A 142,789-nucleotide genomic window follows, 5' to 3' on the forward strand; every position below is an offset into this window, starting at 1 on the left:
TTTATGGTCTCAATCGCTAGTTTCAAGTCTTCTTCAATACAGCATGATGTTCATTTAGTAAATTATGGTCCCATTTAGAGTCAAATAGACCCTAAAGCAATGCTTTAGGGCGTGGCTACCTAGGTCACTACCACAGCGTTGTCCGGTCTGAGAGTGACCATGTTTCCATCTTAGAACTTTAACCCTTTGACAGCATGTTTTCAGTTCATGTAATTTGATTATAACATTTTGGTCGCCTAAACGCTGTCTTATTCAGCGTTCGGTTGCACTTCGCTCCACCCTCTCGTGTCACTTCTGGTTGCAAAAAAAACGAAATGGCGATGGCCAAAATACCGAACTCAAGGCCTCAAAACTGCACTCCACAAACCAATGGGTGACGTCATGTGTAGGACCAATAATAGTGAATAATGATCAGGCTGTTTCCTTACCTATGGCACTGAAAGCAACCAGTGGGTTTTCCCTCGGGTTAATCGTCTTGTCATAAGGCCTGCTGCCCCATATGTGCGCAGCGCTGTTGACCAGCCAGGTGGCGTTGAGCACCACAGCGTATCTCAGGAGTCCGGGGACGAAGTAGCCCACGCTCAAGGATTCACCCCAGAAGTACCAGGGCACAAACATGGGCACGAAGAAGCAAAGCATCAGCACAGAGAGCTTGTAGTGCCTGAAATAAAAGGACAAACTTAATCTCATATAGATCCTTTTTTCTCACCTGGTCATAATTCAATATGAGGAGAAATTAAATAAAACTGATTTTTAAATGATGTAACACAGACATGTTTTGTCTCCTAGCATATTGTGGGATAAAATACACTATATAATCCCACAATACACTACAAGGTTAAAATAAATATTGCATCTCATGGGTTTGATTTTGACAATTTGATTGCTAGAATCTGCACCCATGTCAGGGTAAAGGGTGCAATAAAGGCCACATATGTAACCGTACTTTGTTATGAGGGTAATTAAAAACATATTATCAAGATTGACCCCCTTTGCCTTAGAGCAGAAGTGAAAATCTGGGACTGAGTCCAACAGGGTAGATATGTTGGCAGTGGATACTACGGGGGCAAGCAGTGATTTGATCTCTGGTCCAAAAAGCATCCCGTATCAGTAGATCAAGGATATCAAGTGTTATCGTGGTCAATATAACCCAGACTAAAACATCCTGTAGAGATTGGCCCAGAGGGACAATTACTTAATAACCTGACATAAAACGAACCCTGCAAAACACATTTATATGCATCTATTCTGCCTTAGCGATATATTCAGTGCTAATGCAGGAAGTAGTTTGACATTCATATATCCCTTTGGGTAGCAAAGGTGTGAAGTACAAGGTGATGAATGAGTGTTAGCGTTGTGCCTTTGACACCAGATGGTGCAGGTTCATGGTCTGTCTCAGACTAATAGTCAGTTTTGACATTTTTATTATGAAATCTAGCAAATTGGTTGCAAAATAAAGATATTTAAAATGGGTATCCACATTAAAAGTACGGACAGGTTTGTATTTTGTCTGATACGCTGCAGAAAAATAATGTAGCCAGTGTTCATTTTTGCAGATGAGTTCAGGAATGTCCTGTCATAACCCAGGTGGAATTTCCTTTTCCACCCAAACAACATATTTTGCTAATGAAAAATAGCTGCACAGGAAACAAGAGTGGTGTGGAATACAAATGAAGCTTTGATGACTCTCATTCTGGCTGACTAGGATCAGTTTAGTCTGCATCTTTAAGCTCCTTTCAGAGAGACACATTTGACAAGAACAGCAGCAGTAAACCCCTAAACAACTCTGGGTAACGTTTGCTCACCGTCTCTGAAACATGACCACTTCATCTGCCTTCAGGTCCGACAGCTCCAGTTTTTTGCCCTTTTCGATGACGTCGGGATGTTTGCGAACCATCAGCCAGCCGATGTGGGCGAAGAAGAACCCCCGTGTGGCGTTGTGGGGGTCTGCGTCCGTCTCGGAGAACTTGTGGTGGACACGGTGGTCCCTCGCCCACTCGAATACGTCATTCTGCTCACGGAGACAGGCAGAGACAGGGAGGATTACGTGAAGCACGCATAGATATGCACGGGTGTTTTCAGATCAGAAGATTAAGGTCAGAGATAACAAAACAATAAATGCATATCACTCAGATTACACAACTTTACTGAATTCATACACAATTATTTGAAAACCATAATAAATATTTTTTTAATAATACTTTGTGTTTATTTGTTTTTCCTCCAATTGCCTGATTGATGAGTGTTAAAAAAAAAATATGTCAAAATGATATCAACTCCTTCTCAAGTTTCCACATCACACTTTAAAGTTTAAGTTGCATATTGAAAATCACGATTGGCTTCCAAACTAGTTGTACATCCATGTGTTAAACTTAGATTTAAGGTGACCACAAGGAAACTTTCCCCACTTCAGCAGAAGAATTTGAAACAGTCTTTTAAAGTCAAACTCACACACATCATTTTGCACAGTAAAGCTCAAACATCACAGGCAAAGGGCAATAAGCAAAACACATTTTTGAGTGACTTAAAGTTGAAGTAGCAGCTGCCAAGGAATACATGGCAATACGTATGGAATATTTTGTACTGCTGCAGCAACCAACTGTCCCCTCTGGGGATCAATAAAGGCGTAACATATTTTGTATTGACATTGGTTCGTGTTTTACCTGAAAGGCCATGGAGTTGGCTAAAGCGAGGAAGACTCGCAGGGGAAAAGACGCCTTGTAGGTTCTGTGGCTCCATAATCTGTGTGCACCGGCAGTCACACCGAGAGCACTGATGAAGTAGCACACCACACCTGGAAGGAAGAGAGGTGGAAAGGACAGACATATTAGGGGAAACTGTCACCACTTACACTGAGATTAATTTTATACCCATGAGAGCAGTGTCACTGGGACACCATGTTCTTTCCATCACACCCTGGCCTCTTTGTTCAGAGGAAAAGTCATCTATGTGTGGGGGGAGATGGGACAGTGGTAGCACGCAGGTCTGCCCTCACATGTTTGTTGTTCTAAAACTGCTGAATGTGTTTCTATGTGAAGCCCAGACAAGACTACCCAGGATTTGAGACCCGGGGGCTTCTGACTGGCAAAGAGCATTCTGTTGTTGGTGCCACACAGCTCACAATGGGATGTCTATGGGAATGGTGAATTGTGCTTTGTCTTCCCCGGTGAAATAATATGCAGCTCAGCATTGCAAAGAGAGGGGAAAATTATGCAGCGGCCAGAGTGGAAACAAAGTTGAGACTGTTCAGGAATTCGAGTCATGCCTTCAATAGTCAACATATATGCTGCATACATTACAATTATTAGTTTGTCTATTATCAGTGGGATTCAAAAATACCTCTTATTTCAGACATGCAACACATCCCAGCAAAGCCACAAACAAAATCAGCCACAGCACACATGAATTCAAGTCATGCCTTCAATAGTCAACATATATGCTTGCATACATTACAATTATTCAGCTAACAGTTTGTCTATTATCAGTGGGATTCAAAAATACCTCTAAATTTGAGACATGCGACACATCCCCATCAAGCCACAAACAAATCAGCCACAGGTTTGTGCTCTTAAAGAAACAGATGTGGATGGATGTGTAAAAAATGAAAATGACAAGGCCAGGGTGACTCATTCACCATTACTCCCATAGGCCCCCTCAGGCTGTATGTATTGTAGTTAGCAGTGATCACACAACATCAGCACATTCTGGTCGCGTCACTGTAGGGCCCAACAGGGAGGAGAAAAACACAACAAAATGCTGCTACAGTATAATACTCACTCCATGCGAGAGTTGGAAGGGACACAGAGGGAAGGAGGACCAGTCCATAGAGAGCACCGAGGTGTAGGACGGACATCAGGATGATATTTCTCCACACTAGCATCCTCGGTGGTTTGGGACCCTCTTTCTCTTTATAGGTGTCGTCAAAAACATCCTCCACCGTCGAGGTTTCTGCCATGGCACCTCCGATCTGTTGCGATCTGTGAAGAGTCCTGGTTTCCGTGGCGGTCATTTTTCTAGCTGTTCTGTAACAGCAGCAGCGATGTGCGCAGCAAAGGGAAGAAAAGAGAGGGAGACAGAGAGAGAGAGATGTTGCTCAGTTAAATGCGTACGGCGGGATGCAGAAGCACAGAGAGAGAGAGAGAGAGAGAGAGAGAGAGAGAGAGAGAGAGAGAGAGAGAGAGAGAGAGAGAGAGAGAGAGAGAGAGAGAGAGAGAGGAAGGTACGGCGGCTGGCAGTGTACATGCAGCAGTCTGCGGTTTGACTCTACAGCAGCGCCCACAGAGCAGTGGCTGAAACCGTGTCTCCTTCCTCTTCTAGTATGATCTGAATGGCACTGTTGGTTCTCAGTATGCCTCTGCTGCTCTACTTGTTGTCTTGGCTCTTATAAACCAGTATGCAAGAAGTTATACCACTTCCCACCGCCATATATAACCCATAGAAACAGCCCAGCTGTGATTATGATGATATGTCGCAACCGACTTAACTCATGTTTCCCTGGTTACCACTTTTCACCGGCTGTGTGTGCCCCTCCTGTTAGTGTCATATGTTACTGTTTTAACCCGTTTAAACACGTTTAAATACTCCTCATCCACTTATTAACATGTTATGTCACTGCCACTGTGTGCACCCACTTGGAGAAAAGTGTAGCTTTAGGTTAATACCACAATACTGCACTAGAAGATATAACCACTTCCGGTAGCAACGTTACTTTTCTGGTGGCTAACGGTTGCACTGGTAAGCTAACGGTCGGACTGGTAACCTAGCAGCAGTGCTAGCTAGTTTTAGCCGTTAGTTAGCTTAGTAGTTATACAACTGGGCACAATGCCACGTCATTTTTTCTTAATTTAACGACAACAAAATTAAAGTTCTTACATGAACGCAAGACGTGGTGGCGTTAGATACCGTTGCTGATGTGTTAAACAGAAGTTAGAGCAGCAAACAGTCGTTAAATGAACATCTGTCCGGTGTTTCGGTTTAAGGAGTGACCGTGTTAACTGGTGCCTCGTGGTTGCTCACAGTGACGGCAGCTGTTGAAAACACGAACACCCTCATAAAAGCCTTCAATTTGTACTTTAGTCAATTTTAAATACATACTTGTGTGCTTGTTATCAACCGTTTACGTAAGTAACTAGGACAACCACGGCCTACATTTGTGCTGAACGTCACCAGTTAACACGGTCACTCATTAAACCGAAACACCCAGTCAGAATAGCAGCGACGCCACTATTCAAATACCGCTCAAAATGTCCATTCAACTCTATTGGTTTGACTTTAAATGTCTGCTCGGGTTGAGTCTACTCACCGTGTTGCTCTCTCTGCTCACTGTGAAGCTGCAGGGGGATGTGCAGACGGAGGTAACAGATGAAAAGGTAAAGGCGTGTTATTTGGTGCCTCTATCCCTGGTTACTGAAGTCCTCCTATTGCATATTCTCTGAGGTCTTTTTAAAGCAATTGGTCGATGATGTAATTGATGCCACATGCTCTGAGTATCCTATTGGCTTGTTTTTACCACCCACTGTTTTTTTTTTCACCATCTGAAAGTCTTATCATATGATGCCCATTGCCCAATCTTTCAAATCAACCCCTTTGATCTTAATGTGACTCTTTTAATCTGATGAAACATTGGGAGATGTCACCTAGTCTGCCACCATGATGTCATGCAGCAATGTCTCGGTCTGACATTTGGCCAACAATAAATTTGCATTCACATGACTGTGCCCTGTTGGCCCCTGTGGCGTGTCTTTTTCTCTCCAAACAAGCACAGACACTGTGCACTTCCAATGCAATTTTGCAGTTTTGCAAGCTTCAGTTAACAATTTCAAAACTAGTCTAGTCTGACATGGTTGTGGACCAAAAATATCCCAACTTTTTGGTATATATAGTACATTTATTCCAGTAGAGTACATTAAAAAGATTTTTTTCTCAAATGTTGACACCAACAGTCAAAGATATATAGAAAAGACAGAAAAGGTCTTACTGAAAATGAGAAGTGTTGTGTGAAATTTTGCAGCTAAAATGTGATTATAATACGTAACAGACTTTTTAACTTGCTTTTCTCAAGCACATGATTTTGGTTAATTGATCAAATTAGCCAGAACAGAAGAAGAAGAAATTAGTAAAATATGAGAATAATGAGCTCATCGATATATTGCAAATTTCCCCACTGCGGAACTAATAAAGGAATATCTTATCTTATCTTATACCCAGACACCCTGACCCTGGCAGTGCTGGCAGTGTTGTGGGGTTAAAAAAAGTTCATGTTTCCAGTCTTTCTGCTGCATCATCATCCCATTACTCAACTGATAAAGCCCAAGGCTGTCCTGTCCCAATGTATGACCTCACATAAACGATGATAACCCCTCAGTAAGAAAGTCTGGTACACTCATACTGTACTTTCATGTTATTGACCTTTGGAATGAATGGGAACTTCCCTCAAAGGATGGCTCTGAAGAAGTTGTAATGGCACTACCTGCTGGACAAATACAGCTACTGCAGGGCAGACGAAGAGAAGCACTAGGACAAGAGGTGGACGCAATAATATGAACATTTAACACAATATAATGAAATCCAATGTGATAGCCCTGCAGCAAATGTTAACTTTGTGAAGCTTATAATAATAGATAAACACTGTGTAAGAGATGCATTGACTCAATAACACCTGTCCATCTTCCGTAGCAAAGCACAATCTGTCAGAGCAATAGAACAACATGTTAAAGGTATTAAGTGAGGTCACCGAACTCCATGAACTAACACGATTAATTAAGGTATAAGTTGTCTAAATGCACAGCAAAATCTGCACATTAATCAATCTAAAGAAAATTGGATCCAACTTCTCAAATGTGAGGATCTGCCACTCATTCTCTATCATTGTAAATTGAATGTATGAGTTTTGGACTGTTGGTTGGGCAAAACAAACAACTTGGAAGCATCACCTTGAACTCTGTTTTTTGATATTTTATACACCAAAAGATGAATCACAGAATAATTGACAGATTAATCAATTATAAAAAAAAATAACCATTTGTTGAAGCCCTAAAACAAAGTACTAAAAGGAGGTCTAATCCAGAAAATACGTGAAAAACACCTGCGTGGGTGAACCATGTGTGTGATAATCCATTATCATTTAGCACACAGTACATAATTATTCAATGCCCCATTAGCTTTTTTTTTTTTTTTTTTAAAGTGCTGTATTTTAAGATTTTATACACATAAAAACAAACATTGAAAACAACAGTATGAACAAATATGGAGCGATCTTTTCATTATCATACAATCATAGATTTGTAAAAATAAAATCTGGCCTGTGGGGTGTTACATAGGTGACCCAGTTGTCCCAGCGTGACACAAATAATTCCAGTTTATGGTTAACATATGCTGTTATCCTCTCCATTTTGTAAATATCCATTGTGATGTCGCCCCACTAGCTTTCTAAAGCAACCAGAGTTATTGAAGGGTTGAAGCCCACCTCTGCACAAAAAGCACTTGCTACCTCTCAAAAAGTAGCACCACTTCACAATGAGGAGTATGTGGGAACATGTCCACAGGCACAGCCAGAGTTGGAGAAAACGCCTCTCCTGTGAGTTTCCTCTGCGGGTCAGGTGCACAACACAGCTCCCTGAAGTTTCTCATAGCCTCCCCGTCTGGTTTACAGGAGACATAGACCAACCTGCGGATGGCAGGTTGGTTCCGTAAAGCTCGGACCACTTTGTGGTGCAGGCCGGCTCGAGCAGGGTTTACCACAGCTGCTACAAAGCCTCCACCCGCGGAGCTCAACTGAGACATTAGGCCAGGAAGCGCCACCTCTGCCTTGCCAGGGATAAACTCACAGTTCAGTACGTTATTGAGAGCTGCGTTGTGTCTGGCATCTTCCACTGCCTGCTCTATAAGCTCTATACCGATGATTCTGTCCACTCTGGGAGAGACGGTAATGCCGATGGCACCTGTCCCACAGCACACATCTAGGAGAGTACCACCGACTTTTGTTCTCTCTCCACCTTCCTCACAGTTTGGGACGCACAGATGTCTCACTGTGCTGTACAGCACCTCAGCAGCTGCCTGGTTCACCTGGAAAAAGGCATCGGCAGAGATGCGGAATTTGAAGCCCAGCACCTGTGAATGACAAAACAGCAATTAAAAAACATAATGTATTCATACATGTCTATTATCATCCCAAATTCAGTAGCTACTTATGGGGACACCGCCAAATTTACATGCAGATGTCTTGTTGAACACAGGCTGTGTTATATTATAGTTGAATAATAGTATATTAGTTGTGTACATTTTATGAGTAATCTTGGCTTGAGTTTAGAGAGTAATAATCTGGACCAGAAAGCCTGCATTACAAACAGCATGTGGAGTTTGAAAGACATAGGCATGTACTGGGGGCAGCTGTGGCTCAGAGGGTAGAGCAGGTTGTCCACCAATCGGAAGGTTGGTGGTTTGATCCCCGGCTACTCCAGGTCACATGTCGATGTGTCCTTGAGCAAGACACTTAACCCAAAAAATTGCTCCCGAAGGCATAGCCATCGGTGTGTGAACGAGTATTTAGATTAGATCCTGATGGGCAAAGTTGGCACCTTAGTAGCCTCTGACATCAGTGTATGTGTGAATGGGTGAATACTGACATCTAGTGTAAAGCGATTTGAGTGGTTGGAAGACTAGAAAAGCGCTATATAAAAGTCCATTTACCAGGTGAAGAGGGTCTAACGAAAGATGATCACTTTGCATTATGGGAACTGTAGGATCCAGTGTTTCTGGAACTCGACCCATAGTTGCTAATATATTTCAGGATATCCTGGTCTGTGCCGGATCAATTTTGACCATTGGTTTTGAAGATCTGTCTCTGGCAAGTCCTGCGAATTTACAGAAGTCTAATATTGAATTGCTGGAGTGCTCTGGTACGGTGTTAATTTTTCTGCTGATAATTGGCTGATTTTGGGAAATATTTTCTCCCAGTGTCTTTCGCAAGGATAATGCGATTTAATGCAAACATGAAATTAGCAACAGAATAAAAGTATCACCATCTTAAAAACACGTGAGATTGGCATGTGTAAAAAGCTATTTTGCACCTGGATTTGTATCAAGACAAAAATGGACAAGCAATTATTATCAAACAATACTTTAACATTGTCTGCTGCAGTTGGACACAATATTATAAAGTCACAATGCTGCAATGTTCTGTATGCTATATGAAGTCCATCACAGATCCTCTGAAGTTCTGTCCTGCTGGTGTATATATTACCTCCTCGTATATGTGTGGCTGACCATGCAGGAGCTGGTAGGGGGATTCCTCATGAGTGCAACGAGTCATGGTGCTCTCCTGGAAAAACAGTGAGTCCAGCTGACAGACTGATCCAGGCCCCCGCATGAAGTACTCCACCAGGTCATCCTTATGGACTGCCACCTCCTCTGGGGTGAGTGTCTGTGGGTGGAAGTACACAATAGCCATGGTGTGTCCCTCTGCGTTGGTCCTCACCGTGACCTCTCTCCAGTGGCCCCCGGTGTGGAACAGCAGGCAGGGCTCCAGGGAAGAGAGGCGGATGAAGTCCTGATAACATCTGGCTACCAGTTTGTGCTTCTCCGGCATGTTGAGCAGGTGGTCTCCGTTGACGCAGACGATGTTCCCCTTCCTGTGTGTGCCTACATAAAATCCAACTGTCTTTGGATTCTCATCCACACCTTTGTTAACAGAAAATGTAGACTTGTTCCTGTAGCCATCCCTAACTGGGGATGGCAGAATAGGCATCACAGGGAAGCTGGGTTTGCTTCTGACAGGTTGCAAGTTACCTGAAAGATGCCTGGAGAGCTCAGACAGTATCTTTTCCTGATGTTTTTGCTTGAGCTCAAGTTGCTCATCATAACTCATCCTCCACAGAGGAGTGACCACATCAGCCAGCCTCTCCTCCCAGGACAGATGAGCAGTCCTGGGAGGTTTCTTGTGACTTTTCCACTGTTTTTTTGATGGTGGTTTACTCTGGCCGGCTATAATAGTGTCATTAGTTGACAAAAACAGACAGGTTTTCCTCAAAGTATACAGAATCTTGCGTTTGACAAATATGACTGACCTGCTGTGTGTAGCTGACAGAGCCATGCTGACATTGAAACAAGGCTGGCTAGCTATTATTACTGCTGAGGGTGCTGCAAATGTCAGCTAGTGTCACAAAGACAGATATACAGCTAGATATAAAAAATTATATAAATTAAACTCCACTGACTGTAAGTATCAGAGTTTAAAAGCCTATTATCTGCCGTGTGTGTGAAGTACATGCTGCTCTGCTGAACTGTGGAACTGTTGTGACGTATTATTTACGAGCCAGATAGCTTCTTTACTAGTGATGGGAATTCCGGCTCTTTTGAGTGAACCAGATCATTTGGCTCAGCTCACCAAGAAGAGCCGGCTCTTTCGGCTCCCAAACGGTTCTTCATTTTACCACTTCTGCCTTTTATAATTCCACCAAATTTAGCACTGTTTTGACCTATGATTAGTATGTGTGCACATATATCACTTAAATTATTCAATATAATTATACTAAACCGTATCATTTCCTGAATACCATAATTTTCCATGCTGCTTCGTTTCCGACTGTCACTCATTCGCGCACCGCACTCCTCTCTCTCTTTCTCTCCTCCTCTCCCTCCTGCTCTGTACCTGTAGACCGTCAGCGTGCCGCGCACCCCCGCCCCTCCCTGCTTGATCCTTGTCTGTCATCACCTGATTGGTCGCACGATCGTCATTAACACAACATTCAGTCACAGTCAGTGCATGGAGTGCCCGTGGCGCGGAATTAATTAATTAAACAAAAAAGAAAAGAAAAAAATGCCTTCGAACGGAGCCGGCTCTTATGGTACGTGTCCACAGGGGCGTTTTTTATCGCGAGGGGACGCGACGCTTCCCAACATCGGACGCTTGATGGGCTGTCCTAGACACAAGGCTGTCCCCACCTGATTGGACGAACACTTTCCCGCCATGGGCTGCTGCTCCCAGCTTTCAAACGGAAACAGTATGGAGGCTCGTTTGGAAACTTTCTTCTCTTATTTCACGAAAATAATTCACCGAAATATGTTTCTGAAAACATTTGAGGCGAGAAATAAGCCATGCAGTCGCTGAATCTGTCTTTATTTTCGATTGACAACGTTTATTTTAAAAGATTTTCGGGAGTTTCGAGAGGCGGCGAGTCGCGTCGGACACCCGTGATTTGCATAAAGGAGACTAGCCCTCAACTTTATGCAAATGAGGAGCGGGAGTCGTGACGCTCCGTCTCTCAAATCGTGACGCCACACTACCAGAATGCATTGCATGGCTGCTTATACAGACAATGAATGGGGAGAGTGGAAATGATGGAGCCTGTGGACACGTACCATTATCGTTCACTTAAAGGGACTGTTTGTAACTTCTTGCAGTCTCTGCTGTACTCTGCTCCTCTGCGTGCTTGCCTTCACTCACACACCGAGCGCGTTCTCGCTGTCTCGCTCCACCTCTTCACATGTATGCGCGCACACTATACACTGCAGAAGAGTTAGTCTAGCTCTGAGAATATCTAGTGAATGTACAGTGGACGTTTGTGCAGAAATAAATGCTGCAGCTCCTCCAGACCAACAGAGGTTTTCCGTGTCTTGTGAAGTGACGGGGCTCCGCAGCGAGAAATGTTATCGTCTCCGACCGGTTGCCGGAGGGAGACACCAGCACCCGGTCGGACACTAGGATCAGCAGTGATTCATGGAGAGACCTCCGTCTGGTCAGCTAACATTACTGCTAAGCAGCTGAAATATAGAGTAATATTGTGGTTTTAGCTGACGTGTGTCGCCTCACTGTTTTGAGCGATGCTCGTTCATGTCTATTTAGAGCGAGCACAAGCGCGAGCCCGACGCTGACTTTCGTTGACTTCACGGCCAAAGGTGTCGCTGATAACAAGCATTTCTGAAAGTTACAAATAGTCCCTTTAAAAGAGCCGGCTCTTTGAACCGGCTCGTTCGTACCAACACATCACTATTCTTTTACGTCATGTCGACGCGTCCCGGTGGCTAGTAAACATTTCCGCTGTGTCGCGATGGACTCAAACAAGGACGAAGCGGAGCGCTGCATTAAAATAGCTCTGACTGCGGTCAACAACAACCAGCCGGACAAAGCCAGGAAGTTTCTGGAGAAAGCGCAGCGCCTGTTTCCGACAGATCAGGCGAGAAGTAGGTCGAGTAAACGTCTCGCTGTCTGTAGTGATGTTATGTGTCGGCTGGCTGTTGGGCCATCAGACAGCTAACCTGTTAGCATCACCGTGTTAACGTGACACCAGCTGCTCTGACACACACTGCTAGTTGTAGTCTTTAAATTCAGCCTTCATCCGCAACATAGCTGCTCACTTCATGTCTCACATCGGTGCTTATCACCAGTTTACATCCTTGACGTCCTTGTTAGCAGCTACAATGCTAGCCTTTAGCTCACAATGCTAGTGAATGATCTGATTATAAGATAAGATAAGAGCACCTGTGTGGATCTGTTGTTTTAGTTTTAGCAGTAAGGTTATCACGCAGTAAATGACACAGTAGAGCTGATACAATTGAAGATACCACATGTTTTATCCAGTACCCCTTATATCAATCAACAATGTGACATTTTGGTTATATATATTAAAACATATTCAATCTTTAAAGGTATAAGGGATGTTGTCTCTGAGAAAAAAATACTAATAAATAATAACTAGGCTTTAGCTCACAATGGTAGTGAATGATAAGATAAGATAAGATTTATTAATCATGAAGGACATTCTTGTGCCAGAGATTGCTCAAAAATACAACAAATTACAACAAGTTCAAGTGTATAAAATAAAAAAAAGTAGTATTTCTAGAACCAGAGCCTAATAGAATAACAATTAAGTAAGACACATTTAATAAAATGAGTAAATAAGATAAGATAAGTAAAATAAAAAAGGTAAAGTAAGATTAAATAAAAAAATGAAAAATAAGTAATATTGCACATGTTGGACATTAATATTGCACACAATGAACAGTGATATTGCACATGAGAATGTAAAAAGTATTATACATGATATTGATATTAAGATAAGATAAGATAGAACTTTATTAATCATTAAGGTAATTTTTGTGCCAGAGATTGCTCAAAAATACAATAAAATTACAACAAGTTCAAGTGTATAAAATAAAAAAGTACTATTTCTAGCACCAGTGCCTAAAACAATAACAATTAAGTAAGATACATTTAGTAAAATGAGTAAATGAGATAAGATAAGTAAAATAAATAAAGGTAAAGTAAGATGTCTTTAGTGAATTACAGAAGTGAAAAACACTTTTCAAATTGTTCTTAACAGTTTTAAAATACATGTTAAGGATGATTATCAGACCAAATTACTGGTCACATAATGATAGAAAGCAGGACTTTTTAATTCTACAAAGTGGCTCTCTGGTGAATATAAAAGGAAAAATAAAGATAAGATAAGATAGAACTTTATTAATCATGAAGGTAATTCTTGTGAAAAATTACAACAAGTTCAAGTGTTTATAAAATACAAGTGTATAAAATAAAAAAAGTACTATTTCTAGCACCAGTGCCTAAAAGAATAACAATTAAGTAAGATACATTTAGTAAAATGAGTAAATAAGATAAGATACGTAAAATAAGAAAATGTAAAGTAAGCTAACAAACAGAAAAATAAGTAATATTGCACACAATGAACAGTGATATTGCACATGAGAATGTAAAAAGTAGTATTGCACATGATATTGATATTATAGTTGTACAGTGTCCGGTGTCCTTCCTGCAGAAGGGGGAGGAGTTATAAAGTCTGATGGCCACTGGTAGGAAAGACCTCCCGTGTTGCGTTCTGTGGTGCACCTCGTTGGTCTCAGTCTACGGCTGAAGGTGCTCTGGTATGACTCCAGTGTGGTGTGTAGGAGATGAGAGGCGTTGTCCCTGATGCTAAGTAGTTTCCTCAGCATCCTCCTCTCCGACACCTCCACCAAAGACTCCAGCTCAACTCCCAGGACAGAACCTGCTTTCCTGATGAGCTTGTTGAGTCTGTTAGCGTCGCCTGAGCAAGACTCAGGTGTCATCCTTGATATAATATGGCTCCCACCTTCTTTTACAGACTTATTGGAGTCGTTAGCGCAGAATGGAAAGCCTCCAGACGAGAATGGCAGTCCTGTGAACGGAGACGGACCCTCTATGAGGCACCGCAGCCACGGAGAGGAGCCCGGTGTGTCCGCACAGGGCGGAACGGGCTCCTCGGCCAAGCCATACACCGCAGATCAAGTGGAGGCTGTCAGGAAGTCAGTACACGTGTTGGATCTGTTGTTTTGGTTTTTAGCAATAATGTTAAAGTAAACGACACAGTAAGAGCTGATACAAGTATAGATACCGCTACATGTCTTATCCAGTAACCTTATATCAATCAACAATGTGACATTCTGGTTATTTATTAAAACATTTTCAATCTTTAAAGGTATGAGGGATGTTGTCTCTGGAAAAAAATATACAGTAATTACTGAGAGTGTGATTACCAAGCAGCTAGAAGCACTGATCGTTTATGTCACGCAACTGGAGCAGTCAAATAAATTCAGATTCCTTTAGATCACTTAGAAAGATAATTTGTATTTCAATGACACATCAGTGATATGAGAATATTTCAAAGTGGCTAAAATCAAGAGCACAAAGTGAAGCCAGAGTACAGTTTTTTTCTTTTTGCTGACCGACCGTCCACTGTGAGACTTCAGTTGTCATATAGAGCAATCAGCATTCTCAGAAATACTGTAAAAAATGCACAGATTGTAATAATCTCAGAATCATTATATGGTTTGCTCATACAGTGAAACGTGTTTGTGTGTGTTATTACTGTAAGCTTAATGAGGAATTTGAAGTCACATTAATATCCCAAGTAGGGCTGACCCGAATGCTTCGACGCTTTGACCGTTGCCATGGTAATCGACCTCCAAATCATTATTCTAATGCTTTTTTTTTTTTTTTTAATACAAGTATGCAATATTAAAGTAGAAATCCCCAAATAGCCCGTATTCTACATTAATTATTAGTTATTCTCAGATGGATATCGCTGTTTGTAGAGGTGCATTTGTATACAGTAGTGCAGCAGCGTCACTGTCTGGGGCACTTAAACAGGGGACATGGAGACAGACATGCGGAAGAACGTGTCAGCCTGCTGCGATGTGCCGCGCCGCAACGCTTTGAATACCTTTTGAATATTTCTCATTGAAGCTTCAAAGCTCAAAGAATGGTATTCGGGACAGCCCATAATCCCAAGGGGGATGTATCTATATGTTGTGTTTCCATTTTTTTTCTCTCACTTTGCTAACTTGTTTTTTTTATTTAACTGCAGGATTAAGAGCTGTAAAGATTATTACCAAATTCTGGCGGTTGAAAAGACCGCCTCAGAGGAGGATCTTAAAAAGGCTTACAGAAAGCTGGCTCTGAAATTTCACCCAGATAAAAATCACGCACCTGGAGCCACAGAGGCATTTAAAGGTAAATTAAAAAAAGTAATCTCCAGTGCTGTTCTATGGAGGACGTGTTAATGTAAGGCTTACTAAGTGCAAATTTGCGTTGTTTTTTTTGTTTTTTTTTGCTTGTCTTTCAGCTATTGGTAATGCTTATGCCGTGCTGAGTAACACTGACAAACGAAGGCAGTACGACCAGTATGGAGAGGAGAAATCAAACCCAAGCAGACAAAGACAACATCGTGATTTTGAAGCAGACATCTCACCTGAAGACCTCTTCAACATGTTCTTTGGTGGAGGTTTCCCATCAAGTAAGTAGAGAGGCCAGATGAATATATACAGTAGGCTCAGTCAGGATGTTATTGTGCAGTGTTATGGAGGCCCAAGAGTATTTTGGTTGAGTAACATGTTTACACGCCTCATCAAGCCATTTGAGAGCGAGCCAGGCTTCTTAACTGCGTTCTGCCTAAGAGTGTTGACTATGCTAGTGGTTTTGCGTGTTGTATGCTGCTGGCTCTACTCAGACCTTATCAGCAATCATTCTCTGGTCGGAGTCAGAGAGACAGAGCGGTCTGACTGGCTCTTTTTTGACTCCACCTTAGCGTTTCATCTTCCCCAAGCAAAAAGTACAGGTGGATCCCAGTGCAAAGCCAGGCTAAACACAACTTTAAAGTACTATCATCTTATCATTAATATCTTACCGTATAAGGCCGATTCACTGTTGCATGAACGTGGTTAGCTAGTTGTTTTGTTTTGCTTCCCTGTGATGTTCATCGGAGTAAAACTACAGACTCCTTAGTGGTTATTTCCTTTCATCTCCTCTATAATTACTACATCCGTTGCACTTCAGTGTAATGTAATGGGTAATGTCCTGAAAATAGATTAGTCTAACCAAATACACTTTTGCGTGCTTTGCCAATCTTGTTAAAAATGGAACTCTGCCTGTAAACACTTCCTTCTAAACACTTCCTTCTCTGTGGTGAAATCAGCTGCCGAAAACATGCAGTCTCTGCACTACGAGGTTGCCACATTATCTTCATTTAATCTTCATTTTCTTGTACACTTTTCAGGTAATGTACACGTTTACAGAAATGGAAGAATGCACTTTGCACACCATAATAGGCAAGAAAGACGAGAACAGCAGAGAGATGTAAGTCCCGTCTGTAATACTTTGATTACACTTGAATTCGATACTAGCTGATGTACTGTATGGTCTGTAATGAAACAGCAATCACAGTTTGTTTTTTCCCCCCTCTCTCTGGACAGGGAGGTCTGGCTCTGTTTGTCCAGCTGATGCCCATCTTAATCCTCATCATTGTTTCTGCTCTTAGCCAGATGATGGTCACCCAGCCTCCCTACAGCCTTAGCTACCGCCCGTAAGTGTTTCACCGCACTCGGAGAGCTTTCTGAGTTCATGTGAAATGTCTCCGTCTGTCTCGCTCTCAGTTATTATGTCTTCTCTTTACATCAGGTCAGCTGGGCATATTCACAAAAGGCATACATCAAACCTGAAGGTGCTTTTCTATGTTGGAGACCGTTTCAATGAAGAATATTCCGGGAATAACCTGAAGAATGTCGACAGAAGCGTAGAAGAAGACTACATCTCCAACCTCCGAAACAACTGTTGGAAGGAGAAGCAGCAGAGTGAGTTTACAGCAGTAAAGGCTGCACCCAAAATATTATTGTAATTATTGATTAATCTGCCAATTAATCAGTTGGTCATTAGTTAACTAGTACTACGTTAGAGTGCTGCAACTGTACAGTATGCCACCTTGATTTGAAGTTCGGTGTGTTCCGAGTTCGTCGGTGACGTGAAATAACACTTTTTGAGTTCATTCCAACAGCTTAGAAAGAATGAATTTAACATCTGATGTCATATTTAAAGAGTAGCTGATTGAGACCTAGCGTACTGACACACTCTCCTCTCAACTTTCAGAGGAAGGCTTACTGTATCGTGCTCGTTACTTTGGGGACTCTGAGTTGTACCAAAGGGCACAGAGAATGGGGACTCCCAGCTGCTCCAGACTATCTGAGATTCAAGTTTTATTGGATGGCTAGAAAACCAGTTGCGCACATATGGGTAAGTTGCCGCAACCATCACAGTGTGACATTTACAGCATGATTGCTAACAAGTTCAAGTTACTTTATTTTATCATATGCACAACAATTACAGCAGTCGTTGGCGATGAAAATCTTTGGTTCCCTTCAACAATACTCATTATTAAAAATACATATATAAAAAAGAAAAATTGCACAAGTAAAAAAACAAAATGAGAATCAAAGACATTAAATAGTGCAGGTTGAAATATAGGGCTTAAATATAAAACATACATAAATGTAAGTAATGTAAATACAAATTGTGGAAGAATATTTCAAATGGATAAACTGAACGTACACAGGATGTAGTATGTATATGCATGATGAGAAGTAATAAATATATATGCAGAGGTGTAAACAGGAATGAAGTATGTTCATAATGCGAAGTAATAAATATAGTAAAATAGTGAACAGTACAAGAACTGCATACATGCCAGTGTTTTGCATATTTTATCCCACTATTTACAGATCACACACACACTCTTCACTACAGTTGGCAGTTTTCCAAAACAACCCAAATGTTTTTTGGACTGATTCCAAACTTTCCAGGCTACTGTTGCCATTCATTTTAATGAATTTACTCACCAGCCAATATGTAATCCTTTGCAACGCATTGCATTTAGTCCGTTTTATTTTTGACACATGGAAATGCAGTTGCAAGCAGGGACTGATACTTGATATTTAAGAGTCGGCTATGTTGTCTCGGGTGTCGGCGTTTCTCAACGACAGACATGAAGAGGTTTTAAAACACGTCCTGCTCACAGCAGCATTACCATGTGATGGCAGAACCTTGACCAATAAAAAAAGAGCCATCAATAAAGGCCACTCAGGGGTCACTGAGATGGATTAACTATATCGAGTAAGGGGTCAAGTCTGCAAGTTTAATACTGCAATGAACAAAAAAACAATGGCTGTCTACAAGGTAGGAAATAACTTGAAAACATATTGTTTGATTGGAAAAAATAATGCAGTTATGTGAAGTTTGAAATAACAGTTAATTGGCTAAAATATGCAAAATTGTCAGCGTGATCAATTTCTTCTTGTAGCCGTTCCTGAGCATTGCACAAGTGCTAGTGATTATGAATGATTAGTGTAGATGTTTTTTGGCTGTCTGTGCATGTACAGGAATCCAATAAAAGTGCATCCCATGCAGGGTGACTGTGCGGCTGCAAAAAAACTATCATTGATTCTTTTGTTTTCCGCAGGTTCGTCGGTACTTGAATCTAATTAGAAGAAATCGGTCGGAGCCCACTCAAATTGGAGCATATTTTCTGCAGCAAACCAAGAGAATCAAAAAATGCCTTACGTGCAGTGGGCAGCAGACCTCATCAGGGAACCTCTCTGCAACTCGATGTAGATTGACTTCCTGTAGAACTGTGAGAAGCTTTGAGTTGACTGCTGACATTTTCTTACTCTAGTGTCTTCGAGACGGCGAGAGTCCGCTGGGCGTCACGGCGGGAAAGTAAGAGCATAGTTGTCTATTTGAACGGTAAATGAAGCTGCTAAGATTAGCTTTTTTCTCTGTCCCAGTCTTTTTTTGTTTTTCCTTAAACATTTTGAGAAACCTCATGGCCTTCTCATAGACAGACGTCTGAGCCACTCACAAGGAACGTGTGTAATTTTTATAGTTCTTAACCAATGTAAATATTCATTTTACTTTTAACAGTGCAGGGTTTATTGGAGTTAATACCATTTACTATAATGTTATTTTGTGGATTTTGCTTGTAGCCTGTTGGATCATAATTATTGAAAATCGTTGCACAGATAAAAGTAAACCATATTTATTAAATTAACATGCTAAAATTGTATAAAAATTTTCTTTGAATTAAATTTGTCCAATGGTTAACTGGTGCTTATTTTCTCTTTTAAACAAAACTTAACAGTCTACAGCCATTCTAGTGGCTTTGTGAGACTGTACCATGGATACATACATGGGCTGTACTTCGGCACAGCGGTGCTTTGAGCTAGACGCTGACGTCAGCATGCCAACATGCTGACAATGACAATGTTGACATGCTGATGCTAAGCAGGTGTAATGTTTACCAAGTTCACTATTTAACTCCAGTGTGTTATAATGCTAACATTTGCTAATAATTGGGGCTGTCAAAGATAACACGATAATAACGTTTCTGAATAATTGTCATTGTTTTGTGTTGTTAATTGATTTCCAGTAATAAATATATAGATATATTTACATAAAGCAAGCATATTTTTGCCCACTCCCATGTTGAGAAGAGTATTAAATACTTCAAATCTCCCTTTTAAGGTACATTTTGAACGGATAACAAATGTGATTAATTTGCATTAACTATGGACAATCATGCAGTTAATCGATTGACATCCCTGCTAATAATAACTAAACACAAAGTACAGCTGAATGACATTAGTTTTGCAGGTATTTGTTCAGAAATCAAAGTATTGGATCAATTTTGGCCTGATAATGGCCAAAGATGAAAAGTCAAGGGATCATCAGAGTCATTACAGTTCTTTTGTGGGGCACATGGATGTCAGAACCAGATTTAATGGCAATCAAACCAATAATTGTTGAGAGACATTTCACTCAAAACCACACATTTTGACCTCATGATGATACTGGATGAAAAGTTAAGGGATCACCAGAGGCTATTAGGATTCACCCTCTGGGAACCATGAATATCTTTTATTGCAGTCCATATATTTGTTGAGATATTGACCAATATTGCCATCCCCAAAGCCCCACCGCTCGCATGGCTACACACATACACACTTTCATGTCAAGTCATTAATTGCTCACCAGTTAGAAATTGATAAAAAATAATTTATTTTTATGTTCTTTAAGTCGTTGAAAGTACAAAAACACACGTTTCAGGTCATATTTGACTATCGAATACATAAGCCATTCCCTCAAGGGTGTGACTTTACATTCATAAGAAAGAAGTTGACCCACATTCAAACAAAAGTCTTCACTGTTAAGTCGCCTGCAACCAGATGGGTAGCTGCCATGAGACACATAAGTTGCTTCCAGGGAAACTTTGACACATTTGTGATACACCAACACAGATAGGTACGTGCTAATTCAAGATCATCATGTTAGTGCTGTAAGATATTGTCTTGAAAAAGACAATGCTTGACCCATCAGTCTCTCCTATTGTGTCAGCAGCACTCCTCTATCAGCAGCTCCCCTGAACTATACAGTTTCCTCTTAATGGCCCTAAAGCTCACACTCAGCCTCAGAGTGTTCTGGTGCCTTGGAGAGGTCTGTGGCGACTTGCTACCCTTGAAGAGCTTCTGAACCTTTGGCCACAGTCCACTGGACTCGAGCCTCAGCACCAGGGTCACATGAAATGTCGGTACCAGGGTGGCATCCACCGCTATTTGGTCCAGAGTGCTTAGGGAGCCCTGGTCCCCCTGGTCCCCCCTGTCCACGCACAGGTCAATGAGCGCTCCCCTGAGGCCGCAGGGCTCGCTGGCAGCCAGGTGCAGCAGCTCTTGGCTGATATTGTGCAGCAGACAGTCGGGTAAGAGGAGTTTGGAGCAGTCCAGGATGTGCGATGCCTCGCTGAGACTTTGTGCTATTGTTGCTGCGACCTCAGTAGCCAGGGTCTCCTCCAGGGGATAACAGAAGAAGCTGCTGTCTGATTCTGACAGAAACATGTCTGCCACAGATCCTAAAAACCAGAAGAATACAGGTTAAAATATTGTCTGGAAGTGCAGGACTCACTGTAAAAAAAACAATGAGGTCATCAGTAAAAGCATCTGCATCCTTTAACTCTTTGTTCTTTGTCAAGTCATGCTTTCTCCTTTAACAAGTGTAAACTGAAATAAAAACTAAAATACATCCTGGTCACAATGTGAATGAAATACAAAAAACCTTGCAACAACTCACCACTTTCACTGTGATAATCTGCTGTGACCCCCTGATTGATCCCCTTCAGCTCAGTCAGCCTCTGCAGCAGACTGCCCCAGGACAGACGCTTTGGACTCCTGTCCTCCTCTGGGGATGGAGGAAAGCTGCCATCCAGGGACTGATTGCAAGAAAAAGACATTTTGACAAACAAACAAAAAGATTGTAAAAAAAATAAGTGCAATGGCCTCCAAACGGTGGGTCCCCTCCTCCTGAGCCAGACCAGCTGGAAAACACTGTGCAACAATGGAACAAAGCGTTAAATACCCGAGCAGGGAGGACACGCCCACTGGATTTATCAACCAATGAGAGTTCAGCTCACGTCTGCAGCTCTCTAGCCTGCCTGGTAACATTTTTGGACCCTTTGATGCTTTGATGAGGCACAGACCAGACCAGACCCCCACCAGGCCCCTAAAGGGCGACCGACCCCCAACCAAACTTCTATACACAGCTGCATGTGTTTCTTTTTTAATAATTTGACTGTCAAATATGAGATTAAAACAGCCAAACCGACCAATCAGCTCCTGAAAATGCCATGCAACAACAAAAGGACACACCTCCTCAGTTTTTGGACAAAATGATGAAACATGTGTGGAGAGATATATTCCTGTCACTGGCAGCTCAGACTGACACGTATCGCACGTCCGCCTCGTGTCTTCCTGCAAATGATGGGAAATGTGAGTGATGACTGATGAATTTTACATCTTTCTTTTCTTTTTTTTTAAATCAATGCATCCAAAGTAGGAGTCACTAATGACTAATGAATGGTCACAAAGCCCGACCAAATACTCAATAGAGCCTATCGGAGTGGCAGATTAATTTATTGATATTATGGACTATTGGGATCATTTCACCTATATCATCATTTTCTTGAATTTCCCTCGGGATCAATAACGTTACTATCTATCTATCTATCTATTTCATAACTAAAAGACAAATTATTAAGATCTATATTTTCCTTCCAACAGTTGTTATAGCCTGTTGTTTCACACAGAATCAGTAAGCATATGTAAAAAGGCTGCTTCAGGTTTATTTTGTTTGGGAGAATATTTTTTTCATGATTTCCAAAAATCTTCTTTTCTTATTAGAGAAATTGAAAGTAGCCTATCTTAACTTTGGGATCAACTCCTCTGACTCCTGATTTCAAGCACGCAGGCCAGGGCTACCCTACACCCAGACCCATGGACCATCCCCCACCCTTTAAAACACCCCACTGTTGCGCAGGACAGAAGTTAACTTTATATCATCATCAGTTGCATTTGCATTATAGTTTCATCATCCACGTGTTTACAGTAGCATAGGCTATGTGTTTTTTGTTTTTTTTGCATTTGTGATATATCTAAAATCAATAGTAGTTCATACAGTCTGTTGTGGACTCCTAAAGCTGGATTCTTTCTTTGTGTTTCAAGTTGGATATAGACATGGGAGTATAACCTACAGCCTATGGAAGACAGAACCTGCCAAAATAAAAACTAAATGAATAAATAAGAAAGATTATTCAAATAAATGTATATAATAAATAAGATTATAAATAAATGTAGCCATTAATTAATTGATAGAATGTGTCATAAATTGATATTTCTGGTTTAGTTTGCTTCTTTATTTATTAACTGCCTTATTATTTACTCTTCTGTTTAATTTTCCCTTTTATTTATTTATGTATTTATTTTATTGTTTTTATTTATGTATTTATTTTAAATGTGTATATTTATTTATTTATTTATGCACGATTCCCTCTGTGCATTTCACGCCATATTTATTTCCCAAAACTTATTTTTTTTCTGTATTCTTTTCTTTATACATTTCTTTGCACATTTCTTTGCACATTTTTGCCTCATTGAATGGGGTGCTGGTCAAACGCAGGCAATATAGATGTATCTAAAATAAATAAGGCTTACAGAACACTAAAGCTCAGCTCCAGGCGCATTGAACAGAATTGATTTGACCATTTTTTGCAAGGAAAGCGATATCCAATACTGTTATAGATTTTTTTTTTTGGGTCTGTGGTAGTCCTGTTGGGTCTGTCCTAACTCGTGGAATACACTGCATATGCAGATGGTGGCGCCACTGCACTACCTGTAAACTCCAGACAATGAGGAAGCTTCAACCAGTGTGTGTGTGCATGTCTGCATGTAAAATGTTTATGCCTGAGTGCATCTATTGTTTTAATGTGCCGTTGAACACACAGTCTTTGACATGTGGACTTTAATGGTCACAACTGTGTTTTTTTATGCTTCTTAGCTGTGTCTCTGCACTCTGCGTATAGATGGAAATGTTTGGTGTAACAGTATTTGCGCAGTGTCATGAGTGAAAGAAGTAAAATAGATAAGAGGAAATAAAGTGTGACAGGCGTTGTGTTTTACAGCTCAAACAGGCCTGAGAGAGCTGTTAGGCCAGCCAGCCTCAGGCTATGTAATTCATGTATAATAAATCTACTACCAAATGGATTCTTCACAATGGATTTTTTTTACTGGAACAATTTGCTTTATCTGAGGTGCACTCTTGTGAATCACAAAGACAACCCCTTTGCTTCCTATATTTTTCCTCTCCAAAGAACTATTTGTTTCAGTAATTGGTGTGAAAAGAAGCGGAGCACTTATGAGGCACTTATAGGGAGAATGCAATATATTTACACCTGATTTAGCTCAGATACAACCTTCTCCTCCAGACTCTTTCAAATATGCTCATGCTGTTAATTAATTCAGGAGGGGGTAAAAGGGTCCCTGGATTGTGTTTGCCAGGCTGTAGCTATAGCAACAGCATGCTGTTGTGAGCGGGGTCCATCTGAAATGTTTTGTTGAAGCTAGAGTGTAGTAATCTTGGTTGCCTCGTGTTTTTATCATTGCCCGTGACATGAAAAGTGAGGTGGTTTCAGCCACTCTGACAACATGATTCTAACAGAAGAAAAAATAAAATATAATTTCCATCTCAACGATAAATATTCTAGCATGTAGCCTCTCATCCCTGTGTCATATCTGAGCCCTGTGTTTATCTGGAAACCCTTTAGCTGTGAGTGCAGGACTCTCTGCGTCACTTGAAGTGGGAGCTGGGACAGTGTACCTTTTAGGTTTTGATTTATTGCTGGAGGAAGCAGAAACAGACCTGCACTCTCAAGGGGGGAAGGAGAAACTGTGATGTTTGGCAAGTTTTGCTGAGATGCACACTCCTCTTTATCAAAGCATTAACACTTTGCACTCCAACTTCAAATAGTCAATATTTGGAATATTTGCTTAAACCTGCAGTAGGCAGAATGCTTTTAGCATCATTGGGCAAAAAATCCCATAATGACCTTTCAGCATATTGTAATTCAAGTGTTCTGAGAGAAGACTAGACTTCTGCACCTCCTCATGGCTCTGTTTTCAGGCTTTAAAAATCTAGCCTGTGACGGTAGACTTTGGCCAATCACAGGTAATTTCAGAGAGAGCGTTCCTATTGGCTGTTCATTCAACGGAGGCAGCTGTCAATCACTCACACCGGCCACCAGCCGGAGCAAACTTTCTAATTTTACAGCTAAACAGTACACTACAAGATGTTTCTGAAAACATTTGAGGCGAGAAATAGGCATAACAGTAACAGAATATTGATTCATATTTGATCAGCGCTGCCTAGTTTCACCGTTTGATCGGAGTTTGTGAGTGATTGACAGCTGCTCAGAGACGGCAAGGCTCCAGCTCGGCTCTAATTGGTTGTTTTCCTCCAGTCTGTGAAATCTTGCAGATGCCATTAGGAGCACCGGAGGACACAGAGACACATGATTTTTTTAAGATTACCTGTCTCATGAACTACTATATAGTGACCGTTTTATAAAAATAACTTTTTTTAATCATACTTGCTCCAATTCTACCCACTGCTGCTTTAATGGAGAGTTAGACTCTTCATCTTTGCCTGACCTTGAATTAGAAATAAAGTAAGTGGGTTTCTTTAAGTTTTGGCACATTTGGGAAAGTGGACAATCACAAAGAAGAACGAATTCATCAAGCAATGACTTCTTTTCTATGAGCTAAGCTTAAACCAACTGATGTAGCCCTTTGACACAAATGTGCTTTTTAAAATGAATGTTTCCAAGAAAACCTAATACCAGTTTCACAATGTGAAAAAGAGCCCAAGACAGAAAATTGCATGAGTATAAGAGAAGCTCATAGAGCATTATAGTTGAGTGACTGATTCTAATGTTTTTATTATATTATATATTTATATTATTTATACAATATATATTATATATTTTATTATATTCATATTTTATTTGTGTTTATCTTTGTCTCTATTTTCTGTTTATTTATTTAGTTTGTCAAGTTAGTCTTTGACAGTAAATTATGAATGAGTCTTCTTGATATTTGCATAACGGATGGGATGCATTGTTATAAAGTACTTTGCTAAACTAGGTCCCTGCTTTTTACTATGTTTTACTATGTTTATTTATTTATTATTTATAGATATTTATTATTAATAGATACATACAAATCGTGTATTTTAAATTACTGTAATTATTTCATAATACGCTGCCTGGAGAATGCCACTTTTTAGGCAACTCTCCTTCATATCCCTTTGCAAATTCTATATTGTATCTTTTTGATTCAATTTTAAAAAACAACAACAAACAAACTGCATGAGAGTATACAACATTGTTGCGGTGTAGTTTCTTTAAAAAGCACAAAAAGCCTTTAAGACCATTTGTTTAACTTGATTTAAAGAAAGTTAACAGGAGTGCAGTATAAAACAATAGAGATACATCATGCAACACAGGCACATATTTATACCAAATGCATGTACAGTGCATGAAATCAATATTTTATATAAAAACACCCAAAGGAGCTGGATTATTTGTAGTTTCCGGTTTGTGCCTTATTATTGATATTGATTGCATGTCACAGAGGCTGCATTAGTGAAAGGTGCATGAGTGAGAACGTCGATGCATACATGATGAGCCACATGACATCAGACAGAGAAAGAGATCCTGATCATTATTTATAAGTACTCTTACCGTGACTTGTCCCTGAGTGAAGCTATCTCTCATTTTAGAACCCTGTGCATTATTTAGCAATGCTGCCAATGTTCTGCTTTTTGTGTTTGGTTTTTGAATTAAACAAGACTTGTAGGGCTGTTGTGACTGCTCTTTGTGGGTCTTACAGTATTCTGGGTATCATCCATGTTTATACAGGACTAATGTTACATTTGCGTTATAGTTTCAATTCTTTTACCTTAAAGGAATAGTTCGATATTTAGGAGTTTTCGCAGCATGCTAACATTTGCTAATCAGCGCTAAACACAAGGTAGTAGGGGTGGGAATCACCAGAGGCTTCATGATAGCCTACGATATTATCACAATACTTAAGTCACGATCCTATTGCGATTTTAAACATGTTGCGATATGCTGAGTATTGCATTAAGATATATTGCAGTTTATTACCTTTTTTCCACCGCAAATTATGCAGATGTCAACATCTGTTTCATCTAATAAGATTCAGTTTTCACTCTGTTCATCTCATCATTCACATATCTTGAGGTCAGAGGTCAAGGGACCCCTTTGAAAATGACCTTGACAGTTTTTCCTCGCCAAAATTTAGTTATTTAGCGCTCTTCCCGCTAACATGACATGGTTGGTACCGATCGGTTCCTTTGGTTTTCTAGTTTTATATGATATCAGTATCTTCACTCTAGCTTTGCTACAACCTCTGAAAGACAGAATAGAGGCTGTTGGATTGGTAAGAGGTTAATGGTTTATATAATAAAAGATCGATACTTGACGTCCGTGTATCGATACAATATTGCCATGCAAAATATTGCAATACTATGCTGTATTGATTTTTCCCCCCACCCCGACAAAGTACAGCTGAGGCTGTTGGGAACGTTATTATTTTTGTAGGTATTTGGTTGTAAACCAAAGTATTGGACACATTGAACTTTTGACCTGAGGATGGTGCTAGAGATGAAAGGTGGGAGCATTACTGTTTTTACCAAATGTCATAGCAATCCATCCAATAATTGTTGAGATATTTCAGTCTGGCCCAAAGTGGTGGACCAACTGACGAACATTGGCATTCAAGAGGTAACAAAAAAAAACCAACAACAACGGAAAAGCAATTTCTGTTTCACAATTGAACCACAAAGCATTAAAAATACTTGCAAAAATATAATTTAAGTATTCTCCTAAAATTTGATGCCCATTTACCCCAAATTGAATGGGCCTGCAGCCCTTGTTAATATACTTGTACGGTAGCTATTTCCCAATTTGTGTTGCTAATCATGACACACAAAGAATGGTTAAACAACCTTCTAATCTCAGCAACTTCTTTGTCCACCGTTGACATATACACTCCATGAGTGGCCCATGGCTACCAAGCATTATCTTATAGGCACGCAAAGGCTCCTGTTCTTGATGACAGTAGCCAGCCACCATCTTTTGTCACTGAGCATCATCTGATCTTTACATTTCTTGCCATCACAATTAGTTTCCCCTCCTTTGCTTCACAAAGCATCAGACCCGGGGGAAACCGCGCTCACATGACTGACAGGGACGTTTTTTCCCCAGCTTTTATAAGGGGATTACCTGAAACCCCCCTATGGCTCTGTGACTCTAGGATTACTCAGACGTTTTCTCTTTAACTTGCTCCAATAAATGAGATGCACATTGTTGGCCTGCCATGTTCTGCCCTCCTCTCCTCTCCTCTCTCTGGATTCCCTGCTCTGTGACTGTCACATCACATCTGTCTTTGGGTTCACGACCGGGCCTGTGCCTGCCTGACTCCCAGTGCACCTAATATGTGCCTTGAAGGATGCGTAATGTTAATCACATGACCATTTTGCTTCATTTGACTCACTGCTCTTAGTTTGATTAATGTCGCTGAGGATGAAGCTGGCTGATTGTAGCAGCTGCAGAGCACTATGAACACTAAAATGCATGCAATAGATTAGTTTATAGCAGAGAAATGAGTGTTGCACTTCCAGTATGTATTACATACAGTATATGTAAAATAAGCTTTGTTGCTTTCTGACACTGATTTTGATCAATTTCTGCATATGTTTAATTCAAACAACTTCTCCCCCTCCCTTTATCTGTGCTCGTAAACTTGATTGCGTTCAGCTGAGAGATTAGATGACGCCCATGTCTCGTGCCTGCCGTTATTAAGAAGGCCTCAAAGATGTCTCTCTGCAGGATGAAATAAAGATGACATCAGTTAATCCAGCATTTCAATTACAAGCTGTGATTCGGTCGGTCTCTCTGGGGACCGGCTGGGACTGACTGCAGCAGGGAGAGATACAGCAGATCCAGTCAGATACTGTATGCGTGGCACAATGCAAATGCTCTGCCTCCCGGTAATGTATCAGAAAGCACTGCCGTTATCTGTGGGCCATCTGAACACGGCAGAGCAGCAAACTAATCCACTAACCTCCTCCTTTGTGTTGTCTCTTCATCAATCCAGGTTACAATTCTGAGGCAGAGCGGCAGCACAGACTTCACTTTTCAAGCTTTATGAAGACTTGCTGTTAGATTTTACGTATGTTTCAGGCAAAAGTTTGCCAAGTTATTTTATTTTTATGTAGGGTTGGACATACTGAAATAAAAGAATGCAATTAACAATCAATTTAGTTTATTCCAGTCCACAGGTTCACAGTAAAATCCCACACCAGTACAATAGCCCTGCTCATTAATTTGTGAGTATCTGTTAAGATGTGTCATGGAGGTGTTGATTCAGCTCAATGATAATATAGGCCTTTTTCACAGCATGTGATAGCAGGAACAGCACACGTATCATTAATATCATTAATTATGGCTGCATTGCATTTAGGTGCTCCAGTTCCAGGGCCCTGTTATTATGTAGCTCCACCGGCTCCCTGTCACGGCTTACTGGGCCACTTAAATGGAACAGAGCCATCGTTAATGTTATTAGTTGCACCTGTGCTTTTCCTGCTATGATCGAAAAATGTCTGCTGGGAAAAAAGGACTAGTTCAGAGATCATTCATAAAACAGGGATTTTTGACTGGTCTGATGTCATGAAAAGATTCATAGTCTGTGAATATTACACATCAAACATAAAGCTCTTTAATACATTATGTTACAATCTATACCATGAGGCTGCTTGTCCAATCACACAGTCATTTCTCTAAAATATTGTTTTGTGTTTGCTAAAACTATGTTAGACACATATAACGTGAGAAAGTTTGCCCCGGCTGGTGGGCGGTGCTTGGTATTTCCTCAACTGATCTCTCAACATGGCTGCCTGGTCACAAACTTTCTCATTTTACAGCTAAACAGTTACACTACAAGATGTTTCTGAAAACATTTGAGGAGAGAAATAGGCATTGCAGTAACAGAATATTGATTCATGTTTGATCAGCGCTGCCTAGTTTGACTGTTTGATCAGAGTTTGCGAGTGATTGACAGCTGCTCAGAGACGGCAAGGCTCCAGCTCGTCTCTGATTGGTTGTTTTCCTCCGGTCTGTGAAATATTGTAGATGCCATTAGGAGCACCGGAGGACACCAGATGACACATGCTTTTTTTCAGATTACCTGTCTCATGCACTACTGTCAGGATATAGTGACCGTTTTATAAAAATCCCTTTTTTTTAATCATATTTGCTCCATTTCTACCCACTGCAGCTTTAATTCAAACATATATGGTTTAAATGTTTTACTCATGTGGGATAAAAAACTTTGAAAATCAATAAAATATATTTACAAAAAAAGATTATAGAATTAAACTAATAACTGATTTATCCTTTCAGTCATGTCTTCAAGAAAAAATACCAAACATTCTCAGTTGTGAGGATTTGCTGCTTTTCTTAGTAAACTAAATATTTTTTTAGGTTTTGGACTGTTGGAATAAACTGTGAGAGGTATATTTTTCACAATGCTCTGACATTTTACAGAGTAAAGGGACTGTTTGTAACTTCTTACACGTATAAATCACCCGGGTCGGTGTCCCATGCGCGCTCGCATATGCGCACTCGCGTGTGGCTACGCTGTTCAGACTCAGACTCCAACACAAACTACACGGAAGCACCAAAACTGCAAAGTTATATCTAGTGAAGCCCGTCTTGCAAAAACAGTGTTAGCGGCGGTCGTAGTACGCTGGGGAGACTGTAGCTTTGGTCTCCAGGACCGGAGTCTCTGCTGTCCTCTGCTCCTCTGCCTGCCTGCCTTCACCCAGCTCGCTCAACCTCAAGTGCATGCGTGCACACAACACACTGCAGAAGACTTGGTAGCTCTGATAATATCTAGTAAATGTACAGTGGATGTTTGTGCAGAAATAACTGCTGCAGCTCCTCCAGACCAACAGAGGTTTTCCGTGTCTTGTGAAGTGACGGGGCTCCGCAGCGAGAAACGTTATCATCTCCGACCAAAACTCCGGTGTCTCCCCTGTTCCCTCCGGCCGCGGTCGGGGGGCTGAAGCAGGAAAAGCCAACACTAGGATCAGCAGTGATTCATGGAGAGACCTTCGTCTGGTCAGCTAACATTACTGCCAAGCAGCTGAAATATAGAGTGATATTGTGGTTTTAGCTGATGTGTGTCTCCTCACGGTTTTGAGCGATGCTCGTTCATGTCTATTTAGAGCGAGCACAAGCGCGAGCCCGACGCTGACTTTCGTTGATTTAACGGCCACAGGTGTCGCTGTTAACAAGCAATTCTGATATTTACAAACAGTCCCTTTAAGTCAAATATATATGGTTTAAATGTTTAACTCATGTGGGATAAAAACTTTGAAAATCAATAAAATATATTTACAAAAAAAGAAACATTTATAGAATTAATGTAATAACTGATTTATCATTTCAGTCAGTCAGGTTTTTGACTGTTGGAAGAAACTGTGAGAGGTATATTTTTCACAATGTTCTGACATTTTACAGATTAAATGATTAATCAATTCATTGTGAAAATGGAAATAATCCTTTAGTGGCAGCCCTTGATTCAGATACTGCCCCACATACCAAACAGACTGTCCCACCTGAGCATGCCATGAGTGGGGGTGCAGTATGTAAACACCAACTTCAACATTAAAATGCAAATAAGCCTGAGAGGTATTCATATAAACATACCACAGCACCAGGACTACTATCCTCTCTCTCTCTCTTTCTCTCTCTCCCTCTCTCCCTCTCTCCCTCTCTCCCAGCAGCAGAAGGAGCATCCTATAGGCTAATCATCAGTTGGTCCTCTGAATCCAGCCTCAGCATCCTCCCCCTCCTCCCAGCAGAGGACAGACAGCCGACAGCCGGTGGTTGTGTGAGCGCTTGGTGAGGTGTTTTTAGTCCGCTAACATGGTGGAAATGACGGATATCAGGTGCCTTCTCGTCCCGCTGGTGATGCTGGCTGGCTCGACCTTCCAGACCGACGTGAAGAGCGTCAAGGAGGCGGACAAAACGAGCAATTTCATGGAAGACGAGCAGTGGCTGTCCACCATTTCACAGTACAGCCGCAAGATCAAGCACTGGAACCGCTTCAGAGATGTAAGTGTTGACGGAGAGATGCGCGCTGATGCGGTAGGCTGCTGAGACAGTAGGAATAATGATCACACACTTTCTTATATAGACTGAATAATACAAACTAACTTGGTGCTGTTGTTGGAACATAGCTCTAACACTGTAGAAACACACACACACTTAACAAAAAATGTTTCAAATATTCATAAATAATTACTTTAAGGTGTATATTTGTGTGGCAAAAATATAAATCTATAACATATATATCCTATTGGAATAAGAAGATGGAAAGAGAACATATGAGGGATTTTGTTTAAAGTGTCTTATTTTGAATGAATATCATCTTCATGAACACATATTGCCCAAATGTCTTTAAAGGATTACTCAACATATATTGCATATTATGATTAGGATAGTTTGGGATAATGGTATAAATGGTTGTCCTATATAAAATCAAACACACAGACTGGATGTTTTTACTTTACTTCTCAAAAATCCAGGGTGTCTTAAAGTGATGTTTTTAATTGGGGAGCTTCCATGAGAGCTTTATACCAGAAATGCCAGGTCAAAATAAAGCTATACAGTTGCTATTACTCTTCCCACTTTTAGTATTATGGGCCCTTTGGTTAATTATAAGCAATTAATGTTTTAGTTCCACGTGCACAGCAGGAGCAGAATAGACCTATTCCATCATACTGCTGCCCTTAATGTGGGCTACCTCAGATGTGTTTCCAGACGTGTCCCAGGAGATTTTCACAAACAAGAGAATTAAGCAATTAGAGCAGAGAGGCGGGGATTGATTGATGTGCATATTCACCTAGTGAACAGACTGAACTGGGTTGCAGGGATTGATTAGAGCCTGCAGGCTGTATACGCACGGTGATATATTATTGCTGTGTCTGTTAATGTATGGACATAATTTTGCCTCCGAGCTCTGGGAAATGATTACTAATGATCCCAACAGGATTTGGACAACAGTGCAGTTGGATTATGTTCCATATAACTCCTGTTAATTGGGTTTTAATTGATCCATTGTGGCTGCGAGCACGTGATGGGTATCATTATTGGATTGGAAATGTGAGCAGTTGGGCTTCAGCTACATGAGAACAATGCCATATCTTCTCAGGAGGAGAAGTCTTTCTATATTAAGTAATGACCATGGCAGAGAGGCTAAGGTGTCATTTTTTGATCCGCATTCATACGCCTCCTTAAGAGCGTCCCTGAAGAAAAGGTGAACGTGTGTGAAAATTGGCAGCCGCCCCTCCCGGGATGGGATTACTCTGACTGTGATTACTTGAGGAGAATGTCCTCGGGAACTGTGCTTAGGGAAGTAATGAAATTGTGGGCATGGAGAGATTAAGTCAGAATTATTGTGGGATTATAACTCTTAACTGGATGCTGCTCTATATTTACACAGCTTCGATCCAAAATGTTAGTAAGAGCAGCAACTTCACTCTGAATTCAGCACATCCTGATTGACTATGCAAAACAAAAACCTTCAACCAAGAGTGAATAAAATCACAAACACACGAGTATGTGGAGCATCCCGAGATATAAACGCTTCTTCTTAACGTTGCTTATAAAGGACCTATTATGCTTTTGTGCTTTTTCCCTTTCCTTTAGTGTGTTATATCGTTTTTTGTGCATGTGAAAAGGTCTGCAAAGTTAAGGCTGGCCCTCACTAAAAGATTTTTCAAATCTGAACAGATTTTGAAAATGTGAGAGACCCCACACATAACGACATGTTATGTTAAATTTAACAGTTTTGTTCCTATAGTGTGTGGTGAGCAACGATTTGGCCAAAACTGCACACCACACACTAACGGATTTCGTTCACGAACAAGGGTCACCACTAAAAAAAATGAAAATCTCGCTAAATCTCTCGCAATCAAACGTGATTTTAGTGTAAGAAGAATTAGACTTGGAAGAATTGAACTTTCGAGCCGATTGGGGGATGTAAAAAACACTCTTAACATACCTCACACCACAGGAATATCTGGAAAGATAATCTTTAGAACCATCAAAAAATCTGGGCTTTGTTGGCGATGTCTTGAGAGGGGAATCGGGCCCAAAATCGGCTTGATTCTCGTGTAGTGTGTACCCAGCATTACAAAGCCCAAAGTCCACGCCAAAGGGAATTACTCTCCCCCCACAGAAATGTATTATCCAAATGTTTTACCTTGTGATGTCACCAGGTAAAACATTTGGATAACACCTGCCTAGCTGCTTGTTTTGCACACCTTCAAACAAAGCTAGTTAAAGCGGAGCTGGAGCGGAGTCCGAAGCCAGCTGACCAATCAGAGCAGACTAGGCTTTTTGGGAGGGGGCAGGAGCTCAAACAGAGCGTTTCAGACAGAGGGTGAGAAGAGGTGCTGCGGCACAGCCCTTATCAGAAAATTAAAGTGTTTTTTTAAACATTAAAGCATGCAAACATGTTCTAGTAGAAACCCAAAATACAAGTATGAACCTGAAAATAAGCATAATAGGTCCTCTTTAAGGGGTTGCCATGTAGAGTGAAGATGTCACTTCTTGCTCTGCTTTCCCTTTTTCTTCCCTCAATTTAACATCAAAGCTGCAAACAGTTCCAGTTCCACACTGCGTCTCTTTCATGTTCATTATTCCCAGAGGTGATTGCCTTAATGCGTGCGTTTGCATAACAGTGCATACATGTGTGATCGCTTCTTACACTCTTGCAAGTGCCAAAGCGAGACTTTTGTCGGGCGCTGTTGCATCTGTGCGTGTTTGTGATTGCGTTAAAGGGCAGGAGCGGTGGTGGTGGTGTCTCTGGTGGTGATGATGATGATGACAGGAGAAACATCAGAGAAGCAAATCACTGAAACTCCCCGGGGGGAATCGCCAACAGAAACCACTTTGATTTCAGCTTGCTGCCGTAGCAACAGCAGCCTCTGTGTTCTGGTGTTGAAATAGAGCATGCATCACCGAGGGTCTGATGACTCTATCCCCATCACCAGTCCTGCTTCAGGGTGGAAGGAATAAGTGGAAACATCCTTTATTAGGATTTCTTTGTATCATTCAAACTTCAACTGAATTGCATTTGTGCAACCGACTAGTTTTTCTTAATGAGAGCTGCTGAATATTGAATATAATGAACATTTAATTGGTGTTGCTTCATGCTGGTCTTTGAGCTAAAAAAAAATTTGAACTAGAAAATGAGCAGTTCAGTCTCTGGGAATGATACGGTTGATGTATAAAGGATGCCAACAATGACACAGTTATAGGTAGTCAGATTACACAAATTGATGTTGACTTGCACAGTCCTCCGAGAGCTGAACATTGAATATTAATCCGACACTGGAAAGCAATAATCAAAGCTGCGCAACATGAAAGACGAGCTCTTTCGTTCTCCCTTTTTGCATGCGCGCAAAGTAAACACACCCAGATGCACGCAAACCCCTCACACTCACACATAACACACAATACATAGGCTGCAGCAGGACACACTCTGTAAATATTTCATGTTTATTCTCTTATGAAATGTAAAAGCCGAATCTGGATAAGAGGCTCTTTCTCTTCCAATAAAAATAGCTCCCACACTTCAATTCAATCTATTTCACAGGAAGACAAGGCGATTAGATTTAACAGTTACAGTCAACAAATAATAGAATGGGATACCTTCAATCCTTTAATCTGACAGGTGCACTCAACATTTCATTTCACTAATGCACCAAATCCAGGAAAAAAAAAGAAAACATGGGAACGGGGGAAGGCAGTAACTGAATGCAGAGTTGTTATTTCAACAGCAAAGGACTTGGTGTTATTTGCTCAATTCTTATGAGCCATTAGGCACTTTTAGTTGAAATTAAAATGGGTACAACATGGAATTGTTTATTAATATCTTTATTATTTTATACAACCAGAAAGTACTAATAATGAACCTTCTGGACAGCCCTATAATGCAGTGGTTCCCAACCAAGGGGGTGCACTAGGATTTGTCTGCTCTGAGGTTATCAAAATTAGATTTTTCACATTTATAACTAAAATCATAATAACACACTTACTGGATAATTTATACAAAAGTCTGTATATAAAACTATATATTTTTGCTACTTAGAAGGCCACATTCTGTTTAATCCCCGGTATTTCTGCACAGTTGCAGATAAAGATCAGCCTACACTAATATTATTAGTATTGTACTATTTGTAGAAATAGATTACAGTGGTGGCTGTGAAGGCTTTTTGTGACTTGTGTTATCCAAACATTTCCAATAACTCCAGTGCGTTGTAAAGTCCAAAAGTCAAAATGTATTTAAAAAAAAAGATAGATGTGATCATTTCAGAAATTCTATTTTTTATCTAACGAAAATATTCTGCTTCAATCCATATTTGTTGGCGTTTAGCCTTTCAAAAACAACATCATCAATGTGGTCAAAAACCTATTTGCTCTCCCGGGAGGCACACACCTGTATCAACGGGGTGGCCTAGCAGCAATCTAACATCATAGATTACATTTATTTAACCACAATAATAAGAGATCTATTTTGATTTTAACACTATTATAGTAAATTAATCAAGTTGTTACAAAAAAAATCATATTATGTAACATTATGGGACATACAGTTGTTAGAAACAAATTGCAGATATGATAATAAAAATCTTGTTGGTCATCATGTACTCACTTTCATTTTAAGCAGCATTTTTAAGACCAGACACTGAATGAAAATTTGTTTGGCACACAGGAATTCTCAATTACAGGGACAATTAGAAGTCAACTGGGATCATCTCACGAGGCGCTGTCAATTTTCATATCACTGTGAAATTAAAGGCCTTTAGACTAAAGCGTTTTATGCACAGCGGATCCAATTCGGTATATGTCTACTAAAAGCAAATCAACAGAAAATTCAATTTTTTGCTCAACTTCCCTTGTAAAAATGATACTGTCCATGAAACTGCCGAGCCATGAAATTGGCCTGGTATGTTTCATTCCTGTTGATTTAAGATAAACTCAGATATGTACTGTACCTAAAAATGGAAGATGATTAGGACTTAGCAATGCGAGCTCACCCGGAAGGAGGCTGTTTATTGTCACGCATGCCGGCGTGAACATGGAAGAAAGAGCTCAGTGTTTATGATGTGATTTTTGGTTAATATTTTTCTTGTTTTCTCTGCATCTTATCCAGCGCTTTCTGTGCCTGGTAAATCCTTATCTTAAAAACACATGCCTTTCCACTCTGGTAGCTCTGGACCACCCAGTGCCACCCCTGCCTGCACCTGTTATCCATCCATTTCACTTTTAAGGGATAGAAAAAACAGTGCCAGGCACAAAAACGTGATGTTGGTGTATTAAATATGTAGAATGGGGGAAGCACTTGCGACTGGTTCTGGCAATCTGACAAGAACCTTTCACGAGAGGTTTACCTCTACTCCCCTGCCATGATTTTAGCCTTAAACTGGCTGCAGTCCAGTTCAATTTGAACACTTTGTGATTGCAGGGCACCTGTCAGTGCTCCTTTTTATCATTTCACTATAGCGTACAAAACATAATTGTAGATAATGGCATCCGTAACACTGGAGCCAAATACTCCATTAAAGACTATCCAGATGAATAGTAAATTATCATCACCAGCCCTGCGCTCAGACTGGCTTTCCTATCTTGCAGCCCCCTCGGATGTTAGAATAGACTGATGCATTAAAGCTATGAATGATGATAACAGCTTATCAGAAATCCATTAGTCTATCTCGTCATACTTTGTTCTGGCATGAGTCGTGCCTTATCATACTCCAGATTCTTTATTGGGCTTGCAAACCGTCCAGAGCTGTGTTGGCGATGCAGATGGTTCTCGAATCCCCTCCAACAGTTTTGGGAAAGATGGTCCAGACTACTGGTGCGCTGTGGGGTGTCTTGGCCGGCTACCAGACGCCCATAGGTGGGCTGTAATTGAGTAGAGGAAGAAAAAAGGAACAGCTTTTCATATTGCCCCTGCTTGCACAGCTACAGCTGCTCCCCCACTGCAGTACAATAGCCACAGCTGAAGGGCACAGGTGCCGCAGAGAGACAGGGAGAGGATTTCCTAAGTAGTGAAGAAAGGTGATAAATATCAAATTTCTTTGCAGATGCAATTGTATGCGAAATTCAATAAATGCATCTGCACCCAGAACTCTCCACACAGGTGTTACTAATAGCTGCAGAAAAAGAGACACAGCAAAAGCATCCTTTTGTACAACAAACAATTGTTCTTCCCTACAGATGCTACAAATCCCTGCACTCCAGTATTTCACATGCATGACTTCTTGGAGTGACCTGCTCCTGTGTTGGCTACACCTGGGAGTCGCTATGCCTAATAGGTATGGAGGATGGAACCTGCCAAAATAATAAATAAATAAATGACCTGATAAATAAATAGAAAATAAATAAAAAATGAATGCAAAAAGAAATTAATACATAAAAAAAAATAATACATAAATAAATAAAAGGGAAAATTAAACAAGATTAAATAAATAATAATGATTAATAGAAAAGATAAATAAAGAAACAATTAAAACAAATATCAATTTATGTCACATTTTATCAATTAATTAATGGCTATATTTATTTTAATATTATTTTTGCTACATTTAATAACATATTTATTTAGTTATCGTGTCATTTATTTATTTATTTTAATTTTATTTTGGCAGGTTCCGTCCTCTATAAATAGGCTGTTTGCTGCAGAGAATACCCGACATCCAGGAATCTGCATGTAATGAGCTCTTTGTGGGATACTTCCAATGTCCTCCTGTAGTTAGAAAACCTGAATGTGCAGTAAATAGCTCAGCTATCAGCAATAAAAAACCCAAAATAATTTGTGTCGGTGCGATGTTAGTTTGTATAAATTAGATACAAAACAGGGCAGTTTGAAACTCGAGTTGTAGGCTATGTGTTTCAAGATTAACTCTCATTTGAAAATGCACTTCACCTCTTAAATTATTATGACACTGTGTTGCTTTTGAAATTCTGTAAGGCAGGTTCAATAAATTACACCTTTTTTTCTTTTAAAAGTAACAATAACTCTAAGTGGTAGTGGCCGTCCCTACAGTAAATGCCACACAAGTGTTATTACCTTTGGGCTTGAGCCAGACTGAGTCACAGCCAGTGTTAGATGATCAGCTCCCGTAGGCACAGTACAGCTGATACAGGAGAATTTGATTAGAAAACGTTATTGAAAATAGCCCATAGTAGCACAAATCGGAGGGTTTTAGCACCTGAGAGCACCTGAGCGTGATGGGCTTGTTGGAAAAGTGTTGGCTGTAATCAAACTCAGAAAAACATACACACACATACAGGTATACGCACACACAGAAACCCACAGGGTTTGGAGGGGAGATGCTTGTTTTGAAAGGAGTTGGTCACGTTCAGAACTAACTCAAGACATAACATGACTTGAGGGATTTAGTAAGAGCAATACTCCATGAAAAAATAACTTTTTTTACCCTTTCCAAAAACCAAAAATACAAGAGCAAAATAGTGTGTTTGTCTCATGGGTTTATAATAAGAACTGGATATCGGAGCCCAACATAGTGCCTATTCATTCCACTGAGATTTGCTTGCTGGCGCATTCACCAAAAAAGTTTTTTAGCTTCCGGGTTTACTTCCGGGTTATGCAGCCCAGTGAATATGTGCAGTAGTGCTTCTCCCACTGGCCTCGCCTGCGAGTTCCCGCTCAGCCCAGAGACTTAAAGGGACTATTTGTAAATTTCTGAATTGCTTGTTAACAGCGACACCTGTGGCCGTTAACGTCTGGTTCGCGCTAGCTCGCTCTACATAGACATGAACGAGCATCGCTCAAAACAGTGAGGCGACACACGTCAGCTAAAAGCACAATATCACTCTATATTTCACCTGCTTGGCAGAAATGTTAGCTGACCAGACAAAGGTCTCTCCATGAATCACTGCTGATCCTAGTGTTGGCTTCTCCTGCCTCAGCCACCGGGGCTGAAGCAGGAAGAGAAACGTTGTCGCCTCCCGACTGCGCCCGCAGAGGAGACACCGGCACCCGGTCGGAGACGATAACGTTTCTCTCTGCTGAGCCCCGTCACTTCACAAGACACGGAAAACCTCTGTTGGTCTGGAGGAGTTGCAGCATTTATTTCTGCACAAACGTCCACTGCACATTCACTAGATATTCTCAGAGCTAAACTAACTCTTCTGCAGTGTGGAGTGAGAGCATGTTCACGTCTAGAGGTGGAGCGAGACAGTGTGTGCAGTGTGTGAGTGAAGGCAAGCAGGCAGAGGAGCAGACTTCGGCCACACGCGAGCGCGCATAAGCGAGCGTGCATAAGCGAGCGCGCATAAGCGAGCGCGCATGGGATCCCGACCCGGTACATTTATACGCTTTTACGCTACGAGTATTAAATACTTGACGAATCTCCCTTTAAGGTACATTTTTAACAGATAAATATTGTGTGGGCTGCACGGTGGTGCAGTGGTTAGCACTGGCGGCTAGAGGGTTGCAGGTTCAAATCTGGCTTGGGACCCTTCTGTGTGGAGTTTGCATGTTCTCCCCGTGTTAGCGTGGGTTTTCTCCGGGTACTCCGGTTTCCTCCCACAGTCCAAAGACATGCAGGTTAGGTTAATTGTTGACTCTAAATTGCCCGTAGGTGTGAATGTGAGTGTGAGTGGTTGTCTGTCTCTATGTGTCAGCCCTGTGATGGACTGGCGACCTGTCCAGGGTGTACCCCGCCTTCGCCCAATGTCGGCTGGGATCGGCTCCAGCCCCCCCGCGACCCCTAACGGGATAAGCGGTTGCAGATGGATGGATGGATGGATGGAAATATTGTGTGATTAATTAGCATTAATTGCATTAACTATGGACAATCATGCAATTAATCGCAATTAAATATTTTAATTGATTGACAACCCAATTTATTATAAATCCATGGTTTGTCTGCTCCAACAACAACCCAAACCCAAACTAGTTAGTATGTCAGGCTACTACATACAGTAGTAACCTAACCCGGGGCTCCTCCCGAGGCCAAAGGCAGTTTATACTAGCCTACAATATTTTTTGGATGTTCAAAATATTTTTTTTATTATATATTTTATTTATTTATATTTCTAATTTTTACGCATTAGATATGAGTAAGCTTGGTGATTGGACTTGTTAGGCACCAGAAATGACAGACAGCCTGCCTTTTACACTTGATGAGCTAGTTTTCAGTCCTTTGTTGGTGTGTGTGGTCTGGTTGTAAGTGACTCTCTTATTCGATTACATTGTGTTCAACTCCCCTGTCTCAAATCATTGGCTGTTTCTTATCCTCCTTGTAGCCCCTACCAATGCAACATCATTGATTTTCCATTGTTGCACATGTGTGTTTTTCAGTCGAGCTCTGGGTTTTCAGTGAAGTGTGAAGGTTCTCGCTGTTTGTACCAGATTCTCCTGTGAGTTGCAGACTGTTTTCTTATTCTCCGCAGGGCCCTGAAAGGCACAAGGGCTGATTTTATTTATAGATAGTGAGTACAGGGCTGGCATGAGTGCACAATGGACAAAGTAGGATTTTTATAACTGTAACTGTGTGTGTGCATGCTGTGCGTATTGCAAAACGACAAGGACGATGCAAGAAAGTTTAAGAACCGCATCAAACTTTCTGTCAAATTCAGAGAAACAAGTCGATTTTTTAGTCTTGTGCCTTCTAATATGTATCCGGTGAAATGGAAAAAGCAATTCATCGTTTACATAATTGAGTGCAATTTTCAGCTAGCTTTTATATTTGACCTTTTATTAATCCGTTGCTGTCGCAGTACTTTTGACGTCACTCATCTCTACTTGAGAGTGAAGAGTGTGTGAAGAGCCTTCCTTGAATGAGGCAGGGAATTATTTTATAATAAAGCACAATATCTATAATATTGAAGTGTCACACACTTCAGTGCAGATGTAAATGAACACCTTTTGTCCAACACCTTCAGTGTGAAAGAGATTACTCATGTATGAATCAGTAAGGAGAAGTGTAATGCAGACAATATGTCTATTCATCTGTCAAAGTATATTTATGATACGAATGGAAATCTATCTGTAAACTGAAGCTTAGGGCCAATGCTCAAGGTTGTAATTGCTTTTTTTTCGTGCAACCTGGTGTATCTATTGTATCATTCACACAATCCACATTTGGAAGGGCTTGGCTTACATTTCATTTCTGATCAAACTTTTCTTCCTTAAGGTCCACAGTCCTTCTCATGTTTTCTATTCATATCATAGTAATAATGAAGCCACACTTGTAGTCACTAGACCTAATCTCAATGACGTCAAAGAGAGTGCCGGTTCACATGGGAAATGCGGTTTACAGAGTGGAAATGCACCAGAGGCTCTGCAGATACACACAAAAACAGAGGATACATCAATACAGAAATAAATCAGGATATCAAAATAATGGAAATACATATAAAAAATTCATCCACTAAACTCCATCTATAGCATAATGCTTGTATATATTATATATATATATATTTAAACCCACAGGGTGTAGAGAGTCTAACTGCTCCTTAAGTCCATTGCTTTGAGCCAAGGTAATAATTGAAGGTGACTCAGCTGAGCATATCATCATTTATTAAGCTATCTTCTCTCATCTTGACTTTGGTGGCAGGACAGTAAGAGGACAATGTTCAGAGAAACTTAAGTAAAAAAAAAAAATCAATGTGAAACAATAAAACTTAGGAGAAAATGTCCTTCCATCCCCAGTGGAAATCACACATACATACATTGTTTTTGGGACTGTTCTAAAAGCGCTAAGTCCTGGTCATGTATAACAAAGGAGTCGAGTACAATTCTGAAATGTAATATCTGTAAAGATCCTGGGCAGTTTTATTGGGACTGCTATCCAAAGCGGGAGTCCTCGACTTTCAAAGATCTAAGTTGCTAATAACCTTATTTTCTATATTTACTATTTAATTGAATCCTAGAAAAAAAACATTGGTAACGCAATGAAATAAAGAAATGTTCAGAGTACTTCCCAAGGAAAGACTCAGTGCCAAAATAAAAAGGAAATGAATGCAGCTTCATAAATGTATGGCAGCCACTGATAAATCACTTACCCAATTATCTAAGTGACTTCATTCAAAGAGGAAGTGACACAATGGACTGGGAAGCCCTTCTACAATTCCCTTCATGAATGATTTGCATGTAAACAATAGTGCGTTAGGAGCAGTGTGTACTGTGAATTAGCTTGTGAATTTCACCAAGGCATCAATAAATAGGCTATATCTTTATCCAGAAGAATAAATCATCATTTATTTGTTGATTATATTTAGTATTATTAATCTGATTCTGCAATGTAACTAGTAACTAAAGGTATTAAATAAATGTAGTGGAGTAAAATGTACAATACATCCCTCTGAATTAAAGTGGAGTATAAAGTATAATGTAGCAGAAAATGAAAATACTCAAGTAAAGTACAAGTACTTAAGTAAATGTACTTAGTTATTTTCCAGTGTGGTGCTACATATGTTTTTTCTTCTTTCCTTCTAGTCATCTCACAACAGATTCATCTTGCGACTCCTAGTGGGAACCGTTGTTCTACATCATGGCTTCGTCCCCACCCTTAATTTGTCCATAGATCCAGTTCCCAAAAGCACTAACCCCCGCTTCACCTTTTACTCATCCAGTCCTCCCAGCTCTCTTACATAAGCCTCGCTCTTGACTTCGTCCTGCAAGGGAGGCAGACCAGACTCTCGGCGTTTGATGCTCTGCTCTGCAATCTTGAAGCATCAGCTCAGAGCGCTGTGCGCACGCAGAAATACAGGAATCAGCAGGCTTGCTTCTCGTGCCCTGCGGCCAAGCGTGCATGAAGATAAGAGGAGTGCATATAGGATGAGAATATTGTTGAGGGGGTTTTGTTTCATCTCAGGCGCGTCTCATGTGATCTGTAAACCAAAGTGTGAACAGCAACAGAGTCTTTATGTGAATCTCTAGGTGGGAGGAAGTGATACGGTGCTGTAAGTAGCATCGCTGCTGAAGACAACCTGGGGGCAATATATTTTTTTATTTTTCAGATTTGTTTCATCAGATTTTGGGGTTACATTTTGTACTATAACAGTATCCAACAGAGTTTATTTCAGTAATGTGCTTCCGCAAGATTTTCATTGATGTAAAATAAAACATCGGTGCATTTGTCGGATGTGCTATTTCAAAACAAGAGATGTTTATTGCACTTTTTGAATGCTGAACCTAGTCTCTTTTTTCACTATTTTAAGCTGAAATTAGGCTGTTTTGCTGCTTGCTGATCAGCCAATTGATGCTTTCCATCTCTGAGAGAAATCCTCATTGTACACGGTCAGCCTCTGTGCATTCATCTCTCAGTGACTCTCGTCTTTGAAGGGGTTGGTGCAATTGCTTAAGGACCTTTCGCTGTCGACACAGTTGACTGGGAAGAGGATGAAATAGAGGAGTTCAGCGGCAGAGGAGGTGGGCATGCAGCCCGGTCCTCGAAGTCTGGAGGGAGATTACAGTAAGGAGGACCTTCAGTGTGAGAGTCTCATTTTGCAAAGCAGGTGACTGTCTGATCAAACCCTCGCTAGCCTGCACTTGTCTTCGTTATATAAGTTAAGGAAATGCGTTGTTCCAAAAAAAAAACTATGTTTACATTCATGACTCTGGAGAGCAAAGGTGGAAGTTGTGTGATGTAGTTATAGAGCTTTGACATTTTTTTTCTGTAGGAAATTACACACTCAACATGGCTTTGATGAAACCTGAACCACCGAAATCAAATATATTTGCATCTATTTAACTTATAAGGTTGGAAAAGGCTTACAGACTGGGACCTCCCTTGATTCTTGTGTTTACTTTACAGCAACTCTGAGGCTTTTTCACCGCACTCATAAAAAGGTTTTGGCCACAGAGACACTGTCATACACGAAAAAACGGAGATTGGAGTCTGTGTGGGCCGAAATTCACAAACCCTTGTGCTTTTTGTGATAGAAAGGGCGGTGTGCACATTGTAGCTCTGCTGTTGGGTTTGTTGAATCCACAGAAGGCCGATATTAACGCTAATCGTGAGAAAAGGTCAAGTATTAAACCTTCATCCGGCAGACGGATCTCTACATGAGAGTGTTATTACTGTGTCCTTTGTTAGTGATGAAGCAGAGATGCACTCCGCCGTCACCACGAACAAACCCCTCAGGGTGTCCACAGTGAACACAGACTGCATCTGACAGCTGACATTTACCTAGAAACACCTGTCAGTCACACAAGAGACCTGTCAGATAGACCCCACACATTCTTTTCAGCGAGTTTCCTGTTTGTTCTTCTTTTTCAATCCACCCAACAAGCACGATATCTGTCACTTTTTTTTAAAGAGATCTTTTTTTGTGCTGTTCCACTTGAGCTGAGCCCAATTTTACAGTGGACAGGCTCATCGGGTCGTGATCCTCATCCTACAGATACGAGGGATTGTGATGTGTCAGTCAGTATTGTGGAGCTCGGCAGCAGGGTGAATAGTCTGCCATGTTTGATGCGGTGGGTAAGCTTCCCCCGCTCCGCTTAACAAGAGGAGATCTTTCTGATGTTATCAGGTAGATCACAGAGCTCCTGGATACATCCGAGTGTTTTCAGCTCTCAGCTTGCGTCCTCTAATCACTTCTGTGTAAAAAAGAAAAGAAAAACGGCAGTCGTTTCATCAGAGTTCCGCTCTGTGAGTCATGTTTTCGAGTGATATAACTTCTCTGCCACGTGCCAAACTTGTCACCGTGCTCCGCGTCTCATGCTCACTTTCATTGTACACTCAGGAGAATTTATTTTCCCCCGAATACATTTTCTGCAGCCCTCTCCTTTATGAAATCATTGATTTCCAGTCCTGTCAGCGCAGCAGGACACTTCCCTCATCGGTCCTGGCAGAAACACAAATACAGAAAGGCTGCTAAATAATGCAGCAGCTGAAGTGTCAATAAAGAAGGCATGGGAGGCGTCAGATTAATGGCCAGGTCGTAAACTCTTTGAGGTCTTTACCCTGCTAATGCGTGACTCAATCAGGCCCAACAAGGTTAAACTACATAACCGGCAATCATTCATGAAGCTCAACTGGGGCGTTGAGTTAAAATCCAGACAGCAGTCAGTTCACTGGAAGTGATTTTTTCTGTCACCGAGCGGGGGAAATGAGCTCGGTCGGCACTGCAGCGTGAAGAGGATGAGCAGAGCAACAGCAGCGCAGTCTGGTATATGTCGACCCTCGAGTGGAAGTCCTTGCCAGTGATGAAAATATTTACCTCTGTGAAATGAAACTGTGAGGGTCAAAGAAGAAAAGGTCACAGCTTTCATGAGGGCTGCTTATTTCATGTGTTGTGTCAGAATTTATCGCCTTCCGGGGAGCTGTTTGGCACACGCTTCCAGTTCAGTAAATGTTTACGGTGATGAGTAAGTCATCTCTAAGGAAGGGGGGGTGGCCGATTGTAAATATCTTGAAATGACTCATATTTATCATTTCAGACACAGCAATATGCATCTCTACACCTGTACATGTCTCCTCTGGGATTCCCTTATGTTTGAAGGAAATGCAGTCAAATGTGTCTAATTTAATGCTCTTACATCGGTGTGAATTTTACGGTTTATTGAGATATGTTTCAAGTTTCAGCAAGAGAAAACTAGTCATAAAGGTCTATACTGTCAAATTTTTATTCACTTTTTCTACATTTATTTAATATTAAAGGCCCTGATAGCAAAATTTCTTATGACTTACAAGAATATGCTGTTTTCTGACAAAGGTGAAACAGTTTCACAGGAGATATTTCTGTATTTATGTTTTTTTTATCTTGCTTTTCTCACTGGTTTATAAATTGAGCGAGATTGGGAAAGATTGGGCTGAGTCACTGTCAATCAAATCTGATAAAGGTTTTGTGAGTTAAAATCTTTAAAAGGATGTCTTTCCAAATTTGTTTGTCGCTTATTTGGTTTAAAATGAACATAAAATGTCTTTCAATGTCATTGAATGCAGCTTAATACCCTGTATCTTTTCTTCTTCACTAATATTGGCTCTTTTCTCTCCTTTTTGCTGTCATTTCACCAGGAGGTAGAGGTCAGTTCTCTCCTATTTTTCTACACTGTTCCTCCAGCTGCCTTTGTTACCATGTCTTTTTCATTCATGACTCATTTCCTCGTCTTTTTGTGTGCCTTTATCTCCGCTTCTCCATCCATCTTCTCACTCTTTTTTTTTTTTTAATTTTAAATCTCCTTCAACTTGCCCATTTTAATTAGAACGATTAATGTTCTAATTAAGGCGGAGCACTTTAAAAAGCCTAAAAGCCATATGTCTCTCACATATAGGCATCGGGGGCAGATTTGTTGGGCTCATTTCCATACAGATGTACATCCACAGTACATTCCCATCTGTCTCTGGTGTGACTCACTTGGCTAATTATCATGCCGCAAGACTAATGTACACATTATATGCAGTGTGCAATGATAATGTAAGCTACTTTCACTTCTCCTCCATGAAGATGACAGAGTGTTGATATGCTATCAACAACACTGTGCGCTCAGGCCTGCAGTAGGAGTTACGGAGCTTCTCATTCTCTGCAGCTGCTAATAAATTGTTCTTTTTCTTCATGTTTCTACAGGACGATTACGTTCGTACCTGGGATGAAAATCAAGGTTCTAATGACAGTAAGTGTACCGCCATCTCAGCTCTCTCTCACTGTGTGGTTAGTTAAGTCCCTGAATTAAATAATGTTAATTTTAATGTTAATTTTTGCTAGTTTAATAGGCTCAAATATGTATGTGGCTTAATCCTGAGTGTGCAATGAGACATTTTGAGCAAGCACAAAAACTATATTTTGACAATAGAATTATCATGCGCAGAATAGTTTAATTTGAACAAACAAAAAACTATTCTGTACTCAGTTAAATGTAGTTTTAGGTCCTTAATCTCTTTATTAACCTCAGTGAACATGCAACTAAATTGAATAACAAAAACTTTATTAGAATCGTCATATTCATACAGGTACATGCATGAAATTTGACCTCTGCATTTAACCCATCCTAAGCATTTAGGAGCAGTTGGCTGCTGTAAAGCGTGCAGAGAGCAACTTGTGGTGCAGTGTCTCGCTCAAGGTCATTTTGACATGCAGACATTAGGAGCTAGGGATCGAACCGCTAACCTTGTGGTTAAAGGACAGGGACCCGCTTTACCCTCAGAGCTACAGCCATCCCAAAAACAGATTTTTGTTTGCTTAAATTATATTATTCCTTCTGCTTTATAATAATACAAAATGTATACCGTATTTGTAGCATAAAAATGATCCTGATTAAGAAAAATACTTTTTCCTAGTCTTCCCTGAGACACTATTAGTCTAAAGGTAAGATAGTCCTTCCCCTTTTTCTCTCGTGAAAGTGAAAGATGGAATACTTCCGTTAAAGCATAATGTAAATCCACAGTAGTGTAGCTTGTTGGAGTACGTTTTAAGTGCCGTTGCTTCTTCACTGACTCACATGCTCTCCTGTCGGGCAGTTGTCAGACACTCTTTTTGAGCTCGCCATTATGAAATTCTGTTATATCTTGGCTGCCTGACAGCTGACTCCCAGCCCGGGCGGTTTCTGCAGTAAAGACGTTTTCACCTCACTCACTCGCCAGGAATGTATTTCTTCTGTGGGAGCAAAACGCGTTAACCAGATATTAATAAAGCCTCTATAGCCTAGCAACATTACAGCTACACACAACCCACAATGCAACACTCTCTTAATGCTCACTCTGCAAGACAGGGATCGTGAACACCAGTGCTCACTCTATTCAAAGAAAACATTGGCTGCTGTTAATACATAAATATCTATTCCTCAGCAAAACAGTATGTTATCCTGTAAAATATGTTTAAGGGATCTTGAAGATAACACAAAGCTTAACAGCCAAAACCCAAAGTATATCCACATACAGACGTAGGCAAAGTTGTTGGTACCCTTCCGTTAAAGAGAGAAAAACCCACAATGGTCACTGAAATAACTTGAAACTGACAAAAGTAATAATAAATAAAAATGTACTGAAAATGAACTAATGAAAATCAGACATTGTTTTTGAATTGTGGTTCAACAGAATCATTTTAAAAAACAAACTAATGAAACTGACCTGGACAAAAAATGATGGTACCCCTAGAAAAGATGTAAAATAATGTGACCATAGGGACATGTTAAACTAAGGTGTGTCCTGTAAATAGCATCACAGGTATCTTCAAACTTGTAATCAGTCAGTCTGCCTATTTAAAGGGTGAAAAGTAGTCACTGTGCTGTTTGGTATCATGGTGTGTACCACACTGAACATGGACCACAGAAAGCTAAGGAGAGAGTTGTCTCAGGAGATGAGAAAGAACATTATAGACCTTCATGTTAAAGGTAAAGGCTATAAGACCATCTCCAAGCAGCTTGACGTTCCTGTGACTACAGCTGCACATATTATTCAGAAGTTTAAGGTCCACGGGACTGTAGCCAACCTCCCTGGATGTGGTCGCAAGGGGAAAATTGATGACATATTGAAGAGACGGATAATACGAATGGTAACCAAAGAGCCCAGAACAACTTCCAAAGAGATTAGAGGTGAACTCCAAGGTCAAGGTACATCAGTGTCAGATCGCACCATCCGTCACTGTTTGAGCCAAAGTGGACTTAATGGAAGACAACCGAGGAGGACACCAAATCATAAAAAAGCGAGACTGGAATTTTCCAAAATGCATATTGACAAGCCACAAAGCTTCTGGGAGAATGTCCTTTGGACAGATGAGACAAAACTGGAGCTTTTTGGCAAGTCACATCAGCTCTATGTTCACAGACGCAAAAATGAAGCATCCAAAGAAAAGAACACTGTACCTAATGTGAAACATGGAGGAGGCTCGGTTATGTTCTGGGGCTGCTTTGTTGCATCTGGCACAGGGTGTCTTGAATCTGTGCAGGGTGCAATGAAATCTCAAGACTATCAAGGCATTCTGGAGCGAAATGTGCTGCCCAGTGTCAGAAAGCTTGGTCTCAGTCGCAGGTCATGGGTCCTCAAACAGGATAATGACCCAAAACACACAGCTAAAAACACCCAAGAATGGCTAAGAACAAAACATTGGACTATTCTGAAGTGGCCTTCTATGAGCCCGGATCTAAATCCTATTGAACATCTGTGGAAGGAGCTGAAACATGCAGTCTGGAGAAGGCACCCTTCAAACCTGAGACAGCTGGAGCAGTTTGCTCACGAGGAGTGGGCCAACATACCTGTCGACAGGTGCAGAAGTCTCATTGAGAGTTACAGAAATCACTTGATTGCAGTGATTGCCTCAAAAGGTTGTGCAACAAAATATTAAGTTAAGGGTACCATCATTTTTGTCTAGGTCAGTTTCATTAGTTTTTTTTTTTTAAATGATTCTGCTGAACCATAATTCAAAAACAATATCTGATTTCCATTAGTTAATTTTCAGTGAATTTTTATTTATTATTACTTTTGTCAGTTTCAAGTTATTTCAGTGACCATTGTTGGTTTTTCTTTCTTTAACGGAAGGGTACCAACGATTTTGCCTACGTCTGTATATCAGTCTCAGATAAAAAAAAAAATTTTAAAAATCATATTAAATCAAATTTGGTAATTTATGTTTGCAAAAGTCTTTTTCTGTGCTCAAAATGTCTCATTCCATACATATAGGTAAAAAAAAAAAACTTGCCTGGGATGCATGCATGATGAAAGCAAAGCCACATGATTTATTGAAACTGAATATCATTAGCCTATGCCGTAGCATGGAGAGAGAATCTGTGGCCTGTGTTTGAACTGTGATGCTTCCCAGACCGCCAGTGGTTCATCGTGTTATACAGCGCTGCGTATGCTCTGTGTTTGTATTCCGGGGTCAGCCGCTCGCTGTCCGCACTTGTAGTGGTTCCTCGGCGAAAAAAGGTTGAAAGATGTTAGCGCTCTGTTTTATCTGCTTGAGTGGATCCGATGTGCCTCCCCCAGGAGATGCTAAACATTGGCTCGACTTCAACCCACCACCACTTCGTTCCGCGTCCTCCTTTTTTCTCTCTTTCTCTGCTGCACTCGAGCCGGAGACGTGCGTAAAGGCAGACTGTCTGAGGTCTCTTCCTGCTGAGACTCCATCCTTAATTGAGCCTCTGTAAGATGAAGTCATGACCGAGTCGTGTCCTCGACCATTGTCGCTTGATTTGCAGCTTAAATGAAGTCGGCTGAATGGCAGAGTCCATTAGAGCAATTTGCAAGGGCTTAATGAAGGGCTAATTATGGTTTCCACTGAAAGGCCAGAGAGGAAAGTAAAAGCATGAGAAGAGAGTGAGGCAGAGGTGGGGGCTAATATGCCTTGATTTAGTGTGAAGTGACTGACTTCAACGTTATTCCTGCCAACTCTTAAGTCAGTTTGGTGATGAGGAAATTGTGGACTGAGGGGGAGGAAGCAAGTTGACTAGTGTAGGAGAGTATGATTGGGTGAAAAGGAAAAAGGAAAAGAGAAAGGATGTTTTTGTGCTCTGTTCATCTGTCAAGAGGAAGCTGTTTGTTCACCAGGAAAACAACACAGAGGAGGTCATTAGCCTGCAAAATCACATGCACAAAAACATGATACACTGAAACGAGGTGATGAGGTGTGTAATGCTGTGTCACATGTTGATCTGAAGGGCTTCATTTATGTTTTTATAATTTAAAATACGTATTGACCCACCCGACTAATTTTAGAATCAGTCAACGATCTGGCTCTCAAGCAATTTTGGTCGTCTGTCTTGCAGTTTTAGCAGTTCAACGATCCAATTTCCCACAAAGATGCTGTCGAATGATCCACTATAAATTATAATAAGCTTCTTTTAATATCACTGGAGTAGTATTGTACATGTTATGGCTAAAAGTCCTGACTTTTGCAAAATAACAAACAGAACAAACACCATATTGTCTGCATCTGCGGCTCCATATTCAACGTTGTTGAATTGTCAGTGGGCAAAACCACCAGGGTATTTATGCTCAGTGTGAGCTCTGTATCGAGAAACATAAAAAAAAATTGCAATAGAATGTTTTGAGCCATCTGACCCACCTCATTAACATTAATAATGCTTTTAAATAACCAGCCCAGTGTCCTACCAATTACATCAATAATGGACAATTCTGCATCTTGTGATTTACGTCCAGTGCCAGCATTCAGTGCTGTCATTTGCCATAACTACAATCTTTGATCATACCATGGTTGCCATGTGTGAACACAGAATTTGCAGAATATCGACGCTCTCGTCTGGCAATAAAGTTAAAATAATAACCCAACTTTTGCCAACCGAGCCGACATAGATCAAAATCACAAGTGGCCTCGCTGTAATGTAGGTGTTCATTCAACTGTGTGCTCCGCTTTTATGACACTTTAGCAAAGCTTTATATGCTTGCCTTAGGTTGTCAGATGAATAGTACTCTGCTACTTTCATTTCACACAGTGTAAAGCCCTTCATCTATCTCGTTCCCTTACTCTCGTTTTGACACGAGCGTACTATCTCCTCCATTGATCTGCCTTCCTTTATGAGTGGCCTAATGAAGCGGAGGAGGAAAAAAAGGAGATTTGTCCCTCTGAGACATCACTAAATCAGCGTGATGTCTTCACTTCCCGAGCTCGGATGAGCCTGCAGGCCTAATTTCTCAGCCAGGCAGCCCAGACCGCTACACCGCCGCGCAGGAGGAGGACGGGTCTTTTGAACTGTCAACACTCCTAATGCGCAGACAGCCAACGCCAGCAACAGCAGACCGAGGTGGAAATTTGCATTCAGGCACCGTAGTGGCTGATTCCACTTCAGCCAGCAGCGCCGTGCAGAGTGAGGGAGAGGTCAGGGTAATTTGCAGTAGATTTCTACAGTCGATTCATCAATCCAGCAACTGATTGAATCACCTCGCTCTTACGACGGTAAACACTGCGGGAGTGCGGTTGTAATTTGGATTTGTAAGAACAAACAAGTGTATATACACAAACATGCACAAACACTCAAGTGTTTGTGTGCAGCACTCACAGAAGTTTTTTTTATACATTAGCTTTCAAGTGTACGTTGGATTTCCACAAGCTTATCTCAGCCAGAGAGGCCAGGTGAAAGGTGAATGGACACTTTCTGGCAAATCAATGGTTTCAGATCAATGGCAGACACTAAAGAGATAGGAAAACACGCTGAGTCCACACTCCACAAAGAGTTTCATACCTCTTGAGGCTATTGATAGATATTGTTGCTTGGAGCTCACACACACACACAATTGGTAGATTGTCAAACGCCTGTTGAAGCCTTCAGCGGGATGTCAGCCCACCAGCTCAAAACTCAACGTCGAGGCAATCGAGCATCTCTTTTCTTTTTTGTTGGAAAAATCCTGCCCTCTGTAAGACCTCTCCTCTCAACACGTTTTTACTCCACAATATCCACCGAATCAGGCTCTTCTCCCACCAGGGAGTCTGCACAGCTCTTTGTACACGTTGTACTCATCTTGTGTCTGGAGTTTTGCAACTCTCAACCTCAGAAACCAGATGCTGCAATCCTCCAGGGTCTACTGCTGCCCTTCTCACCTTCACACTCCACAAATTTGCTCAGTGTCACTCCCTTCCCACTCTCCCTCATTGGGCCACCTGGGGCGGCTTTTATCAAATTCAATACCCCACATACAAGGCTGCAGAGGGATCAGCATGTTACTCCAACTCCAGAGGGAGCCTCATGTATTGTATGTGTAAAACTAATCTTTTGAAGACATGCCTCACATCATCTTCTTGCTACTGAATCTCCAACTTTCTCTAATTACAAAATAAATCCTTCACATTAGAGGCTATCTAATTGACCCTTCTCAAAGTCCTATCCCTCGAATGGCCAGAGTGGCCAACAGTGTAGCATCGGCCAGTTCAACCAGGGTCCAACAACTATCCGGCTCTGCTCCATAGACGCTCATGCAATCGTTTCAGATTCATTTTCAGGCTGGTTTTGTGGATTTCGAGCTAGTCATGGTTAAACAATGTGTAATAGTGATACTCATTACACAGAGATGTTGGAAGGAGATGTACTTTTCTAAAATGTTACGTTTCTAAGTTAAAAACCTGTGGCACTAACATAAGCAGAGTACGTCAGCACATCATAAACTAGCGTCAGCCCTGCTATGCTTCGCCAGCTACTGAAGGCATACTGAGTGTACATACATGCTGCTTTTGCTTTGTAATGATTGTAACAGTGAATGAATTTACAGGAACAGTGTTGTTCCTTAATTTCATTGTCTTCTGTCTCGATCGCCAAGTGATGGCGGTTCACTTCTACACTGTGATATGAAGGCTTTAGCTTCTATCTTTATCTCTTTAACCTGTTATCGCTGCTGAATCAGTTTGACATCCTGATATATCCTTCAGTCTGCTTCTCTCTGAAATCGCTTTTTCGTTGTTCCAAAAATGTTATATTTGTTCAGGGAGTGAAGTTAGTGACAGTGTGGGCGCCACGGTAGCTCCGACAGCTTGACGGAGTAGCAGCGGGGGGTGGGTCAATTGTAGATTGAATTTAGTTATTTCCCTATAAATTGTCATGTTCATGTTTTCAGGAGATTTAAAGCTGTACTAATAAATATGTTTATGTTAACGAATAGTTTGATATTTTGGGAAATACGTTTATTCGCTTTCTTGACGAGAGTTTGTTGGGAAGATCAATACCACTAAAAAGTGGAAACAGCCTTGTTCTGTTTAGAAAATCCACCTACCAACACTGTTTTAGTTCAGTCTCATTACTCTCGTCAACCTGGTTTGTAGGCAGCTGTTTCCTGTGAACCCACTGTATGCTAACATTACCTGCTCTGCACCAAACAGCAGACAGAAGAAGTTAGCGGCGAACTGGTGAACATATTGGAGCATTTAGCAGCCAGGTATTTCTCCCAGGAGATGGTGGGGACCAAAACGGAGTGAAAAGGACAGTGAATATTACACTTACATTCATCAGGTGGACAGAAACACGACTCAAAATAAATGCGTGTCTGCTACATATGTAAATAAGCAACTTTCGCCGTCACAGGTGACATTGTGATTGTTATATATTCAGCTTGTTGCACTGCCGGCAAGTAGCCAAGAAAATAAATGAATGCAGGTTTACGTTTAGACCTTTATTCACCTTTTCTTGGTTTGCTGATTAATTTTTGTCACTGTGGGAATTCAAGGCTATTTATGCATTAACTGGACTAACAGACATGCCAGAGACACGTCTGGCTTCACTGCTACCTAGAAGACAAGATAACACTGATGATGCTAGAGAGTCAGTGTGTAAATAGTAGATAAGAGGGTTGATGATGAGGATGAGGCCTGAGCTCTCCTTCCGTTATCCTCAATCTGCAGGGATAAACCTCATGCAAATCTGGATGGTATTAGACTGAAGCACAGGGAGCCTAATTAGGAGAGGTTTACTGCTGCAGGCATTAGTTTAATACCAGAGGAGAGACTTTCGAAAAGTAAAAATGGAAGTAAGTGGGTGCATCTGCGGCTGAATAGAGAGAGTGGATGTGATGGGGAAAATAATAAACACGGAGGCAGAACATGAATGAGAATACATAGTGAAGATGTCCGATTTGAGGAGACAAAGGAATGAGAAAAGAAGGAAGAAAGGAAGATTGATAGACATGATTGCACAACGGGGGTTTAAGAAACAGAGAGGGAGAGAGTTCTCAGAAACACCAGATTGAGCTGCAAATCACAGTCAACCCAGAAATGATTCCCGGACCACAGAGAGCCTGTTGCTATGGAAACGTCATCATCGCAGGCACTGCTTTAATCCGTGGAAGCCTGTTATGTTAACATGAGGCTCAGGCAGCCACCTTATGCTTCTGTACTCACAACACAACGCTGTGCCAGCATTGTAGCCGCTCGCTACCGACAAGATTTATTTACAAATGTTTTGCTATTGGAAGGCAGGATTATCTGCTCTCTGTTTGTTTGCTGCTTCTTTAATTCTTTTTTAAATTTGCTTAAGTATTGGTTAAATCTTCATTGGATGGATTGCGAAATACAATGTTTTGCGTACTTGCTACCTTACCCGCTGTGCTGTATCCCATTAGTACCTTAATCTCCTTGTCCTCTTTTGTGTCAGGAAGTATCGAGAGGGTTTAATTGGCTGCTGCACCCTGATTCAGCTGATGCACTTGTGTGAACTAGACTGGGAGGGCTCCACCGTTGACAGTCTAAATGGATAAGGAGTCTGCATCTCGGAGGCTGAGTCTCCGAGCCTCACTGTTTCTCAGTCAGAGCAGTCAGTCAGTCAGTTATACAACCAGCTCAGCCATGACAGGGGGGTGTATTGTTTTGGATTTGCTTCTCAAATCAGATATCTGTCGGTTCGCTTCAATAATCCTGTGATGTTGGCAGCATTAATGTATTCAGCCACCGGGAAGGACACCAGAGGAGATCCAAATCCTGTCTGGGAAATCATAATAGTGCCCTAAAACAGGATACAGTAAGAGCAGGGGGATGAATACATGCACCTCCGTCATGTAGATGAAACTTGCAACAGCACTCTGTGAACAGTCTGTATCCTGGTGCACTGTACTGATGGATAGTGTAGGTGAATAAAGGCCGGGGGATGTGAAGAGAATAGAGTGTGACATCCAGGTCGGGCTCCAGGACGCCTGCTATGAACAGACAGCTGTGACATATGAGTGTGTGTAGGGTGTTGACACGCGGCCCGGCATTAGCTGCTAGCGGAGTGTGTGATGGATGGACGGATGGAGTCCAAGAGAGAGCAAGCAAAAAGTACAAAAAGTACAAAAAGTATTTGTCTAAGCAGGTCACATAAAGTGTAAAATCGTTTTCAAATTAGGGCTGTCAATCGATTAAAATATTTAATTGCGATTAATCGCATGATGGTCCATAGTTAATCACAATTATTTGCAAATTAATCGCACATTTTCTATCTGTTCGAAATGTACCTTAAAGGGAGATTTGTCAAGTATTTAATACACTTACCAACATGGGAGTGGACAAATATGTTTGCTTTATGCAAATTTATGTATATATTTATTAATGGAAATCAATTAACAACACAAAACAATGATAGATATTGTGCAGAAACCCTCACAGGTACTGCATTTAGTATAAAAAATCAGCTCAAATCATAACATGGCAAACTCAAGCCCAACAGGCAGCAACAGCTGTCAGTGTGTCAGTGTGCTGACTTGACTATGACTTGCCCCAAACTGCATGTGATTATCATTAAGTGGGCATTTCTGTAAAGGGGAGACTCGTGGGTACCCATAGAACCCATTTTCATTCACATATCTGGAGGTCAGAGGTCAAGGCACCCCTGTGAAAATGGCCATGCCAGTTTTTCCTTGCCAAACGTTTGCGCAAGTTTGGAGCATTATACAGGCTAGTATGACATGGTTGGTACCAATGTATTCCTTAGGTTTTCTAGTTTCATATGATGCCAGTATCTTCACTCTAGCTTTAAAACTGAGCCCGCTACAACCTAAAAATCACAAGTTGCGTTAATGCATTATTATCGTATTAACTTTGACAGCCCTAATTCAAATAAGTAAATCATAAGAAGAAATCTGGAAGCGAGGTGTGGAAATGCGCTTTCCCCAAGGGCAAATCAACTTTTTATTGAAAGGAATAAGATTGTCTTGAGACTAGTTCTACATTATAAAGATGATTTTACAAAAATGCAATAGAAACAAACTAATCTCCATCCTGTTAGAAGGTCTTTTCATTTTTGTGTTCAGAAATGGGATTTTTTTTCTACCCTCGATTAAAAGTACAAAATGCCTCAAGATGCATATTTTTCACAGACCAACAGCTCTGCACCGCTCTAATAATTTAGACCGACTCAAGTTATGCTGAGCAAATTGAGTGGAGAGAATCTGAGACTGGGAGTGAAGAGCAGAATGATGGGCAGAGAGAAATATACAGAAAATGGTAAAAAGTGAAGCAGTGATGATACTACAGTATTCATCTCATTTTCTATTTTTTCCCCAGATGTAGACACCACCAAGGACCCCTGTCAAAAGGTTAAGTGCAGCCGACACAAGGTGTGTATCGCCCAGGGCTATCAGAGAGCTGTGTGCGTCAACCGCAAGAAACTTGAACATAGGTGAGTGTGTAGCCCCTGGGCAAGAATTCGCAAAACACTCACACAATCTTCGCTGTTAATGCACACTAACATGAGGTCAACGCCAGCGAGTTTAGTAGGGATGTAGTCATAATAAAGCTTGTTTGTGCACCAGTGCAGTACGACTGCCTGCTGCTTAATGATAAGCTAATACATTCAGACAACATGGAGGAGGGCTTCATATTCAGGTTGGTGCTGCTGTTTCTGTACTCTGAATTAGCTCAGCGGTTGCTGTCTCAGCTTGACTTAGTGAAGCTGAAGTGTTTGTTGAAGTGTCCTCTGTCCTGCAGACTGAAGCAACCTGCTCTCAGGTCTCCTGATGGAAACTGCCAGCCCTGTCCCATCTCCTCCACTGGGCCTGTGTGTGGATCAGACGGACGCAACTATGCCTCAAAGGTACACTGAAGCAAATACACGCCCATAGGGCGGGCAAAAATTCTATATCAGTTTACCAACCTTCAGTGGTTTCATGTGTCGATGATATGATTGTATAATTGTGTGTTTTTCCAAAATTCTGCTGTCCAATTTAATGATTCCAAGCAAATTCTTATGAACTGAATTAGTTATTGAAGATTTTGTTTTACACATTTGCAAAGTTGTATTGATTTCTGTGACGTATACATTCTGTTGCCATTTTATTAGGAACACCAATGCAGTCTTAATACGACAATCCGGCAATAAATCCTACCTCCATGAAGGTTATAAGAGTTTTAGAGAGGTGTTGATTTAACTTGATGGTCATTTTGGAGCCTGTAGTGTTGAATCATACTGAGAGGTGTTGTATTATGTCCTACACATTTATATCAGCGAGGTGAGAGTAAATAATGGAAACACCTCTCAGTATAAGGCAATATAACTCAACAGCCTCCAAAATGACCATAAAGTTGAATCAACACCTGCTGATAAACACACCATACGCTACCTGTCCAGCACTAAACAACAGACAGACAAAGTGAGCGACTAGCTGGTGAACATAGTGGAGCATTTAGCAGCTGAAGAGCCAGATATAGAGTGCTACAGGGATGATTTATTTTTGTAGGCCAACCAGGAAGTTAGCATCGCCCTGGTTCCCCTCGACAAAAAGCCAATGGGATTTTTCCATTGGGTTTTGTATTATTGCAGAAAAGAAGCTCTGTGGCAAACACACGTTTATGACACTTATACGTGTTGTTTCGTAAGATAATCTCCACAAATGAACACCACTTTTATGGTGTTTGTGTGTGAATGCAATTGGCAGAAGTAAAAAGCTAATGTTATAAACAAACTACACAACGCTGTAAAGGCGGACCAGTCGGCATGAGTCCTTTTTTAAGACACGTAACAGTTTCATGAGTGGGGTATTTACTGACGTATTTTATATTGTAGAACAAAACGTTAAAATATCTCAAGCTTGTGTTAACCACTTATTTCAGGCATCTAACTAAAAACCCATTAAAAAAACCTGTTGACTTTCAGACAAGGGAACCGGAAGTGCTAAATTGATAACCCATTTTTGAGGACTCATACCTGCACCACTCTAGTTCCCTCAGGAGTTGGTGGAGAGTAAAGCAGAGCTAAGAGGAGTGTGAATATTTTCCAGGTGGCCAGAAACACAACTCTGAATGAATGTCTTCATTCTCTTTTGGATGTACAACTGTTTGCTAACACATTCACCATAAGCTTTATGAGATGTTAATATGGTGTTTACAGCTTGTTTCTGCTGCCCCTAATTGGTCAAAAAAAAAACAATCAATGCAGGCTTCAGTCTAAACATATAGGAAAAAATATATTTTCTCTGGCTTAGTGTAATGAAAGTGTGCATTTCTCAGAAAAGAAAAGACGGTAGAAATAATCCCTGTGTGGAGGTGGCGGGTGCATTGGCAGTGGAACTGTACAGCATCCTCCTCAACAAAGAAGTGAAAATGATGTACGTGTGGCGTCAGCATCACATATGTTCTGTATGCGTTATAATAACATATGTTGTGTTGTAGAATTGCTAAAATAGTCTTGACACCTATTACCACTGTAGTTTATACTAACAGACACAGACCTGTACACAGCACATATGTATAACAATATGTGCATCTGTCAGGTGCTGGTACATTTATTCACAGCTTCCGCCTTTGTGTTTTACACATGCTAACACAGCATACTAAGCATTGTGGGGTAAATAGTGACATACACTTTGCACATTCGGAGCAGAGCAATGTGAAGAGACTCTCTCAGGGGAGCAAGGGAGACAAAGAGCCGTGATATATAGCCTCCGAAGGACCAATTGGTGGCTTGTGGTGACAGAATCCCATGTTTTTATTGATTTATGCTTTGTCTTTTGGATCACTATTCCCAACCTTGCGTGCAAGCAGAGGTTGGAAAGCGCATTCAGGAGCAAATCTCTGATTTGAATTAAGGCGTACAGTCGGTCCACCTCATGAATATTTGATCTTTGTTGCAGCAATAACTCATTTCACTTCACCTTTGTGTCCCCTTGTCGATGTCGCCGATGTGTGAATGTGTTCATGCGTGTGTGTGTGTGTGTGTGTGTGTGTGTGTGTGTTTGTGTTGCAGTGCAAGCTGGAGCAGCAGGCATGTCTTACGGGGAAGGATCTCACCCTGAAGTGTTCAGGTCTGTGTCCTTGTCCAACTGCTGCCCCGACGTCCATGGAGAGTAAACGTGGTAAGATCAAACACACGCAAAAAATTAATATATTTAATATGAATTCAATGCAATAAAAGGCTTCCCATCTTTGTTATTCTGTATCTCTGTCTCAACAACAAAAATTATAACAACAACAGGAATAAATGCAACAAATATCATATTCTTCCTCTCCCTCTGGCCTCCACAGAGAGCTGTACAGGACAGGATCTGGCTGATCTCGGGGAGCGTCTGAGAGACTGGTTCCAACTACTGCAGAGCAACGCCAAGCAGAACAACAATAGCAAGACTGGAGCCAGAACAACTGCAGTCAGCACTACATCAGGTTGGAGCTCCTAATTCATGAATCCAGACTGCATTAAGAGGGAGTTACAATACTGTAGTTACAGGCAGTATACAGTGGAAACCGCTTATAGTGATCATCACGTCTGTCCGGGTCAAATTGATCACTATAAGCGGATGATTATTATAACCACATTTTTGTTGTTGAGCATCATTTCTCATGCAGATTACCATCTAATTGACATTTGTGTATTTATTACATGAATAATAATATTGCATTTGTTTTTTATTCAGAGAAAATTACTTTCCTTTTCCCGTCACAATATCAATGTGTACGCAGCATCAGCCTCAGGTATACAGCTGAAAGGCAGACGGTCCGCAAGTATCAAGGGAGTACAGTGAAAAACAAAACAAAAATTCAATTAATGTTAGTCTAATGTAGTTTTAAAATGTTTTTCCATATGTTGTCATGAATGAAAAGACCCAAAATGAACACTGTAAGCGGACTACTTCAGCTTTTGATCCATATAAGCGGTTGATCACTGTTACTGTGATCACTATAAGAGGTGTCCACTGTACTGTAAAAAATGTCTGAACAAGTTTAAGTCTTGTATTAATTCAAAAAGCAAAAATAAGTCCATGGGGAAAATAGTATCCTCACAAATGTAGCTTCATGGTTCTGCTGCTGCTGCTTCATGTTCTCTGCAGCTCTCACTGGATAGATCTCGCAACCGATTGCTGGATATCAAACATGTTCGAAAACAGTTGCAGGGCTGGAAGCTTAAAACTTTTGGGTGGATGGCTCAAGATAACGTTGCATCACATATAGGAGCATACTGTGCTTCAAACAAACAGGAAGTCGCCTCGGGACCTGTTCGGCCACATGTTGGTGCCCGATAAGCACCAGGTCTTAACCGCGCTGTAAAGTGAGAAGTGGGAAATTCTTGTAATAGGTTGATAATGATAAGTTCTAATGCAGTTTTTTATAGCTGGAACCAATTTTGTTGAAACCATAACATAATTAAAGGTGCTCTATAGACGTGTTTCTGTGCAACGTCATCACAGAGATGCGCGTGCAACTAGGGGGCAGAAAGCACAGCATGTCCAGCAGAGCCAAGCTCCAAAGCAGAGATGATAAGGAGTTGTTGTGCAGTAAACTGTTCAAATCACAGAAGAGATGGAGATGGATGAAAATGTTTAATATTCCGAGGGGATTACATGCCTTTGCTAAAAACAGGAGGAGATTATGGATCCAGGCCTGATGGGTAAAAGCATTCTAGTCACACAGCGCTAGCAAAGTAGCGGGTGGTCATGACTGCTCCACAGATCAATAAAAATTAAATGATCAACAACAGGGTGATCGACCCACTCTCTAGGGAAACATTTATATATATCTTTAGCGACTATGCCTTAAAACTTAAAAAGCGATGCAAGACTTTGTTACGGCTCTAAATTGCTGTAATGTTTCGCGACTACGGTGGGGGAAAGCTCACTCCGGTATGCCATTCATATGCCGTAACGTTACATTTTGAAGGGAAGGCGTACTGACTTTTGGCGTCATTAATACAGCAGCAAACAACTATTTGCTATGTAAAGATATAGAGGAGTAATGTCTACCTGAGCAGAGAATGAAGTCACTCTCCTTCTCTGTATGTGTTGTAATCCAAGCTTTTTCGTGTGTTGTTAACACATCAGTACCAGCCGCGCGTGTCTTTCAGTGCATGTACGTGCATGTGAGCATGCCCCACTAGCTAGCTAACGACCGCTGTTCTGCACTGCTCTCATACGGCGGTTACAGCTGATAACGCCATTGCAGAAGCAGTAGCACCCACCATCCGGTTCCACTTCAGGTTAACACTGTTAGCACCGTTGCCATTATTTTCACTGTTAGCACCGTTGGCTGCGGCAGTAGTCACTATGTTGAGAGCCATGCGGAGGCAGTAGATATGCTCCCAAACTCACATTTAGCACCTTTAAGAAAATAATGTGAGTGGATTTGCATTTGAAACAGGAGATAATTGTGAGCACGCTGGCACGGTTTCATTTTCTATTTGTGCAGCTGTCCCTGATAAAAAATGAATGTTTGTTTGTCTGTCTTTGTGTTTGCAGTGCTGGACAGGAGCCTGGTGGCCAGCTGTAAGGACTCCATAGGCTGGATGTTTTCCAAGCTGGACACCAATGGCGACCTGTACCTGGACCAGGCTGAGCTGGCCGCCATCAACCTGGACAAGTACGAGGTCTGCATCAGGCCCTTCTTCAACTCGTGTGACTCCTACAGGGACGGCAAGGTCTCCACTGCCGAGTGGTGCCTCTGCTTCTGGAGAGAGAGTGAGTATTCTGGGGAGGATGTGAGGTTTGTCTGCGCTCAGCTGCCCCCATGTGTAGCCACCTCTGTGTTGTGTGCTGGTCCGTCACTATTTGTCTTCCTACTCATCCTCCCGTTCCCTTGTGGGGTGAAACGGTCACCTCAAGGAGCTGAAAACATTCCTGCTGCTTGTTGACAGCCTGGTTCTCCCACAGCTCTCAGAGACTGAGTCTGTCAGCCAAGCAGCTGAAACTAGGTCTAGGTCCTAAGCTCATACAGTTCTTTGATTGGGGAAGGAAACACACTGGAATTGATTTTAAAAATTGCAGGAGGTGATTAGAAAACATTGATTACACTCGGAAGAGACATCGGTTTTGACTGTTGATTGTTTTTGGCATCTTTTAGATGGTCTTTATCTCTGTTCTGTGTCTTATCGTGCCTAGGAGTGTGCTTTGTTCTCTTGTAAAAAAAATATTTTCTTTCCCTTTAAGAGCCACCCTGCCTGGCTGAACTCGAGAGGATCCAAGTACTAGACGGCGGCAAGAGAAAGTTTGGTAGGTATCCGACTTCTCATAAGAGCATTTCAGCCCAATTGGATCTGTCTTTCTTGGTAGAGGGATTTCATCCAGCAGATGACAAGCAGGAGGCGGGGATTAGTCCCTGATCAGTCCGGCGGATTAGAACTTGATACTGACAGACGGCGAAGGAAATCAGCCATCAGTGTGTCTTGACATGTATGTGTGAGCGGTGGAATATGTGAATGTGTCTGTACGCATGTGCGCACTGCAGATTTTGGCTGGCTGACTGGGCTCTGAGTCAGGACTCTCCAAGGACACGGAGAGGCGAGCAGGGGGCAGTCTGCCAGCTCAACGCCTCAGATGTTCCCTTGAAAGACTGGACGGACAGTTCTGGTTTTGTGCCGTATCATTTGTGTTTTTTTTTTTTTTGTTTACATCAGCCTCTGAAATATTTAACGTCATGACAAATGCCTTCGTCTCTGAAGAGTACGACAGTTTCCTCTCCTTAAGGACAACAGCCTACAAGATAGTGATAAATGCAACCACAGTATGTTGTGCTTGGCTTTGCGTGAACACAGGCTGTATTTCATATTCATGTAATGGTTCAGAAATTGAAAACTTTCCAATCTTGTGTCCCTCTCTTAACCCATGATGATTAGCTAGCCACAACCACACCACCCCAACATGCTGCAATATGCTGACTTAATACTTATTCACCCCTATCTTTCTCCGTGAACATATTTGTATTCATGGAATATGGAATTGGCTGCTACGTATGTTGCATGCATTACATTCTCACTTGGCCTCGGCGCCATGTGCGATGAGGCATGATGCAGGTCGTGTTCATCTGCTAGTAGATTAAGGTCGCTTTACTATGGACCTTTTCAAACTTGACAACATAGACCAGGGGTTCTCAGGCTTTTTGGGGACCCCTTACAGGGGAGAACATTTTCCAAGGCGCCCTAATAATCGTTACACCGATTAAGTATATACTTACTATCATTTGTACTCTTAGATGCCATAGGAGCTATTTGTATTGTAAAACTTTTCAACCTAAATACTTCCGACCTGTTTCATAGTGATAAACAGAAACACATTTCAACCTGAATCACGTTAAGATAAGATGAGATAATCCTTTATTAGTCCCACAGCGGGGAAATTTGCAGTGTTATTGAATGTTAATGCCACTTATATACTTTTAAACAGAGGGTGATTTTATCCAAATTGCCTTTTGGACTCAACCTGACAGTATTTACTGTATAACCTATATTTCAAGTAATTGATCTCACAAGCTTTCAGAAAATGAACAGAAGCAAGACTGGCATAGTCTTAATAAATCCAGATATTTTAACTTACCAGTCCAAAGCTGACTTTCACGAAGTGCTTCAACTTAAAAATACTGGACTTATGGCTGTGTGTCACAATCATATCAGAGTTTCTATTGGTCCGAAGCTAACGCGGGTGGGAGTATTGGACACAATATGCTTGTTTTATTGGTGCAAATGGTCCCTATCTGTAGATTCGCACTTTTTAATGATACAGCACAGTTTTATAATTTATAGCTAATTATTTCGCGAACCCCCTGACAGAGTGCCGCGGACCCCACTTTGAGAATCGCTGACCTAGACATTCTAAATGGGCCCCTTTGTATTTCCTTTTGCAATGTTTGTTAACGCAGTAGCTGAAAGGAAGTAAACTTGGACCAAAGCTGTTGCCCTGGCAACAGAATGGCAATGAAAAGGTCTATATCCAACTCTTATTTATTTGTGTTTTTGTTTATGTGTGAACGCCAGGTCGATTCATCCCGAGCTGCGACGAGGACGGCTACTACAGGAAGCAGCAGTGTGACAGGGGAGAGTGCTGGTGTGTGGAGCAAAACGGAGGAGAAGTAGCCGGATCTAGGATGCGTGGCAAGCCAGATTGCGGTAAGTCCCGCAGGTTACAGCTGTCAATATAGATACATGAATAGAATTTGAAATTGAAAGCTGACTGTAGCAAGAAAAAAACAACTCAGAATGTCTGCTGCGGATTGGCCCACTTCTCTACCGCACACCCCCCCACATGCATTCTGCACAAGGCTTCCTTTATGTTAAAGGACCCCACTGCAACATAACTCACTGCAGGGACCAGTGCCACATTCATGTGTCCAGAGTCATTTGCATTCTAAAAGCGCAGCTTGTCGCTTTGAGAAAAGTCTTTCAAGATAAATGAGGGCTGGTTGGACTGAACCTGCGGCCTGACGAGAACTGCTCCCCTGGCAAGGTTTAGAAATCGCTATTAAAATCCAGACAAAGTCAAACACATGCACGCTTTTTTTTACCATTGCAGTCAATGTTTTTAAGTTGATTTCAGCATTTCCCATTGATCGAAAGGACTCCCGTCAAAGTTGAGAGGAAGAAATGCTGAACAGAATTTATTGCAATATACAAGATTGCCACAGTGAATAATTCAATCTCCCTGCATCCCCCTCCTGCATGTATCCCCCCCTCCGTCTCTCTACAGATGATGAAATGGCATATTCAGGTGATATTGGCAGTGGGGTTGGATGGGAAGACGAAGAAGAGAAAGAGGCTGAGGAGACTGCAGAGGAGGCTGAAGAGGAAGAGGGAGAGGTGGGAGAGGTGGATGATGGGGGCTATATCTGGTAAACATGTAGTTCAACCTCTCTACAGGAGCATCTTGAAGGTCTCGATCACATACACACACACACATACACACACACACACACACACACACACACACACAGACACACACAGACACAGACACAGATCCTCAAAAGAGATGGACGTGGTGAAGCTCTCACACTCAGAACAACACTGGCTTATGAAACAGCGAAGGGAGAGGGTTGCGCGGGTTGGGAGAGGGATGATGCATATGTTATGGGCGTATTTAATGTTACAGGATGTACTTTAAACAGGCAGGGGAAGGAATCATATCACTATTAAGATATTATGGGTCTGGAGAATTTTGTCCCTCATACTTGTGAATCTTTGTTCTCTTCTGTTGTAAGTCCTTTGAACTATCTTTGAGCAGTTTTTAGCTGATGCATAACGGAGACTTTAAGCAGTCGCAGGTGCTTGTCATGTGCTTGCATTAAAAAAATGGAGAAAGATTGAGTGCATTTCAATAGTCCAAATTGGCCTCTTTCATCTTTTCTTTTTCTGCAGATTAACAACATTTAGAGTTTTTGATTTCCGGCAGGAAACGGGCGATGAAGAGAGGAAGCCACGTTAGAGTATTGAAAAGCACCCTTTGACTTTACCGTTTTCATGTCGTTCGCTTCGCCTCATACGTGACAGTAGTCATTCATGACTTATTAAAAAAAAACAAAAAAAGTTTCTCACGCATCACTCTTTAGCTTGTATATAATGTGTGTATCAGAAGACAGATTGTCACCTATTAGTCCCGTTATCAATGCCTTGAAAGACTAGCGGAATATACTGCTTAGTTGACAAGTGTACATCGTATCATAATGTGGATCAATTATTGTGTTTAATAAAAAAAATAAAAATAAACTGGTCTATGTGGCCCAGCTGGCCGCCGTACATCTGAGTCTGTTCTCTTTTTATTCCATGCCACATTTTTAGCACTGTCATGATCCTTGGATCAGCGGTGTTTTGCAGCGTTTAATTATAGCCATTTTATTCAGTAAGCATTTTGGGCTGTCCTGAATACCAATATTTTGGGCTTTGAAACTTCGGTAAGAAATATTTGGTAGTCAAAGCTTCAGGACAGTGCCGCTGCCGCACTACTGTACGCGCACACACCTCTACACATAACACAGTGATATCCATCTGAGAATAACTAATGTTGAATATGAATAATGTGGGATTATTATTTCATGGGCTATTTTGGGATTTCTACGTTATTACATACTCAAATACTGATTTAGAGGTTGATTACCATGGCAACAATCGAAGCTTCAAAGCATTCGGGTCAGCCCTAATAAGCATTGACCATTCTTAGTGCACCAAATGTGTATTTCTTTATATCAGTGGATTCCTGGTTGATGTAGAATTTCTATTTGAGTGAAAACAATCTAATTGTGCTGAGAGTTTCTTTTTGTTGATACGGGAGTATAGAAATAGATTAGAAAAAATCTATTTCTATGTACATGAGCTTCAAGTTTTCAGAATTGTGTGCATAGTTCAATTTGTTGTGTGTTTACAATGGAGAAAAAACTGTAATACAGCATTTTTTTTCCAGGAATGTCACCACAGACCCCCATTTCATAATACTGCAAATATCTAAATATTGCAATACTTTCATCAGTGGGCCAAAGGCCTGTGTTACCTCATTCAGCAATAGATAGTGACTTAACAGGCATTTATTTCAATGAAAATCTTTGAAATTGCCTTAAAGTACAAAGATCATAATAAAATAATGATGCACATTTTTAAAAAACATGTTAAAAAGTACCATTTCAAAGACATAACCCTCCTCTCTGTGTGACTTATCCTCTGGGGAGCACATCTTATTATCAGCTCACTTCTACTTTCCTTACCTCACTCTGCAGTAGCTTATAGCTCTGGGAAACCAGCAGAAATGAGATACAGTCTGCATATCAGCACAATGCCTATAGAAATCTCTCTCCTCAGCCTCCTCGGGACATTGCTCCAGCCTCTCCACTGTCAACTACTCAGTCTGGGAACGGTGAAATAGAAACCTTACAGTGTGATTCAGTGTATGCACATTCTTGGAAGCTCAGGCCACAGAAAGCTCGTCTTAGCATTGTAAAAACTGACCGTAACCGTAATCCTCTAAAATGTCATTTCTCAGTTTCACGTTTCCGTGATAATGGAAACCCGTACTGGTAACGTCCCAGTGGGTGAAACCTTAAATGTGTTAGCTGTGAGTGCCTGCCGACAGATGTCTGAATACCTGATACCAACAGCAAGTCTTCTGGCTACCCAGAGGGACCAATCATTTTCAGCAACCTGTCGGCACATTAATATTCCTCCTGCTTGGTGAAAACAAGCCATATAGAACAGAGCTGAGTGTAAATCCTAACACATACAAAGTGAAATGTCTTTTTTTTCATGCTGTAACCTTAAAATAACTAAGGCTTAGATGCTAGAAGTGAAACTTGATGCACTTTATGAATTTACATAGAGAAAAATACGCGTAATCTTCTTCCTTTGGTATTTTAGTTGTCATAATGTGGGTAATTTGTGATAATTGTGTACAGAAATATACCCAGCGTATACCGAAATGTCACCAGAATAAACTCTTTTTATTAATATAATTACATTACAGTACAATAAAAAAATCTCTGTAGGTATTAAAGTAAGTTGGCTGTTAACATTAAGTGGTCTTATTAATATTTCACAGGTGATGCATGATTCTGGGCGAGCGAATCAACATTAGAAATTAATGAGTCTTGTTTTAGTTGCATTTACTCCTTCAGATCTGTGACTTTGTGCCCGTCTTTGTAACAAATTGAGATATGAAACATTAAGTTATATATTTGAAAAAAACAGTTTTGTTTTAAAAAATTAAACATAATATCAATTTGATTACCTAATATGATTTTGCATATAATCCATATTGATTTAACCATCTAATCTTTTTCTCTAGTATATCTCAAGGTGCATCAGTTATAGTTTGCTTTGTGCACCCTTTAGCCTCCACACTGTGCTGACTCCTGTTTCTGTGGTATCCAACACTTTGAACACATTAACATCCCTTGTCTGCTCAAAGTGCTGCAACGATCTCTGAAAAACAGTCACTGGGATGCTAAAGTTGAGGTGCGGGTAGGTCACTTTGGCAGCCAAGTCCCTCGTGTTGCTGGCCACGATGCCTGCAAAACAGCAAATAATCCTTATACTCTTAAAAACTGCAAATACAGCAGAATACTGCAGAAGGAGCAATCTGGTGTGTATATCTGCAATCTCTCTACACATGTGCTGCGTTGTTACAGTGAAGTATTCTGTGGTCATCATCTGCCCCCCTCTGATCAAAAAGAGTACATGATTTTGTAGCTTCAGGGTTTCTTACCCAGCAGCTCCCCTGAGTGAGTCCGCACCACAGCGCCTCCGCTGGTCCCTGCTTGTACTGCACAAGTGGTCTGAAGCATGACGGGCTGGTCATTCAAGCTGATGGTTTTGGAGAGGACGCCACAGGTCAGGGACGGACCACACCTCCGACCCAAGCCACCATATCCCACCACGACTACAGATTCACCTGCAGGCAGAGAAACCGAGCTGAATATCAATCTTATAAGGGTTTTATTAGGGTGAAGAAACAGATGTTTTACTCTGTTTCCACTGAGCAAGACTGAAATCAAACCTGGATTGTAACTCTGAGCCATTCGAGGGACCACGGCCTCTGTGGCGGAGTCTCTCAGCTGCACCAACGCCAAATCATAGGGCGAAGAGGCTTTAGTGGAAAACAGCACATCACCCACAACATCACGGACTCTGTGAAAGGGAAATCGACAAAAAAACAAAACAGCACACATTACATATTCTGTATTGTTTGTGCCAAATCATTACACACTGTGATCAGAAACATTACAGATTGTTAAAAGACACTGAACTCACACAGATGTTTTGCAGTTGGAAGTAGTTACTGGTTTGGTAATTAACTAGGGATGTACCGATACCAATACTGGATCGGTATTTTGGGTCGATACTGACTCAAATAGCTGCATCAGATATCGGTGACAATAAGGGCTGATCTATTCATTCTATGTTTATATACTATATACATTATAAACTGGAATTTTAATTCCTTTTTAAGTTTTGACCAATTTCTTGCTGCATTAAAAATGTATATCTATGTATTTATTTGTTACATTTTGTTTTTACAAAGTTAGGAGAGCAATGTTTAAGTCAAGCCTGATGTTGCCTTACACATAAAAGAATGATCCCAGTCACTTCTACACAGTGACACATACAGCTTATTAATTAAACACTAGTATCGGATCTGATACGCAAAGCCCAGGTATTAATATCGGGACTGAAAAAGTCGGATCGGTGCATCCCTGATGATTAACACATGCAAAAGTCCATGCGTAATGGTAAAGGTGTAAAAAGCATATATTCTACAGATCACATAATAACAAATATATAACCACATATTTTGGTTAGAGACATGAATGAATTTAACTGTGACACTTTCTGATGTGGTGATGTTAATAAAATAAAATAAATCTGATGTGACCGGGCCCGTTAGTCTTAACAGAAGAAATTGAGGGAGATGTCAATCAAACACGGTAGAACTACACATACACACAGTCCTGAGAAGAGGTCCAATCAGGTAATAGAAGTGACAACACCTGTGTGGGTGAATCAAGGTTGTGAAGGGCCTTTAAAGCCTCTGAACACCCACACAGGTGTTTTCAGTTAATCTGGTTGATTAGAGCTCTTCTCAGGACTGCTTGGGTGTGTACAGACTATTATTTTATTGACATTTTCCTCCTCTTGTTAACTTTGTTGCACCTTTATCATTCTTATTGGTAGATGAAGATACGTGACCTCATAAATTCCCATCAAATCTCTGGCCCACTTTCAACCTCAATGTTCAATGTTCCTTGAGGCTGAGGGTTGTGCAATAGCGTCATGATGTTCTTCTTATTCTTATCTTTTATTTATTCTCTTTTTAGATAGTTCTTATGCAATATGAATATGTGCAATATATGTTGTTTGAGGTTTAGATTGTTTGTGTTTCTCTGTTTACGTGTGGATTGTTGTTTGTTTCTATTTATTGATGCTGCTATGGAGGCAGCTGATGGTGTGCAGCACTGAGTCCAAAACAAATTTCCCCAAGGGGACAATAAAGTGTATCGTATCGTATCGTATCGTATCGTATCGTATCGTATCGTATCGTATCGTATCGTATCGTATCGTATCGTATCGTATCGTATCGTATCGTATCGTATCGTATCGTATCGTATCGTATCGTATCGTAAGCAGAGGTCTAATCAGCCAGAATAACTGAAAACACCCGTGTGGGTGTTCAGAGGCTTTTAAATGAAAGGAGTTACCAGTTCCACTGTTTTTACTATCAACTCTTGCTCACACCAGTCAAATAAACTTTCCTCAGTGATCTTTAGGTTGGTAGTGCCCAGTGGTGTAGCACAAAATTACAGCTAAACAGCAAATGTAAATGAAACCTGTTACTTGTGATTAAATGTTTTATTGAGAACATTTCTTTTGTATGTATTTCATTGTTTTTATTGGATTGTTTTTCCACTGTTTGGTTAGTTTTTTCTGCACATTTTGTATACTTCTTGTTGTTGTTTAACTTTTGTTGTATTTTTTAAATGATGTTAGTTTAGATCTTTGTCCCTTTTTTTTGTTATAGTTTTTTTCTCCTGGGGTTGGGGGGAGGTCCTTTGTATAAGCCTGTGGCTTCTTGACCTCTCCTGACACATTTCTTGTTTGTATTTTTCATTGACTGGATTTTGTGCAGTTTTATATATGTGCAAATAAATAAATAAATAAACTACTGTCTGGATTATTGTGACTTTGAAAAGAAGTGCCATTGTTGAGTTTTGCTGGAGCTTCAAGAACCACAAATGCACTTAAGTGTGTATGTGTATGTGGTTTGAGTTTAAAAACACAGGTGTGATTAATAACATTAATGATAGCTGTATTCCATCCCCTGGTACATGTGTATGGTGGCATACCAGCATTGAACCTGAGCCATCGTTAATGTTATGAGTTGCACCTGTGCATCAAACCCCTTCCTGTTTCAGAGAAGGATGTGTTTGGGAGCTCCTGACAGCCCACACTTAAAGGGGTTAAGATGTCACCTGTCCCCGTGATGGAACTTCAGGGTGACTGTGGACTTCCCGTTGACAACGTGGCGGCAGGTCACAACCAGCCGAGAGGTGACGACGACCCCCGAGCCCCAGAACTGTCCACTGTCCACAAAGCACACAGTGGGGCGTTTAACAGCGTTTGACTCGTGGGCTGCTGCGGTGGACATGAGGAGGCCTGCCTCTCCCGGATGGAGCCAGACATCTCGGAGTGGATCTTGACCTCTCGTGCATCTGATGATGCTCCTGAAGATCAGGTGGACGGAGCAGACCAGGGTGAGGCCTATCCACTCGTTCGCCTTCCAACCAAACGGCGACACGATCAGTCCGAGGAGACGCACGTCGTCTGCGCCTTTCGCCGCAAACAACCCTCCGCCCTCTGTGCCTGGCAAGCACCGGGCGTCTGTGAGGATGACAGCGTTGTCCTCTCCAGTGAGGTTGCTGATGATGCCCCTGCTGAGGGTGCTGATGAAGAGGTCCAAGCAGAGGGAGCCAAAGGGTGAGCCACACGCAACCACCGGGCAGCCTTTCTGGATGGATGAGCTGCTCTGCCAGGGGATGATAGTCCCTGCATTTGTGCTGCTGCTGTCTGCCACCACCACGCTCGCTTTGAGTACAGCGAACCAACTGAGGAACTGGGCATCTCTCATCAGCTCCTCATCCTCGTCACCATGGAAACGCCACTGGTCAGCCTCCGGGAAGACAGCCAGGAGAGCCTGGCTGAACTCCTGGCAGTTCACCAGCATCAACAACTCGGCTGAAACTTCACGTTGAGGTGTGTTGTTTGACTGTGCAGACTGGGTTGAGTCAGTAGAGAAGACGAGGCTGATTTTGAGTGTTTCACTGAAGCTGTGCGGTGACAGGAGGCGGTGCTCTGCGGAGGAGAGAGGCTGTTTACCGGTGGTGTAACGGGAGAACGGGACGCCGGTGCAGATCACGGTCCCGGTCTGAGGATGCACGATGACTCCGCTGCAGCTCACTGCTTTCTTTGCCGAAGAAGCCTCAAACACCTTGACTACACAGCAACACTTCTCCACGTCCTTCACCTGCATGATGTCAGCTGCAGGTGAACTTTAAACCTTATAGTCGAGTTTAGCAACTTGAAGATGGAAAACTGTTGAAAAGCAGCACAGAAACCGGTGGCGAGACAAGAAAACACACCTCCATACTGACCAGGTAGGTTACGGCTCGCTGACACCGAGTTTAAACCAGAGTTATATCTGCTAGAAGTCTCCACGGTGGTGTTTAATAACGTGGACTCTGTCCTCTAGCTTCCTGGTTGAATCTCATTGGTCTACAAGAAAAACCCGACATCTATCGAGTGATGTGATTGGTCAGAAATGTGAATACAAACAGCTCTGAACCAATCAGAAACAGGGAGGCGGGACATATGAGTCTGCATTCTGACACTGAAAATACAATGTTTGTACAATGTTTAGGTATCATTTGATAAAATGATGATCTGAAAGGGATCCTAAATCACCTTTAATTAACTGCACTGCACTGCACTGTAATATATTAATTCTTTTTTAAAATATATTATGAGAGCTACAAGTTCTTTTAACACTGTTATGAAGCATATATACTGTATATTTGTATTGTGGTGGGTATTGTTCCTATGCAGAGGGTAGTTTAGTTTATTTATTGACTACACTGAGGGCGTTTTACGTTTTAATAATTTATTTATTTATTTATTGTGTTGAGTTGAATGTGCTACTTATTTTGTACTGTAATTACCTTGTGCCTTTTCTACCTTTTTTCTTTTCTTAAAGCTGACTCGGTGTAAACTGCTCAGAATTCCAATGAACTTATAAGTGCAAACGGCAACAAAAAAAACTCTTGAATCTTGCAATATGCAAAGCTATACATTTTAATAGCAAAAAGTGGAAATGTTGCGTGTTAACAGTTTTTTATTTTTTTTTATTTTTAAGAAAGCAGTGAAATGTATAAACCGAAATGGAGCAGTCCAGTATATTTACCAAAAATTACTTATTTCCTGATTCATGTGATGAATGTTAAATATACTGGAAAAAAGGATACATAAAGGTATATTTGGAAAACAATCCCCATATTGTCGTTTAAATGTGTAATAATTTCTTAGCGGTACATTTTGACTATTAATATTAATACATTTTAACTATTAAGATTAATATTTCATTTGTAAATTATTTTTATAATTCTTTTTATTGCCCAGTAAAATGTCAGATAATGAATTACTTTGTAATTCAGTCCATTTATTCATAGATTAAGTCAAGTCAAGTCAAAACAATTTTATTTGTATAGCCCAAAATCACAAATCAACCTCAGGGGGCTTTATAATCTGTACAGGATACGACACCCTCTGTCCTTTACAGTACCTCCCCAACAAAAGAAAACTTTAACAGGGAAAAAGTAAAAAATGGAGGAAACCTCAGGAAGAGTAGGAGGAATCCCCCTTCCAGGATGGACAGACGTGCAATAGATGTCGTGTGTACAGAGTAACAACATAATGAAAATACAACATAGACAATCCATATGACAAAAAATAATACATGTAAGGGGAACATATGTGAGAAGGTGGATCCAGGAAAATGTCAAGCAGCTTCCCGGCGCCGCCAAACAGATAGAACCAGAGCAACAAGACCTCCTCTCCATGCCAAACGGATAGAGCCAGAGCAACATGACCTCCTCTCCATGCCAGATAGATAGAGCCAGAGCAACACAACCTCCTCTCCACGCCAAACGGATAGATCCAGAGCAACACAACCTCCTCTCCACGCCAGATAGAGCCAGAGCAACACAACCTCCTCTCCACGCCAGATAGAGCCAGAGCAACACGACCTCCTCTCCACGCCAAACGGATAGATCCAAAGCAACACAACCTCCTCTCCACGCCAGATAGAGCCAGAGCAACACAACCTCCTCTCCACGCCAGATAGATAGAGCCAGAGCAACACGACCTCCTCTCCACGCCAGATAGATAGATCCAAAGCAACACAACCTCCTCTCCACGCCAGATAGAGCCAGAGCAACACAACCTCCTCTCCACGCCAGATAGAGCCAGAGCAACACAACCTCCTCTCCACGCCAAACGGATAGATCCAAAGCAACACAACCTCCTCTCCACGCCAGATAGAGCCAGAGCAACACAACCTCCTCTCCACGCCAGATAGATGGAGCCAGAGCAACACGACCTCCTCTCCACGCCAGATAGATAGATCCAAAGCAACACAACCTCCTCTCCACACCAGATAGAGCCAGAGCAACACGACCTCCTCTCCATGCCAGATAGAGCCAGAGCAACACAACCTCCTCTCCACGCCAAACGGATAGATCCAAAGCAACACAACCTCCTCTCCACGCCAGATAGATAGAGCCAGAGCAACACAACCTCCTCTCCACGCCAAACGGATAGATCCAGAGCAACACAACCTCCTCTCCATGCCAAACGGATAGATCCAGAGCATAACAACCTCCTCTCCACGCCAGGTAGATAGAGCCAGAACAACACGACCTCCTATCCACACCAGAATTAATTAATTAAATTAATAAATCAATTTGTAAACAAATGTATTAATGGCTATTTTTATTGTTCAATTAGTTATTAAATGCTTTATTACTATTTACGTAGTCCTCCATATTTAATTTGTATTATATTTGTAATAACATTATCCTAAAAAAAGTTTGACCTTATCCATTGATAATAATTATACGCTGTAGTAATAATAGTATTGTTTAATGATGTTTGCAATTGGTTGTATCAAACATTTTCGTATTAAATAATTTAATTAAAAAAATAGTCAGACAAGAAAGATTTAAAGGATTGTCAAAAATATTTATTATGCTCAAACTTCACACGTTTTAATAACAATATGACCTACCTTTTGTAACAGATACATTACTTCAGAGCTTGATGTAACATAAGGCAAGCCAAATTTTTATTTCAAAATATAAATAAGAGCTTATATACAAAATAATGTGTAGTATTGCACTAAGAGGTAATTTCATGCATATCTTTTTGCATGCCCTATTTTTAAGCACCACCAAAGTACTCTCATAATATCACTGCCCGTTGTGAGCAGCCACTAATCACAAAGTACTCAAGTTGTTTCACAGCAGTTAACCATCATGAAAACAGGTAATTTGGCATCCAAGTATGAGTTTGTTACACCACCTGGCTGTGCTGATGCAGTTATTTGACACGGCAAAATGTCAGTTAATGCACTTGTGGTCACATTCATACAATTGGCCTGTAGTGGTAAACCCTTCAATGATTAAAGAAAAACATACAATCAGTGGATTTGTCAGTATCCTTGGTGATAGCAGGCTACTGTATTTTCTTATTAACAAATATGGCACCAAACCTCTGCAGCACTTTCCAGGAAAACTATTCTGTTCTTTGACAATATATTTTATGGTACTTCAAAATTCCCATTAGTTTGAAAGAAGTAGGGTAATATAAAGATATAATGATTATAATATTCATCCTCAATCAAGGAAGAGCAACCCCGAGCACAAAATGTTAACCAAATTGACCTTCACTGTAAGTCTACACCAGCAGCTAAAAATAAACCTGGGTCAGAAAACTGGTTCACAGCGATGACAGGTTCTATATGGCGGACAGAGTTCTCTACAGGCTTTAAGTAAAGGTGGAAACCATGGAGATTATTCTCCACACTCAATCTGAACAATACAGACTGATGATTCATAACTTAGTCTTTGACTCGCTGTGGTAGGATTGATATAACATACTGATGAAGAATACAGAACACAAAACACTACTTGTAACACATTTCCTACTCGCACAGTCAAAGTCCTAAATATTTAATAAAATGTCTCTTTGCGGCAGGTAGTTTTGTGTGGAACAATAAGGTAAACAAGGTTATTAAAAGAACGTGAATCAGTCAATATACTGGGAGAGCCAGCGGAAACCGTCTCCGTATCCTTGCCTCTTCAGCACGCTACACATGAAAACTTCCATTGGCCTCAAATTCAGCTCCTTCAGCGACACTTTGCCCTGAAAAGAAACAAAAACACACACAGATTTTAAAGGTACAGTGTGTAGGATTTGGTGACATCTTTTGGTGTGGTTGCAGATTGCAACCAACCGAATACCCCTCCTGCTCACTCCTCCTTTTCCAAGACTGCGGTAACGTGAGCCGTTAGGTGCAAAACCGCGTTAACGCTGTTCGGCTCGCTCAGAGGCCATCCTTAACATAATAACACTACTTTGGGAGCAACGGAAGTCAGACGGCGGCTGGCAGTAACACAGTTTTGCACTCTGCGGCTCACGTTACCGCAGTTTCTCAAGCATGTTGGACAACTACTTTGGCCTTCAGGTAACGTAAAAACGTGAAAGTCTCTCTCTAGAGCCAGTGTTTGGTTTGTCCATTCCGGGCTACTGTAGAAACATGGTGGAGCAACATGGTGGACTCCATGAAGAGGACCCGCTCCTTATGCAGATATGAAGGACTCGTTCTAAACTAACGAAAACACAACGATTCTGTTTCAGGAGATTATACACTAGGGCTGTCTCGACAGTCCCAAACAGCGATATCTGTCTGAGAATAACTAATAATAATTCATGTTGAATATGAATAATGAATAATGTTGTGGGATTATTCCTTATTTCATGGACTATTTTGGGATTTATACTTTATTATTAATATTACATACTTATATATAAAAAATGAAAACATTTTCAAAAACAAAGCATTCGTATAGTGATTTGGAGGTTGAATACCATGGCAACAGTCGAAGCTTTGAAGCATTTGGCTCATCCCTATTATACACTAATGAAAACATAGTTATGAATATTATATACCATTTCTGCTAAAAGATCCCCCGAAATGTTACACACTGTTACTCTAAATCACAACCTAAACATTTCAATATCTTTTACCATGGACATTGAACGTGTACGATCAATATCTTAAACCTGTAACTTTCTGCATGTTGTACGACAGAGAGGGTGGCGTGTGGTGTGATATTTGTAGAGCTGTGATCTGACTTAATGACACAAATCATTCCAAATGGTTCACTATCTATTGCCCCCCCGCTGTCACCGTGTTTAACGAGACCAGTGGTGATCTAAGCACATTCACGCCTAACCTTGGCAATTCAAATTTGTATTCGAGTTTTCAACTATCTCAGAGCAGCAGTGCAATAAAACTTTTGTTCTGCGCTGAAAGGAAGGTAGGTCTGGCCTTGTGAGATTTGTGAAGCTCGCTGTTGTTGTTATTCAGTGAAAATGTCCTTGAACGACCAGACGGCATGGATTTACTATTTATTGAAGTCATAAAGCAGAGTAAGGAGTAACTACAGCAAATATGTCGTTATAGTGTTTCTACTACTTTCCACCACACAGGTTCCATTCGCATCATTTAATCCCACGTGTGTTCATTACCTTTCCTGTTGTCTGTCCATGAAGACCAAAGACTCCTCTGAGCCCATCCTCACTGATGGCCTCCGGACGGTCGATCTTATTCCCCAGGATCAGAACCGGGACGTTCGAGATGGTTTCATCCGTCAACAGAGCCTGCAGACAGAAAGTGTCAAATATACACCAAAGAGTTTCTGTGTGTCGATATACAGATGAGATCAATATAATTAACTTACATCCAGTTCAACTTTAGCCTCTGCTAGTCGCTCATGATCCGCACAATCCACCATGTAGACGATACCGTTTATGGCTGGGAGGTAGTTCTTCCAAATCCTTCGTGCTGTGAGAGCAACACAGTTTCAGCATTCATGTAACACACAGCTGCCAGCGAATCAAACAGCATTTTCTCTTATTCCCACCTTGTGTGTGACCTCCAAGGTCAAACGTCGTAAAGGTCATCCCAGCTATGGTCAGCTCCTCAGATGCTGAGGACAGAGGGGAGGGGAAGCACTGACTTTAGATAAAGCGATGAGGCAAGAAATACGTGAGTGACGGCAGAACAGACAACATGTCAAATCGCTGGATGTACTTGGATGTAGCGTTGGCACGTGCTGTCCTAGCCTGTCATCCCTGAGCATGTGCAGGAGCGTTGTTTTTCCGGCATTGTCTAGTCCGAGGAACACTAGCTTGCCGCTCTTCTTGTACAACCCTGAGGATAAAAGGAAAACAATTAATATGAATTTAATATAACCTCACTATAAATGTGTTTTTTGTTTTTATCTCTGCATTGAAGAGGACAGGGAGGCCCCACAGTCATAAACAACAAGGTATTTTTTCTTTCTTTTTTGTCTTATTCAGGAGTGCCATTGAAGTTCTAATAAATCTGTGTTATTACACATTTATGGCATCTTGTTTTTAGAAACATAGGCTAGATCAGTAGTTCCCAACCGTTTTCCTTGAGGGACCCCTTGGTATCATTGAGTAAACTGAAGACCCCCGACTAAGTGACGTATTTTATGGATATTTTATATTATATTCAATACATAACAATAACAGTACAAAACAACTGATAAACTACAATTAACCCAAATAGTGAACAAAATAACTGCAGGAAGTTAGTGTAAAATGAGTGATTCGGATGAATTTTGAGCAGATCCTGTAAATATTGCATCAGAGATGAGTTCTCCTGGAACTTTTAATACAATTCTCTGGTTGTATTATGTTTTTTTAAACAACATACATACTTTATAGGCTTCTTTTTTTAACAAATTCAGTGTTTTCTTCTCCCTGACACTTAGCCATTGTTCTATTAGCTCTTAGGTCAACTGTATATATATTTTTTTTTAAAAAGCTGTCTTACACCCCTTAAAATCTTAAAAGCCTTGCGACCTCCCAGTGAAGCTTTGGTGACCCCTAGTGGGGTCAGGAACCCCAGGTTGGGAATCTAGGGGCTAGATAATACCAAAAACAAATCTGTATATGATATGAATATGGTATCAATATGAAAATCTGCACAGTTGTGAGGATTTGGGCTGAAATTAGTGAATGTACAATGTCAATAGAAATAGACTTCTAATGATTCAGAATAACATACCTTTACCAAGTGCACATTTGGAGTCTCCTAAATAGCTTTTCTCAGAGATCTACCTTGACCTATTCATTAAAATAACCTGCATAATTGTCATATTTTGTGCTATTTGTGCTAGGAATTTTGTCTGTAGCCCCATAGTTTCCCTGACCTCTACTGACAAATGGACAGACAGTTATGCAGACTGACAAAAAAATGAAAGGCCTACTGCTCTATTTCCGTCAAGCATATAATGTTTCTGACACTTTCACAAGAAACTTTGGGAAGTTTCCTTTCTGGCAAGACATTTTATTCATTCATAAAGTCAGTGGGGATTGTGTGCTTCGGCCATTTTAATTTGGGTCTGTCATTTCAGGTATTTTTTTGCTCCGAAATAGGCGTGGAGTGGAGGAGGGTGATGTCAAATAGCACAATGTGGTTAGGGCTGTTTGAGAAAAAATTAACAATACTCTACCTAATAGCTGCAAGACACTGCTGAAGCTCCTGTAGATCCAGTCAAATATAAAAGACATTTCTCTGGACTGCCTGTAATACAGATCAAAACAACTGACATTACTTATCATGGCGCATTAAAGAAGAACACAGCGGTGATTAGCACAAGTTGCTGTCAAGCCTTAACCAAGCCAACCTCTCCCATCATGAGTCAAGCATACATGAGTAAATTAAACAAATAAAAACACAGCGCATAAAGACAGAATAATGTTGCAAAAGGACAGGATCTAACACTGAAGCTCATTGTTAATCATTATTCCTGACCCCTGGATTACTCTGCTGGTATGTGTATAAGCTCTGTGTAATCACACACAAGCTTTAAAGCATGAAAGGAAAAGGAGGGCAAACTAAACAACAAACAGGCTTTAGATGATTTTTTAGATGCTAGTTTGTTCTGAGAGCTCTCTCACTAAGTCACACTGATCTTCCTCTGACTATTTTTATGACAAGTAGTGGCAAGGACACTTGATCTCGGCAGTCACCCCCTGCTTCCCTCTCACACACTCACACACACACACCTGTCACTCCATGTGAGACTTGATGTGCTTGTTGCAGTGTATGTTGAGGCCTTCAGTGACTAAGGCTTTGTTGATTACTTTAATGTTTCAGATGGGTCATTTGTAAACACCAAACTCCATTTATAAAGTATTGCATTTAGTCCCTAAATCTGTGGATTAAATATTATAACAGAAAAAGGCACCGTGTACTGAGTCAGCCCTCAAAAACAGGTTATTATGCAAATCTCCAACCAGTGTCCCATAACAAATATACATGATTTACACCATAACACACGACAGGCCACTAAACTCATGACTGAGCTCCTCAGACATGTTTGTTCCAGTGATTTCACGATTGCTGCCACAGTTCGGCTTTATCACGTGTAGCATGGTAGTAACGATATCAGCTGTCAGACAGGTAAACAATGATACATATAGTAAACAACAGGAGCTGCGCACAGAGGACTATAGCTAAACTAAAACCTTTATATCGTCAGGAAAGTGGTTCAACGAGCAGAAAACTACTCTTACAATGAAAGGTGCTAACTGGAACAATGTAAACTTAATATATGATTTGTTGTATTACCTTGATCTGCTGGATTAATAACCTGATCTGCTGGTCTTTGGTCTCTGTCCCGTCCACTGGCATGTAGCCTGAGAGTTTGACAGCTGGCCGGAAATACGTCACTGTATGGCTTATAAAGAGGGCGGGGCCAACACATGCCAGTCATGTTGCTCTCTTAAAAATGAACCATAAACTCTCACTCACTGTCTTTTACAGTTAAGACTTTTACTGCTGCATTTTTGGAATATTTAATATGTAATTTTTATACAATAGTAACACATGAAAATTCATTCTTTTTTTTTTTTTTATTGTGTTATAAAGTGATTTTTACGAAACAAGTGAATACATGTGTAGGGACATATATAAAAAGACCAAAATATATTATACAAAGACTAATAAAGTACAAAAACAAAACGAAACAAAGCAAAAACAACACAAGGGGATAAAAGCAGGTTGAAGAATGATTCAAGATTCAATATTCAAGATATGTATTGTCACGCCGGTTATACAGGTACAAACGTGTGAAATACTTTTTGCTGGGAAGCTCAATTAAAATAATAAGTTATATTACATTTACATTACATTTACATTACAATGTGAATTATTAGATAGACACATTATAATGTGTGTGTGTGTGTGATGTGGATAATGGGTGTGTTTGCCATTGAATGAGGCTAGATGGTCATATATGACATATATCTACTCAAACACATATACTGTACACATGCACACAATTTAAAGTTCTGTTAAAGATGTCGTAATATATTTTTTGAATTTAAGGACTGAAATATTAATTTCATTGTAAATGTCATGATCCTGTTGAGTAGATTTTGATTCACAAATTTTCTTAAACAATCCCCCATGTCTGTAACTACAAATCCAGAATTTATTTTGCCATTATACATCATTTTTTTTCTTCATAGGTCCATAGAAATTGTTAAAGAAAGCACAATGCGGTGCAAAAACCTGATAGTATACATTAATCACAAACATTAAGCCGAAAGGAATAACCTAAAATACTTGTGAAAACAGTGAAGTATACATGTAAACATATTACATTGCAAAAAGAAAAGTAATGGAGAGTACTGAACACTGGGTGGCAGCAGTATGACAATGAGAATAAAAAAAAATTCAACTTTATTTCCTCAAAACTCGCATACTAACAACTCTGCTCATTAAACTTGACACAGAAGTCCTCATCTTCTAATTTAGAATAAATTGTGCTGTGCAAAAAAACAAAATCACACTTTGATGATAATTTAACCAGAGCTTTATTAAAGCAGTTCAGAGTCTCATACATGATGACACGAGTATCTACAGACATTGTTTAAGACAGTACATTGTCAAAGAGAACTTTGTTAAATACGTGAAAATTCATTGGTCAAGACATGAGTACTTTTTTTGAATTTTGACTTTCTCTACAGTATTTAACCATTATTTCTTCATCTACAGGGAATAAGCCAGCCCAGACCCGACCAGCCACGTCCCATCCCGTCACCCCATTGGTTCCCATTGGTAAGACCATCTTCAAGTATTCCTATGAGAGATGAGCCTTTCAATCTGCTCCAATCCAACCCGCTCCCGGTTTACTTCTTCTCATAGTAGAACCATTTATCTACTGCAAATGAAAACATGAATGTCAATCTCACGTCAGATCAATCAAGTTCAGCAGAAATCCAATAATCATTATTTACAGGAATATTTATTTAAAAAGCTACCTGAAGAGGGGATAGGTTCTTCTTTTCCACAGGGACATGTCTAAAAATAGAGTGAAACATCAGTTATGAAATAATAATCAAAGAGGAATGAGGTCTGGTGTAGACAGATGTCGTTATTTTGCAAAAAGAAAAATCGTACTTACTTCACCAACAAAAGCTTTAGCCTCGTCCGCTGAACAGCAGTACGGGCTGTCACTTCCCGAGACACACGTGTTTTTGCTGTATTGCATGACAAGACATTCGTAGATTAGAAGCCATAAATGAATGATGATTTTCAGATCACATTTGTCCTAAAAGAAGCTGTATTTTTTTTTGCTGTGGTTAAATCAGTAAGAACAGTGTTTACCAGCTCAGTTCACCAGCATCGGTCTTTTGGGAAATGAGGGCTTTCCAGAAGTTGTGAGTGCTCTTGATTACTTCAATGGCAAAGTCCTGAAACACAAAAAAACAGTAAGTGCTTAGCTGAAAGTATTTTTTGTTACAGTTAACATTCATAGAAAAAAAAATCTGTACTTAATTAAATTTAAAATTCTAGTTCAAGTAAAGTTTGCACAAGTTTGACAACTGTGTTTCCTTGAAAGCGTAGTTTCTCACAGCTGAGAAAGCTAACTGTTTGAAAGGGAGCAAGCAACTCAGACAAAGCAGAAAAGTGCTTGAGATTAATCTAAAACCATCTGTCACAGTAAAAATGATGGCTAAATAAGGTGTGTTAGGTGCGGAGACCTTGTCTTTGAACTCGTCGTTGAAAGCAAACTGGTTCTCTGGTTTCCCGTCTGGCACTTTGTACCTCCTGAACCAGTCGACCGTGGACTCCAGGTAACCGGGTTTCAGTCGCTCGACGTCACCGATGTCTGAATAGAGAAGAGGACAAAACAAAATAAAGTTCAGTATGACTGACGCAGGACTGCTCAGAAACTCAGACAAGAGGGAAAAAAAGCAGTTCTTACTGTTGAAGTCCTTGGCTTCAGGGTCCTCCACATTGATTGCAATCACTTTCCAATCAGTCTCGCCCTCATCGATCATTGCCAGGATCCCGAGCACCTTCACTTTGATTACCTCCCCACGGGAACACACCTAGAGAGGACGTTTGCAGTAAATTTCCTGTTGTCATCAGCAGTATTATCCTTTTTCAATGAAATGACCTAATGAAAGATGACAAACATTTACGTAATTAAATGTTAAATCATCAACTAGTGTTGTTGTACCTTAGTGCCGATCTCGCAGACGTCAATGGGATCGTTGTCACCGCAGCAGCCGGTGTCTCTATCTTTGTGTGCGGGATCTTCCCATGTCTGAAACAACACAGAACAAAGCATGCCAGCTGAATTAAGTAAAACAACTGAACATTTTAAACGCTGCAGGACTGATCTTACACCATCACAGTTTTTTTCGGAAGGACACATTTGTATAAAAAAAAAAAAACACTAACCTGAGGAATGGCTCCGTAGTTCCATATGTAGCCCTTATGTGGGAAAACATTGGCAACAAATCGCAATTTGCCCTTCTTCACATCTTGCTTTACTGGGTTCATGGGGTCTTTTGTAGCGATCTGAAAATAAATTGTTTTGCTGTTACTTTTAAAGAAATGATTAGCTCTAGAAAAGACAAATTTCATTCATGTTAAAGTGCATTAGTGATGTCTTACTGCAACAGAGGAACTTCACATTTGAACTTGTAGTACTAGAACATGTTTACATGCTTTAATGTTCAAAAAACGCTTTACTTTTCTCATAGCGGCTGTGCTGCAGCACCTCTTTTCACCCTCTGTCTGAAACGCTCTGTTTGACCTCCTGCCCCTCCCTCCCGAAAGGCCCAGTCTGCTCTGATTGGTCAGCTGGCCCACTCTGTTGTGATTGGTCAACCGAAGCAAACTCTTTGGACTCCGCTCCAGCTCCGCTCTTGCTAGTTTTGTTTGAGGGTGTGCCAAACTAGCCGCTAGGCGGGTATTATGCAAATGTGTTACTTGATGACATCACTATGTTACAGAAGAAAAGGCAGGACTTCAAGCAAGACGTTTCAGGCAGTTCAGGAGCAGTGTTTCTGTGGGGCAGACTATATCCCTTTGGCGTGGACTTTGGGCTTTGTAACTCTGCAGACATTTTATATGCACAAAAAAACTATATAACACACTAAAAGAAAGAGAAAAAGCACAAACGTATAATAGGTCCCCTTTAAATAATGACAAGGCTAGAAATGGTAAATCTTGATGTTCAATGTTGTTTAACATTCAAATGAAGGATTACATGTTATTTTACGGTTTGAGACATTATATAAGCCATGGGTTAATGAAAACATTTAAAACGTATTGGATTAACAGATAAAATGTTTAATACATTGTGGTCAAACTAAAGCCAAAGCTGCTAAAATCTGATCCAAAAGTTGATGGTGGAAGATTATTTGACACTCGTACCTCCATCTTTGCATTTGTCCACCTTGGTACTTCAACAACCACGTGGAAGATGTTCTGTAAGAGACAAGAATCTGTCATAAGCATCTTTAAATTATTATGAAAACGACACAATTTGAAAACACATCAATTCTTATATAAATGTGCTACATTCTGGTTTTTACTTTCATTGCTTTGGTCATAACTTTTCCATTAATAAATCGGATTAATTGTTTCAGAGAGATGAAATAATGAATAATCTACTGCAATCACAAGAGATATTGACACAGCACTGAGAATAAAGAGTAAAGGTCATTGCCTTCACAAATGGACTACGACCTTGCTATTTATTTAAACCAGGTCAGTGTCTGTAATACTCTGGTCAACTACATCTTCATGGCAGCACTGCTTGTGGCAATTAACCAGTGGGTAGATTTAAAGCGTAATATATATGTGTCTATTTAATGGGGTAAAGGGTGACATGCTACCTTACCTGACTTTCATCAGCATACATTGGTATGTCATGGAACGGTGAGACGTACTTTCCCTCAGCATTTCCTGTAAAACAATCAGATTAAACCCTGTATGAACATGGATACATACAAGCTGCTCTTATCTGTCTCATATCAACTCCTGAACGTCATGCGCTAGGAAAATCACGTCATCATCATGTCTAGTGGATTAGCTAAGAGAGTACAGAGGTTTTCATTACTGCTTACTTTCACTTCTGGCTGAAGGTGTGTCAATGAGCTGCTTGATGAAAAAATACAGATTACGGTTGATGCATTTTTTGCCCGTATAGCATGGCCTATCCAAGACAATGCACCTGACATAACCAGCAGTGTCAGTTTAAAGTCTTATCATTCATGATGATGAAGACTAGTGACTTATTCTGACAGACCTGAGACTGGGTTTGTCTTTAATCCTCTGAGACCCGCGGGATCCGACTTGACTGTCTTTCAGAGGCTGTAGCAGGCTGAGTTTTAGAGCTTAGAGTGAAAGTACAAACATCATATGAAACTAGAAAACCTAATTTCAAAGGAATCTATTTGTACCAATCACGTCATACTAGTATGTCGGGAAGGAGGCTAAATAACCCTCCAAAGTTAGGCTAAATTTTGTCGAGGAAAAACCGTCATGGCCATTTTCAAAGGGGTCCCTTGACCTCTGACCTCAAGATATGTGAATGAAGATGGGTTCTATGGGTACCCACGAGTCTCCACTTTACAGACATGCCCACTTTATGATAATCACATGCAGTTTGGGGCAAAAAACATGCAGTTTTATGAATGCAGTATAAATGTGTTATTTCCACCTTTTCTAAAATGGTGTGTTTGAATATTTCTGCATACTGGGGTCCATAAACTGTCTTAGAATTACATAAATTGGGTTTCACTGTAAAGCTGAGACTCTTGTGGATCTAATGAGCCCAACTGTATTCATGTGTGATGATGTTAGTTCCCCATAGAAGCCATTTCATTGTAGTGAGACCATTTTTTTTTTTTTTAACCTCACTGTATAAAATGACCTGTGGTGACCTGTAGGATAATCACAGCCTCATGAAACTTTACAACCACAAACTAGAGACCTAGAGCATTCAGAGGATGGATGGCTTTCCTAGGTAGACTGACAATTAGGGGGATCTGAGCAGTTTCCAGAACATAAGGTTATAAGGTAGGCTACATATATTAATATATTGTTTAGATACTGTCCTATAAGTAAAGTGCAAATCTCTGGATCAGATGAAAAGTGTGTGCAAGCATTTCTAATAAATATGACAACAAATTATGAGGAAACTACAATAAATTATAAAGGATAATCAATAATCTGTCTGTGCAACTACAGTGAGCATTTAAGGGTTTACTAAGGCATTATTATTATCAGGGAGGGCGTTGTCTCACCAACTCCAACTCTTTATGATTATATGCTAGATGACGTGTTTAAGTACCTGGCGAGATTTCCCGAATTAACAAACTTCCACCTACAAAGTTCAACGTGACGTCATGTCAGAAACCAAATCACCGGGACCACCCCGGAGGTCGAAAACCGGCACAACTGGTTGGCTCAACTTCAGCTACGTGGCTCAAACCGAGCAGTTACCACTACTCAAACGAGTGGAGATTTGTGTAAGAACATACTATTATCACTATCGCAACTAAAAAAAGCAGCAATAAGTGAATAAGTGACACGTGGGAGGTCGCAGCTAGACCTGAAAGTAGCAAACAGTGACAAAGCTGTATCATCTCTACTCGGTTTGTACTCACTGAAGAACAGGCGGTAGCTCAGGGAGTTGGGTTTCCCCCTCTCCTCCACTGTGAAGCTCATGTCTAGGTTCAGGTTGGTGTTGCTGTCTAGTCTGCAGGCTGTGTGATGGATGAAGGATGGCGGCAGAAGGAAGCGTCTTCACTCGGTAGTCGGTGTAGAAAGAGAGAGGGCACCGCGCAGGCGCACTTTGCCATGTGATGCCTTCAGAGGCTATGGGAAATATGGACACCTAGCAGATGGAAGGAAAGATGTTTAAGATCCCATATTGTAAAAAGTGAGATTTTCATGTATTTTATATCATAAAGTAGGTTTAAGTGCTGTATGTGGAAAATTAGATTGCACAGTGAGAATGAATGAATGAATTAATTAATTAATTAATGAAATTCCACCTGAAAACCGTGTAATGGTCTAAAAATTGTATATTTGTGACATCACAAATGGACAGAAATCCTGACGGCTTGTTTCAAAAGCTCAGTTTCTGAATAAGGGCTGTGTGTCTTTCTCCGTATTACTTAGCGTTTTGATACTTTCACAGTATTTATATAGAATTTAAACCTGCTTTATAATGTCTCTCAGTACTGTAGAGCTCCTTCAGCGACCCAAAGTGTGTGAAGGAGCGCTATCGCAGGTCCTTCCTTCCTGCAGCTGTCAGACTCCACAACCAGCACTGCTCCCAGTTGACCACATACACTTACACACCAAAAACTGACAATTACCTGATATTTTCAGGTTTTCATTATTTTCATTCATTCATTCTCACTGTGCAATATCATTTTCCACTCGTGCAATTTTGTTAATAGTCTGTTTATTGTCCATACTGTATATACTGCTCCTATTTTTATACTTCCTTCTATTTAAATGGTTCATATTTTATTACACTTTGTTTAGCTTTTTTTTTTTTTTTACTGTATTAGCTGATGCATCTTGTTTTTTGCACTATCCCCTTTGCTGCTGTACACTGCAAATTTCTCCACTGCGGGACTAATAAAGTAATATCTTATCTTATCTTAATATAAAAGACATGAAAATCTCACTTTTTACAATATGGGACCTTTAAGATGAGACCAATTATTCATGTTGTAATAGTTTTATAGACATATTGAGCTCAGGTAGAGAGATATCTGAATCTAACGGGTCGCAGAAAACAGTGCAACACCTGTAAATTCAGTCAATTCAATTCAATTCAATTTGCTTTATTGGCATGACTGTCAGGTGAACAATATTGCTAAAGCGTCAATTCAATAATAAATAAAAATAAAAAAAATAAAAAAACATATATATATATATATATATATATATATACATATATACAATTCATTAAGCAAATTACAATATATAGATTTTTAAAAAGAACATGCAATGGAAGAAAACAATAAAGAAGTAATTAATGTTTGTTGTATCAATAAAACAAACAAACAAATAAAAACAAATTAATAACACTATATTGCAATATCAAAGGATAAATGTAAAAAACACTGACATATCCTGCAGCTTCTATGGCTATGACACTATTTTCTCCAAGTAGAGAGCAAGAGAGCATCTCCACTCACAGAGCACAACAGCTTCTTCCCAGCTACAATAAGACTGGTGGCAAAGGACGTTAAAGAGGGACACAAATACCCCACACCTCACCTCCATACCATTACTGACACACAGTACACCTGAACTGAATGGACTATAATGCTGTGCAATATGCTGCCTTCCACTGTGTAATTGTCTGAAATATATTAATTATTTTTTATTTTTTGATATTTTTTAAAGTTACAAGTTCTTTTAACATGGTCATGGAGCATTTATACTGTACATTTGTATTCTGGGGGTATCGTTCCTATGCAGAAGGTAGTTTAGTTTATTTATTGACTACACTGAGGGCGTTTTATATTTTAATAATTTATTTATTGTGTTGAGTTGAATGTTCCTGCCGTTGCTGAGGGAGGGGACGGTGCTGACGTCTGGGAGGACGAGAGGAGAGACAAGAAAGCTTCTTCTGGGAATATAAGAGAGTGGTAAACGGCCCGGTAATAATGGTCTAAAAATGTTTATATTTGTGACATCACAAATGGACAGAAATCCTGACGGCTTGTTTCAAAAACTCAGTTTCTGAATATGGGGCTGTGTGTATTTCTCCGTATTATTGAACGTTTTGATACTTTCACGGTATTTATATAGCATTTAAACCTGCTTTATAATATAAAATATATGAAAATCTCACTTTTTAACAATAAGGGACCTTTAAGATAAGACCAATTATTCATGTTGTAAAAGTTATTATGGACATATTGAGCCCAGGTATATCATAATCTAACGGGTCGCAGAAAACGGTGCAACACATGTAAATTCAGTCTATTTCCACCAGCCTGCAGCATTTCCAAACGAAAAAAGACAGATATGTTTCTCAAAGTGGGTATAATAAAAAAGTAGGCTGGCCCGCTGACGTCACATCCGGCCGCTGCTCGTCGTGCTTCCTGCCGTTGCCTAGGGAGGGACGGTGCTGACGGCTGGGAGGACGAGAGGAGAGACAAGAAAGCTTCTTCTGGGAAGATAAGAGAGAGAGGGAAACGGCCCGGCTTTCCACCGTCCGTCCGTCGGGAAATTAAACACCCCAATTGTTCTTGTAGCTGCTGGATTGTCACCTTATCGGCGCTGAAAACATGTCGTACAGTCGTCAGCTTAGCGAGTGCAGGGCCATCCCGACCAGGACGGTGTTGATCAACGACACAACGCAGCTACCTCATGACTACTGTACCACTCCTGGAGGCACTTTATTCTCCACCACTCCTGGAGGTAAAGGCATAGCCCGTCTACTTGTCTTTTTAATTAAGAAAATTGAGGATGAATATGTTGTCTGCTGCACTCCCACCAACCTTTAAGTGTACATATATAGGCTGCCTTGTCATTCTGATCAAAACAAAAACAAAGCTTAAGCCCCGCCCCCAGAGCTCTTTCTCTGCTCTCTGATTGGCTGGTTTGCAGCGCAGAGATTCTGATCAGAATCAGAATCAGAATCAGAATGGTGTTTATTGCCAGGTGTAAGAGGTATACACTAGGAATCTGCTTTGGTTTTGTTGGTGCAAGTTAAACAGTATAATAACAGAAGAATAGATAAAAACGTTAGAATAAAATAAGACCAAAAAAATTTAATTTCTACCAATATACAATATACAAAATAAGCTATAAACAAAATAAACATAATATAAACAGATAGTGCAAACATGATGATGATGATGATGATGAGTGCATTGTGCAGTTGTATTTCAAGATTCAAGATTCAAGATTCAAGATTCAAGCCCTTTATTGTCATTGTGTAGTACAACGAAATTAGATTGTGACAATCCCATAGGTGCTATAAAAAAAAAAGATAATACAATAAATAAAAGAGATAGTGCAATATAAATATAAAAATATACATATATATAAAAGATAATACAATATACAATATGTATATTGATGAGATGACAGTTTTGCCAGATTATTGCACAAAGTGTCCGTCAGATAATTATATAATTATTGCACAGTGATCAGCAAATGTTATTGCACATATTTGTAACAGTAGATTTACAGTATTATATATTTAGCCTTTATTTAGTAGTATAATAGTTACATTGCAAAAGTGACACAAAAGTGACCAACGTGTTATTGCACATTTACATTGCACTTGTTCAACTCAGACAGAGGAGACGTCAGAGTTCAGGAGGTTTATGGCAGTTGGGGAAAAGCTGATTTAAAGAAGGGAGAGAAATGTTTTGTTTGCCACCCCATTAAACACCATCCTTTTATCCATCATTCTTTTACTTCTATCTATCTATACCGATTTATATTTATTTTACTTTATTTTATCTTATTCTTTTTAATCTTGCCTTAATTTGATTTGCACCCTGACTGACAGCCAGCCACCCCCACCCCACACTACACAGTCACATGATATTGATCTTGCCCAGTTATGTTGGCTTTTTTTAAAGTTTTCTTTATTTCTTTATTTTTCTTTATTTTTTTCTCTCCATTTTGATTTATCCATATTTCATTTTATTTTATTTTGTTATGAGGAAAAGAAGAAAAAAAAAGGAAAATATATATATATGTATAAAAAAAACCAAGAAAAAAAAAAACCCTCCTCAACTGGCCGGGCATGGGTCATGCTGCCTCAACACCAACTGGGTTCCTCCTCCATCTCCTCTCTCTTCCCTCCAATGATTGCCTATGGATAGAAAAGGGCATAAGCCCTGAGCTATCAAACCAGGCTCACAAATTTACGATCTATGATCTTGTTTGCCACCCATGGCAAACAGGAATGTGATAACCCACACAGTGTAAAGCAAATACTCTACATCAGAGCTATGTATAGCTAGATTGCATATATGATTCATTTCAGTGTATAGAAGGCCCTTTCAGATAAGGAAGTACAATATCTAGGGACATAACCAGCGAAAAATATTATTTGACACAAGAGTTAAACTGTCTTTGGTCACAGTAGACATTCTGGCCTGTCAAACACAGGTGTTGCTTTTAAACTGAATTGCTGCATTGCATTGTAATAAATGCTGGAACTGAGCCATCGCTATCGTTATTAGTTCCACCTGTTTTTCTTCCACGACAAATCAAAGTGCATTTGATTAATGAGGGAACGATAAATAAACCAGAGTGCTGTGATGCCAGCAAGGCTATCAAGATCAAGGTTAACCAGATTTATTCAGAAAGCAAATCACATGTACGGTACAAGATAGACAGATTTTTGACTGAATAGAAAGTCTCATGAAGCGAACTTGTCAGTCAAATCCAAACCATGAAGAAGTCTGTCTTCCTCTCTGGCTCTGCCTCAGAACAGACTGAAGCTGGCAGGGGTAAACATGTTTTACTAAAGACTACTTGTTGTAAGAAAGGTAGAAGCTTTTAGACAAGGAGGCTTTAATCTGGGCCCTCTGGATGAAGGCCAGCCTCTTGACACGCAGCACATTTGATAGCACCCGCATTAGATATTCCCCCGGATAGAGCATGAGGAACTGAAACTTGATACGTGTCCTGTTGCAGGAACCCGGATCATCTATGACCGTAAGTTCCTACTGGACAGGCGTAATTCTCCCATCGCCCAGACTCCCCCAGCTCACCTGCCTGTCATCCCCGGAGTGACCAGCCAAAATGTCCTGAGAGAGAACAAGAAGAACGAAGCCAACAACATCATCAACAACCATGATGGCAACAAGCCCACAACCGGTAAGAGTTACAATATGGATTTAGTGAATCAACTTATGGAATAGGGAGTGTTTTGTTGATAAAGTGACCAGTCCCTCTCTTCTCAAACATGTGACAAACACACCCTCTGTTGTTGTACTCTCAATAACTCCACTTAAAGATGCAATGTGTAAGATCAGGCCAGAATTTTGAAACATTCAAAAACGATGCTAACTTCCTGGTTGGCCTACAAAAATACGTCATCCCTGCGACACTTTTTCACGTCGAAGGTACAGGGTCTGTGTACGTTTAGATATTTCATTTGTTGTATTTAATCCAAAGTGGCAGAAACAACAAAACGACTCGTATTTTCGTTTCGTCCTCCACGGCGTCAGGGGACTACTTCGCCACTTTCTGTTGCTGCTGTTAAACAAGTTAGACGCAGCGGCACCCGCCCGCTGTGACTCCTGGCGCTGGGGTTTGTGCAAAGTAGTTTCCTAGCCGTGGGAAGGATAAAACGAAAATACAAGTCGTTTTCTCGTTTCTGCCACGTTGGATAAACAAACTATCAAAGCGAACACAACCCCGGTTAGTGGCACAGTAAACACAAAGACAGCTAACGCGAAGATTATAAGATAGCGATATTATTGTGACCGACTCTCAGAGTTTAAGCAGTTTGGTTGAATTTTGCGTATTCTTGCTCTGCTGTTAGTTAGTAACTGACTTTAAACATATGGCTTTAAATTTAAATTGTATGGATCCAGAAGTAGAGGTTAAATGCTGCCCTCTAAGTCGTTGGAGCAGGTGGCCAGGTACTACACATTGCACCTTTAAGTGACCACTGAGAAATAAGGCACTATTTTTTGGGATAGAGAGTGCCGCTCTGCACATTTCCCACCCCGTCAGCTATGGTTGTGCAGATTTCTCAGACAGCAGAGTGTTTTATTTTGTAGAAATAACATTGTAGTTGGGTCATTGGTAATATACACTGCAGCTTCCTGGGGTTTCATTGCATTCTTCCTGTCCTTGATCTTATTTTCTTCAACCTCTTTTCATTTAAAAACCCATTATGTTTAATTTCTGACTTTGTGTTTGAGGTTGCCTTTGGTCAGTTTTGTTTGACAAGTGTTGAAAGGCTGTTATGGATATGCTGGACCTCTGGAGAAAACATGCTGTTGTTTCAAGCTGCAGCAGAGCTGCCTGGGCTTTGGGAGTTTGTGTAGTCCACACATAGTTAGCAATGGACAGCATGGTCTCAACACCACCACGATAATAAAACAACCCAGACCGTTCCAGACATGTCTCAACACCTTGTTGTCTCTGTTTTTGTTTTCTATAGGTGATGATGCCCAGTTTGAAATGGACATCTAACAGACTGGAACCACACCAGCAAAAGCAAATGACCTGGCATCAGCCGTGCCAGTGGCTTGGCTTGTAGAAACCAATGTTGTGAGCCCTCATGGCAGCCATCTTCTTTAGCTCTCTGTCTCGCTGCTGGATGTAATGTGTGTAAAACCATAGGGATTCAGTGTACCATACTTACAGTACATACAGGTACAGCGTGGCCAACTCTGGAAATTCTGTTTATTTGGATAGATTTCCATAGTTACCAGTCGCTGTATAAAACCAAACCACGAGGGCGCGGACCTGAATATTATGTACCCAGACACATTGTCCAATTAGCAGATTGCCGTGCTCATCTTCCAGCTTTTCTGTGAGTCAGGATGTTTAGCAGAGCACACAGAAAAACTGACAATATTCCAAGTTAATTGGGGGAGGAAGTGGTATTTTTAGTACTGGCCTTAGAATCTGTCAAAAGCTTTGATATTCATCACAGTCTTTGGTTGTTAAGACCTCTGTAAGCATGTTATTTAAGGGATTTTTGGAACTACTTGAAAAGCTCCACAATCTGTTATCGGTTGTTTGGTCCGCTTAGTTTCCTGTGATGGTATGCAAAGGGATGCTGTGTTGTTTTTATTTTGCAATTAGGTGAAGATTTCATTCCAAGACTTAAGTTTCCATTACCAACACCAGCCTGTGTGAGTTTCCAATTTTCAGGGGAAAACTTGTTTTGTTTTTTTAAAACTGAATTTTAGGCCATGATTTCATTGCTTTGTAACCATCAAGTGATTGTACTTCCCACGATCATGTAAAGCTCATTATAAACCCATCAATTGAAAACGAGCTTTTCGTTTTTTTTAGAATTTAATTTCAGTACAGTATAACAATATCAAGCTGCTCGATTCATCACTATCGTGACCTTGCTGTAAGTTTTATTTACACATTTCTCTCATGCCGAGAAAAGTCATTACATTTTTCTCCAGATTTGATGAAAACTGGTTTGTTTTTTTGGCAAGAGCTTTGCCTTTAGAATTTAAATTAGATTTTTTTTAAGAAAGGAGGTAATGCTCTGCAACATCTGTTATGTGTTTTTCAATATCCAGACCAGATAAACATTTATATTAATGTGGAAACAGTTAATATCCTAATGGTCATTTTTGGGTGAAATACATGATTTTTTTAAAAACTTGACATAATCCAGATGTTTTATATGCATTTTATTTTTTAATACAGGTTCTTAGTATTGAGGGTTTGGGTATAAGCACTGTCAAGCCTTTTGGATTTGTTACAAGTGTCAAGGAACCAGGAGACATTGTTTGCAACAGGCTTGATAGATGCTGTCCCTTAATCTACAAATCTGTCCCCAGTGTCCTTAATCCATCATACATTACCTTATTCTTTTCACGTGTCATGTCTGTCCATGCCTTACTTTACATCAAATGCAGTAATTAAAACTAGGTTCCTAGTCATCAATTTGTACTTTCCAACAGATGTTTATTTTTTCACTGTAACATTGAACAGGTAACATTGAACTTGGCAACTGAGCAAATTTGAATTTCTTTATTTTTTTTCCTTCCTCAAGCAGCTGTGAAGTTTGAAAGTGTGATGGCGCACATTTAATTTTGGGATCCTGAAGTTGAGATGGCGATGTGGTTAAAAGAATGCCACATGCTCATTTAGTCCCAATAATTAGTTTGTTTTTTACATCACAATCATAGTCCTGTCTGCTAATTGTAGCTCTTAACTTGGCAAATAAGAAGTTCCCATTATTTTATTCAAAATTCCTTCACACCACAAGTTAGTTTCTCTGTATGACTGGAACCACTGAATGGCTGAAATGATGTCTATCAAAGATTTTCTGTTTTTCTTTTTGGCTTTGTCATTCTGGCCAAGTTTGGGTGACGAACACATCGAGGGGTTTGCTTGAACCCGATTTGCATTGCACATTTTCGGCGGTAAAACTTTCTATTGCAGATTTATTTCAAATCAGTTTGGTTTGACAATGAGGGCTTAACATTGTGTGTTGAAAAAGATTTGAAACAAACATACTGTAACTTTCTGTTCTGATTTTAAACAACTTTATTTTAAATGAAATTCCAATGCCAGTGGACACTGTTGCTGCAAGATCAATAAAGTTCCGTAACAAAGAAAATGAGATGTTGTGTTTTTAGTTCTGTGTTCTGTGTGGGGTTTTAGCTCTTTTGAATGTGACAAAAACAGAGATGGAATCATTTAACATGACGTACTGAGGGCCATAACTCTTACTGTGTTTCAGTAAGGAGAAGGAATCTCTTCTGTTTGGTTTTTACCACAATGTTTCTCGGTATGTTGTCTCAGTAACGCTGATTCATGCTGGGCAAGACAGCGGAGCCCTCTTTCCACATCTGAAATGTCACATCACAAGTACTCATTAACAAACTAAAAATAAAATCTCTCTGCAAACCTTTTTGTGTTATTGCACCCATTCCTCTCCTGTTCATGGGACTCTATTTAGACAACTAGCTGTATGGGGAGTAGTGAACTACATGTAATAAAACTAGTAGTTTAACTACATTTTGCAGTAGCTTGCTGGTAGTTCAACTGCATCCATATTTGCTTAATGATTCAAGTAGTTAAATTACTTTTTTACCCTATTTTGTGCAGTTAACTACAGAAACTACAAACAATTTTGGGCCTAAAAGGAAAGGAATGATTTTTTTATTTAATCATTTTCTCTGTACTGTTATTGAACCCCCTTTGACCAGCCCTGCCGCCTTTTTCTAATTTCTTTTAGACCAATGCTCAAGTGGGGCAAATGATAAGGAGCAAGCATTTTTATTATAATTATTATTATTGGAGTTTTGAGTTTTTATTGACCTGTGAACAAGTGGGCACTTTTTGAAATATTTTAAAACATTTAACATTTTTTTGCTGGCATGTGATTTTTTTGTATTATATTTCATTTCTTATCACAGATATTTTGAACTACTTTTTCTAAAGTAGCTTTAATTAGCCAAACTAGATTTCTCCATAGCTTTGCTGCAGTTCAACTTCTTCCAATAGACCTATGTCTATAATCTTACAGGCTAATGCATGTGAATTAGTAAATGCTTTCTAAGAAAGGCAACGTACAAAGTATTTGAACTACCTATTTTTTTCTAAGTAGCTTTAGTTAGCCAAACTAGATTGGAAATGGTGTTGGGCATTGTGTTGGGTATACATGACCTCATGCATACATGATATGTCTCCTACAGTAAAATAACTCTCTATCATATGTGATATTATACGATGCCCCAGACCCCCAGACGAGGGGTCTCAAAACGTCCCAGGATCACTGCATGGCAACTGGTTTTGGTAATTTGATTAATTGCAGATTTTAGGGGAATCTACACCACTGAAGTACAAAATCAACTGTCTTGTAGAGGGGCCCTGTGCCAACAAATGGTGCATATATACAAAAAAAATTGTTTAATCAAATTAACACAAACTAACTGACGTGGAAAACCTAGGGGCCAGGTAGTGTTATGTGTTAATCAGTCTACCGGATGTAGACTGTGGGTATAAGCCTGCCATTTGCCACCTATTTCAGCCAGCATTCTCCTCCCAAGTAGAAGTACAAACAAGCCAGAGCGTTTTATTCCCCCTACACCAGAATGATAATAGACCTTGCTTTAGCGCTGACACAGCGCTGTGGAGTTAGGTATGCAAGACTAATCGAGTGTGGCACTACCAGTTGGTTTCTGGGTGTCCGGGCAAATCAAAAAGCTGCCATGCATAGTCTGCTGTGTGTAATGTGCTGTACTTCATGGGAACATAGAGGCGACAGGATACATACACAGAGTACAGAGGGTAGGTGAGGGGTCAGTGGGGGTCCAACATCACATTTTGACCCTGGGCCCCTACATCAGGTGTATCTGGACATGTATACGTCCAAAGCACAACTATTTTGTACATTTTCATAACTGCAATGCTTCTTATTATATTTAGTTACCTTAATAATGAAAACTGTGGTTATTGACTGCTTGATGCCTCGTCCAATGAGCTGAATGGCACTAATGTTGCATGACTGACGTCTACTGGACTTAAGTGGAACTGCAGGTGGTGTTTTCCTAAATGTCACTTTACCCACAGTACTTTTACAATTTTACATTTACACAACTAAGCGGCCCAGCCTTTGTTTTTGTTATTTTGCTCAAAGTCTTTTTATTGGTATTCTGTACAAAATCCAATAAATCACAGAAATAATTGTATAAACAAATTATACCGCCACCCCATCCCCATAACAATATAACTGCAACATTAAATAAGCAGAATTAATTTCATAAACAATTACATTTATACATATAAATTAATTAAATCTGATAGCAACATAAATGAAACACATACAAAACAAAAATAAAAATTAGAAAAAAATAGAAAAAATAATTTAAAAAAAAGGAAAGGACCAAAATAAATTAATTAATTAATTAAAATACAAATAAATTAAAATAAGTAAATTAAAAATAATAATAATAAATAAATAAATAAATAAAACTAAAAATAAATTGTGGATTATATGTAATATGGGGTCAGCAGTTTAAAACTTCAATGTCAGTGGTATCCATTTTTTTCTATATAAATTAAAAAAGGTCTCCATATAGCATAACATTTCTGAGCACACCCTCTTGTAGTATAGCAAATCTTCTCCAACACCAAATGATGTATGAGATCTTTGAACCACATCCTAAAGGTTGGAGGATACTTCTCCTTCCATTTAAGAAGTAGAAGTCGTCTAGCTAAAAGAGATGCAAAAGCTATCATATTCTTTGCCTTTGTTTTTACTTCCAAGTTTGTGCATTTCATTTATCTGTCAGCATGAACGCTGAAATAAAAAAAAATATTGTTTTGGTGGCAGAAAAAAACTAAAATATTATATAACCCATTTCTTTGTAACGCATTTCAAATACTATATCATGTACTAGCTCTATATAACGTGAACTGAAACAAAAATAAAAACAATTCTTACAAGTTCTTGCATTTTGATTACGTTTTTCCATCAGGCAAACACAAGGACGTGCCCACTCATTTCTGTGCAGGCATTAACGCGGTCGCCTGCTGGTCCTTCCTCCTTTTCAACGTCCCTGTTCAAGGCCTGCGTCAAGATGGTGAGTCCCGAGGAGAAATATAAACTATAATCCGTTCAGCATCGACGCCATCCGTCCATCGACACACAGTTTAATGCCCGTAAAGTGATGGTTAAAGTGTGCGATGTGATAAAATGTCATTATTAATGTGGTCTGAAGCTAATCTGAGGAAATACAGAGGCAGCATCACAATGCTATCTGACACTACACTCTGTATTTACCTGCTTTAAGGGTCGCTTGTTTAGCTCCTACTCTGTGTTTTAACTACTTTATATCAACTATATACTCTTATTAATGTACACAGTTACTCAAAGTCACACTGTAGTGTTTACACGTGTGTTAGTAGTCAATAAAGGAGTCCTAGTAGCCTCCAGTGGCTAGTGTTAGCATACACTACACTGCTCCATGGCCAGGCCCTCATGTGTTGTGAACTGGATTATTAAACTACTGTAGTACTACTCAGCTTTAACAACTGGATCATGGTTGTTCAAACACATGCTGCATTGAAGCAGAGGAAGCATTTAAGTGTCTTTGGTAAGCAAGCTGTCTTAGCCAGTAAGTTTAACTGTTTGTTTATTTGTTTTGTACAATTTAAGACTATACTACATAACAAGAAAAATAAATGAATGACATACAGTACAGGAAGAGGCAAAACCCCACTTCGAGACCAGATTAATATAAATAAATAACTGTGAAGCTGGTAGATACTGTAGTGACAGCATGTAGCAGCTGGGAATACCTGGTGAGGTAAACTGCAACAAATTAAGATTAAAATGAACCTTTATTAATCCCCAGAGGGAAATTCAGGTGTCAAAGCAGCAAACAGAGTGAAACACAGGAGGCATACACTACACTGCTAGCTATGGCCAAGCCCTCATGTGATGTGAACTGGAGTATTAAACTAATATAGTACTACTCAGCTTTTTCAACTGGCTCATCAAAAACAGGCTGCATTGAGGCAGTGGAGGCATTTAAGTGTGTTTAAGCTATCTTAGCCAGCAAGTTAACTGAGAAGCTAGTAGATACTGTAGTGACAACATGTAGCTGGTAATACCTGGTGAGGTAAGTCCCTCAGGAGTATGTTTCAGTTGTGAAGGAGTCCTGTAGGAAGTGTGCAGGAGTGCAAGACAGTGAATTGAATGAATTTTCTGCAGGACATGTATTCTGTTGACAGATTTGGTTAGTAAATCAATTAATCGATTAATTGTTTGAGCTCTAAAAAAATGCTTCAGTGAAGCGTAAACTGATTTAATTTCTGTTTGCTACAAGTCAAACGTGTAATAGCTTTAAAATGGAAGGATATTCTGAGACCTAACTCTAGTCAATGGATTAAAGAGATGTCTTCTAGTCTGGCATTAGAAAAACTGACTTTCATAGTAAGAGTTAAAGTTGAGGATTTTTATATGATGTGGAAACCTTTCATACATTTTATGAACGGCCTGACTGTAGATCCCTGTGATCGGATAAGGATTGGTGCTACCACCGTCACTCCAAGGTAGCTTGTAATTTATATCATTGCTGGAGCAGGATGATTATGAAAAGGGAGATAGAATAGGATGATGACTGAATTGTACACAGATTTTTTTTTTTTTTATTGATTATATGTGTTTTTGTATGTGTATACTGCGTATGTGTATGTGAGATAATATGAACCTTCATTAATCCCCCATTAAATAAATGTAATATGTACATACGTGCTGTCTATAAAGGTATATAGGATGTATAGTGTAAAGTAAGTGTAAAGTGTGCCAGTGGTTAGAGTCCGAGATGGTTGCAGATAGTGCATGTTTAAAGTCCTCATAGTTTTCATATGGGGGTCAGCCTTGGTTGTGGAGCCTGATGGCTACCAGCATGAAGGACTGACCCAGGCGCTTTGTGTTGTGCCGAGGGGGGATGAGTCTGTGGCTGAAGGTGCTCCTCATCTTGACTTGCTCATCATGGAGGGGGTGGGAGGGGTTATCCAGGATAGCGTCCAGCTTCCTCCTCATCCAAATTGCTGCAGCCTCTGTAGGTAAAGGCTGGAAATGAAGTAGTTGAAATATTGTGTGGTAATGATCACCTTCTACTTTCTCCCACCTTCAGAATGACACAGTAACGGTCAGGACCCGCAAGTTCATGACGAACCGGCTGCTTCAGAGGAAGCAAATGGTAAGTGTTTTTGAGCTCCTCTGCATTGTTCATTGCGTTGATGCCACCATGAGCTGAGTTTTCGGTCATGTATTCATGTATTCACTGCCTGTCCTCTCTATGCAGGTCGTCGATGTCCTGCATCCCGGCAAGGCCACAGTCCCCAAGACTGAAATCAGGGAAAAACTCGCCAAGATGTACAAGACCACCCCTGATGTCGTGTTCGTATTTGGCTTCAGGACCCAGTTCGGCGGCGGAAAGACAACAGGCTTTGCCATGGTGTACGATTCCCTAGACTACGCTAAGAAGAACGAGCCCAAACACAGACTGGCCAGAGTGAGTTTGAAACCATTGTATCTACTTGAATGCTTTGATACTTTTATTCATAGACAATGGTGTTTTATTAGCATTAGGCATCCGTTTTTCACCCTTCTTGCGTAGTCTGCAGCAGTAAGCAGCTGCAATGTCTTGTGTATTGTAGTGGACTTCAAAGGCAGTTCTTAACCCTTTGGGAAACTCTTTTTACTGGAAGGCCTTTGCTTATATTGCAGAGAGTTGTCAGTCACTGAATATACCCCATTTTGCATGTACATCATGTTAAGCAGTTTGCAGACGGTAGCCGAGCAGCACCTGACAGCTAAAAAGGTTGGATGATATGCAATTGAAAGGTGTGAAGGTATGAAAAGTTATTCCATGAAAGGCAAGTTGATAGTCCATAATTCATACCATAGAGACAGAGCGCAATTAAGTTCCGCACACCACGGGGGAAAGCATTTCATCACTCTCCATTGACTTTGTATTGCGTGAAGGTGTTTCCTTGTCAATTGCATCGGTCTGCTAGCAAACAAAGGTAAAATGCCTAAAAGCTGCTGTGCGGTGCGATGCACTACCAACAGGGTAAAGAATCAAGAACTAATTTTTTATGCGCTGCCGTACTGAAAAACTGAGCCTTTAAGACGACGAAAGTGAGGCATCACCAGCAAACTTTTTTCCAGATGTCAGTTTTAGGCTAACTATTTTCATAAGTTAAGCTAAAGCATTTTGACAGTATTCAACTTGTGTTATAGTAGAATGTGGATAAATCAGAAAGCTATGTATTATGTTTAAAAGTGCCTTAGCTAACTGCCGTAGCTTGATAACACATAGCTAGCATTAGCTTGCTAACAGCTCACTTCATCATCTTAATCATCATCATTGTAGTTAGGCCCAATGTAGCCCCCCTACTGGTTTTAAAGCACATCATTCAGTGTTTGTCATACAACCTTTTCAGGTCTAGCAACTTTTACTAAGTCATATTGTGATGCTATACAGATGCATTGTCTGATAGGCCACCAATATAATGTTATGGGTTGGCAATATTGACAAAATTGCTCAGTGTGAAAGCATTATCAATTCAGTAGGTCATGATTGCTAAAGTATTGAGTATAACATGGTAAAATTAAACACTTTTTCATTTGTGTTCCTCAGCATGGTCTCTATGAGAAAAAGAAGACCTCAAGAAAACAGCGCAAGGAACGCAAGAACAGGATGAAGAAAGTACGAGGCATCAAGAAGGCCAGTGTGGGCGCTGCTGGCAAAAAGGTACTGTGACTCATTTTATATACTTTGTGACAAGTGAAGTCACTAAACACGTGTAGTCTTCTACTGAGTGTTCACAGATGAATTCACAGTATTCCTGTGAAAGTATGTTATAGGGAAGTATAATTTATTTGTCTTACAGTAACAGTAAAGCAAAGGAAGACATAATTTAATTCAGTGCACTTAGTTCTTTCTTGATTTTCATTGCAACTATTCTTTTCCTACCCTGCTAATCTTATTTTTCTCACAACTTTTTACTGTTCTCATTTCCTTTTGTCATCTTTCCAATCATATCAAATGTTCTTGGGGATCTGTAGAAGGTAAATGTTGTTGAGTAGACTTAACTGCAGTGTGCAGATAATCCAGGAGCGATAGATACTAGCTTAACTCCTACCTTTACACCCTCACCTACCCTTCTGATAGACAGAAGCCTTAATGCTCTCCCTTCTGGGTGTACGTGATGCATCCAGTATGAAAGGATTGGACCCACTGGGGAATACTTACCTGGCAATTCCTTCTCGTAATGCTAATAATTACTAGCTTGACCTGAAAACTAGTAGTGTTGTAGACCCTGTTTTGGAAACCTAATGCCCAATAAAGGAAAGCACTCTTGTACCTTTTATAGCACCAATCTCTGGCCTAAGGTCACCTAGAATAGACTGTCAATATCATACAGCTGCACCTGTAAAAGCTACAGAACAACTGGCTTGTAAAATATTGATACTGTCCACCCACGTCTACCATGGTTTTCATTGGCTCACTTGTGATGCAAATCCATTCAGAGATCTTTTTCTATTCCATGTTTCAATTTTAACATTATTTTTGTTCCATCTTTTGTTCTCGTTTTTTTGCTTCCCATGGATTTCTTTTGCAGAAATGAGGTGTCAGTGTGCAGGTATAGAAGCAGAACAATCATGGTGTGCCATTGTGTTGCACATCAAAAGCTGATAGACCTGACTGCCATGCATGTCTCACCTTACTTTCCCCTGCAGTTCTTCCTTTAGTGTTTCCCCCCCACTTTCCCGCGTTGTTTCAAACTCCCTGCTAATAGGTTTTCCCTCCACCCCAGTCCTTTGTACCACTGTGTCTGCTATAATGGGCTTATCCATTAGGCTTTGCCCTCTGCCTTACATTTAAACAGACACAAGTGCTTTGATAATACTTCAGACCTCTAGTTAATAGAAGCATAACTTGAGTGTAACATGTGGATCTTAGTTATTTTAATGTGTTGAGTGCAGTTGAACTAAAAGTGTGAATTTCTCACTGAAATGTGTTTTCTGAAAACATCTTACTCATAATAATTGGTGATGCTATGATGTTGGGGTTAAAACTGTTTGTCTCACCTAAAAATACTGTTTAATATTTGTTAACTTTATATTACTCACATTACCAAGGAAGTTTATTTTTTGTTGTTGTAGAATATAATTTTGCCCTTGTATTAATTTTGCTGTTGTCTCCCTACAGTGAGCCCGGACAGCCAGGGAGAGTCTCCGTGCTCAAGATGTTCTTGTATATTGTCATCAAATAAACTTTGGAAAAAATTGGAAAAAAAACAACTTTGGTCCTTGGGTTATTCATTTGAACAACTATTTATTTTCTGATGCCTATATTTTGGAATTCAGCTCCAATCTTTTATCAAATGGCTGTAAACAAGTCGGTAGGTGTGAGGGTGTTGATGTAAAAGTCTGACTTCCTGTTTGTGTTTGCATCAGACAGGATTCACTAATCCAAATTACTTAAATTGTTTTTGTAGGCTGCTGAATTACAGCTATACACAAGCAGCTTGCATGGGTTTGACATCGGCATATTGCATTCCTGAGGAATCCAGGCTGCATTTCAGTACAAAATAGACATTTGTTTTAAGTACTTTTGGTTTTGATTCCATATTTGACTCTCATATTGCACAAATTTGAACTTTGTTGATGGTGACACCCAGTGGTTTTGCAGTGACATTACTTCAAAACAGCAACTGATGTTGTTTTCAGCCATTCATTGATGGACCATTTTAACTGGGTTTGATAATGTCAAATGTAATTACTTAATGGGATTATAAAGGGCTTGTAATTATATTTAATTTTTACAAAGTCTTCTCAAAACATGCTGACCACTGTTGGGCACATTCTCTCTATTTTGTGCTTCATGTTTTCTTTTCTTATTGGTAACTTTCTTTCCCCCCATCATGGACCAGTAACATTTAATCTAAATGTATTAGTGTTACAGTGATGGTTTTAGATTTGTTTAAAGGTTTAGCTGTAGTAACCCAAATGGCCACATGAGGACTCCCTTCACTGAAGAAACGCTAGTTAGCTCCACTGAAGCCACTACTAAAAGTATTAGCTGTTGGATAAAGTATTCATCAGTAGTTCATCCTGGAGGCAAAACCCCTGATGGCTAAATCACACTAATGCACAGATAAGCCAGTCAGTGTGTGGACTTTTGCCTTTTTCTGTTTATAAACACCATTTGGAACAGAATAGATATCCCTCTTTGCAGCGTGACCTTTTCAGATAATTTGCATAGAAATACCCTGAGAGAGTGTGTAAATGAAGTGATTAAAATGCCGGCGAATGGTCTGTCCTCAGGGTAACCCCCCCCCCCCACCACCACCACCACCACCACCACCAGCACCTCACGCCTGCCTCCCAATGTCGCCCATTCTTTTATGGATATGAGCATTTCCTCATGTTGGGGCTGCAGGAAGTGCTACCAGGTCTGCCTTTAAGGGAATTTGTCTTTTTGGTTTCAGACTGGGAGAAACGTTTACTTCCTACAAGAAGCCGAAGAAAAAAGCGAAAATGTTAATGGAAGACAAGTACTCATTTTTTATAACAAATGAATAATGGCGTGCAACAAGAAAAATACAATCTGCAATATGCTGAAGTGCTAAAAATTATAACTTGTGACCTTCACTTTCTTGTAGGAGCATTATTATTACTTGGGACTGCACTTAAGCTCCATGTAATAACATATAGAATTGTCTTCATTCCTGCAATTTGACATATTTTCATGCCTTGAATGTAGGCCAGACACTTCTCCACCAGAGTCCTCGGTGCCTCCACCACCAGGAAAAAAGTGAAAACCAGTAGCTTGGAGGCACTTCCATTGACACATTTTGAGTTGTGGGCCCTTCTTTCCCAGTAGAAGGGCCTATATATACCCAGCATCCCCTGTGGGCTTTTCTTCAATCGATGCCAGCCGGCTAAGATTAAACACTGACAGTTTATCAAGATAATTTGGACTCCACAAACACAACAGAAACGGGAGTCACTGTATCAAGACCCCATTGATAAAGTAGACAGTGAAAAGGTGAATATATTAAAGGAAAATCCATTTTCCTGTAGAGAGCGCAAGGGACATCTAACATGTTGGCGTCCAAATAATTATACTTTTTTTGTTTCCTCAACAGAATCTTAAACCCACTATGACCCAGATAATAGCAGGCGGATTCATTTATCTCAGCTGAAGTGTGTTGGTGCCACTGTGGAGGATGAGAGTGGGTGGGTTGCATATGCGGAGGAGAAAAACGGGTGCAGGGGACAGATGAGGAAAGAAGGCAGCGGGGGTCTCATCGCGGCTCTGCGGCGCTCTACTGGTGTGTGGTTGTGGAAGGTTTGACATAAGTGGAGCTTTCAACCCAGGGTATGGTAACAGATGGTGTTGGGAAATTAAGCTCCTCTCCACAGCCCTGTCGGTCCGTCCCAGGAGCCTCTGCCTCTCTGTCTTTGTCTCTCTCTCTCTTTTCCCTTTCTTCTGTCCCTGCAGTGTCTCACTCATTCTTCTTGCTCCTGTTTCTTATCATCTGCCCCCTCCTTTGTTTCAGTTGTGTGAAAATCAGCTTCTCTCCGCACTCCTCCTGTGTTTTTGTTGAAACAGGAAAGGAGGTTGACATCAGTAGGATAGGTAGTAGGATAAAAGAGGAGATGGGTTAGTGATGTGATGGGCGATAAGCTGAAGGGTTGAGGATGGACATGAGAGATAATTGGTCAGACGGTGATGTATGGCGTTGAGGTGCAGAGCAAATGTGATGCAGTCTCAGCATCAGGAGGCTGTCCCTAGGGCCTCCAGAGAACCCCACCATACCAAATAAAAGCAGATATTCACCTCTGATTTCCTCTAGGTACAGGAAGATAGTCTTGTAATGAGAATATTCCGCTGCCTGCCTTGTACAACAAAAGTGTTTTTTTGCAGTCAGGTTTATGATAGATGGAGAGCAACACATGTTTACGCCCTCGCAACAGGTGCAGTTTTAATGGCCTGTCTCTCCATGCAGAGAGCTGAGTTGTGGCATTATACGGAGAAAATGGACAGAATTCCTGATGATTCACTGCGTGAGCGTTTTCTGCCAGCACGTACAGTACATGCAGATATCAATGGCTGCAATAGACGTCAAAGACAATGGTCTTGCTGTTTTCCTTGCCATAATATTGTGTATGCTGTTCATTAATGTGGTTCTAAACTGGATATAATAGCGATTTGATGTTCTACCACATGTATGTTTATAATTACCGAGCTGGCCGGTGTTTGTTTTGCAGCCATCAGCTCTAAACTGCATGTTTTCAGTGGCACCGTGAACATTTTTGTAAAGGGGCAACTTTGTGCTGTAAAGTGCGGCCGGGCATTCGAGGATGCTATGCATCTTAATGAGGTATGTCTCTCTTGTTGGCCTCAGCAGGGGAATCATCACAGCTCATTTTGCAGTCCTGCAGTGTCCTATCAGCTTTGGCAGCCTGCGCTAAGTTCACTCCATCTGCCAGTTGCTAGGTGCTGATATATAAAATGATCTGCGCCTTGGTAGCCCCTGAGCACCAGGGAAGTGATTTGCTTTTGAGGACAAACTGTGTTTCGTGAATCCTAATTATCCTCTTTGCATCACCAGCCTGACATGTTTTTTGTCATTTATCCCTCTCTGGAAGAGACTGCAGCAAAAACTACATCTGCCCAGAGCTCCCATGGATATATACTATATAGTCGCTGAAATGCAACAATGGTATTTTCCATCAATCCGTTTTCACAGGTTCAGGGAGGGGTGAAAAGAATGATACCTGCTGTCTAATTCTTGCACTCTACCTGGTGTGCACATGTGAAAAATCACTTCTCGGTTTCAATCATGTGAGGCGTAGTATTGAAACCACTCTGCGGCCTTTTTACAGACTGTGAAACATGCTGTCTGAGGCTCTGAGGACATCAGACTGGTGTAAAAGCGTGTCAGCCCACCTGCCTCCACATCACCTATCTATGTTCGCAGGAATTCTGTTCAATTTTTTTTGGTTGGCATGGAAGGATGGGCTGTAGAGCAGGAAGAAAAGGGGAGAGTGATGTGGATGGGTTGTAGAAGAGGAGAGAGAAAAAGGGGGTTTGGCTGAAGGGGAGGTAAAGGAGAGAGGGAGAATCGGGAGGGTGCGGTAATGAGAAAGGGCAGCAGATGTGAGTGACAGTATGATGGAATGCTCTGTGTGATAGCCATGCTGTACTCTCCAGACTGGGAGGTGTGTGTGCGTGTGTGTGTGTGCAGTCATTGAGGAATCGTGTGTGCATGTGTGTGTCCTTGGGTTTTAGAGAAAGGATATCAGGCTTGTGCAAAAATATAGTTATATGCACATCATTTTCAAGGCAATTCATCACGGTCCATCAATTTGCCAATTAAATTGAATTATACCAAATGCTATATAAAGCAGCATATCCGCCCTCCTGTTGTAATATCACACCTGCCCTGTTCTTGACATTATGATAAAGAGGACCTACTATGCTTATTTTCAGGTGCATACTTGTATTTTAGGTTTCTACAAGAACATGTTTACATAATTGAATGTTCAAAAAACGTTATTTTTCTCATACCGGCTGTGCTGCAGCACCTCTTCTCACTCTGTTTGCAGGTATTCAGCAAATGTGTTACTTGGTGACATCACCACGTTACGGAAGAAAAGGCAGCAAGGCGCTTAAAGTAGTTCAGGAGCAGTGAGAGTAACTCCCTTTGGCGTGGACTTTAAGCTACTTTGCCGACCTTTTACATGCACAAAAAACTATATAACACACTAAAGGACAGGGAGAAAGCACAAAAGCATAACAGGTCCTCTTTAATATTAATATCATTGGTAATCATTGGCTTCTTATTCACTTTCTTTCTGAAAGTTAGGTGAGAAGCTTAGCACAAAGACTAGAAACGAGGGGAAACAGCTAGCCCTTTGTCCAAAGGTGACAAAATCTGCATACCAGCTCCTCTAAAATTCAGGAATTAACACATTTTATCTAATTTCTTTAATGCCAAGACAAGAAATAGTCCAGCAAATAACCTCCCATCAAACTAGAATGTTTTGTTTTTACACTTTGGATTTTGTACTGATGAAACAAACAAGATATATCATATTAATTATGAGCTTTAGATGTGCTGGTAGATGGATTTTGTTACCGTTGGACAGAGCCATGCTATAGCATGTTTTCTCTTTTTCCAGTCTTTGCACTAAGCTAAGCTAACCGCCCAAGCTGAGCTAAGCAACTAAGCTAAGCTAATATAAGGCTGTTATCCTTATATTTACCAGAGTTACTAATTAAAACATTATATCTCAAAAACTGGAGCGTGAAAATAACAAGTTGTGGTTTTACTGGAGTCTACGTGCCGGACTATTCCTTGGTTTCCCGTCTTTATGCTAAACTACACTAATAGACTTATGGCGCTGGCTGTAGCTTCATATTAACAGATTGATATGTGAGTGGTAAGCTACACCGATTTTCTCATCTAACTCTCGGCAAGAAAGCAAATCAGGGTGTTTTCCAAAATATCGAACTATTCCTTTAAATATCTTAATCCCATTCTTCAAATTAGAACGACATCTATGTGAATCCACTCAGGATGAAAAAAGAAACACATCATGAAAAGCAAAGAGGAATTACATCCCACGAACCCAAATGCTTTCTAACTTATCCTTATTTTAGGGACATTAACTGCATATGGACAAATTTATAGATTCAATTTATGAACAAAATGCTCCCCGGAGCACAAGCCTGGTACAGTTTTCCTCAATCAATGAAACAAATTTGTGTTTGGGACTTAACGTTGCATCATGCAGCTTCCAAAGCACCAATATGACTGTGGTACATGGTTTTCCGATAGCAGTCTAAAACCAAATTGTCTCAGTCTCTCGCGGGTGCACAGCAGTTTGATATAGTCTCTCTATATCATCGGGAGAACGCGGCCAAATTGTAATGGACTTAATTCCTTGTAAGGAGGGGACAAGGTTGTGTTTGGACTGCGCACAGTGCTTGGCTGTCTGTATGGCTGAGTTATTCTGCCATTTCTCAGCCCGTGCACATTCCTCCACTCATTGGTATTCCTGTTCATATTACCCTCTTCAATCTGCAGCAGAGAAGCTCTGATTAATGGCAACAGTGAGAGCAATCTCCCAGTGATTCATTAAACAGGACTGGCATGAATAAAAAGGGAGATTTGCTCATATTGCCTCTCAGATCCCATAATATGTTTCGTCGCTGGAGAAATGCATAATTCATGGTGTTGTTAGCGGTTCTCAACATATCTGCACATATGTATGACGCTTTATGAAATGAATGAAAAAAGTCCAATTCATCATCGCATCAACTCATCATCATTATATCAGGTCGTAGCAGGAATAATTGGTGTTTAAATTAGGGATTTACTCACCAGTCTTTTAACACATGTCCAAGTAATTAAAATGTAATAAATCTTATTATCTCTGTTCATATATCACTGGTACATTTTGTGGTAATCTAAAACCTTGACATGTCTATAGATCTTTTTTTAGAAACAACAAGAAGCTCACAGCACAGGAGACAAAATATTTATTTGTAGAGAAGGTGGCAGTAAATATCAGCATCACCTTTTCAAGGTGAAACATTTTCTAATATGAAGCCAAGATTTAATCTATATCATCTTTGGTTTTTATGACATTTAAACACCTCTAACTCTTTCTTCTTTAACCTCAGCTGCCAGCCCAGAGAAAACAACTATAATATACTATTCCTATGGGGACCTACTGATTGTCTGTGGTGCTAAATCCTGGGAATAGGTCACTTTATTCTCACGATTTAGTAATGTCTGGTAATTTAGATAGTCTTCCACTATGATTTCTGTATTTGCTGACTCAAAATAATGGGATATATGTTACTATTCTATGCTTCTAAACTTGATTATTTGTTCTGTGAGATTGCCAAGTAGCTTGGAGATTTTTAAGTGCTCCAGTTCCAACATTTTTACACTGCTGTCTGCTGCATTGTAGTCATAGTTTCACTGTTATATCTCAGTGAGCCCCTTTATCTGACTGACACTACAAGATTATCAATATGATTTCAGGTTCTAAAAAACATTTGGAGTATCTATTTGCACCCGGGTGGGAATGGTCACACAGCAGCTATTCGGCTATATACAACCGGCCAATTTGCATATGATACATAATTTAACGATAGTTAGCTAGCCGAATGGTTTATTTAGTAGTAGTGGTAGTAGTAGTAGTAGTAATATAAAGAGCGACAAAGTATGTGCAGGGAGTAGGTTGTGGTGGACTAATGGGTCAAAGGATCAGGGTTTAAGTTCAATTTTTACACCTATTTGACTCATTCATTTTTTAAAATTATTTTTAATTACTATTTTCAGTTTTCCGTAGCAACAAAACTACTTGGTTAGGTTTATGAAAACATATACATACAGTGCATATACTATACATACAGTATCTAATGTGTGCCTGGGTTGGGTGCAAATTATTGCAAATTATTATTATAGTATTGTTGGCTACTGGGTGCTAAAACATTTTGTAATTTTACTGGTTTTATTCACTTGTTTTAATTCACTTCAAATACGTGGTTTTACTGTTTTTTGGGGGGCAGTTTTGGCCTAGAGGTTAGAGAACCTTAGACCGGAAGGTCGCCGGTTAAATCCCCCGGACCGGCAGGATAAATGTGTGTGGGGAAAGTGAAAAAGCAGCGCTTGCCCCTCCCTCATTACCACCACTGTTGCTCTGTAGCCAATCAGACTGTGGTTGTACTAGGCAGCTTCCAGGTGTGAATGTGTAAGTGTGTGAATGTGATCAGGGTGTTCCTAAAAAGAGAGCATCGCTCTCAGAGAACCTCCCCTGAATAAATAAAGGTAAAAAAAAATTCACAATGAAATAAATGTAAAAGAGCTGCTGCTAAACACCATAAAGTAAGAGCACCATAATCTTTCTAATGTGCATTTAAGGGTCATAGGTTAAAAAATGCTTGAAAACATTGCTTGCAAGCTGATTTGGAAGCCAAAAGAGACATCCCCAGTCCCTGAACCATTGCACTAGACAAAACCCATCTCCAGAAAATCACCTCAGCGCTCCCATCCACCATATTATCACGGATTGATTTCTATCAAACATTACCCCTGCAAATGTGCGTGAGCATGGGCCATCAGGCGAGTGTCATTACTGCCGCTCATTTGCGAGGTAAGAGACGATCGGATGTGACAGGGGCGGAATTAGCTTTGTGTTGGCTCTCCGTCACTCTCCTCCTAAACTGCTGCTGGGTGGGGGAGCATGATTAAAAGGATATATAATTCCACCCTGCGCATTAAAGACCCCGTGCCCCACTTTCCCTCCCACCTTTACTGTAGAGCACACAAAGGCCGTAGCCCCGGCTGCTCTATACCGTAGTGCACGACGCTGCGATGGAAGCCTCCCCTATTTCTGCTGCCTTTCTTCTTCAAGGTGATTGCTGATCTGAGAGATAAAAATGGATGAAAGCATCCAGGTGGAAAGCCAATCATATAGAGATCCCCTGTATTGCTTTTTCATTACAGTACACCTACATGAAATGGTTGTAGCAGCCAGTGTAACTGAGCTGAGGCCATGTTTCTTCACTCTGGCTCTATAGTGGTGTCTTTTGCACCGAGCAGCCGGCTGTCTCATTGAGCAGTGTTAAAAATCAATAAGCTCTGACCTTACCTCTGTCGGAGGCTGTGTCGGAGACCCCATCACGACACAGTATGTCCTCCACTGTCTCAATACAAGCACTAGTCGACTGCTAAAGCCACTAGTCAACGCTGCAGGTGGCGGCCGAGTTCCTGGTGGACAATATGGCTTTAGCCGGTATCGCAGCAGTATCTCAGCAGTCCATTTTTACAACATTGGTGCTAGTATATTTACACATATTACTTTCTGAAGCTTTATTGCCTTATATGCCTTATAGCTTTATTTCCACAGTTACTAATTAAAATTGTGGCTGTCAATCAATTCAAATGTTTAAATGTTGTAAATATTTTATCTGTTTAAAATGTACCTCAAAGGGAGGGGGTACCAATAGAACCCATTTTTATTCTGATATCTTGAGGTCAGAGGTCAAGGGACCCCTTTGAAAATCACCATGCCAGTTTTTCCACGCCTAAATTTAGTTTGGAGCATTGTTTAGCCTCCTTCACGACAAGCTATAGTGTGAAATGAACCAATGGATTCCTTAAGTTTTCTAGTTTCAGATGATGCCAGTATGCTTAAAAAGGGTTTTTGGTTACATTTTGTCCTTATCCAATGAGAGGGTCGTACTGTAAAGGACAGAGGGTGTCGTATCCTGTACAGATTGTAAAGCCCCCTGTGGCAAATTTCTGATTTGTGATATTGGGCTATACAAATAAAATTGACTTGACTTGACTACCTACAGTCTCTACCAGCAGATTCTTGCACACAGCTGCAGCCCGAACCTCCACCTACAGCCATCAACCTTCACCTCCACCTGAAGAATCTGCAGACAACTCTAGCTCCACTTACAGCCTCGTCCAGCAACCTGCACCGCTGACTCCTATCCAATGCCATGTCAAGATAGGTTAAAATAAAGAAAAAGGTAAACAACACCCGACAACACACAATGTCTAACTGGGCTTCGGTTGGATCATTTTTAAAATCTAGTGTGTTCTTGCTAGTTTCTCAAGATTACCGACCCTACCTTTAAACTTTCTTTTCAAATTTTTCTGATTTTAATAGGCTGCCAGCCTGTCACCATAATTCCAGTGTATCTACTGTAAAACCAGTTGAAATTGGGTCAGCCTTTAATCTCATAAGGAAGGTTACACCTCAGTCAGAAAGAGTGATTTCTCCCTGCGTCAGTATTTCAAGTTGTGTAGATGGATTAGGCTATGTGTTGAGAAGCCCATTAATAATTAAGAGGAACCCAGAATATAAGCTGCTCCCTGTTGTGCAGTCAACTGCACTGGCACAAAATAGAGCTGAGATAGAGGAGAAGGGGATGAATGGTGAGAGGTGCTTATGAAATATGGATATCAGGAAGAGAGCAGTTCAGGAATGCTCATTCATCGGTTTACTGATGCCATGTAGGACTCATAAAAACACCATTCGACTGTTATCAGGCCATTGAATAGGTGTTATCAGTCTCTATAAACACCATAGATGTGGGTCATTAGGGGCCTACTACACGTACTACGTTATAAAAGTGAAAGTGAAACTTAAAAGTAGCACGTTCTAATGTGTTGGAAAACTGAATGAAACGTCACGTTTTGAACACAAACAAAAACGCTTCTTTAGGTTTAGGCAAAAAAATACAACATTTAGGTTTAGGCAATAAAACTACAACTTCTTTTGGTTTAAGTAACAAAACCACAACTTCTTTAGGTTTTCACAACAAAACTTCAACTTCTCTTGGTTTAGGCAAAAAAAAAAAACACTTAGTTAAGTTCAGGGAAAAACATTGTATTTTGGGTTAAAGTAACTACGAACACAAAGACAACAACACCTTGTTGGTTTCACACAGGATACAAACTCTGGTCTCCTGGGTGATAACCCTGTGTTTTGTGTCCCATCCATCGTCCCCGTCCTCCACCCATTATGGAGTTTCACGCTGTCTGTTCTACAGCTCGCTCCTGACTTACACTTCTGCTCCTGTTATAATTACTACGGTTGCTAGAGGTCGCTGTCGTCTTCTTTAATACCTCCTTTCAGTGATCTACCATATGAATAGATGATAAGATGATAAAACCTACTAGTGGGTGTAGTAGGACCCCATTGACCCACATCTATGAGGCTTATAGCGACTGATAACACCTATTTAATAGCCTGACAACAGTCTAATCGGCTGAAAAAACTGACCTCAAATATCACCTAACTTTTCCTCAGAAGCCGCACACCTTTCTAAATCAAAGATTGTGAAGTTTGTGAGTTAAAATCATCTTGCTGCAGTATTCTGAAAGCCGGTAATCAGCTTCACTGAAAGTCAGGTGTAAATACAGTTACTGTAGGCAATAAGCGTTGTAATATATGACTACTACACACTCCTCTCGGTGGCATCATATTCATATAAGACTGCAGTAATTGTCTCCATAGAGCATCGTCTGTCTTATATATGAATACAGAGCTCATTATCATCCATTACAGGAGGAGCGATTACTTTAAGTACTTCCCTCTGTGTGTCTGTTGGAGAAGTGGCATAAAATAGAACACCTAGGCAATCCCTAATGGCTGCTGTAACGTATGCATGATTTCATGCCTGCTGGCGCAGCTATTCCAAGAGCAACAGCTATGATTAGCGTCCCAGCGGTGATGTTTATTCCCAGCGAGGTTCAACCCAGAATCTCAGACATCTGATGCAAAGACTTCACATGAAACTTGATCAAATAAAATGAAAAGAGATTGTGTTGCGAGTGCGTTGTTGTGAGCGCGGTGTTGCCACTGCGGAGTTTATGTTTACTACCAGGGCAACATTATTCACTGAACGGTATTATTGCTTCGGGCTTCTTGGGATATATCTGCTTTCTTAAGTATTTCAGTGCACTGAAGAAAAGCAGTGAGAAAAGAGCAAGTCTGATCTTGAATGTGAACCCATGCCATCATGAATATTTACTTAATACTTCAGAGGACTAAAGCGCCAGGATGCTCCTCGACTTTGGTTATATTAACTTGAAATGAGTGCATTATGAGCTACTTGAGTTGCTACATGCCAAATGTTACATGCTCTGTCGAGCAAATGACTATGAGCCTCTCACTGGCCTCCCTTAAAGCCCAGGCCGCAATATTAAGATTTAACATCACTGCTGACATAGGTTGGAGGAAAAAGCTGTTTTGTATTCCCTCTAGCCCGGCTGAAGACCAGCATCATACAAACTAGTGGGGAGAGTAGCACGCTATCAATGGGCTGACTGGCCGACTGGCTCTGGCGTTCAGCTTCAAAGAACCGCCTGCAGGCATCGTTTCTAATATTGTCTCAGAGTCTGTGTTTTTCACAAAACTACTGATGCATGAGTGGCCTGGAAAAACAGAGGGGGAAACATCAAAAGTGCTTTTGAAGTGCGGACCACAACTAAACGTTGCCACCTGAATCCCGATTGGTGTACGGCCATCATCTGCCGGAGACGAACTATCTTTTTTTGGACTATGATTCTGTCTATTTAGATCGATTGAACGGGCCAATACATGCAGAGGATGATTATACACTTTCTCTGTACGATGTGTAAGAGGGGGGCAGAGCGCCTCCTTTATCGCCGGGACGAACAGCTGTGTTTGCATGGTTCATGTCTGGCATGTTAATCCGCAACCAAAACAACAGTCACAAAGTGGAGGATATGTCTAATTGTATCATCATTCAGCCAAAGCACACAGCTTGAGCAGTGCGTAGATTTTTTCTCACATACTACCCACATGCATAGCATTATGTAACCCAGGGGCTGGCTGGGTGTTGCAGAGAGAGTGGTCCTCAGTAGGGGATGTGTAAACAGCTGCAATGGCACACTTTGTCATCACAGCACCACACAAGACCCCAGGCATCTCATGTAGCAGAGACAATGTGATTGCAAGCTGGACTCGTATGGAAAATCACAGTTACCCTTAGTTACTAAGACCTTTTTCTGGTAGTGTCAATGCATGCTTTTTCTATTTCCTCACATTATCCCAGAGTTTAGTAGATGTATCCATAGACGCATAATCCTTAGCGTTGTGATTAAAATAACTGTAGCAAATCATTGTTATTGTGTTATTCTGTACCCCCACATTCACTGAGAGAGACAGACAGACACGAGTGTCAGCGCTGCACTCTGGGAAATGACTGGTCTGTCACGCTCCGATTGACTTCCAGCTCTCATCCCCTCAATCCCCGCCATGTTGTTTTCTGACTGTCACTCCAGATTGGCCTCACAGCACAGTAAGCCTCTGCTCATATCTAATTGGAGAGGCGAGAGAGACCCATCTCAAGCCCCGCGGTGTCCCCGAATGCGACTACTTAAGCACTTAGAAACTCATTAAACTTGCCAACGTGGTCCTTTAGCTCCACCTGACACAGATAAGTATCATCAACATAGCTAAACTGACCAGATGAGGGTCATTGTGCGTCTGTCTGGGACTGTATTTTATAATTTGGGCGAGCCATCTTAGGTTTAATTAAGATTAATATTAATGGTATAGTATGTGACAACACTTCAGTATCACAATGCTCCAGTGCACAAAGCCATGTTCCATAACGAAATGGTTTTCCAAGTTTGGTGTGGAAGAACTTGACTTGCCTGCGTGGAGCCCTAACCACAATGAACTGGAATGTCGACTGCGAGCCAGGCCTAGCTAAGTACGTTTCCATCCATCCGTTTTTATACACTTTTTCAATTTGCGTATGAAGACCTGAAAGGAGAAGGAGCGCCTCGGTAGCTGAACGGTTACTGCACATGCCACATAACCTCAACATCCGCGGTTCGATTCCAACTGTGGGACCTTTGTTGCACGACATACCCCTCTCTACCTGTTTCCGGTCTGCCACCGTACTCTTCATCTGTCCAGGCAAAAATGCAAAAAAGAATATGAATCTAAAAAATCTGAGAAACACCTGAAATTCTGAAAAAATTTGAATATGAAAAAAAACATATACACTTGACTGAGGTGGAAAAGTTGGTGTATCGATAAAAACAAAATGCAACAAGGTGCAATGGAAACAGATTTAGCAAATAAATCACGAAAAACTAAGATCTGTGAGGAGCGATGTGTAAAGTTCCTCAAATATAATAAAACTAAGCAAACATAAATGCCATATTGACATCACATTTTCCATAGTTTGAGGTTTGACTAGCACTCTTTTAAAGCTACAGTTGGTAAAGATTTCAGAAACATTCTTTGTTATATTTGTTGAAATTCTCTTTACATCCCGACAGCAATCAATAAATCAAATGCTCTGACAAAACAAGAACAAATTGTAGAATCTGTGGCTCTTGCAGGACTGTAATAAACCCGTCCAATCATTTATCTTGGCTCGAATGCAATGATTGGACGGCCCACTTGCCTGTCTACCTAGGTACGTGCGCATACTCTGCCCGTGCACTCATTGCGCGTCACCGGAGTCTTCCACAAGCTGCTAGTTTGACAGCTGCGAGTACTAACAATAGCCATCTTCGCCATAACATTCATTATGATATTTACGTTCATAATGATAATTTTGAGCGAGTGGCTTTTGAGGGAGGCCTGAAGGGATGGACTGTCTGTGTTGCCGACTTGGCGACTTTCTCGCTAGATTTAGGGACTTTTGGAGCTCGTGCTGCTAGCTGCTTTCATTGGAAAAGAGTCAGCAACACTGGGTTCAGTTGTTCAGTTGGATTATTTCTAAAAATCTAGTGTAATCTTGCTAGTTTCTCAAGATCACCTACCCTGCCTTTAATCACGTGTATCATTGTCCACATACCAGGAGTCCTTCTGGTCGCAGACCTTTGCAGGTAGATCATTAGAGGTAGGTTGGTCTCCTTTGGGTCACTGCGATGTCTGCGAGGGTTCAGTGGGATGGACTCTCCTTATTCACCTGCCTGTCATGGTTCATAGCACCTCACACTGGTGCTATACTGTGCTAGATCACTCTCTACTGTAGGTATATGCGCTGTTTTTACTCCCATGACTATGATGCTATACACTGAAGCTGTGAAAACAGTGACTAACATCACTGCACATGCTTGAAAACCAGGTTGATTTCACTATATCAAGCCTTTATTTTGAGCCCTGGAGCACCTTTTACCCTTTATTTGTCATGTCACGCAGGGGGCGTACCCACACATGTGCCAACAGATGCAGACATGCACACACACACACACACGATTCACACAAGAGGAGGCAGTTGGAGTGGGCTGTGGACACATTTGTCACTGTGGCAGGCAGGCCTCCCATTCTCTGTGTTGGTGGCCTGGTTTCTGCACAGGGGCTGGGCACCTCCCCGCCTGTGCTGCCTAGTAACTGTCAGATCTAGACTGTGATTTATGCAAATTGGCAGGCAAGGGCTTGTGGGTCAGCCGCGATATGTGGTAAGACCATCATTGGGATAGTGTACAAAGGCAAGTCAACAGAGGCAGTCACGCTGCATATCTGGCATGCAGGAACACTTAACACCACTACCAGCTGAGAGATACAAGTTGAGTATGAAACTAAATAATTGGGAGCGATATTAGATCATAAATTATACTGCAATATAATACATTTATAATGTAATGATGGTCCAGAGATATGACAGAGATGCTGAGTCGTAACTTCACTATCTTCAAGTCAAATTTGTTGTAACATCAAAACCCAATATAAAACAACACAATCTCCAAGCGCCCATAACTGCAGAATAAATTCTGGATATTACAAGCTAAACCCACTCACAGACAGACCCTTCTGTGTGTCTCCAGAAGACAAAATGGGGAAAAAAATATCTATCAATCAAGCCTGCTGCCAACTACTGGACTCGAATCTGTCCCAAATGGACCTCTCACAATCAAACACCTGCTCACTTTGTTCCCCAAACACTTTAGATGATTACTCGTGTGCAATCTGGCACAGTATCCGCCCGTACAACACTTCTGGAAGGAGATCACTAATAAGCAATCTAACATATTGGACTAGTGGATTCAGCACTCCCTATCTCTGCAGCCACACAGCAGCTATTCCCAATCACCTCACTGTAGTCACATTGATCGCTGTAACAGAAGTGCATCCTCCTTGACTGGAAACATCACACAATGGACTGGTTTTATGACATAACTTATACCTGTGGATAAAAAGACTAGCTAAATGAATCATAAAACACAACATTTATAGGTGGCATGTGTCCCAAACATCACAGATCTTCCTCTTCTACTTCTTCTTCTTCTTCTAAATACCTACATTGCCATTACCTTTATGATTATGGAGGAAGGAGCTTTCTGGGTATGGAGCAGCTGGTTGTGGATCCCTAGACTTTGTCTCTTATCAGGAGGGGAGGTGTGTGTGGGGAGTCTGGAAATATAACAAGTCAAGAGAGAGCATCTTTTGCCGGACAAAAATGTATAGGGGCAAATTGACCATCATCATTAACTCCCTCAGCCCTCCATATACAATTACAAATGATGTGCTTCCTCACAGCCATGGCTTGGATCAAAGGACTGGGCTCTCACTGCCATTGCTCTGGTTTGCAACTGCTACGTGTCCTGCTTTTCATCTGCCCCCCTGCTCTTCACCACCACCACCACCACCAACACTCCTTCACATCTTCCTCAGACCTCAAAACATTCCCCCCTTGTGTCAAAGTTTATTTCCCCATCAATTTTTCTTCCCCCCTGAAACCAGCCTTTACCCCAACCCTAATCTCTATAAACAGATTCTGCATTCACATGTAGAATCTGATATGGTATCTGAAGCTTTCTGGTTTCCGTTTGTAGTCCAAGTAGCATTGACCAATCATGTTTGAGCAGGCTTTGGTTGAATGCAGGTAAACGGTCCGTGTGGAGAGCAAAAAAGAGGCGGAACGCATTGGCCGAAATGCAGTCTCAGAAGCTGCCGGCTATCATCTGATGATGATTTAGCTTTCTATGGGTTTAAAATTAGCTTGTCAACTGGCGACTTGTGAAACAATCCAGTCGTACACGTTGTCTCTCAACTCCAACTCCAGTCTCACATCTCAAGTTAATCGGACTGTAAACAATGAGCTGAGCAGCGCATGGAAAAGGAAGTCTTGGACCGGCTATCCACTGGCTACACTGGAACCCCAAAAATATAGACCCTTCAACCCAGAGGCTCATCCGTCGTCAGACCGATAGTTGATGGGTTGCCCTGACCCCAACCAATCGTCTTCTGCAATGCCTAACCTTAACTCAACTGTTGCCTAACCCCAACCAGTTATTTATTAATTGTAATTATTTCATCTTTACATATTTTTTATTTATTTATTTGGTTATATTACAATGGTTTTGAGATTGTAACATCTGTTCATCTATTGAGAGATTCTAAGAGGTTTAAAGAGGGGTTGACATAATAAGCAGTGGTGTCACCCTATACCGTTTCAGTCACTGATTAATTGATTTACTATTCTTTGCTAAAATCAAATCAAAGGCACCCTGTGGAGCTTTCTCATGACCAAACAAAGTCATGTTTAAGTTCCTCACCCAAACACATGTGCACCCTTGAGGCCTTAATGGGTCTGATGTATTTCCTTCCTCAAAAAACATTTGCAAAGGCAATGTTTTTGAATATTTTACAACGTGCATGGTTTATGTCCATGTCTGCTGGTTGGGTCTAGATGGTAACCCACAATTTGGGAAACTCTTGCGAGATGGTTAAGGTTAGGCATTGACCTTGAATAGTTAAGGTCAGGCATTGACCTTGAATAGTTAATGTTAGGCATTGACCTCGAATAGTTAAGGTTAGGCGTTGACCTCGAATAGTTAATGTTAGGCATTGACCATGAATGGTCGTCGGGCAGTGAAAACTAGAGTTTTTGCACGTTTTGCAAGTTTTCGCAATTTGCAGGTTACCTTCTGCGCACGACCATGTTTGCGAGCTTGCAGTCTTCTTCAAACCCTTTGTGGGCGCATTGCTACGGTTCTTTGGTCATTACTGCTACAAGCTGTTGATCAGCAGAATAGCAAGAGCCAGTGGCAGGAATGTGTACCGCGTGGCCTGTATGTTCGCTCACTGCACACGGGCCACAACGCCCTTGGTTAAATTATAGCCAGGGTCCTTTGTTGCATGCCATCCTTCATCTATCTCCCTTCATTTCCTGTCTGCTCCCCACTGTCTCTAATGTCTAATTAAAGCAAAAATCTCTTGGAAAAATATTTGTAAAAGAAAATGTTTGTAGATATTCAAAAAGATAACGCTTTGTGGTTTCCCCTCAGAACCAGGTGATCCAGGTGGTACTGGGGGCAAGCATATGACATTGCCATCCTCTGATACAAACAGTTGGTCATTCTATTTTAACAGCTGGGCGCTTGTGGTGCCTGGCACAGTTTAATTAGTGTGAATACATTAGGTCTGTGTGAGATCTTGCTACCTGGCAGGGGTTAGAGCTGGGCAGGGACTGCAGAGGAGCAGGCTGCACCAGCGGCACTCCCAGGCCCTGCGGTAATGACCCTGCCAGGCTGACACAACGCTCCCACCTGGGGGACCACTGCGGCTTTCCAGTGACAGATGGAGGGCTGCTGAGACAGGGGAGCTGGGCTGGATTACTGCAGGCTAACAGAGCAGCCATTAGACCAGCCAGTCTGCCAGCAAGCCCAACATGTCTTTGTGTTGGCGCCACCTTTGACTGGTAAGTAATGTGATGGTGTGACCAGACAGACCGCCAAAAACACTAAGTACATGTTTACTCCATCATCATTTTGCATCAGTGGTTATGTTTGGAATTAGTTACACGCTGGGTGAGGTTCAGTTATTGTTTCTGTGTATTTCATCTACAGTTGACCTTTTATGAAATTAGAAGAACTCAGTTGGAGGCTCCAGCAAAATGTTTAAATTGAAGTCCCATGAGATGTTTAGAGGTTTAAATGTTTTTGTGTTTCAAAGAATTTCTGTATGAAACAGGGAAATGAGCAGGAACAGGTAGGCTGATGGCAGCTATACAAGGGCACTTCTACCTCCTCCAACATCTGCACTCCATTTTATCCTTTACTCTTTTAAAACAGTTAATACTTAAGGATTTTGTTACTGTCTTACTTCTGTTTGGGGGATAATCCTGCTCTAAGTTTCGGATCTAATGCTTTGTGGGATGTCAACAGGAAATATGGATTCAATGAGTAAGGCTGTAGGCTACAACTTGAGCCCCGTTTCTCTTAGAAGCCTATTTTTGTTCACATTTTGGCAAAGTGCCACCATTAAAAAATATGCCGAATTAACTATTAGCAGTTCTTGTTTGCAATGCACCCATGGATATACGATATACAATCACTGGTTTACTTTGATACTGAAGAAAACTTAAAAACCTGATGATTCTCAGGCAAGTTCTGTTAGTTATAAGGAGCGTCTTTTTTTCTATGATTTCCAAGGAGATTTATGGACGTTAGCTAATGTTAGCTAGTGTGTTCAGATTTGACTGAGTTATCACTACAAGAAGGAGGGCCATTTTTGTGGTGCTAATTGTGGCAAAGGGGCAGGCGCAACAACATGTTTTAGACACCGGTGTTACACCGAAATCTGTGACCGCCGAAATCTGTGATTGAAAAACTGTACCCATAAAATAAGTGAGGCAAGAAAACACACAAAACTAAATTGTTAAAAAACATTAATGTATTTTCATATTTTTAATTTAAAGATATATTCTCAAAACTCTAAAATCAATCAATCCATCAATCAAACTTTATTTATATAGCACCTTTCAAAGAAGTCAAATGCAATTCAAAGTGCTGTACAGACATTTAATTTTTTTTCAGTATATATATGTGTGTATGTATGTGTATGTGTATGTGTATGTATATATGTATATGTATATATATATATGTATGTGTGTATATGTATGTATATGTGTATATATATGTTTGTGTGTGTGTATGTAGGTATGTATATATATATAGATTTTAAATTATTATTATTATTTTCTTCTTCTTCTTCTTCTTCTTCTTCTTCTTCTTCTTCTTCTTCTTCTTCTTCTTCTTCTTCTTATTTCATTCTTCTTATTTGCAGATACTCTCCCTGTGTTATATTCTCTACAATTTGAATTTTATGTATCCATGATTGAGAATCAGTTAGGTCTTTTGTGGCCAGCTGTGGCTGTCTGTGTGTATGTTGTTGTCAGGTATGATTGATTGATGTGTTGTGTCACGGGTGAGTGTTGTTCAGAAAAACAAAAATCAACTTTCCCTGTATAGTGACTGTTCTATTGATTATTGACAATTAATAAAAAAAAACTTTGAAAGAAAGTGTTGTACAGACGATTGACAAAAATGTAGAATGTTCAAAATGGAATCTAGAAACTAGAAGAAAAGTAAAAAGATGGGCATATACGTAGCTATGGTAGACTGTCATTATCTGTCACTGGTCTATTCATCTGTCATCTGTCAATCGTTCATCATCAGAAATATATAAAGTACGTGCGGAAGACAAATACCCATATAAAGAGAAGCTGACAGAGGCAAAGGGGCGATATATTACAAAATTTAAGTTAGTTTATGATATTGATCCTTACGAATTAGGAGGACCTTGACAGTTTGCCACCCATTACAGTCACTGATGTGTTTTGGTGTTGGTGAACACCTGTCAGCAGTTACAAATATGTAAATCTTTTGAGGCTGATGTCCAATTTTCAAACAGGGAGCTATATGACATTAAGATACAAGCCAAATGCCAACTACACACTCATCCGGACAAAGATTAAGATAACTAATGGTATGTTAACGCCATACTAACAAATCGTTGGCTTATACTGAATATTTAATCTACCGGTATCTTGCTTAATGAAACCCATAATGTTAGCCTATACCTTTGTGTCTGACTGTATGCTATATATACTCAATATGTTATCCTTTGACACTTGCAGTGAACAGCTAGCGGATGGCACTCTTACCCGTTATCCTCCAAAAATGGCCCACTTGCTGTCGGTGACATCACATTCCCATTCCCTATGGACGCCGAACAGGTAACAACAGGGAAACACATTCTTTCATTACGTGCAGACGTTTGAGATTTCGTGTCAGACTGGTCTCATGTATCAACACGAGAAAAAAACAAAAAAACGTCTGACACATTTTGATCACAGTGTGCCAGTCAACCTGTGGCTTTTGCACGCAGGCCAGAATATAATGTCTCTTTCTTCTACTCTGACGCGCTGATCAGAGAATTCATTTGAAGCTATCAGATCTCAACCATGTGGGGACTTCCATTGTTGCCTCTGATGACCAGCGCTGCTCCTGTGTTTCACTCAGCTAGGAAAAAAAGGAGCTCTTTGGTCTGGTTGGTGTTAGTGATGATATAATCGTTAATAAATGAAAGCTCTTCTACCGCACACCCTAAGGCAAAGACTGGCTGGGACTTCACTGGCGGCAGGAGAAGAGCAGGGGGAATGAACGTGACAGTTCTCATAAAAAGAGAGAGGGATGGAGAGATTAGAGAAAGAGAGATTAAAGGTGGAGAGGAGGAGAAGAAGGGAATAGACACCGCCCTTAATGTGCACTGTCCATGTGCTGTCCAGAAATGCTTGAATCTAATGGGGGACAAGCATGCGCAACCTCCTGAAGGTTGTACAAGCAATTATGCCACTTAGGAGTCTTTGACAGGCAAGGTCGTATTGGCAAACAGACACGAGGAGCATTATAATATAATGTTCTGTATTCTGTGTGACACGGACCCTTTTAGCTAAGACAATATCAATCTTCTGAGTGTCACTCACCGTCCTCGTGTCCACGGTGACCTAAAATCCTCTGTAATCCTACCTGTGCTGGAATAGGTGTGGTATCAAGATTAACAACAGATGGTTAAATTGGTTCAGTGGGCAACCTCCGGGTCTGAGAAGTGAAGCCAGTGCTGAAGTGCCTTAATCTTGCATTCTTTCTAATAGCCAGCAGGGGGCGACTCCTCTGGTTGCAAAAAGAAGTCAGATTGTAAAGAAGTCTATGCGAAAATGACCCTACTTCTCACTTGATTTATTACCTCAGTAAACATTGTAAACATGAGTTTATGGTCTCAATCAATAGTTTCAAGTCTTCTTCAATACAGCATGATGTTCATTTCGTAAATTATGGTCATGGCGATTGACAGGTCGCTACCACGGCGTTGTCCAGTCTGGGAGTTGTCCGTGTTTTCGTCTTACAATTTTAAACCTTTCACATTGTGTTTTCAGTTCATGAAAGTGAATTATAACCTTTTTGGTTGCCTAAAAATGTAGTATTCAGCGCTCGGTTGTACTCCATCCTCGGTTGTACTCCATCCTCTCAGTGTCACTTCTGGTTGCAAAAAACCAAGATGGCGACGGCCAAAATGCCGAACTCCAGGCTTCAAAACGTCAGTCCACAAACCAATGGGTGACATCACGGTGACTACGTCCACTTCTTATATACAGTCTCTGATTATATGTCAGTGGCATATACTAATCTTTACCACCCTAATTCCCGTATATATATTTTATTTCCCCCCGAGGATGAGGAAAACGAAAAGAACAGTGAGAGGAAAATTTCACTCGAACGATAACCCAACAGAAGGGGAGTTCCTATGAGCCGATAACAAAAGCAGATGTGGTGGGAGGACTTTGCCAAAAAAGGGTTGATGTAACAGTTTGCTGGGTGCTTCTGGTGTTCATTTCATTCGCTCCATGCAAGCTGTGCTCTGTTGTCAGGGGAGACGTTAGCTTGAGCGTGTGCGTGTGTGTAATGTGTGGAGGAACAGTGTGCGCACCTGAGCTCCTTGGTATCAGAAGACACACGGTTGCCATGGACACAGGAGATTATTATAGGATGCAAAGAGTGTCATCTGCGAGCATGGTTGTAAAGTTCAGTTTGAGCCATTAACCTACGCTTATAGACATGTACTTGCAGATTGTAAATGTGCAAAGCGTTTTTCCTCTGTGTATTTTGATCTTCCTATATAAGCTCAGTTATGTTAGAGTTAAGAGTAGAGTAAGAGTTAAACTTTTGGAGTTCATATTAATGCTAATAGATTATAATAACTACATGAGATCAGCCTCTTTTTCGGTTTCTTGGGTGTGTCTTGTGAAATAGTGCATTAATGTGGCAATAAGATGTCGTTATAAATGAGAATGGGAACTCACATATGACAGACGGAAGATTAAAGACTCAGTCAAATCTCATGTTTACACTAATACTCATACTCTCTGGCATATGGTTGGTTTGTTCTCTGAGGATACAGTATATTAGTCTTCCTGCGCTGCTGGCTTTTGTAGCCTGATACCATTTTGTTACACTTCTTGGAGCACACAATCTGCTCCTCCTCCGCTGCCAGAGTCGGCTGTAAAAGTTCAGAGAGGTGACAAACTATCTATCCTGCTTGGCGCCAGAGTACAGAGTGCGTTCAGACACTTTGCACCAAGGGACAGATATATTAAAGTTAATGGTGTCAAAACTGGAACCTCTCCCCTTTTCCATATCGGCTCATTGACTGCAAGTAAACACTTAGAAGAAGTGACTACTCTAGCCAACAGAGGGTGCTGTGTGACGTGTTTGGAGATGTCTAGCTCTGAGGTTGAAGATACAGAGAGAGGGATAATTATATCTAATTAAGCTTGAGCCATCTTCAACCCGTTCCTCCTACACACTTCAGCGATGACAACCACGCAAGGCGTCTGGTTGGGAGGAATAATGCAGAATTAAAGCACCGCAGATTTACATTCCTTCAAGGTTGCCTGATCATCTGGAATGCATATTGCGCTCTATTGTTTTTGGTCCCTGGTTTGAATTGGGGAGGAACTTGTCGAGATGGAAAGCATTAAAATGTGTCATCTCATACACCTCCTTCATCCTCTCGGTGGTTTTACCTCCGTGCAGTCATTCCACTCCATCATCAGCTACTGGTTTCTAACAACCTTCCTGATTTTCTCTGCCCCTTCATCCATCTCCTACCTCTTTGCCTTCACCCCTCCACCTCCTCCCTTTTAATACACCTCCCATCATCCTCCCCCTACCTCCTTTCTCTTTTCCTCTTTCTGTCCCTGAACCTCCTCTCTGCTGGTAGACACAGTGTCAGCATGGGATGAGATTAGCCCAGTGTGTCGGACTCATGGGAAAACCTCTGAATATGCAGCAAAATACCCCCTTTTACTCCACTATTTCTTTCTTTCTTCCTTTCCCTATGTGTATTTTTTTTTTTTTAAATACTCCCCTCTTGTCCTTCCTTCTATTGTGTGTGCCGCTGCTGTATGTTCATGCTTTTACAGACATTTTCACAGAAAACGTCCATTTTAATGACTTAATGAATGAAGATTTGTGTCAGGGTTGACATAATCTTCCCACAATTGCAGATGTTTTTTTTCATTTGTTTATAAAGAAAGTAAAACTTTCAGTAATCAATAATAGCTGTAATTAGAGGTTTATTCTAACCATAACCATAGCCACACGTCTAATTGCAACAGTAACCTTTTTTGTTTTTTATTTTGTGCATTTTAAAGCTGAAGTAGGTAACTTGAAGCAAATATGATAAAAAGTATTTTTTTTATAAAAGTGTCACTATATCCTGACATTAGTGCATGAGACTGATAGCCTCTCAATTCAGACGGTAAAAGCGACGTGCACGCCTATCTCAACATGGCTGATACAAACCCAACAATGCTATTAAAACTGAATGAGCGAATAACATAAAATATACTTAACATACAGCAGAGCGCTCAGCACGTGATGACTAGTAAAACATTTCTCTGTGGCATCGTTATTTCGTCAAAGATTAATGACACAACAAATCTTGATCGCTCTGACAGATCCATGCTTTGTTTAAGGTGACGCCTCCTCCCGCCGGCAAATGTTTTCCCCTCCATTTAAGAGGTACGCTCCTCCCTTGCCGTTCGTCATCACGTCTCGCCGGATTATGCCCCGGCTGTAGGAAAAAGGAGCGCACCCAATCACTGCTCGCGAAACTTGCAAACTCCGATCAAACGGTCAAACTAGGCAGCGTTGATCAAATATGAATCAATATTCTGTCACTGTAATGCCTATTTTTCTCCTCAAATGTTTTCAGAAACATCTTGTAGTGTACTGTTTAGCTGTAAAATGAGAAAGTTCGCTCTGGCCGGTGGGCGGTGCTTAGTTTTGGCTCGACTGTTTTCAACATGGTGGCCGGGTCACAAACTTTCTCATTTTACAGCTAAACAGTACACTACAAGATGTTTCTGAAAGCAGTTTGACAGTTTGACATCGGAGTTTGCAAGTTTTGCGAGCAGTGTTTGACAGCTTCCGGCACTGATTGATTGTTTTGATTCGGGCGCGGTGAAATCTTGAAAATTTCATTAGGAGCACTAAGAGGACATGATTTTTTTTTTTTTCAGATTACCTGTCTAATGCACTTCTGTCAGGATATAGTGACCGTTTTATAAAAATAAATTTGACCATATTTGCTCAAAGTTACCAACAGCAGCTTTAAGCCTGAGGAACCAAACAAATATCCCCGGCCAGACACAAACTGGCTACATTGTGGTTCATGGTTGCTGTCTTAACCCCTTAAGGGGGGCACCACCTTTAAACCAACCCTAAAATCAATGGTTAACCTTCTGAGGACCAAGTTCAAACTCTCCAGAGGTGAGTGTGATGGTGTGAACAGATTATTTTCTCCACAACTTGATGAGTACATCACACACATTTCAACCACAGTACAAATGAGTTATTACACTCCCTGTATGTTGGTAGTCACATAATATACATACAGCGAGGGGCTCAAATACAACAACTAGCATTGAAGGACAACAAGCTATTGCATTTACCTTCAGGGAATTATCCAGCTGTAGTAGCTTCAGTATCACATTGTTAGTCCCAGCCGTATGCACATTAATCGCCTGCTCTTTGTAAGTCTGCTGGTCTCATATTGCGTAGCCCCTGCCTGTGTGCTTGTCCTGTTGTCTCCCTGCCCTAGAGACGTCCTTGGCTGAAAGTGTCTGCTCTGTGTGGATGTAATCCTGGTGATACATGGTAAACTCCTGACCTGTCTGCGCTGTGGCCTCTTTGTTAGATGCTATTACGCGGGCCTCTAATTGCTGCTGACATTCATTTACCCACTAAGGCTATCACCTTCCCCATTACAGGACTGACTTCTGTCTCTGGGTTTTAGCCTGCGCCGCAGAGGGGTGTGTGTGTTTGCGCACGTGCGTGTCCATTCAATACCGTCTAACGGTGAGGTAAACGGTGGTAACTCTCCTGCAGCTGTAACCAGCAAGACTATTGCTGTACAACTACTGTTCACATACAGTAATCAAAGCAGGTTTTCAATTCCCTTCCCCTGACTGCACGCACAAAACACTCCAGCTCTGTCCCTTGTGTGGTGTAAAGCAGGCACCGTCTTATCAGCAGTCGCTCAGAATGACAGTATTCACCATATCTGTAACTGTGCCACAGCTTGATTACACAGGGACTTATCATCCCAGACCATGCCATAGTAGACCCACCTGCATTCTGCTGCATAGCGCACTGATTTAAGCTTCTGTGAAATATTGTCGTGTGTATTCTGAGGCCTCAGAGCTAGAAACACAGTGACGGGTTGTTGATTCTTCATTATTTCTAACACATTTCTTTGCCACTGAGTCAATTTTTTTGTGGAGATAATCAAATCATAATTGGATGCAGAAAATATTATGGTTCCAGGCTCAGCATCTCCCACCTCGCCTACTCGCTGTTTGGGGGATGAAATTTCTTCTTAATGTCTGCGGGATATTGAAAATCGGAGCTGCTATCTGCGCAGGGTCAGCCGGTGCCTTTGTGTGATTAAGGAAGAGGTTGATCTGTGCAGCTTATCTGATGCTTCGATAAGGTAGGAGGCGGGATGTGGGAACAAAAGAAAGAAACAAAGAAAGAGAGGGTGTTCGTGAACAGTGATCATGTCGATCATGTCATGGATACACCTTGTTGCAATTTAAGTTGTTTATTTTTTCTTTGAGAAATGGTTCCTCGTCTCATAGGTACCACTTTGTGTTTGTAGTTTTTGTTAGTTTATCCAGTAGACCCTTCTCCATTTGACCTCTGACCTCCTGGAAAAGGACTGCAATCAATTATATAGTTTTACATTACAGATGGCTGAGATGATTGTGTGTGAAAGGTGTCGCTCGTAGTGACGGACTCACTCGCCACTCTCATGAGTGTCATTTTCAGCTGCAACAGGAGGCTGTTTTCCATGATAAAAACAACACTGTACACACTACCTGCTCAACACCAAACGGCAGACAGACACAGTTAGCGACTAGCTGGTGAACATAGCGGAGCATTTAGCAGCTAGAGAGCCTGTTATTTCCCTCAGGAGTTGGTGAAGAACATAACAGAGATAAAGGAGTGTGCATATTGGACTTACATTCATCAGGTGGACACAAACAAGCCTCCAAATGTTACTGTTGCTCCATATCGGCTGGATGACTAGCCAGTATAGCTGCACAATCAATCGGAATTTTTTTCAAATCGCAATATTTGTTAAAGGTGAAATTTATGTCAAAATACCATTTTAAATTAAATATTGTGTTGCTGCAGAGATGTCCTGGCCTACACATCATATTCTACAGACTTAAGAAAACATCTTTCTTTGGTAAAGATCCCCGCAAAAATCACACCATAATCATTTTAGTATTTAGTTTTATCAATGAAAATGAGAATAATTATGTAAAAATTATCCTTTCCTCTAATATCGCAAATCATATCACAATTGTAATATCAGTCAAAATTATCGCAATTAGATGTTTTTTCTAAATCGTGCAGCCCTACTCGCCAGCCATTTTTTCCCCAACCTGACAGCCCAAATTTGCTCTCTTGCTCTTATAACGCTCCCTGTCTTGACTAACATGTAAAGCATTAGTAAATGATTTATTAAAGGTGCTTAATGCAAGATTGCGAGCATATCTCAGCAACAGCTGAGTCGGCGGCTGGCAGCTAACGATGCTAACAGCGCTAACAGTGCAAACAATGGCAATTGGCAGTGCTGACAGAGATAACAGTGTTAACCTGAGGGGGAACAGGAGGGTGAGCCGTATGAGAACAGTGCAGAGTGGCGGCCGTGAGCTCGCCAGTGCGGCACGCTCACATACATTAAAAGCATGTGCGGCCGGCCCGGCTATGTCAACAAATCAAGGAGAAGCTCTGATTAAAACACACACAGAGGGAGAGCGACTTCATTCTCTGCTCAGGTAGACATTACTCCTCTATATCTTTACATTGCAAATAGTTGTTTGCTGCTAAATGAATGCTCTGAATTTCGTATAGAGCACCTTTAACCAATAATAAAACCATTGATTACAGCTTATGAACCCTTTATAACGGTGCCGTATGAAAAAGTAGTACCCTTCCAATACACAAGCCCCAGTCTAAAGAAAACCCCCATCACAGCTCCGCTTTGCGTGTCAGTATTTGATGCAATACTCCACACATGAGAGCCTATGCATGTGCTCTTCTCTGAGAGGGCCATTTGGAGAGCAGCAGGTCAATACACATTCATAGAGAGAGTGCATTTCCCTGAATGCTTCAACAGTCCGTAAAGCCTCAGTGCCACTTTCTACCGTTTTCTGCTTACCGCATTAATCCATCCTACAAAAGCGTCATTCTGCGTTTGGAGAGAGGAATACACACAGACACAGACACAGCAGAGACACACACATTTTCACAGCTTCAATGGCAGAAAATCCATAGCCCTTTCTAGGAGGAGGAATTCCATTAGATAATAGATATGGAATCCATTTCGATTCCCCACCTTATCTTCTCCCGAGGTGAGGGATCAATACTGGGGCTTCAGCTCAACTGCCAACAATAACAGGAAATTGATGGGACAGAGTGAGCAGCGCGGAGGTCCAGTAATGGCACTTTCTTGGCCACCCCTGTAATGCAAATCAGAGGGGGAGTTAATTGGTGAAAGGCTGCTTATAGTAATGAGGAGAAATTCATGAACCAACACAGATTAGGTCGCTGATTGTTTGGAAAATCACTGCAGTTGTAGAAAATATACACAATTACAAGACGGATACAGTAGAAAACAAAAGAGTGGACAGAGAGAGCATAGATATCCAGTTATCTGGACAAATGGGTGTGCACACGCAGTAATGGCATCTAATTTTCCACAGAGCTACGGAGGTTTCCTGTCGGAGTTGCCAGGTGCTGTGTTTACGGAGACCGTTTCCCCGGCAACGCATTCCAAACAGTATTGGAACATGAGGACACGGGAGCAGTGGTGAGGTGAGTGTGGGGTCAGGTGATACACAGGCTCCGTACTGATACTGCTCACCGAGGGACCTGGGCGGCGCCTTTCTCGCACAAGGATGAGTCATGTTGTGTTTGTGTACAGTAGGTCCCGTATGTGGCAACATGTGGGTGGGTGGCGGCGGATGGGTGAGGTTTACAGCTCGCTGGTCATCGAGGTCCAGAGTCCGTTCTCACTGAGATGTTTGCACAGTTTAAAACACCACTCATTGCGTCACATCGCAGAGGGGTGTCAGCGACAGAGTGAGAGCACGGATGACCGCTGGAAAACGGCAAATATTTTGCTTCTAGCATCTCCACAGGAGCATTTTGGGGTCTTGGTTGCCATCGCTCACACTTGATGGAGTGGGGATTTAACCTGGCAACTCTTTCATCACCAGCCACAACATCCTTTACGCCCTTTAGGCTGAACGACTCATTCACTCACACGGCACACTTACAGTAACTGTGAGTGAGGTGGCGTTGAGCAGCATCTGGATGAGATTGTCATGGTTGCGCTTGGTCTCATTCCATAACTAATCCTGTTCTGTGATCTCTGCACAGTTGGGATAACCCCCCCAACCCTCCTACGCCTTACCACTGACAGACACAACCAGCAGGTGGTGCTGTCTTCTGTGGTGTCACCTTTTTTTCTATGGTTTTAAAAAATATATATATATATATATATAAATGATAAAATGATTAAATAATTGGCAAAAGATTAAAAATAAACAGAAAACACACAATGATAAATAAATAAAAAATAAGATAAAATTTAAAAAGGGGGGGTTTAAGTTGCTTACGAATTCAACATGAAATTTCATTGATGCGGTGTATCCAAAAACAATGACAATGACTGTAAGTCTGCAAATTACATATGAGGAGATTTAAAGCTTAGATTCAGCGTATAGTCCAGAAAGGGACGCCACATTTTCCCAAATTTGTCGGCAGAGCCACGAAGCATAAACCTGAGTTTCTCCAGTTTTAAGAGCTGTATGACATCTCTCAACCATAAAATGCAACAGGGAGGTTGTGGGTTTTTCACAGTTTAGGAGAACCAACTATACAATACAAAGGTCACAATATTATAATTAGCTCCTCCAAGAGGACTTCCTCTCTTCCTGGGACACTGTATATTGCAATCAAAAGGATCAGGTTCTATCACCTGCTCAAAAACCTCTGACAGAGTTTGGAAAATAGATTTCCAATAGTTATATAATTTAGGACAGGGCCAGAACATGTGTGCCAGAGTAGCAGGGAGCTGCCTACAACGGTCAGAAATAGAGTTGACATTAGGATATATATTTTGGCAAGTTTCACTTTGGAATAATGAAGACGATGTAGTACTTTGAACTGTATCAGCCCACTAATACGTATTGATGCTGTATGTACATTCTTCAAGGCATTTTCCCACTGGTCCTCTGTTATATCCAATCCCAAATCATTCTCCCAAGAAGATTTCAGAATAACTAGGGAAGTGTTCCGCAAACTAGAGAAATAATCATATACAAAGGATATTGCTGCTTTAGCTGAGGGATCGAGGATGAACAAAGATTCCATGTATGTGTCGTTTGGCAGTCTAGGAAAGGAAGATGTGTTTGTTGCACATTTGGAGAAATCTGAAGAATTCTGTTTGTGGAAGACTAAATTCAATGCTCAGCTGTACAAAGGAGGGAAATATTCCGTCACTGTCGAGAGCTTTCATAGTTTCAACACCTTTACGTTTCCACAACTCAAATGAAGTGTCAATTATGGAGGGAGGAAAAAGCTTTTCTTTTTTTTATCCATTAAATCCATCCATAATGGACAACTCACCGTGTGTCCAATGAGGAGAGTTAAAAGTAAGTGCTCGCACATTTGCTGCTCTCAGTAAACCTCGGTGATTTGGTGCTGCTCTACAGTCAGCGAAGATGAACTAGATGAATAGATCAGGCCATTTTAGATAATTGAGATACACATGATTACAAGTTGTGAGCAACATGCTTTTCTCTCTGATCTCTGTGGTTGTCTACCAGAGCATTATCTGCACTGCAGTAATAGAATGAGATCTTCACGGACAAATCCCTGTAATGTCATCCACAGCGCCCAGGGGAGACCACCCTCATTGGGAGCAGGGTGGTGGGAGCTAATTTCAACCCACACAATAGACTCATCTCTAAGACTGCCTCGTTAGATCACACCATTTCTTCCTCTAAAAGACTCTGTGTGTGGGTTGTATTAAATGGAGAACTGTACTGTGCGAGCATTACCACTCTGGGGAATTAAGGTCATGTTTTCATGCCTCTCGAATACTAATAACTGAGGACTGAAGCTTTTTCTCTTCGTGGACACATAACGGGTCTAATCAGGGTCCTGATCAGTTGGAGATGCAGCCAAACTGTCTGAGAGAAGACAGAGTGTTCTCACAGATAAAAATCATGCAGCAAAACTTGTTCGGAGTGAAAAGATCAGGACGTGATCTTAGGTTTTGATTGAGTATTGAGCCCTTTGTGGCAGAGCCTTTTCCTGGCTCGCTCTGTGCCTCTGCGCTCTCCCGCACAATGATGTCATCAGTGGGAAGGTATTTCTCTCAGACACAACCTGTCTGCTCCTGTCAGGGGCCACAGTAACTCGAGCCGCCTTAAAAGTCTGGGAGTGAGCACCGGTCACTTGCAGACAAGGGCGTTATTTATTTTTTCTGGAGGAGATTCAATACCTCCTCCTGCTGCTCCGCGGCTCCGAGCTCCGTCCCTGAACTCTGAGGCACAAAGCACTTGCCCTCCAGAGACGCACGAGAGGTTGTGAGCTCAGTCACAGTGCTTTGGAGGACTGGAGAGGTTGTATAACGTGATTAGTCATTGTTAATGTATATAATCACGGAGATTTGGGGTGGCTAAGGCTCTTAACCAGGCTACAGGCTGTGTTTCTGTTGTTAAGATGCTAAGTAGACATTGTTAGTGTTCCTTGGCAGTGCTAGTGTTATGAATGCCCTCTCCTTCCACTCTAGTCCCCTTCAATCCCACAATATCCATATGAAAGACATCTTCAAATCACATGTTCAAAATTCATATACATGACCATGCAATGTTTTGCCCAAAATGATAACGATGATTTCTGGATTATATATACCTTATGGTTTGTAGGGGTGTAAAGAAATATTGAAAATATGGAGTATCGCGATATTATGTTTTGTGATCCTGTATCGATTCTCAAAAGCACTATACATTTTTAATGAATAGTTTACATGTAAAGATGAACTCAGTCAATACTATTTCATTTGCAAAGATATGTGCCCTCTCAAAGTAGTGCTATGATGCTAGATGTTACAGGGGTTGTAATAAATACAGATCTCACTGTTCTGATTGCATAAAAGAACTAGGACTGTCAATCTATTAAAATATTTAATTGCGATTAATCCCATGATTGTCCATGATTAATTGCAATTAATCACACATTTTTTATCTGTTCAAAATGTACCTTGAAGGGAGATTTGTCAAGTATTTAATACTCTTATCAGCATGGGAGTGGACAAATATGCTTGCTTTATGCAAATGTATGCATATATTCATTATTGGAAATCAATTAACGACACAATACAATGACAAATATTGTCCATAAACCCTCACAGGTACTGCATTTAGCATAAAAAAAATATGCTCAAATCATAACATGGCAAACTGCAGCCCAACAGGCAACAACAGCTGTCAGTGTGTCAGTGTGCTGACTTGACTATGACTTGCCCCAAACTGCATGTGATTATCATAAAGTGGGCATGTCTGTAAAGGGGAGACTCGCGGGTACCCATAGAACCCATTTACATTCACATATCTTGAGGTCAGAGGTCAAGGGACGCCTTTGAAAATGGCCATGACAATTTTTCCTCGCCAAAATTGCTTTAAAACTGAGCCCGCTACAATCTAAAAATCGTATCTTGCATTAATGCGTTAAAGAAATTAGTGGTGTTAAAACAAAGTTGCGTTAACATGTTGTTATCGCGTTGACAGCCCTAGTTTGTTTACAACATATATGGTTCTAATTTATGTTTATCGTATGAGTATTTTTAGCTGCACCAGAGGCAGGGGCTTTCAGCCAACATCTGCTTTCAAAATCTCACCAGCCACACAGCAGAAAGTGTTTCTTTGATGGACTGAAAAACTCACAGTTACAAGAGGACATTTTAAAACCCACACATATTCCTCTAACATCTGTAGTTTAACAGAAGGAATTGATTTAGCGCAAGAGCATCGACTAAATGGTGGCTGTTACTATCTCGTGTTCAGAGCAGGCGTTGTTTCCATGTATGCTGCACATGTCTTAAGTGCTGGCACACATGAAAGGCTGAATCAGTTGCCTTGACACCTGCAGCCACACTCGAGTGGAAACTGCACTGAGCTTGCTGTACAGCCCAGTGTCTTGTGGCCATTCAGCTTTTTCATGAACTCCCTACCAGGATCAGCAAATGCTAAATGGATCTAAAGGATGAGTCACCGTGACCAGTACGTTGGAGAAGCAATAGGACCATTGGAAACCAGGGGAGCATGAGTCATTATGACAGGGATGAAAGCACATTACAACATACGTCATAACAAAGTATTTAAATAAAAGACTGTTTAAACTTGTCATACCAAGAAACCCATAACAGAAAAATACCTGTAAGATAAAAAAGAGTAATCATAGATTTACTTACTTTTAACTTATTTACTGCATCTTTATATGAATGAGAAAAAAAAAATGAATGAAGATGAATTACTTACACATCAGCAGAAAACACACCACAAGACGCAATATTTAACATGCAACACTGCAACAAATCCTTGCTCGAAAACATGCCCATGCCTAAGCATTCTGAGTCGGGAGTGCAGCGATCGATTGGCTTAAAAGGTTATGTGAATCAATACAAAGTTGTTTTGGGCACCAGCGCTATTATATTAATGTCATCCTGAGAAATAGGCTCTACCTTAGGTGGCTTGTCTGGCAGCCTGTTTTCCTTTTTAACTCCAGTCGCAAGATCCTCGTTACGACGCAAAGATTGCCTAAAAGCTGCTTTAAATGGCAGGCTATGAGTGGTGTTTTGAGTGGGAATTGAATTTTTTAATCATCAAAAATTGTTTGGACCATAGCATGTTAAAGCTGCAGTAGGCAGAATGTTTTTGGCATCATAGGGCAAAAATTCCATAATAATCTTTCAGCATATTGTAATTCAAGTGTTCTGAGAGAAAACTAGACTTCTGCACCTCCTCATGACTCTGTTTTCAGGCTTTTCAAAAATCTAGCCCGTGTCGCGAGACTTTGGACAATCACAGGTCATTTCAGAGAGAGAGCGTTCCTATTGGCTGTTCATTCAACAGAGGCAGCTGTCAATCACTCGCAAACTCTGATGAAACGGTCAAACTAGGCAGCGCTGATCAAATATGAATCAACATTCTGTCACTGTAATGACTATTTCTCACATAAAATGTTTGAGAAAGTTTGCTCCAGCTGGTTGGCGGTGCTTGGTATTTCCTCAACTGATCTCAACATGGCTGCCGGGTCACAAACGTCCTCATTTTACAGCTAAACAGTACACTACAAGATGATTATGAAAACATTTTAAGCGAGAAATAGGCATTACAGTTACAAAATATTGATTCATATTTGATCAGCGCTGCCTAGTTTGACTGTTATGATGATCGGAGTTTGCGAATGATTGACAGCTGATCAGAGACGGCAAGGCTCCAGCTCGGCTCTGATTGGTTGTTTTCCTCCGCTCTGTGAAATCTTGCAGATGCCATCAGGAGCACCGGAGGACACAGAGGAACATAATTTTTTTTTCAGATCTCATGCACTACTGTCAGGATATAGTGATTTTATATATATATATATATATATATATATATAAATATTATTATTATTTTTTTATTTTTTTAATCAGATTTGCCCCAATTCTACCTACTGGATCTTTAAATGATGAGTATTTATCGCATTTAAGATAATACCAAAAAAGGTCACCTGTTCCTCACCTTCCAGTTTTGCGTCAGACCTTGTCGTTAGTGTAACAGAACGAGCGTATGGATCTGAATAAACTGAATTAATAATGTTCTGAGTCCCCCGTGAGAGCTGCTCTGTGACTAGTGAGGTAGCTAGTTGTGCAGTCAAGGATGACACAGAGGTTGAAGTGGTCACACATTTACTCAGCTCTCTCCCTATCCCTCTGGCACATGTTCTTCCCAAGGTCACATACTGCATTGCATAATAATGTAAAAAAAAAAAAAAAAAAATGGGCTCACACATACGCACGCATGCAAACACGCAACAATGAGGGGAAGAAGAAGCCAACTAAAAATAGCGCCATCACCCCGAGCATCGGACTACCACTCTTCACATCGCGTAACTGAAGAGTCCTGCTTCAGAGGCAGCCAAGACTTCCTGAACTGAACATTGACCTCGAGTAGCTTTAGCGAGCCAACCATGAAGGAATATGTGCTTTAGCGCTTGTTCCTTATTTCTATTTGGCGCGGAAGCAACCTCTGACACCCACGTGTTAAAGCGCAAAATCTCTTCACCCACCTTCCTCTGCCTTTTCTCTCCTTTCTTCCCCCCACCCCTCTTCACCACCTCCTTCCCATGGCCTCGGGGAGCTGTTAGCTATCTGGATGCTGGCGCTCTATTGTGAGCACTCATTGATTGCTTCTGTGCTCCCCACAGCCGGTCGGGCCAGTCAGCATGGGGCCCCGGCTGTCTGCCTTATCTGCCGCTGCTCAGTCGACATACACTGTGAAAAAAAAAACAGGAGAGAAATGGAGAGAACGATTGAGAGAGTGAGAGAGAGAGAGCATTTATAAAAGGCTGTCCAAGCTTCCAGAAGCCAGCAGTCATATCATCTGTTTTCTGTCCTTCTCTCTCTCTCTCTCTCTCTCTCTCTCTCTCTCTCTCAGCTCCTTGTTCTTCTCGCAGCCAGAGACAATCAATGGTGTACTCAACCACACTTCTCTTGTCTTGTTTTAAAATAGTGCTCTTCTGCCTTTTCTCTGCAGGAGATGATCCATTTACTGCCCCGCGTCTTCTCCACTCGTCCTGAGTGTTAACCCCAGTTTCCACTCCTCTTCCTTCAGTCACTCGGCCAGTCAGTTATTACATTTTCACTTTATTTATATTATATTCAACATGAGTCCAACCCGCATTTAACCATTCGCAACAGACTATTGATCATGTGTTCATACTGGGTTGTTGCGATCAACTCGAAGATTGATTTGTGGATCACGCGATGAATCAATCAAAAGAAAATAAATTGAAAACAAATTTTGTAATTGTTTAAGTCAGTCATTCCCCAAAGACTGGATCGGGACCCACCGGTGCGTCGCAGGAGATTTTATTAGGGTCGCCAGATAAATTTGCAGTATTTCTTCCATCGTCTTTTATTTAACATTTATATCTGTAGTACACCTTTGAGCCACGTGAGGGAGTCTGATTGTTCGTATTGTTCTGATAATTGTAGCCTACTGATAACATTGAATCTAATATGACAGCTAGCCTAGCCTCATTCTGTTTCTTTTACTGATGAGAGGCAAAACACAAGAGCCTATGCATTTATTTGGTCTCATTTATAAAGATTTAACATGTGTATATGTTTTCAATAACACATGTGTAAAACCAGGTAGTGATTTATCAAATATATATCTCTAAAATAGTTGGTTAACCTATGTAAGATAAATAAGATGATGCAGAAATGGCAGTAAAAATAGTCAGGAACGTTCATTTATACACAAATTTGCTCTTCTTGTGATTTATAGATGAGGCCTATTGTCTAGCGATGGTTTGTCATTTTTAAAAAGTGAGTCCCCAGAAAAAAAGTTTGGGAAACACTGATTTAAGGCGTTTATTAGGGCTGGAAAATATATCAATATATTATCGATATCTTGAAATGAGACTAGATATCGTCCTAGATTTTGGATATCGGAACATCGCGATACGGCATAGATGTTGTCTTTTCCTGGTTTTAAAGGCTGCTTTACAGTAAAGTGATGCCATTTAGTCATTATATCCACATTACTGATCATCATTTATCAAAAATCTCATTGTGTAAATATTTTGTGAAAGCAGCAACGGTCAGCATTACAATATAGTCACAATATCGATATCGAGGTATTTGGTCAAAAATATTGTGATATTTGATTTTGTGCATATTGCCCGGCCCTAGCAATTATCAAGCAAAGATGCCACTGGTGGTCCAACAAAACAAGCAAATGAGTGTTTGTCCCTATTTTGTGACATTTCAGAAACTAGACTAAACAATTCTGTCTAAAAAAAATCAAGAAATGAATTGATAAAATAATCTCTACTTGCAGCCTCACTCAGGGCTGAATGTTTCCAACTGGAGCCAAAAGGCAACATTTCCTCTATTGAAGACTTTCTATTGAATGTGGACAGGCTCGCTGCAGGATTGATTTTACAGATTTAACATGGTGGATGGTATACGGAAGCTCTGCTGAAACGTCATCGGATTTCTTTTCTTTCTTTGGTCACTTTATGAAAGGTTAATGCACTTACACAATGCAATCATGGGTCTTTGCAAAGCGTGTAGCGGAAATAGCCTGAGATGGCTGCCAATTGAATGTAATAGGGTTATTATTAGTATAATTTAACAATAGTTACCATATAGCAATCATGCGGTTACCATAGTAATCCTTGTAAAAACCTGGTCAGGAGCCGTGTCACCGACCAGGGTCAGAAAACCCATTTACGCCAACGGAAAAACGGTTTTCTTCTTGGTCCTTGTTTTGGTGTGACAGAGGTATCAGTCACTCTGTATACTCCTGACCATAGAACTTGTTTATTAGTGTTTCAGTGTAGTGTTTTGAGCAGCAGGAGCCTCATGGCGGCGACAGCATGGCGGCACTGTAAACAACCGTCACACCTCTGTGTGAACGGGAGAGCTGATGTCAGCACAACTGAAAGTCTCCCTCCATCATGTAGCTACATGAGGCCCCAGCAGCATCCATCACTCCCCTTGCTGCCTCTACAGAGAGGAGCCCTGTCACCGGCAGAGCGCCTACAGCAAGGTGGCCAAGAGGAATGTGCATCATTTCGCGTTCGAGCGCCGAGTCTGGCCTCGATCGTCACTAACGTTCTCAGGTCTAAACACTTTTTTTCACATGCTGATTTAATACACAATGCAATGTGTTTTGTCGGAACAAGCTTCATTGAGAGTTTCTCTTTGTTCTCCTTTGATGCATTCATTCAGCCCTTTGAAAT

General features: G+C 40.8%; 10 protein-coding genes across 11 annotated transcripts in view; 4 read left to right on the plus strand and 6 right to left on the minus strand.

Moving 5' to 3' along the window:
* The window catches only part of LOC141773865 (acyl-CoA desaturase-like), an 8,688-nt gene extending 3,236 nt beyond the window's left edge, over window positions 1–5,452 (minus strand). Inside the window, exons 1-5 of the mRNA XM_074646008.1 lie at window positions 5,303–5,452; window positions 3,778–4,022; window positions 2,664–2,794; window positions 1,806–2,011; window positions 429–661 (exon numbers count right to left, since the gene is read on the minus strand). Of these exons, the coding sequence (XP_074502109.1) occupies window positions 429–661; window positions 1,806–2,011; window positions 2,664–2,794; window positions 3,778–4,009 (802 nt within the window). The 5' untranslated portion in view covers window positions 4,010–4,022; window positions 5,303–5,452. The remainder of the gene's footprint in view (window positions 1–428; window positions 662–1,805; window positions 2,012–2,663; window positions 2,795–3,777; window positions 4,023–5,302) is intronic.
* Window positions 5,453–6,377: 925 nt separating this feature from the next.
* trmt2b (tRNA methyltransferase 2 homolog B) lies at window positions 6,378–10,293 on the minus strand. The gene is made up of 2 exons (XM_074646005.1): window positions 9,242–10,293; window positions 6,378–8,109 (listed from the first exon to the last, which is right to left on the minus strand). Exons 1-2 carry the CDS (start codon window positions 10,088–10,090, stop codon window positions 7,486–7,488), a joined length of 1,473 nt encoding a protein of 490 aa, XP_074502106.1. The 5' UTR covers window positions 10,091–10,293; the 3' UTR covers window positions 6,378–7,485.
* Window positions 10,294–12,002: 1,709 nt separating this feature from the next.
* Window positions 12,003–21,620, plus strand: dnajb12a (DnaJ heat shock protein family (Hsp40) member B12a). The gene is made up of 9 exons (XM_074646007.1): window positions 12,003–12,180; window positions 14,097–14,277; window positions 15,339–15,484; window positions 15,597–15,767; window positions 16,527–16,606; window positions 16,723–16,832; window positions 16,928–17,100; window positions 17,393–17,536; window positions 18,759–21,620. The coding sequence occupies exons 1-8, from the start codon at window positions 12,048–12,050 to the stop codon at window positions 17,512–17,514; spliced, it is 1,116 nt and encodes a 371-aa protein (XP_074502108.1). The 5' UTR covers window positions 12,003–12,047; the 3' UTR covers window positions 17,515–17,536; window positions 18,759–21,620.
* Window positions 20,330–21,578, minus strand: LOC141773867 (DNA damage-inducible transcript 4 protein-like). The gene is made up of 2 exons (XM_074646010.1): window positions 21,419–21,578; window positions 20,330–21,200 (listed from the first exon to the last, which is right to left on the minus strand). The coding sequence occupies exons 1-2, from the start codon at window positions 21,576–21,578 to the stop codon at window positions 20,686–20,688; spliced, it is 675 nt and encodes a 224-aa protein (XP_074502111.1). The 3' UTR covers window positions 20,330–20,685.
* Window positions 21,621–31,541: 9,921 nt separating the features above from the next.
* spock2 (SPARC (osteonectin), cwcv and kazal like domains proteoglycan 2) lies at window positions 31,542–67,143 on the plus strand. Its single transcript, XM_074645965.1, has 10 exons — window positions 31,542–31,880; window positions 47,388–47,433; window positions 57,729–57,843; window positions 58,152–58,257; window positions 60,406–60,514; window positions 60,684–60,818; window positions 62,885–63,103; window positions 63,572–63,634; window positions 65,392–65,523; window positions 66,101–67,143. The coding sequence occupies exons 1-10, from the start codon at window positions 31,692–31,694 to the stop codon at window positions 66,244–66,246; spliced, it is 1,260 nt and encodes a 419-aa protein (XP_074502066.1). The 5' UTR covers window positions 31,542–31,691; the 3' UTR covers window positions 66,247–67,143.
* A 1,667-nt stretch (window positions 67,144–68,810) lies between these two features.
* On the minus strand, window positions 68,811–73,678 carry tysnd1 (trypsin like peroxisomal matrix peptidase 1). The gene is made up of 4 exons (XM_074645966.1): window positions 72,357–73,678; window positions 69,887–70,017; window positions 69,596–69,781; window positions 68,811–69,398 (listed from the first exon to the last, which is right to left on the minus strand). Exons 1-4 carry the CDS (start codon window positions 73,412–73,414, stop codon window positions 69,196–69,198), a joined length of 1,578 nt encoding a protein of 525 aa, XP_074502067.1. The 5' UTR covers window positions 73,415–73,678; the 3' UTR covers window positions 68,811–69,195.
* A 195-nt stretch (window positions 73,679–73,873) lies between these two features.
* sar1ab (secretion associated, Ras related GTPase 1Ab) lies at window positions 73,874–82,023 on the minus strand. The gene is made up of 7 exons (XM_074645967.1): window positions 81,887–82,023; window positions 80,766–80,836; window positions 79,313–79,432; window positions 79,143–79,208; window positions 78,960–79,063; window positions 78,748–78,879; window positions 73,874–77,358 (listed from the first exon to the last, which is right to left on the minus strand). Exons 2-7 carry the CDS (start codon window positions 80,821–80,823, stop codon window positions 77,242–77,244), a joined length of 597 nt encoding a protein of 198 aa, XP_074502068.1. The 5' UTR covers window positions 80,824–80,836; window positions 81,887–82,023; the 3' UTR covers window positions 73,874–77,241.
* Window positions 82,024–83,112: 1,089 nt separating this feature from the next.
* ppa1b (inorganic pyrophosphatase 1b) lies at window positions 83,113–88,405 on the minus strand. The gene is made up of 11 exons (XM_074645968.1): window positions 88,234–88,405; window positions 86,463–86,527; window positions 85,994–86,047; window positions 85,013–85,132; window positions 84,789–84,875; window positions 84,531–84,657; window positions 84,307–84,434; window positions 83,930–84,015; window positions 83,727–83,802; window positions 83,584–83,623; window positions 83,113–83,483 (listed from the first exon to the last, which is right to left on the minus strand). Exons 1-11 carry the CDS (start codon window positions 88,292–88,294, stop codon window positions 83,452–83,454), a joined length of 876 nt encoding a protein of 291 aa, XP_074502069.1. The 5' UTR covers window positions 88,295–88,405; the 3' UTR covers window positions 83,113–83,451.
* A 2,284-nt stretch (window positions 88,406–90,689) lies between these two features.
* Window positions 90,690–96,893, plus strand: eif4ebp2 (eukaryotic translation initiation factor 4E binding protein 2). The gene is made up of 3 exons (XM_074645969.1): window positions 90,690–91,018; window positions 93,260–93,442; window positions 94,740–96,893. The coding sequence occupies exons 1-3, from the start codon at window positions 90,886–90,888 to the stop codon at window positions 94,769–94,771; spliced, it is 348 nt and encodes a 115-aa protein (XP_074502070.1). The 5' UTR covers window positions 90,690–90,885; the 3' UTR covers window positions 94,772–96,893.
* Window positions 96,894–99,407: 2,514 nt separating this feature from the next.
* Window positions 99,408–105,104, plus strand: rps24 (ribosomal protein S24). Of its 2 annotated transcripts, none has more exons than XM_074646013.1 (6): window positions 99,408–99,449; window positions 99,760–99,864; window positions 101,926–101,991; window positions 102,097–102,306; window positions 103,438–103,551; window positions 104,423–105,104. In XM_074646013.1, the coding sequence occupies exons 1-6, from the start codon at window positions 99,423–99,425 to the stop codon at window positions 104,426–104,428; spliced, it is 528 nt and encodes a 175-aa protein (XP_074502114.1). In that variant the 5' UTR covers window positions 99,408–99,422; the 3' UTR covers window positions 104,429–105,104. The 2 variants fall into 2 exon arrangements, with proteins under 2 accessions (XP_074502114.1, XP_074502116.1); XM_074646015.1 differs by having other exon boundaries at window positions 105,013–105,104.
* Window positions 105,105–142,789: the final 37,685 nt, after the last annotated feature.

The sequence above is a fragment of the Sebastes fasciatus genome, chromosome 9 (genome assembly GCF_043250625.1).
Source record: "Sebastes fasciatus isolate fSebFas1 chromosome 9, fSebFas1.pri, whole genome shotgun sequence".
NCBI classification, from domain to species: domain Eukaryota; kingdom Metazoa; phylum Chordata; class Actinopteri; order Perciformes; family Sebastidae; genus Sebastes; species Sebastes fasciatus.

What these genes read in the sequence shown, in the direction of transcription:
- rps24 (XM_074646013.1), top strand. Translation starts at nt 99,423, where the DNA reads ATGAGATCTTTGAACCACATCCTAAAG. An exon ending in CTTTGAACCACATCCTAAAG is followed by an intron (nt 99,450 to 99,759) that starts GTTGGAGGATAC and finishes TTTTTCCATCAG; the next exon opens with GCAAACACAAGGACGTGCCC. An exon ending in TGCTTCAGAGGAAGCAAATG is followed by an intron (nt 101,992 to 102,096) that starts GTAAGTGTTTTT and finishes CTCTCTATGCAG; the next exon opens with GTCGTCGATGTCCTGCATCC.
- LOC141773867 (XM_074646010.1), bottom strand. Translation starts at nt 21,578, where the DNA reads ATGTCTTTTTCTTGCAATCAGTCCCTGGATGGCAGCTTTCCTCCATCC. An exon ending in AGATTATCACAGTGAAAGTG is followed by an intron (nt 21,201 to 21,418) that starts GTGAGTTGTTGC and finishes TCTGGTTTTTAG; the next exon opens with GATCTGTGGCAGACATGTTT.
- eif4ebp2 (XM_074645969.1), top strand. Translation starts at nt 90,886, where the DNA reads ATGTCGTACAGTCGTCAGCTTAGCGAGTGCAGGGCCATCCCGACCAGG. An exon ending in ATTCTCCACCACTCCTGGAG is followed by an intron (nt 91,019 to 93,259) that starts GTAAAGGCATAG and finishes GTCCTGTTGCAG; the next exon opens with GAACCCGGATCATCTATGAC. An exon ending in TGGCAACAAGCCCACAACCG is followed by an intron (nt 93,443 to 94,739) that starts GTAAGAGTTACA and finishes TGTTTTCTATAG; the next exon opens with GTGATGATGCCCAGTTTGAA.
- sar1ab (XM_074645967.1), bottom strand. Translation starts at nt 80,823, where the DNA reads ATGTCTTTTATATTTGACTGGATCTACAGGAGCTTCAGCAGTGTCTTG. An exon ending in CGTGCCAACGCTACATCCAA is followed by an intron (nt 79,209 to 79,312) that starts GTACATCCAGCG and finishes CTCTGTCCTCAG; the next exon opens with CATCTGAGGAGCTGACCATA. An exon ending in CCTTGGAGGTCACACACAAG is followed by an intron (nt 79,064 to 79,142) that starts GTGGGAATAAGA and finishes TTGCTCTCACAG; the next exon opens with CACGAAGGATTTGGAAGAAC.
- dnajb12a (XM_074646007.1), top strand. Translation starts at nt 12,048, where the DNA reads ATGGACTCAAACAAGGACGAAGCGGAGCGCTGCATTAAAATAGCTCTG. An exon ending in TCCGACAGATCAGGCGAGAA is followed by an intron (nt 12,181 to 14,096) that starts GTAGGTCGAGTA and finishes CTTCTTTTACAG; the next exon opens with ACTTATTGGAGTCGTTAGCG. An exon ending in AGCCACAGAGGCATTTAAAG is followed by an intron (nt 15,485 to 15,596) that starts GTAAATTAAAAA and finishes CTTGTCTTTCAG; the next exon opens with CTATTGGTAATGCTTATGCC.
- tysnd1 (XM_074645966.1), bottom strand. Translation starts at nt 73,414, where the DNA reads ATGCAGGTGAAGGACGTGGAGAAGTGTTGCTGTGTAGTCAAGGTGTTT. An exon ending in AAGTTCCATCACGGGGACAG is followed by an intron (nt 70,018 to 72,356) that starts GTGACATCTTAA and finishes TCCCTTTCACAG; the next exon opens with AGTCCGTGATGTTGTGGGTG. An exon ending in TCACTCAGGGGAGCTGCTGG is followed by an intron (nt 69,399 to 69,595) that starts GTAAGAAACCCT and finishes GCTGTTTTGCAG; the next exon opens with GCATCGTGGCCAGCAACACG.
- trmt2b (XM_074646005.1), bottom strand. Translation starts at nt 10,090, where the DNA reads ATGGCTCTGTCAGCTACACACAGCAGGTCAGTCATATTTGTCAAACGC. An exon ending in AGCCACACATATACGAGGAG is followed by an intron (nt 8,110 to 9,241) that starts GTAATATATACA and finishes TGTCATTCACAG; the next exon opens with GTGCTGGGCTTCAAATTCCG.
- ppa1b (XM_074645968.1), bottom strand. Translation starts at nt 88,294, where the DNA reads ATGAGCTTCACAGTGGAGGAGAGGGGGAAACCCAACTCCCTGAGCTAC. An exon ending in GAGCTACCGCCTGTTCTTCA is followed by an intron (nt 86,528 to 88,233) that starts GTGAGTACAAAC and finishes ATTGTTTTACAG; the next exon opens with GAAATGCTGAGGGAAAGTAC. An exon ending in TGAAGCCAAGGACTTCAACA is followed by an intron (nt 84,435 to 84,530) that starts GTAAGAACTGCT and finishes TTCTCTATTCAG; the next exon opens with ACATCGGTGACGTCGAGCGA.
- spock2 (XM_074645965.1), top strand. Translation starts at nt 31,692, where the DNA reads ATGGTGGAAATGACGGATATCAGGTGCCTTCTCGTCCCGCTGGTGATG. An exon ending in GTCCATGGAGAGTAAACGTG is followed by an intron (nt 60,515 to 60,683) that starts GTAAGATCAAAC and finishes TGGCCTCCACAG; the next exon opens with AGAGCTGTACAGGACAGGAT. An exon ending in CGGCGGCAAGAGAAAGTTTG is followed by an intron (nt 63,635 to 65,391) that starts GTAGGTATCCGA and finishes TGTGAACGCCAG; the next exon opens with GTCGATTCATCCCGAGCTGC.